General features: G+C 49.6%; 2 protein-coding genes and 1 long non-coding RNA gene across 7 annotated transcripts; 1 reads left to right on the top strand and 2 right to left on the bottom strand.

Moving 5' to 3' along the window:
* Nucleotides 1-20916: 20916 nt before the first annotated feature.
* On the bottom strand, nt 20917-39047 carry GOSR2 (golgi SNAP receptor complex member 2). Of its 5 annotated transcripts, XM_033183957.1 has the most exons (7): nt 38920-39047; nt 32013-32077; nt 30419-30527; nt 29431-29563; nt 26493-26633; nt 22996-23101; nt 21094-21152 (listed from the first exon to the last, which is right to left on the bottom strand). In XM_033183957.1, the coding sequence occupies exons 1-7, from the start codon at nt 38946-38948 to the stop codon at nt 21094-21096; spliced, it is 642 nt and encodes a 213-aa protein (XP_033039848.1). In that variant the 5' UTR covers nt 38949-39047. The 5 variants fall into 5 exon arrangements, with proteins under 5 accessions (XP_033039680.1, XP_033039769.1, XP_033039848.1 ...); XM_033183615.1 differs by lacking the exon at nt 21094-21152 and having other exon boundaries at nt 22705-23101; nt 38920-39046; XM_033183702.1 differs by lacking the exon at nt 21094-21152 and having other exon boundaries at nt 22705-23101; nt 38530-38967.
* Nucleotides 39048-75253: 36206 nt separating this feature from the next.
* Nucleotides 75254-112033, bottom strand: WNT9B (Wnt family member 9B). Its single transcript, XM_033183494.1, has 5 exons — nt 111899-112033; nt 89705-89961; nt 87147-87412; nt 85442-85750; nt 75254-76977 (listed from the first exon to the last, which is right to left on the bottom strand). The coding sequence occupies exons 1-5, from the start codon at nt 111976-111978 to the stop codon at nt 76897-76899; spliced, it is 993 nt and encodes a 330-aa protein (XP_033039385.1). The 5' UTR covers nt 111979-112033; the 3' UTR covers nt 75254-76896.
* Nucleotides 112034-131948: 19915 nt separating this feature from the next.
* Nucleotides 131949-134739, top strand: LOC117066982. Its single transcript, XR_004430571.1, has 3 exons — nt 131949-132277; nt 133475-133588; nt 134429-134739. It is a non-coding gene; the product is annotated as an uncharacterized LOC117066982 (long non-coding RNA).
* Nucleotides 134740-142758: the final 8019 nt, after the last annotated feature.

The raw sequence follows: 142758 nt of genomic DNA, 5'->3' as shown, positions 1-142758 counted from the left end.
AAAAAAAAAAAAAAAAAAAAAAAAAGGAGATTCAGCCAGTCCCCACCTCTCCAAAACTCAAGCTTTTTCAGTGGTGACTGTGGGTGGGGAACAAGGCACACTCCCTTGTCAAGAACATGTGTCCTTTGTCTGGAAGAAAAGACAGGCAGTGAGCAGATATAGCATTTACATTTTCTCAAGTGACAACTGAACACTGAGGATGATTAGTGCTTGTTATGAAGTGTGTCCAAATTATAATAAAATCTCCAACTATATCATCTGCCTACTTTTTTTTTTTTTTTGAGACCGAGTCTCACTCTTGTCACCCAGGCTGGAGTGCATGGTGTGATCTCGGCTCACTGCAACCTCTACCTTCCAGGTTCAAGCAATTCTTGGGCCTCAGCCTCCCAAGTAGCTGGGATTAAAGACACCCGCCACCACACCCAGCTAATTTTTGTATTCTTAGTAGAGACAGGATTTTACCTTTTGGCCAGGCTGGTCTCGAACTCTTGACCTCAAGTGATCCACCCACCTTGGCCTCCCAAAGTGCTGGGATTATAGGCATGAGCCACCGTGCCCGGCCATCATGTGCCTACTTAACTGGTCATCTTTATAGAATCCACTTTCCTGCTCAGTAGCACAGGATGAAGAAAGACAAGGAAGAGAAAGCTTAAAGGGAGCTCATACAGACATCATGATTTGTTGTGAAATGTCTTGTGTTTTTCATCCCTCAGCTCTCCCACTTGGTCAAGTAATGCAATGGTTCAGAGTGTTAAGTCCCTAATCAAGAAGCTCTTGATTCAAGCCCTGCTTCTATTGTTTATTAGCCATGTGGCATTCTTTCCAAGCCTGTTTCTTCATTTGTAAAATGCGAGTTAGTTATACATACCTCTAAGTATGTTTGAAAGGATTAAATCACATCATTGATGAAAATGATGAGTAAGCAGAGGGTCTAGCACACATTGAAAGAGATTCTTTCAGTTATCTATAACTGCATAACTACTCCCAGAAATTTCTGGTTTTATGGAAGCCACTTCATTATCTCTCATGATCCTGCAGGTTGACTGGGCTCAACTGTACAGTCCTGCTGCATGTGATACTGGCAGGAACTGCAGTCTTCCAAGGACTTGGCCGGCTAGAGTATCTGGCACCTTGGCAGGGACAGCTGGAATGCTGGGCTCTGCTGAGATGGTTGGACCTCTTTCCTCTCCTTATCATCTCATGGCATTTCCTCCAGGTGGCTTCTCCACACAGTCTAGACAGCAGCACAGCTATACTTGATGTATGGCAGGTTTCTTCCCAAAAGTGCAAAATCAGTTTCCAGACCTCAATAATTGGCCCAGAATCAGCATAATTTCTCCTCTGCCACATCCTGTTTATTAAAATGAATCACAGGGCCAGTCCAGATTTGATGTGTGAGGAGACTACACAAAGGCACGAATACTGGGAGGCATGGTTCATTGGGGGTATCTTTGAAAACCAACTACTAACTACACTGATCAATACTTTTTTTTTTTTTTTTTTTTTTTTGAGATGGAGTCTTGCTCTGTCGCCCAGGTTAGAGTGCAGTGGCATGATCTCGGCTCACTGCAACCTCCGCCTCTCGGGTTCAAATGATTCTCCAGGCTTAGCCTCCCACATAGCTGGGATTACAGGCTCATGTCATCATGCCCAGATAATTTTTTGTGTATTTTTAGTAGAGACGGGGTTTCACCATGTTGGCCAAGCTGGTCTTGAACTCCTGACTTCATGATCTGCCTGCCTCGGCCTCCCAAAATGCTGGAATTAGAGGTGTGAGTCACCACGCCTGGCCGTATTTTATTTTTGGAATTCCAACTATGCCCCACTCCCTTATCTCCATTTTAGAAATATGTTTTTGGATTTGCACAGTTTTTATTTAATCAACAAGTATTTGATTTAATCAACAATCAAATACTTGTTGATTAAATAAAATGATTTGGAATCATTGGTCACCACCCTAACTATAATCCCCTAGGGTAGCAGTCATGTTTCTGTTTCTCCTGTGTCATCTCACAGGTTTAAGACAGGGCTCTACATACAGTAAGCATTAGATAAAGGGTGTACATTTTGTTGGATATTAATATTTCTATACTAGCTTTATTTTTGGTTAGTTTCTTTGTGTATCTCTTCTTCAACTCATTGCTTGCAAATTTTCTATGTCATTATATTTTAGGTACACATCATATAGCTGGATCTTTTTTAAAAAATATTATCTTTTTACTGATGTATTTCATCTTTTCATTTATTGTGATCACTAATATATTTAGATTATTTCTATCATCTTATATACTGATTTGTTGCTACTATTCTTTTTATTTGCTTCTTTTTTTAAACAGAAGCAGAGTCTTAATCTGTTGCTCAGACTGGAATGCAATGGCATGATCATAGCTCACTGCAGCCTCAAATTCCTGAGCTTAAGCAATCCTCTGACCTCAGCCTTCCAAGTAGCTGGGACAATAGATGCACATCACCATGTTCCAGTTATTTTATTTCTTTGTAGAAATGGGGTCTTGCTATGTTGCCAAGGCTAGTCCCGAACTCCTGGCCTCAAGAGATCTTCCTGGGCTGGGTGCGGTGGCTCACGTCTGTAATCCCAGCACTTTGGGAGGCCGAAGAGGGGGATCACCTGAGGTCAGGAGTTTGAGACCAGCCTGACCAACACGGAGAAACCACGTCTCTACTAAAAATACAAAATTAGCTGGGCGTGGTGGCACATGCCAATCCCAGCTACTAGGGAGGCTGGGGCAGGAGAATCGCTTGAACCTGGGAGGCAGAGGTTGCAGTGAGCCGAGATCGTGCCACTGCACTCCAGCCTGGGCAATAAGAGCGAAACTCCGTCTCAAAAAAAAAAAAAAAAAAAAAAGAGAGATCTTCCTGCCTTAGCCTCCCAAAGTGCTAAGATTACAGATAATTGTTTCTTCTCTTAATTCTCTCTTCATACCCTCTACCAGTTTGGAAATTATACATTTTATTTCTGTTTTTTTTTTTTTAGTGGTTACCCTTCCATTTTTAAAAGCATCCTTGTCCCAAAAGTCCGAAATTAATCAATATATTTACCTTTATCCTGGACAAAACCAGGACTTTAAATGTTTAAATTCTAATTATCTCTCTCATCTACCAAGTTGTTTTTGTCTAGTATTTTATTCCCACCTTGTGTGTTTTTTTTTTTTGTCTTTTATTTTTATTTCAAATTTAGGGTAAAATTTACTTTTTTGATGTAGAGCACAAAAATGTATTTGACAAATACTTAAGAGTTGTGTGATCATGAACATAGTCAAGATACTCCTTCATGCTGCCACTTTGTAGCCAAATCCACAAACTCTTCCCTTAATGCTAACAACCACTGATCTGTTCTCTGTCCTTGTGGTTTTTCTTCTCCTGAATTTCAAATAAGTGGAATCACCCAATAAGCTGCCTTTTCCATCTGGCTTCTCACACTTATCTTAATGCATCCATGTCATTTCATGCTTCAGTAGTTCATTCCTTTTTCACTGAGTAGTAATATTCCATTGGATGGATGTATCCCAGGTTTTTAAATTTAAATTTTTATCTGTCTGCAGTTGAAGGATATTTGGGTCGTATCCTGTTTTGGTGATTGCAAATAAATCTTATTGCAGAGTTTTTTTTTATGTGTGTGTGAACAAAAGTTTTCATTTCACTTGGGTAAACACCGAGAAGTGAGATTGCTGGGTCATATAGAAAGCACATGCTTAACTCTGTAAGACACTGCCAAACTGTTTTTCATTTTGCATTTCCACCAGCAATGTGTGAGCATTCTAGGTGCTCTATGTCCTCATCAGCACTTGATATTGTCAGATTTTGCATTTTGTTTGTATGTATGTGTGCCTTTCTAGCAAATGTGTAGTCGCATCTCATTGTGTGTCTAATTTGGCTTTTCCTACTGAATGATGATGTTGAGCATCTTTTCATGTTCTTAAGTGCCATCTGTATATTTTCTTTAGTAAAGTGTCTTTTGCTTTTTTAAAGGTGGGCTGCTTATTTTCTTATTGTTGAGCTTTGGGAGCTCTTTATATATTTGGATACCAGTCTTTTGGTAGATATATTATTCAGGAAATGGCATTCTGGTTGCCCATCAATGAATTTGGTTGGCCTGAATCAGTCCTGAGAGGCTGACAACTTTTGGATGTCCTGGCCCAACCGAGTTTCTGGACTCTACTGCTGAGGACAAGACCTGGACTATTGTGGCCAATCCAAAGTCCGCCCCATGATGTCCTGTCTCAGGGCCCAGCCTGAATTCCTTTAGATGGGCTCTCTCCTGAATCAGTTTTCCTGCTCAGTCCAGAAGGAACGGGAAGAAAGTCAGCTTCAGCAGTGGGAAGAATGGCTTCTGAGGACCTCTAAGGGTGGGAGGATTTTCCATGGTTAGTGAGACGAAAGGAAAGGGAAAAGTTTTGTAGTGGAGAGTGGGATGGCAAAAGAGAGATCCCAGAATAGGAAAAAAGTGCTCAAGAAATGTCCTACCTTAATCCTTTCCCACCATAATTCAGCTTAAGGGGACTGCTATCCATGGGAGTTGGTATGAAAAGTTTTGGTTGTCCTCTTGAGGAAAAATCATATGGCTAAACATTTATAATAGTAATAAGCTCTTGAGAGTGGTTTTTTCCCCCAAAAACCTGGGCTTCCAAATGCAAATGAAACCAAGAAGAACCTTTTTCTTTGCTCCAGAGATAGTCTTAGTTCCCAAAAGAAAGATGAAAAAGCTCTCCTTTCTCAAGAGGTTTACGGCAATCTAAGCTGTAGGATCTGAAAAATAGCCAATGGCTTTTGAGGACTACCAGACAAAAAGAAATACACTTAAAAGGATGTGGGTGGGAAGGGGGTTGGATTTATGTTACTCCAAAAAGAAAGCAGAATGCTTTTCCTTTTTGAGCCAAACATCTTTAAAAATCTTTGTAAATTGGAAGTTACACACTCTACTACCTGCTCTGAGCTCACAGTCAGTCTGTTCATCTGTCTGGTGGTAGGACACAGGTGACGCTTCTGCCACTAAACCCCACCTCCCACCTTCCCACCATCTCATCAGTATTGCTGCCTAGCCACATTCTAGGTTCCCACCACAGTCTTTGTACTGACTCTCACCTGACCCAGGAGACTCCTCTGCCTGGTAAGAAGAGCCTTGCATGTAGCTACCTTTCTCAGGTCACTCTTCATGGCTGCCTTGAAACCTCTTATCTTTGCATTGGCAGTGACTTTGGTAAAAGCATTTCTCATCTCATGCATTCACTCAGCCTTGTAATAGTTCTTGGAGGTAGGTTGTACATTTCACTGTAGAGGAAACTGAGGGGCCACACAGCAAGTCTGGGAGGGGAGCAGAGTAGGCTAGAGCTCCGTTCTCCTAACCTATGTCATGTGTCAGCTCCCCTGAGCTGGCACATCCCACTGGCACATCTCACTGTGGTGTCCCACACCCAGACCTCTACGCAGCTCAAAAGGAGCTCACACAGACATCTCTAAGGCTTCTTCCAGATCCTGCTTCCAATGGCTCTTGGCTTAGTCAGGCTGTGAGACACCTTGTTTCCTGCCGTCAGCACTTCCTTCAGTTTGAGAATAAAAGGAAACTATTCTCTGAGCCCACACACACGTTTCCCACCCCCACTCTTCTTTGCTAGCTCCCGCTGTTGCAACTGTCAGGAGTGAGTTTTTGGGTAATTGTTGCCATGGAGATCCTGTCTTGAATTATTGTGCAAATGTGTCCCATCTTTCTCCTTATTTGGTGTGTGATTTGGATGCCTGTAAAATGCGAAGGTTGACGGCTCCACTCCCCTGCTCTCCAAGTCGGTTCGCCTGACCAAACCTTCTTTGCAGTCTGCTCCCCATTCCCAGCTCCTCTGAGGCCCCCTGGCCAGTCGCTGCCAATGGAAAGAAAGTCCTGCACAAACAGGGAGAGGAGAGCCACTCTCCATGGGTGATGGGTGAGGTGACCCCAGGCCAGTGACATTTGGCAGCAAAGACGCCCAAAGCAGCAGCCATAAGCTCCTTGGTGGGAATGAGCCACCAACTCTCAAAAGTTAGGAGTCGCTCAGCCAGATCTCTGACTCCCTCCCACTTCCATCGCCGTGCTAGGCACACTGATCCCTGCCGCAGTATCCTGGGTGAGCACCTTGCTTCCACTTCCCTTGGGTGCTCATCCTCCTCCATGGAGATGTCTGGATTAGCACTGATTGCATCATGTCTCTCTCCTGTCTGAGATCTGGCCCATTTCCCCATCGCTTCTTCTACAAAATATAGGTTCAAACTGCATCCAAGGGCTTCCATCAATTCCCTTCTCTCTACCAAACAAATCTTCCTTCATGTCTTCTCTGCCTCTCCCCTTCTCCTCACCTGGGCTTTCTGCTGTCTGGGTTTTGTTTGTTTGTTGTTTGTTTGTTTGAGATGGAGTCTTGCTCTGTTGCCCAGGCTGGAGAGCAGTGACACAATCTCAGCTCACTGCAACCTCTGCCTCCCAGGTTCAAGCCATTCTCCTGCCTCAGCCTACTATGTAGCTGGGACTACAGGCACCCACCACCACACCTGGCTAGTTTTTGTATTTTTAGTAGAGATGGGGTTTCACCATGTTGGCCAGGCTGGTCTCAAACTCCTGACCTCAAGTGATCCACCTGTCACAGCTTTCCAAAGTGCTGGGATTATAGGCGTGAGCCACCGTGTCCAGCCTGGGTTTTTTTTTCTTTTTGAGCTAGGGTCTCACTCTGTTGCCCAGGCTGGTGTGCAGTGATGTAAACCCCGCTCACTGCAACTTCCACCTCCTGGGCTCAAGCAGTCCTCCCATCTCAGCCTCCAAAGTAGCTAAGATTACAGGCACACGCCACTGTGCCTGACTAATTTTTGTATTTTTTGTATAGACGGTGTTTCATCATGTCACCCAGGAAGGTCTTGAACTCCTGGGTTCACGCGATCCACCCTCCTGGGCCTCCCAAAGTGCCGGGACTACGAATGTGAGCCACCGTGCCCAGCTCTCTGGAGTTTTGATTCAGCTGTCAGCGGGCAGCCTCGCCCAGCTCACCCCCACCACCTTTATGCATCTATTTTTCCTTCCTGCATGGCTTTCCCTGACTCTTTTGGGGATTCATCACTTTCTTCCCTACATTAGCATCCTTCCTTGCCACATGCTCACTGTGCAGCTGCTCTTTCAAGGATTTAGTCTTGGGGCGGGCGTGAGGGGACTCAAAGGCAGGGCAGCATGCTGAAGAGAGCAGATGGTGGTATCCTCTCCCGCCAGCACTGGCAGCCACACCGGCTACTCCCATCCAACAGGAGCTATGAGACAGTAGACACATGGCCACCCCCTCAATGTCTACTTGCATTTGACAAGCTTCCCAAGAAAGGGATTCATCATTACACAACAGTCAAGGGACAAGAGAAATAAAAAACACTGGCAAGGGCTTGGTGCAGTGGCTTACGCCTGTAATCCCAGTACTTGGGGAAGCCGAGGCAGGTGGATCACATTGAGGTGAGACAGGAACCCTGTCTCTACTAAAAAAATACAAAAAAAAAAAAATTAGCCAGCCATGGTAGTGTACACCTGTAATCTCAGCTACTCAGGAGCCTGAGGCAGAAGAATCGCTTGAACCCAGGAGGCGGAGGTTGCAGTGAGCTAAGATGGCAGCATTGCACTCCAGCCTGGGCAACAAGAGTGAAATTCCGTCTAAAAAATAAATAAATAAATACTGGCAAGGCAGAATCCTGGCCTTAGGCGGGTAGGGATTTCTACACCAGAGGGGACAGGATCTGAGTTAAACCCTTACAAGTGCTGTTGAATAACAGATTCTGATCCAGAACTAGCCTTATGTGCTGTGAATCAGTTTTTCCCTGAAGGTTAAGACGGACCCTCCTGCTAACTGTTCCTGGCTGCCTTCTTCCTCCCACTCTCCATCTCTACGGGGTTCAGACTCCGTATCTTCCTGTCTTGCCAAGGAGGCTCCATGGGGCATGGAAAGATTTTCCGTTCCCAGTCTGATATGAGGGGAGAGCATCTGGATCCCAATGGGATAAGAGATTAAGAGTCCTCGCCCTCAGGAAGTTGCTAGTTTGATGGAGACACAGCTCTTGCTCTAGAGAGTTTGGGAGAGTCAGCTGGTAGGGTGGGGTGGGGTGAGAGAGATGAGACACACACACAACTATGCTCAAATACTCATGGAATCCAAGTACTGCTGAATCAAAGTGTTAGCAAAAGTGAGTGTTCACAAGGCAGTTAGGATGATGGAGTTAAGATCTGGTTTGGAAGGCTTCCTGGAGGAGGTGAGTGCAGAAGGAATGGGTTGGTGAAGAGGAAATGGGATTCCAAGCCATGCACTGCTTCAGATCTTGGCCTCAGATGAGATGTGCTTGGCCTCAGATCTCCACAGGTAATTAATGAGTTTTTCCTTAATGACTCTAGTTCAGATGTCAAGTCTTTTCAAGCCTTTATTTGACTCGTTGAGATAAGAATTGGCAGTGGGGCGGGGGGAGCTCAGAGTCATTTGAATGAATGTAAGATGCCAGCTTTGCATCTGGCATCTTATGTGGGGTAGCTTGGGAGGGGAGAACAGAGGCAGGGAAAGACATGGGTTTGGTCTTGTGGAGGTTTGCTCTGAGGGGTCTTTCACTGAAAGAGATGGAGACCCAGTGCAAATCAGCTTAAGTAGGACAAGGATTTACTGATTTATTGATTGGCTCTCCAAATTGGGAAGTTCTGAGGCTTTAGGCATGGCTCAATCCAGGGGCTTAACTGATATTGCCATCTCTCTCTCTCTCTCTCTCTGTATGTGTGTGTGTGTGTGTGTGTGTGTGTGCGTGCGTGTGTGTGTGGGTTTTGCTTTCTTCTTGGATCACTTTATTCTCAGGTGGCCTCTCTCACATGGCTGGAATAAAAGGCTGTCTCCATCTTAGCCATCAGTTAAGATTGGACTAAAGGAGCCATGTTCCTTTTGAAACCCTTTCCCAGAAGTCTCTCCCAGCAACTTCTGACCATATCTTATTGACCAGAACTGGGTGACATGACCCCTACCTGCAAGAAAGTCTAGAGGCACAAATATCTTCCACTGGACTTCTTGCTAGATCAACAAAAGTGGCGTGTAGCTAGTGAGAACAGGGGAGGAATGGATGTTGGTCAGGAAACCAGCAGTGTCTATGGGAATTCCAGGGAAGATTCTGATTGGCTCTCCGCACAGCCATGTGGTTCCCCTGAACTGACCGCTGTGGGCTGCTGACCCCGTGCTGCATGGACCAGGCCTGCTTCAGCTGCTGACCCTGCTGGAGGAGGCAGCCCCCGCTGAGTCCCGTGGCACAGGTTTTCCACAGGAAGGAGACACAATGGTACCAGCAGAAAGGGATAAGGATTTGTAGTCCAAAGACGAGATGCTGAGTAGATAAATGACATCCACCCACTATAAGAATTTTCTGGAATAGAAAGAAAATGCACCGAAAAAATAGCTTCAGAAAAATATTTTTAAAAACCAGCTTCAGGAATCTCCCCCTCTCCCTGATGCAATATATACGAAGTTATATTGCAGGAACCAAATATAGCCACTCTGAGAGGATGCAGAGAAAAACGGTTTAGAAAGGAAGACTTCCTGGTGGGGGTGAACATGGAGCTGGGCTGTGAGGGAGGTGATGTCTAGTGGGGAGAAGCAGGGAGGCAAAAGCCCCAAGGGAAAAGCCAGATTGTCTTGCAAGGCTGAGAGCAGGGCTGGCGGGCAGAGGTGGGGAAGAGAGGGCCCTGTGTGTTCTCCCACCCTGGGGAGTTTTTCCCCTCTGAGTGTACCTGGGCCCCAGAAAACTAGAGGTTTCCTTTTCCCCTTGTGTCAGTATCTGACTTTGGGGAAGTCAGCATTACCCTGGCCTGGGAGGTTGTGCAGAGGGGAATGGGGAAGCTCTCCAATGCTAAGTTCTAGAAGAATGGAGTAGGGTGGCCTTAACATGGGGGCAAAAGAAAGTCCCTGGGAACAAGTTCCTAATCCAATTAGCAGGTGATTATATGGTGGTTTTCAAGGGCTATGCCAGTTACCAGGCACCTCCCAGGAGGCTCTCTCTGGCAGTTTGACAAGTCACTGCTAAACCTGTGATCTGGAGACGTGGGCTGGCGCGGCAGCTGGGCGATGAGCCCAGGCTCAGACAGCTGGGGTGGGAATCTTTAAGGATGAAATGGATGGGTAAGGAGCTTGCTGTTGTCATGGAAACGGGCTCTGGGTGAATGAGCTCTGGTCCAATGGGTAACCCGTGGGGAGAGTGCCACCCCTACCAGACTTCACTGTGGGCGGCCAGCGGGTAGCTCTGGAACCCGCCGTTCCAGCCAAGCCTGTGGGCTGTGTCCACCTCTGTCTGCCTCCTCCTAGGGACAGCATAGTCTGTCCCTGAGGGGTGTGGAGAGATGCCCTCAAGCCAGAAAAGCCTTTGGCGTGGCTCCTGCCACCCTGAAATAGCTGTGCCTGGCATGAACCTGGTACAGTGACAGGCCATGGGCATATATTTGGGGCGAGGGCCACAGGCTAGTTTAGGACGGCGTGGCATGGTGAGACTGTCCCTGGGCAGCAGCACTGGATTGGGAGTTGGTGACTTCCCCCTCTGACTCCAGATCTCTCATCACCAACTGACTGGGTCATCCTTGGCAAGTCATTCTCCCCCAGAAAGTCTGGCTTGGTCCCCAAGACCACTTCTGGTCCCACTTTTTTTCTGCTCTGGGACTTGGAACTGGACGGTTTTGATCTCATCAGCCCCATGTCGCAGCCCACTGAACTACCCCACCACAGAAGAGTGCCCCACACAGACGAGTCCCGCCCTCTCAGGCCACTGAGCAGGGCCCCGGGCAGGCAAGACAGTGGGACAGCCCCATCCCGTCGGCCCTTGTTGCTCGGGGTCATCTTCCCCGCTAAGTTAACATGGTGGAAGTTCCCAAAGTTCATGGCTGCTCCTGAATGCTCTTGGAGACAGGCCTAATAAGCTGCCTGGTTCAATTACCCTTCCATTTCCAACAGGTGCTATTTTAATTGAGCCTTTCTCTGGGACAAGTGTGAAGGAAAAAGCAATTTGCAGTATGGGCTTTTGGCTCTGGCACTGATCATACACTTAGCAATTTCATCTTCTCCCCCTCCATCTCCTCCTTTTCCCTCCCCTCCTCTCCATCCTCACCCTCCTGGCCCTTTCACGTGCCCCTGCCACCTCCTCAGCCAGCTGCCTCCTTCTTACCTACAAGAGGCAGAGAGTCCACACTCTCTGGGAACCAGTATGGAGGGAAGACCCAAGAATCCAGCTGGGGGTGAGGGATAGGAACAAGAAGTGACTCAGGGGCTGCTCTCAGCCCTGTGAACTCTTGCAGAGACATTGAAAAATACTGAAAAGGCAACAACTGAGAAAGAGAATCTCAAGTTCCTATGATAAGAAAGTAGGTTCTCCCTGTCTTTATCCCATGCTGCCTCCAGGCGGCCCCACGGTCTCTCTTTGGGATTTGGTTTCCTCTTCAACACACACTGCTCACTCCAATTTCAATCAATATGAAGTGCCTACTGTGTGCAGAGGACCAGGGACTGGAGGAGGGCAGGGAGTAATGAGTCTGCTCTTAGGCACCCCGCATCTGGCCCCAGCTTACCTCTGCACCCTTTCTTCCCTCCTCCACACTGAACCTGAAGCCTGAGCTCCAGCCACAGAATCCTCCTGCCCTTCCCAGAACACACCCCTTTGCTAGATGACTCCCTCTGCTGAGACCTTCCTCCCAGGCTCCACCGGCTCCAGTCTGACTCATCTGAGATTCAGATCAAAAGCCTCTTCCAGGGTCCCAGGGTAAGTAGATACTACTTCTGCCATGGCCCTAAGCACCCTGTACCTATGTGACGGTTTGTGCACTGTATTGCTGAATGCTCATGTATGCCTTCCCAGCTAGACGTGAGCATCATTCAAGGGGAGTGTGGCAGACTGTATTTTCCAAAGATGGCCATCCTCTCTGTCGATTCCATCCCACCTGCTCTTAGAATGTGACCGACATTCTTCCCGCTGAGAGGCAGCTGGAGGCTGTGACCATGTGGCTTGTGATCACAACAGTCAAAGAAGTATGGCAGAACAGAGGCCCTGTGATTTCCGAGGCTTGATCATAGAAAGCGCACAGATCCCACCTGCTCTCTCCCTTGGGATACTCACCCTTGGAACTCAGCCACCATGCCCTGGAAGCCCTGGCCCCATGGAGAAGCCGTGTGCAGGTGTTCCAGAGGATAGTCCCAGCCCAGGGCTCAGCAACAATGTGTGCCAGCCACATCAGTGAACCTTCAGATGATTCTCCTCCCAGTCTTCGAATCTTCCATCTGAGGCCCCAGACATCACTGAGCAGAGACAGCTATCCCAGTCATGCCTGGTCCCCAGTTCTTATGCTCAGAAGCTGTGAGGCATAGCAACTGAGAGCTACTGCTGTCTGCCCCCATGTTTTGTGGTGATTTATCAAACAGCAGTGGATCACAGTGCAGGCGGGTCATGTCTGTTCTCCAAGGCCCAGCCCTGTGACTGGTACCTGGTGGGTGCCCAGTTTGTAGTTATCGAAAGAACGGATGAATGAACTTTAGCAGGCAACAATCGTAGACTGACCTGTCAATCATCATCCTCATCTTTGCTACATCCTCCCACCATGGTTCCACTCCTCTCAGGGAACCCAGGCAGTCCCAAGCCCAGCCTTGATGATGTCACCGAGCCCTAAATCAACCAGCTCTGCAGGCTGCCCCGCATCCACAAGTTCTTACTAATTAAGCTCCTTAGATCAGTATCCAATCCTAGCAGCAAGACTCCGGGATTTCTGGCACTTGCAGCCCTGCACATCCTCACTGATCCATGTGCTTGATTGGTTTTGTCTTCACCACAGTTCTGTGAAGTAGGCCATTATTAGCATTCCCATTTCCCCTACGAGGACATTGAGGCTGGGAGAGAAACAGGGAGTGAGCAAGTCCTACTAGGTAATGAACTGGAGATTTGAGTTCAGGTCTTCTGATGCCAAACACAGGAATACATGTGCAATATCATATCTTATAACAAATAAATTCTAACTGGCAAATACTTGCAGTCCTTTCTTTGGGGATATCAGATCCTTGACCCACAATCACACCAGCTGAATGAAGGGATCAGACCTGGGTCCTAAGCAATGCTAATGAACAACCACGACAAAACCTCAGTTACCATCTTTCTATGTCCTGGTCTGTGCAGTATGCAGTGGTCACAGCTGCCCTGTGAGATGGGCATTATTGACCTGTAAAAGGTGACAGAACAGAGGTGTGGAGAGGTGAGGTGGCTTGCTCGGGGTCCCACAGCTAAGGGGCAGAGCTGATCTTCACACTCCACCTGCTTGACTCCAGTCACTAAAGGTCTTCTGTCTCCTGACAAAAATCACTTCTAGGTCGGGCGCGGTGGCTCATGCCTGTAATCTCAGCACTTTGGGAGGCTGAGGCCGGTGGATCACCTGAGGTCAGGAGTTTGGGACCAGCCTGGCCAACATGGTGAAACCCTGTCTCTACTAAAAATACAAAAAATTAGCCAGGCGTGGTGGCACATGCCTGTAATCCCAGCTACACAGGAGGCGGAGGCAGGAGAAGTGCTTGAACTCGGGAGGCGGAGGTTATAGTGAGCCGAGATCGCGCCATTGCACTCCAGCGTGGGCAACCAGAGTGAAACTCCATCTCCAAAACAAAACAAAACAAAACTACTTCTAGTGACGTACAAGCTCTCAAATACAGGCACTTTTGCTACCACTTGAGGTAGTTATTATTATTCTCCCTATACAGACAGGACACTGAGGTTTGGTTGATTAGCCCAAGGTCAGGCTGCTAATAAATGGCAAAGTCAGGATTCTAAGCCATGTCTGCCATCCCCATCTCAAACACCATCCCACTACCCCCATCACATTACACTGCACCTCAAAAGATCATGTCCAGGTCTTCCCAGGACAGCAGGGCTTGTCCACACCCATACCAGCCTGACAGCTTCTCCAACTCTCATCTGTATCTCAGCAGCATGAACATAAGTTGTGGGGAGCTCTGAAGGCGTGTGGCAGTGACAGCCTCTGCCGTGCCCCGCCAGTTGGTGGTTTTACCAGATCTGGGGCAGGGTGGGGAGGGAGCAGGGGGAGTTCAGGTTGCCAGGTGCTCCTGGGAGACAGACTAACAACCCACAGCCCACCACGACCTCTCTCCTGCACGCACACACCAAAGAGGAGGCTGTCCTGCTTCCTGAGCAGTAACTCCTGAGGTCACAGAATCTAGGACATGCACAAGGTCCTTCCCCAGCCCTCCTGGTTTCAGAGACAGCTGAGGGTTCCTACATCTGCATTCATGTCAGGGTCCCCTGGCCTTCCTCCACACCCACCTCCAGCTTCACCCTAATACGTTCCTACTCTTTCCACAATCCACTCCAAACCCAGCCTGCTGAGAACTAAGCTCACACTGCTCCCCTGTGAACCTGCCCCCGTCCCACCTTCCCCAGGGGCAGTGGTCAGTTGCACCCTCCAGGCAGCCTCCTCTCACTGCTGGGTGGGCTCTTCACCCTCTGACATCTACCCCACTTGCTTGGCACTTGGCTGCTGCCCCACGACATCTCATATTTTTTTTTTTCTTTTTAATTGAAACAAAGTCTCATTTTGTCACCCAGGCTGGAGTGCAGTGGCACGATCTCCACTCACTGCAACCTCTGCCTCCTGGGTTCAAGCAATTCTTGTGTCTCAGCCTCCCAAGCAGCTGGGACTACAGGCGCGCACCACCACGCCTGGCTAGTTTTTGTATACTTAGTAGAGACGGGCTTTCGCCATGTTGGCCAGGCTGGTCTCGAACTCCTGGCCTAGACAATCTACTCACTTTGGCCTCCCAAAGTGCTGGGGTTAAAGGTGGGAGCTACCATGCCCGGCCTCTCATAATTATTAAATTGCCTTTTTCTGTTTGAGGGGTGCAATACTGAGCTTGAGCTATTTTTTTTTTTTCCACAAAGGGACTATCCCAGGCCTCCTACATTTTTAATTTAAATGTGGTTGCCTCCAAGTGAGTGACAGAGAATCGATTCCCAGGTGGCCTAAGGAGGTGGCCACAGCTGCTGTTCTGGAATTCAGCCCCGGAGGCCCTGCCTTCCAAGGGTCTCCCAGGGCCCCTGGATTGAGGTAAGAGGCTGCCCTTTGCCACGGGGAAAAAAAGAAATGTTTTCCTAGAATAAATCACCATGGACACTGAATTTATACCCACTCTATACACATAGCAACAATCATTTGGACGGCACCCGGCAGCAATCAGGGGTTTTTCTCCAGGGTTTTACCTTGTGACATTCACAACAACCTGGTGAGGTCCTTGGGGGCAGCTGTGATTATTCTCCCCTCCTACAGAGGTCCCCACTCCCTGAGCTCTTGCCTCAGTCCACAGGCCTGGGGCACAAGAAGCTCTCAGAGGCGGCCAGAAGTTGCCAGGAGGTGAGCAGGGCCAAGTGGTCTTGGCTGAAAGAATGTGGATCCTGTTGCTCGGGCTGGAAAGAAGGGAGGAGAACTGCTTCCCTTCTGCACAGCCCACGCCTATTCCTCTGTGATGAGTTACCACCCAGCAAAGATTCAACTCTGTTTTGAGCTGAATACAGACAGGAAACTGAGGCTGGGGTGATTAAGCCCAAGGTTAGGATGCTAACAAACAGCAAAGTCAGATTCTAAGCCATGTCTGCCATCCCCATCTCAAACACTATCCCACCAACCCCATCACGCTACGTTGCACCTCAAAAGATCATGGGCAGGTCTTCCTAGGACAGTAGGGCTTGTCCACACCCACAGCAGCCTGACAGCTTCTCCAGCTCTCAGTAGCATCTCAGCAGCATGAACTCAGGCCTCTGAGCAGCAAGAGTTTCCCAGCTGCAGCACGGAGGACGGTGCACGGAGGATGCCGGGCAGAAGACAGCACATCAGGCCTCAGTGCCCACAGCAGCCAGGGCTAGTTAGAACTTCCTCCCTCCCCTAGGCTGCTCCTGCCCCTCGACTGCTCCCACAACATGTCCTCTCCTTCACACACCCATCACCTCGCCCTCTCACAGAAAGCTCTTCCTGGTTACTGCCCCCACCGCAATGGCCGCCCTAAACTATCACCCTCAACCTCGGCTGTTTCACGAGTAGATCTTGTCTTTCCAGCTGAACAGGAGTAAGACCCCATTTACACACTGACAGCCGTAGTTCTCAACCTCGACCTCACAGGAGACTCCTTAGAAAGTAAAAAATTATGGCCGGCCACGGTGGCTCGTGCCAGTAATCCTAGCACTTTCGGAGGCCAAGGTGGGTGGATCACCTGAAGTCAGGAGTAGGAGACCAGCCTGCCCAACATGGAGAAACCCCGTTTCTACTAACACAAAAATTAGCCGGGCATGGTGGCAGGCACCTGTAATCTCAACTACTCCGGAGGCTGAAACAGGAGAATTGCTTGAACCCAGGAGGTTGCAGTGAGCCGAGTGCACCACTGCACTCCAGCCTGGGCAACAGAATGAGATTCTATCTCAAAAAAAAAAGAAGAAGAAGGAGGAGGGAGGGAGGAGGGCGGGAGGGAGGGAAAGAAGAAAGGGAGGGAGGGAAGGAAGAAGGAAGGGAGGGAGGGAGGGAGGGAGGGAAAGAAGGAGGGAGGGAGGGAGGGAGGGAAAGAAGGAAGGAAGGAAGAAGGGAGGGAGGGAGGGAAGGAAGGGAGGGAGGGAAGGAAGGAAGGAATGAATGAAGGGAGGGGAAAAAAGAAAGTTAAAAATTAAAAATTCTGAAGCCAGGCCCCAGTGTAGAGCAGGTAGCTCAGCATCTCTGGGGAGCGAGGCCCAGAATCAGGACTTCTAAAGTCTCTAGGGGACTCCAGGAAGCAGCCCAGGCTGAGGGTCGCGGCTTCAGACCTCTGGAATCTGCCAAAAGCACTAGGTGATCAGGGCCTCGTGTCCACCCTATGAAGGGACGCGGGACAGGTGTTACCCCCATTCTAAGACTAGAAAGCTGAGGCTGAGACGTGTGTGGCCCATGGTTACTGCCAGCAGGGCTGGGACTTGAAGCCAGGCTCTGCATCCTGGGCTCAACACTCTTACCGCAGCCTCTGGCTGCTGTAACCAGTGCAAACTGCGGAGGACTGCTTGTCTCCAACTCCTTCCCTCTGCCCTGAAACAGCTAATGTTGGAACTGGGCACATGCGAGGGCTCTGGAAGGCGGAATAAAGACGAATGTCCCCGTCCTGTCAGCCACTGTCTGCTGAGGAGGTTAGAAGATTTCCCTCCTGCGCCTGGCCCAGCCTCTGCCAGCTCTCCAGGAGTCACCATGTCACAGATGCCCGGAAGGTGGGGCTGGTGGAACCACACTAATGGAATTGCTAAGCCAGGAGTCAGCCTCCGACAGCCCCCCTTCCTGGGTGCCCTGCATTAGTCACGCCTGTCCTAGCCTCTAGCTTATCTAGGGTGACCATCAGACCGAGGGGATCACCAGGATTCAGGACTTTCAGCTTTAAAACCCAGACAAGTTGGTCACTCTGCTTCTCTCCCCAGTCCTGAATGACACAGTTTCCCTCACGGGGCCCCATGCCTCTCCTCTTTCACTGTAGTCATTGCTGTTGTTGAGGGCCTGTGAGCACATGGCTTGTGGCATCAGTGACCTTGAACCTTCTAGCTTCCTCCTGGCCTCGTTGCAACAGCTTTGCTGGCCCCACACAGGCTGGGCTCAAGTGCTCTCCTGCAGCCATTTACCCGATGGTGCCTGCGCCTACTATGCGCCCGGGATGCACAAAGGCCCCTGCGGCGAGGAGCAACTCCCATTCCCGAGGAAATGTGCAGTATGAGAGGTTGTTTGGAGGGGAGGGGCAGGCTTCTTGGAGGTGACATGGGATTGTGGGGGTGTCTGTGGCACATCTCAGAGGAAACATCTTATGCAAAGGTGCAGTTGTACTAAAAGTGTGGCATGTTCTGAGAAGACCAAGCAGTCCAGGGAGGACGGAGCACCAGGCAGGTGTGGTAGGGAGGGCTGGGGGCTGCACTGCAGGGGCAGCGCAGGGCTGGCTTGTCACATCAAGGTGCTTTACTCAGCAGATAGGTGTCAGTTAATGAAGGGAACCCAATGGCCACAAGGGATCTGGCCCCTTCCCGATCCAGAGGGAGAATGAGGCTTCCATCCCTACCCCTAGTTGGTCTCTGAAAGTGGTTCCCGCGGTGTGGCCAGAGGGAAGTGCGTGGGGGATGGCCTAGCTTTGAGTTGGTCTCTGAAAGTGGTTCCCGCGGTGTGGCCAGAGGACAGTGCATGGGGGATGGCCTAGCTTTGGGTTGATGTTCTTGTATTAGAGCCATCAGTTCCCCACCCCTGGGCATTACAATCACTTTGGGCAACTCCCAATGCCCCAGCTGCACTCCAGGCCAATACGAGGGTGAATGAACACCCACACGTGGGTTTTTAAAGCTCCCGAAGGAATTCCAATGCAGACTCAAGGTTGGGAACCCTGTGCTAGAGGGACATGAGGATGAGGCAGGGAGCAATGGTTCACAGAGGCTCCATGGTGGGGAACTTACCAACGGCACTTGGGGACCCAGCACCCCTGAACACTCCTCTCCCATGTGCTTTCCATATGAAATAAAAAGGACACAGAAAATGGGGAAGGAGTGACACTTTCCTTTCTCAGCTTCGAAGTACAGCAGGCCTAAGGCAGTGTGTTCAAGGCCCACCACCCACGGATAGGGCTATGCCGCCCCCTAGGGGCAAGGCCTGAGGACAGCTTTCACTTCAGATTCCCTACCCTTCCAGTTAGGAAATTATTTCCCAACAGCGAACTTGCCCTATACCATCTGAAAGGTCTGCACCAAACATCTTATAGCTCTATACTTCCTGCAAGCAGGCTGCACCGTCTCGGTCCCCTGCACAGCTCTCAGACCCCAGCAGAGCATCCCACGGGAAGTGTGGGAGGTTAAGTGGGCCTGCGGTTCCAAGCTAGATGAGGGACCAGCTCCTCCTGGACTCCCTGTGAGGCCTTCAGAGAGTAACCACAGCTCAGCCCTTGTCTGCACAATGAGGATAGATGATGGAGCACATCTGAAGTGACAGGGTTTCAGATTGGCAGGGATGGGGCCAGGAAAAACCCCGTCTGACTTCCGGTAAGGCCTACAGGCAAGCTGTTTATGAAGCACCTGGGCTTTCCCTTGAGCAAATGTCACCCCCGCCCCCATGCTGAGACAGTAGTCAAATTAGGGGTTCCCCAGAACATTTCTTAGGGCATTAGAACGTCTGAGTTCCTTTTCCTGGTGTTGACATTCTACACCGACTTGATTTGTTCTTGTGCCTCATTCTTTGTATCTCATTGTTCCAGTTATTTCCTCAAAGTCTCCTCAAATCTTTTTGGATTAAGGTAGGATATAAACAATAAGAATTTATTTTGGACTTGGCCGGGCGCGGTGGCTCAAGCCTGTAATCCCAGCACTTTGGGAGGCCGAGACGGGTGGATCACGAGGTCAGGAGATGGAGACCATCCTGGCTAATACGGTGAAACCCCGTCTCTACTTAAAAATACAAAAAACTAGCCGGGCGACGAGGCGGGCGCCTGTAGTCCCAGCTACTCGGGAGGCTGAGGCAGGAGAATGGCGTGAACCCGGGAGGCGGAGCTTGCAGTGAGCTGAGATGCGGCCACTGCACTCCAGCCCGGACGAAAGAGCAAGACTCCGTCTCAAAAAAAAAAAAAAGAATTTATTTTGGACTTGACAAGTTTTGCTCTTTACACAGTGTACGCTGAGCCAGTTCACCGTGTTCTTTCAAATGTGATCATCTTTAAGACAGAAGCTTTCCGTCTAGGAGACAGTGGTTCCAAAAGACACACATCAGAATCACCTTAGAGGCCGGGTACGGTGGCTAATACCTGTAACCTCAGAACTCTGGGAGGTCGAAGCGGGCCGATCACTCGAGGCCAGGAGTTTAAGACCAATCTGGTAAACACAGTAAAACCCCATCTCTACTAAAAATACAAAAAAAAAAAAAAATTAGCCAGGCATGGTGGCGCACGCTTGCAGTTCCACCTACTCAGGAGGCTGAGGCACGAGGATCACTTGAACCCGGGAGGCAGAGGTCGCACTGAGCCAAGATTGCGCCACTGCACTCCAGCCTGGACAACAGAGCGAGGCTCTGTCTCAAAATATAATAATAATAAGTAAAATCACCTTAGAGACTTAAAAAAGGTTCTAATTCAGATCTGGGGTAGGCCCCAGGAATATGTAATTTTAAAAAGTTTCCCCACTGCTTCTGAAGCAGCCAGCCCAGCCGCTGGCCATGGAGTAGTGTTTGAGAATCTCTGGTCTAGAAACATAAAAAAGGCGGGGCCATTAGTTATAAAAATGAGTATCAAATTCCATTACAAAATGTGATTTTCTAAATAAAATAAACCTCAACTTTATTCAGCTGATGTGCTTCAAAAAACAATGGGTCTAAATCCAAATTCGCAAATCAAACCCATTCAAATTCATTAGGGCAAAGGGTGGACAGAACTCCTCAGTGAAATCTAAAAAATTAAGACTCACCTAACTTACTTGATCTTGGAGTTTGGCTTTTCTTACAACGGTCCCCCCTGAAGTAAATGTCCACGTAATTTACAACGGTCCCCCCTGAAGTAAATGTCCACGTAACAAAGAGATCCCAAGTTCCTCTTGATAACCCAACTGTTTTAAATCACAAGAGGCACACCAAACTCGCTGGCTACTGGAGTTTCTTGCATCGGCTCGACATAAGAATTCACCCCCGCCTCCACTAGAGGGTGCTCCTTCACTGGCCTGGACCCATCCCTACACTCTGAGGTGGCAGAGACAGTCACATTGTTAGGCCAAGGTCTATTTTTCACCAGGCACCAAAAGCAGATGTGTGAAGAAAAGTGGTCATGTGACAACATGCAGTCTCAACGCTCCTGGATGTCCAGACACACTGGCTGCTGTCCACCAGCTCCAGGTGGTAAAGAAACTACCTCTGCAATTTTTATTCCAAACTAGAGAGAACTGGCTCTGAAGGTGCATGAGAGTTCATCAAAGCCAACTAGTCAAATGTGGAAAGCATTGGTGCACACCATGAAAAGACATCCTATCGGTCCACGCATGATGGGTGTGGGGACTTGTGCTTCCCAGAGTTCAAGAACAAATGGCTCAGCTGCTCCCTGCAGACCTTCCTCCAAAGCGTGCTGTCTGGCAGGATCCTTGGGTGCCTGGGGGACAGGACAGCCATGCTGTCGTAGTCTCAGAATCCATTTTATGGATTACCAAGAGCCCCGTGCTAGGTCCCTGGCACCGCAGCGGTGCTGGGTGTAATGGAAATGTCAACGTGAATCCCCAGGGTTAGACAGATATAGGTCTAAAGATGCCGCAACGCCTCAGTCCACCCTCCAGTCACTGCTTGAACTCTGGCAGGGCCCCAACCCATTTTAGGAGTCACAGATCCCTCCTTCCTTGGAAAGCTAGGGCCGTCTGGCCCAGAGGGGTAGGAATAATGGAGATTTCATCCAACCAAAAGTGTGAAATCACCATCCAGGAACCTCAGTTAATCTGTGACAATTAAGAAAACTTACCAAAGGGGAGCTATATACCACAGACGTGCCTGAAAAGACCAACATGACTACAGAGCGGGAGGAAGGGGAACAAGGGAGGTGAAGAGGAACACAGAAAGGAAGGGAAATAAGACAGAAGACAGTTCAAGCAACAAGAAACTAACAGAGCAGGTGGGGCAGGACAACCAAAGGTGGGGTTAATACCGAGCAGGTTTCCAGTTCTGAAGGATTTTGAGTGTCATTTTATGTCTTGCCATGAAGCTACTGTGCCCAGAGCTGGTAGGGTTGGCAAGGCCTGTGGTAAATGAGAAAATACACTAACTAGGTCTTTTTGGGACTTTCAGTGATTAATCACGTTAGACAGACTTCAAGACAGACTGGCTTTATACTAAATTCCACAAGACAGCTGGCATTAGTACAGCCTGAATCCAGGGCTGGTCAGAGAAGGAAAAAGATTGTACTCCCTGAAAACAGAGTGTTACAAGGATAAACACTACAGATGTCTCCACGGTGGCATCTGCCCACACTGGCTGGGCAAAATGGGGGCCTGGCTGGCAGGTGCTAATATATTTCAGGGAAGAGAAGGGAACCAAAGAATTAGAGATACTAAAACTAGAGCTGAGACTGTAACTGGAAAATCACAAATCTTTGCCTACAGCTACTTTCTAAGAGGCAAAGGCCCACAAGGCCTGGGCACAGGTGCCAAGCCCCAGTCTCTGAACCTTAAAAGCCAACCACTCTATTAACAACTAGAAAAAATCAGTGACTAGGGTCAAGACTGAACACTGCCAGGGAATCACACTGGCCTCACTTCAGAAAGGAGAAACACCCAACTGCAGTGTGGAAAATCTTGTTATCGGCAACAGCATCTTGTTTCCCCTAGGTAGCTGCTTCCAGGGAAGGGTGTCAAGTATTGACAGTTAGTCATCTACATGTCACTGGAGTATGGGGGAGGTGGCCAGGAGCACGTGAATCGACCTACTGTGAGATCGACTACATGTGAGAAAAGGAGGCTTCTTTCCTCTCCTTTTCACTTTTGCTCCAGCCTATCAGGAGCCAGAAAGGCCAGATGATGACAAGGTGTGAACCGTGTGGACAGTCCTGCACGCAGGGCTCACTGTGGACACCTTCCCAGGGCATGCATCAGTTGTGTGAACAAAGCCACCAAAGCCATTCTTTCCCTCCCCCAGTGACAGCGAGAGTGAGAGAGACAGACCTGGGACTTCTTTCATTTCCTAAGCACCGCGTATGGTGGTGGCACTAGCTCCCCCTCCAAGATGTCACAGAAAACAGAGCAGGTTGGAAATTAGATCACAATCATCCCCAAGTGTCTTCACAGTTCAGACAGGCACACATTTCAAAAGGTGGCCTCTGGGCCCCCCTCTCTCTTTCACGCATACACGCTTGCAGGCCGTGGGAATGCTGTTCAGCCACTGAGTGTGGCTGGCTCACGTCAGGTACTGCACCACGAGGAACATGACCACACAGGTCAGCAGCATCCCGCCAATCATAAAGTACTTGTCCTGGAAAGCCCGCTTCTCGATGAGCCGCATCACTGTGTTGGACAAGCCCAGCATGTTGGCAATGTCAAGGATCTTCTTCTGAGTCCCCTGGGGCAGAAGAGAAGAGAAAAAAAAACAAACATCAAGTCGCTTTACCAAGGGTGGGGGAATGCCATCAGGAGATGGAGCTCTGCCAACATTCTCTTGCATGCCCAGAATACACAGAAAGCAGTATCAGCCAGAAATAGAGCCACTCTCATGTGGTCGACTGATTTCTGATCAAGGTACCAGAGCAAAGCAAAGTGGAAAGAAAAGGCTTTTCCACAAATGGTGCTGGAATGACTGGCTATGTAATATCATAGATATGTATTTTATATATATGTCTCTCTCTTATAGATATGTGTGTAAAAACTGAACTCAATTCACATTATATATAAAAATTAATTTGAGATGGGTCATAGAATTAAACATAAAAGCTAAAGCCACAATTAAAGCTTCTAGAAAAAAACATAGGAGAATATCTAAAAACTGCAAACAGACTCATCCCTATAACCCCAGCACTTTGGGAGGGGTGGGTAGGAGGATTGCTTGAGGCCAGGAGTTCGAGATCAGCCTGGGCATGCAGTGAAGACGCTTTCTCTACAAAAAACAAGTTATCCAGGTAAGGTGGTATGCACCTGTGGCTCTAGCTACTTGGGAGGCTAAGGTGACAGAATCACTTGAGCCCAGGAGTTCGAGGCTGCAGTAAGCCAAGATCACACCACTGCACTCCAGCTTGGGTAGCAGAGCGAGGCCCTGTCTCAAAAAAATACATAAATAAATACAGACTGAAAACAATGGTGTCATTAATCACAAGATGAATGAACAAATTATGGTATACCTGCACCAATGAAATACTGTTTTGCAATAAAAAGTACCTGACTAGCAACATGGAATTAAATAGGTAACAATGTGAATGAACCTTGAAACATAACCGGGAGGAAGAAGCCACACAGAAAATAGTAGTATGAATACCTTTACATGAAGTTCAATAACAAGCACACCTCATCTATGGTGAAATAAATCACAACAGTGGTTGCCTGGGGCAGAGGGGTCAACTGACTGGGAAGGGGTCCGAGGGATCTTTCAGAGGTGATGAAAATGGTCCAGGCCTTGATGGGAGTGTGAGTTACAAAGGTTGATACATTTGCCCAAATTCACTGAACTGTAAAAATATGATCTGTACACCTTACTGTCTGTAAATTATATCTCAACAAAAATACTTAAAATTAGTATATTTTATACTAAAAAAAGAAGGCAACATCAAAAAACTTGTCCTCGGCTCTCTAGTTCCAATAATCCTTGACACCAACCCATTTACTTTGTAGAGGAGAATCTTTGAGGTTTCTTCTGAGTACAATGGGTGGGTCAAGTCCATATTTACAAGAGGGTCTCAAGTGGGAAAGACAGAAAGACACCAACACAATGACCTAAAACCCTTCTATAAATGGCATCACCCACCACCAAAACAAAAGGGCATTTTATTCCTAAACCAACAACCCAAACCATCCAGCCTGTCCTTCCCTACTGCTTTCTAATTTTCAGCTTAAAGCACATTCAGTTTCTTAGTATGTAACAAGTATAAGTGAATGCCAGGGCAGACCCCAAGTCACTCAGCACACATCACCCACTGCAACTTGTATGAATGGCATCTAACCTCCTGCCCCATATCTTTTTTTTTTTTTTTTTTAATAAATACACATTAATGAGCAACTGAGAGAAGCAAAGAAAGTGAGATCAACATTAGGCATCATGGACAGGAATCCAAAATCTACATTCTGCCCAGACAGCAATTAACAAGCCTCAGCCAGAGAAATTACAAGTCAAACTTCACTGCCTTCAGAGATCAGAGAAACGTATTTTTTTCCCAAGAGAGAATACAATCAGACTCTTGCTAAAGTCCTGCTTAGCTCTGAACACACAGATGATTTCATCACCGTATGAGACTAAGGATCAACCTTCTAAATCACTTGAAAATGACCATAAATTTCAAAACATGTATTCATTTTCAGCCACAAATTGGCCCCAGTCTTCAGAGTGCTTCGGCCTAGCCCCTTCATGCCCTCTCCTATGTTCCTTTCAAATGGCGTAGGTGGAAAATCCCTGACAGAGGTAGGGTGGGAAGTGGGTGAAGGGAATCAAGAGACAAACACCAGGCTGCCACAGGTGTGCAGAGGAAAGTGATGAGAAACCTCAAGTCTCAACCCCCAGCCACCTCACAGGCTTCCCCTCTGCTATCAGTGTGGGTGGCAGGAGGTGTGCAGACGCCCCAGTGCTGCCAGACTGCAGTGGGAAGCTGCATGTGCCTTAACAGGAAGCTCTAACCCCCACTGGCTCTTCATCATGTGACATGGAGTTTGGTCCTAAAAGGTCTCTACTGTTTTTCTGAGATATGAAAAGGAGAGTAGCAGTTTTCTAAAGAAAGGGCAGACTAATCAACACATATCAGTTCAGATCACCACAGGTGGCTCTCATGAAAGGGGAGCGCCCAGCAGGCTGTTGGAGACCACCCTTCCAGGCCATCTGAGACACTGCAACTGTCAGCAGGAGGCGAGTGTCACTTGCAGCTTGCCTGACCCACTCCCCCGTAGAGATGGCAGGGACTGTTCAGAAACGCACTGAAGTCCCGTGGAGCTGACAGGCTCAACGTGGTCCAACAAAAACTAAGATAAAGCTCACACTTCCGAGTGACTGTTTCTCACAGCTCAGTGGCTGGGAGTGCTTCATTCACAGGGGACCACACCCTGATAACACACAGAACCTACGCCCTATTATCCATCAGGGTTGATACAGGAAAAGGGCAGAGGCTGAAACATCATGACTGACATCAGAGTCTGTGTAATGTTTCTGTAAACCACTCCCAGGACTGGAGTCTCAGCAGTGCCAACTGGTCAGGGCTTCTAGGAAGACTTGAGGCTAGGGAGTGAAGAGTCGCTGGGATCACCAGCATGGGTTTTAGAAGCTCTAGAAGCTTCTAAAGCTCTAATCTACTGCAAACAACCAGGCAGCCCTAACACTGCACGGTGGGGATTCAGTTACTGAAATACAAAAGGTTTTAGTTATAGGGCAGTCCACAGTAGGGGTCCTAAGGGAAAGCCACCTTAAAGTGAGGTACCAAAGGACAGCCACATCTTCATTCTTCCAAGAGTAGATTCTGTAACACAATTTCTCAGCCTGTGATTGGACTCACTTTCATGGTAAGTTCAGTAAATGGGAAAAGACCTGGATAATAAGACAGGCCACTTCATGGTTTGTTTCAAGCACTGGCAAAGGAACTGGGTACTTTCAGGCTCACAGTAACTCAACTCCAACAGAAAGGATCCCAAATGCAAGTGCTCTGTCTTGTCATCAAAATATTACAATTTTGAGGACACGTAATCAAAATATAAACACAGTTACTAAACTATTGGATGAGGCTAAAACAAGAGGCCTTCTCCCTGTCCCCCAGCAGGGACCCCACCTTCAAGGTCAGTCTCTGGGTCCTCAGTCCATCTAAAATATTGTGCCCATCTAAAATGAGGTCATCCATGCCGTGGTGAACTTTCTGGAGGGAGGAGTTAAACTGCAGTGATTCATCCATTGGTATGGTGGTGTCAGAGTCCTGTGAAAGAAACACAGGCACTTGATTAACTTTACTTGTCAGTCAGCTCCTGGGGTCTGACTGCTCTGTCTTTTGGCCAAGGCCAAGCCAGAACAGCCAGAGGGGCTGGCGCAAGCATCAGCGGACCCTAACGGATAATAAAAAGCCAAGCAAAGGCCTGGGGTGGCCTCTGTCCACACAGAAGAGGAACTTCCTCAGATCTGTCACTCTCCAAATGAGTTCCACTCCACAAATAACATTAATTCCAACGATCCTGGTCTCTGTATCACTGTCTCCTCTTAGGAAAAGCTATTCCTTCAAGACCTCATTGGGTGTCTCCTAAAGGCTTTCTCTGACTACTAACCTAGCTTGTCCCAAATGTTCCTTTCCTTGGCTTCCCCTTAATGCAATGTTAAATGTTTGCTTGTGTCCTTTAGCTATTTTATCTATAGTTTACCTCTCCAAGTAGACTGAGGATTAACTAAGGATAGAGGAGGCTGTGCTTCTGCATTTTCTATATATATACATATTTTTTGAGACAGGGTCTCCCTCTGTCACGCAGGGTGGAGTACAGTGGTGCGATCTCAGCTCACTACAATCTTAGTCTCCTGGACTCAGTGATTCTCCCACCTCAGCCTTCTGAGTAGTGGGACCACAGGTGCATGCTACCATGCCCAGTTTTTTCTTTCTTTCTTTTTTTTTTTTTTAATATTTTTGGTAGAGACAGGGTTTTACCATGTTGCTCCGGCTGGTCTCGAACTCCTTCACTCAAGCAATCTGTCCGTAGGCCTCCCCATTTTATAGATGAGAAAATGCCCAGAAAGGTAGAATAACTTGTCCAAGATCACACAGCTGGTAAGAAGTCCAGTGGAGGTGGAAATCTGGGTACTGAGCGCACGGCCCGCCCTGTTACCCATACTGTAGAGAGAAACACCAACATCCATCCTGGTGGCTCTACTTTTGCACTGAAAGTGGACTATAGACAGGAGCCAAGTCCTTACCAGTTGTGAGAGTGTTCCCTTCTCTTTTCTGCCAATCACAAACTCTCCTGCCAAGTAGTGCTGGGGTTTGTTTCATGTTTTTTTTGAGATAAGGGCTCACCCTGTCACCCAAGATACAGCGCAGCCTTAACCTACCGGGCTTAAGTGATCCTCTCACCTCAGCCTCCCGAGTAGCTGGTACCACAGGCTCATGCCACCATGCCCGGCTAATTTTTATACTTCCTGTAGAGACAAGGTCTGACCATGTCACCCAGGATGGTAAACTCCTGAACAATCTGCTGCCTTGGTCTCCCAAAGTGCTGGGATCACAGGCGTGTGCCATTGTGCCCCGTTCTACTAGTGCTGTTTTTACCACCTAAATCCCAGTTTCAATTGTCAGAAAAAAAAAAAAGTTATGCCACTGTTTCTTTGCTGCTCAGATTTGGAATCATTTTGCACATGTGCGTTTTCAACTGCCCCTGCTAACAGGGGAGGTCCTCACAGGTAGGCGTCAGGTCTTTTAATTTCATCATGTGCTTTACTCCTTGTGCCTAAATTAATCAGTGTTCTGCATACAGCTAATGCCTAGTGCGTCAAAAGACGCTGGTGTTTGAAAGACTCAGTTAGAGACTTCTCTTCAGTGATTTGACAAACACGAAATGCCATTTACATACAAATCTTTCTTACCCTCCCATCTAAAACAGTATGGCTGATGGGCCATTATTTCTCAGAAAAATGTATTATAGCTCCAGATGGTAGAATGACCAGGAAGAAGTTTCATCTGGCAAGTCAATGTTTATTAAGAACTGACTGTATGCACAGCATCACACCAGGCTGGCAAAAAACAAAATAATCCTAAGCGATCATCCTTGGTCTAAAAAAGGCCTGAATACTACAGTATTAATGATCTAAAATCCAAACATCTTTTAGTGTGTCTTATAGTTCATTACATTTTTGAACTGTTAAATACTGTGACTTGACTGGTTAGTCTGGGGAAGCAAAAACAACGTTGGCACAGCCTGAAGCACTTGGGGAAATTTATTGCAAAGCAAGGATGCAGCATTGAGGGTTAAACATCTACAAAGCAGGAAATGATGTGAATTTTAACAACAGGCTTAGAAAGCTAACATCTCTTTAGAAAATAATCCTCTGTAAAAAACAAAATACAAAAAGCCAAAGCACACTTCACTTAGTGGAATATATTATGCAGGACACAGAAAAGGCCAGTATGTTCTACAGCCATGTGCAGGAAACGATCTGGTTAAGACTAAAGGGCAGGGACAATGGGTTCTGAGAAATCAAACGTGCACACCAACACACTTTCAGACAGACTCAGGCAAGCAGTCCATCTAGCCCTACACATCTGTTAACAAATTCCTCCAAATTGCTGCTCAGACTAGGGGCAAAAACATTTTAATGCACCTGACACTGGAACCACACACATACTCGGCATAACGGCAACTGCCCGCAGGCAGCTTTGAAATGCTGCCTTCTCTACAAATGGCCTAGGTTCTAATCACCTGTCTCTATCTGATCAGAAAAACGTTTCCACTATGTGAACTTCCACCTTTCTGTCTCAGACCAGTCCAACCAGGTAATTTTCACCTCTGCTTATTCCCCTTCAATTTAACTGCTTCAAGTTTTTGTCTTAGAAAAAGGGATTCTCTGTCAAGGTCTAGCCTCTGTGGCAATGCACAAAGTTCCCGTCATTTCCAGTTGGTTTCCTCATCATCAGTCTTCTTCAGACACTCCCCAAAACAGATGGCGTTCAGAGATCTGAACACCAGCCCCCACAATCTGTCAAATGCAGGCCGACCCTCACCGCAGGCCTGGCTTACGTTAGTGGTGAAGGTTCGAGACAGAAGCTCTTCTCGCTGTCTCTCCTGCTGCTCCCTTGCATGGCGCCGATGCTGGAAGTTTCTGAGCGCAGTCTGCAGGTGCTGGACATCATACTTTAACTGGTCGACCCGACTGGAATTGATGGAGAGAGAGATTAAATTCCAGGAACTCAGGGCAGCAGAGTCTGAGCGGGCCAGGCTTTGTATTCAGGAAAGATGGCATTTCCTTACTTCTCCCTATACCACCCCACGCTATACCCCACCACCACAAGATCTGATTTTGATCAATGATGTTGAAAGTAAAGAAGTAACGTGTGGTTAAAGCGAGATGGTAGCACACAAGTTTCTGGCAGCTTTACTTCAGAATCTGTTGCTCTCTGATTCTGGATGCGTGACAGGGAAGAGGGGACAGGAAGCAGGCTCGCTGACCTCTTCTTGACCTTCTATGGATTATATCGCTCTCCTGGAAGAAGCCCAAGGGCATCTTTGAGGTAAAGCATCCACAAAGTTTCATAAAACTTTTGGAAACAGGCACTGGGGGTGGAGTAGCGAGGGTGGTTTCATTTTAATTTCATGGTGGAGTATCAAACATTAGATCAGCATTTCATTATGGGTGGACTGATTCAAGTGATTTTTCATTTCAACCCAAGAAAAACCCAGCAGGAACCAAAGAGCAGAACAAAACTCCATGGCAACATTAGGCTTCAAGTGGCTATGGGTCTAGTCAGAAAAACAGAACTGGAGGCAAAATTTCAAAATGACACCAAAGGGGTCACAAGGTTTCTGAGTTACAAACCTCACCGGCTATTTATTTTGAGGCGCATCACTCAGATACAATTGTGCCCTTTGGGGGGGCTTTTTCTTTGCGTAGTCGTAGTTTTTCAACATGTACGTGGGTTTTCAGAATATTCTATCGCCTCCCCCGCAGGAGAAAAGCCTGTCTTGCCGGGCCTGAAGTAGCAGTGCCATGCCAGAGGTCAGCACTTACAGTTTGGCATTTTGCCTTTTGTTAGGGGGTTCCTTGCTGGACAAAATCTCCAGACGTTCTAGACGGCTGAATATCTGGTCTATGCTTGCTTGGATTTCGTTTTCTACTACTGTACAAAAAAGAAAAAAGAATAATTGCTGGAAAAGAGATAGTGAACTTAAATTAGAATAAATTACAGATTTTTTTTCAATATCCAATAAACTAGAACTACATATTTCAAAAGGAGAAAAATGTATACACTAATGAATAACAGAAAAAATTCAACTTATGCCGTAAATGTTGTTTTGAAAAAAGTACATGTATATAGTTGTTAATGACACAACAATGCCAATTTTTTTAAAAAGCTGAAGGTAAATCTGTAGAAATAAATTTCCTACCTTTAGAAAATAAACATGCAAAGGTTGTACAAATAAATACTTTAAGCTAAATTTTCTGATATAGGTCTCTTTTCCTTTGGATTTCTCAGACGTGGATTATAAATACCTAGTAAAAAGACTGCCAATTGAATTCCCTATAATAATAAGTTTTTTTTTTAATTAAAAAAAAAAGCATAAAGGAAGGGGAAGATTAGTATGTGAAACATACAGAGGAGAGCTCCCTTAAGGCTTTCTGTAAGAATGGGTGGGCTGAGCAATGTTGATGTCCCCAAAATAGACCAAATATCAATAGGAAAGGCCCAGGAAAGAATCCACAGAGGTAAAGAGATATGATAAATACGGTCATTTTCCTTATCCCTTTCGATAAGACAGTCTAAATGACCTCTTTCCATTTCTAATCATGTAATGAGATTGCTGAGAAGGCAAACAAAGTCCAATGAACAAAAAAGCTAAACTGTGCACAAAAGAAAGCATCCAGACTGCTTCTTGCCCCATAAAGAAGTGACAGCAGTGACACTGCCCCTTCCTAGGCCTTTGTGCCCATAGTAAACAAAGACAGTTGAGATTAGAACAAGGTGGGGCACAGAAAAAAGAACAGAGTTGCTTTTGAAGCTGTGAAAGGAGATGTGAGAGAACAGGAGGAATGGGTCCGGAGGGAGCCCAGCAGTGGGGTGGGTAGGCAGCCCCCGCAGGTGGTGTCCATATGACTGACTCAGAAAAAAGATCTTTCCTTAGAATAGAAAAAAAATAAAAAAATAAAAAAACAAAAATCCAGCATGCTTCTCAAAAGAAACCATGCTGTGGGAACTAAACTAATTAATATTGCTGCTCGTTTCTGAATAATCCTCCTAAAAAGCCACAGTTCTCAGCTCAGAAGAAATGGCCAATTCCAGTTAAACATCTCTGAATTTTTATGGAGTACATTCCTCTAAGGACTAGGTAATTAGATTAAGACAGATGGAGGCAAGCGCTTCCATTCCCATAGGGCCATGTCAGGTTGAGTGGAGGGGTAATGGGGGATAAGACTTGTGGGATTCCAAAGGGCACACTGAGGGAAATCAGTGATTTTGCCATAGGGTTTTTCTGTCCACCCTAACAACAAAACTCATTCCACGCTGAATCATTAAGCCCCCGAGGCAGAGTGCAGTCAGGAAACCCAGCCCATTAGCACCCTGTCATCAGAGAAAGGACTCTGGTCTCCACAGTTAATTACTCACTCTGCACAGACTGCTTGTCTGCCGTCTCCAGGCGTCCCATGCGAGACTGGATCTCGTGGACCTGCCTATCAAAGGAAGAGGGAGGAAATGAGTGAGACAGGAGTAATCAACAGCGCTTCAGTCAGAAAAGACAACGTTTCTGATGCCAACATGTAACTGATCTAAATTGACAGCATCACTGAACTGTAAAATTTGTATGTGGCACTTTAGGTCCCACGTTTTGGCATGGTTTCTAATACCTTAACTACTAATAATAACACTGATAGGCAGATTATGGGTGCTTACCATATCCAAGAGACTCTGCCAAGTCAATAACCCTATGAGGAAAGTACTATTATCATCCTCATTTTATAAATAAAACTGAAGCCCAGAAAGCTTATGTAACTTGTTCAAGGTCACACAGCAAGTGATAAACCTCGAACTGGACCCAGCCAATCCTACTTTCTGTTCTATGACCTAATGTGCTAAGCACTGGCCTGTACTAGGAAGAGTCAAAGGGCAAGGGAGATAAAAAATCCTTGTCCTTGAGAAACAACATAATTAGGAATGACAGGCTGGACAGGCATGAACAAGCCCTGGGAATATTCACGAGAAAAGCAATACACATAAGTATAAACAAACAGAAAGAGGGGTAGCTCTGCACAGTGGTGTCACAGGCAAGCAGACAGAGGGGTGGGGCTGAGAAAAAGAAACCAGGTAAGTTTTGTGGACTGAGAAAGTTCTGAGCATCACTGTGAAGAAGGGAGACATCATTTGGCGAAGGAAGATAGAGAAAATTGATATGCAAAAATTCATACGAGACATGTGGATTACAAGCAGGGTGGGCTGCCTGAAAGAGAATCAGGTCAGCGGAAGAGGATGGTGAAGTGACTCACTGGAGGAAACCAGTCAAAGGAAGACCCTGAAAGATAGGGACCTCCTGTTTGGTAAACATCTTTCCCTGACAATATCAAGGAAAGAAGGAACTGCCATCTCATTTGGAAATGCAACACCGTACCCTGGATCTGGGTAACACTCTCTGGAGGCTTTCCAGGGCCTGGCCAAGGTCATCCTCAAGACCCCCTTCCTAGTGGTCCTCCATGATCAGTCCTTGGGATCCTGCTTATGCTGGCCCCACCATCCACTTCCTGTGCTCACAGTGGAGGTCTCCCCAGGTTAGGGCCCACATGTAGGGAGCCTGCTGGACTCTTACATCATCCCCAACGCTGGAGGAAAGGTCAGCAACCAGTCTCCATCATGAGCACTGCAAACCAGGACTCCAAATTTACCAGTGCCAGCCAGGCACCCAACTTCGGCTTCAGCTTGTGCCCAGTCTTTACCAGGGCTTCCCTGTGGCCTCCAGACACGCCTTCGGGCACCAAAAGAAGCTGGGCGAGCTGTGAAATGACTCCCCAGGGTGCTCCTAGGCAAGACCTGTGGCCCTGAGAAGCAACTAGAAATCACTGCTAGAGTCCAAGACCAGACCGTTGCTTCCGGAAAGTAAGTCCGGGATATTCTGGGATGATGTGGGGGTATGGAGGTGTCGGGGCTGATGCAGGAATGCAGCCTCAGGTAGCCGACATCTGAAGCAAGGCAAACAAGGGAACAGGTATAGGGGACCGGAGGGTAACGGGGATGAAAGGAGAATTAGGACTCTAAGGAAGTCCTGACGCAAGCTGTGAGGTAAATTTTCTTTTTGTTTTTTTTTTTGTTTTGTTTTTTGTTTTTTTTTTTTTTGAGACGGAGTCTTGCTCTGTCGCCCGGGCTGGAGTGCAGTGGCCGGATCTCAGCTCACTGCAAGCTCCGCCTCCCGGGTTTACGCCATTCTCCTGCCCCAGCCTCCCGAGTAGCTGGGACCACAGGCGCCCGCCACCTCGCCCGGCTAGTTTTTTGTAATTTTTTTTTTAGTAGAGACGGGGTTTCACCGTGTTAGCCAGGATGGTCTCGATCTCCTGACCTCGTGATCCGCCCGTCTCGGCCTCCCAAAGTGCTGGGATTACAGGCTTGAGCCACCGCGCCCGGCCGTGAGGTAAATTTTCAATGCTGATTTAATAGAAAAATCTGAAAGTTCATAATATCAACATGAACAGTGACATAATAAAAAGTGGGGAGGCAAAGAATAGCCAAGACCACTCTGAAGAAGGAGGGGGAGAAATGACTTGTCCAACCAGTCATTATGACTGTAACAATGGAAACAAGATGGCGGCAGTGCAGGCACAGATGGACAAGGAAAGGCAAACCCTACCGCTGGCCCAGGAGGAAAGAAAGAGCCCAGACACAGCCCCACGTATTTGGGAGCTTTTGAAAGAAGGGACTACAATAAATGCCAACAGCTCCGGTTTGTTATCCGTACAGAAAAAGGACACCTCGGGTAACACAGAAAAATAAACTCAAGCTCACTTAAAACCTAACTGGAAAAAGCAGAGCTTTCAAACTTTCTGAAGAAAATACAGGCGTGCATAAATGACCTCGGGTTACAGAAGGATTTCTTAAATAAGACAAAATCCAAAAATTACCCGCCCCTACAAAACCCACAAACCACAAAGAAAAAGACAGATACATCTGACAACATTAAAACAAAAAACTTCTGTACACCAAAGCCACAAAATAAACAAATACATGAACAGCACAGACTGGAGAGTATCTGCAGCAGATAACAAAGGATTGATGTGCAGAAAATAAAGAATTGTTACAAATCAATAGGAAAAGTCAAACAAGGCATTTTTTTAAAAAAAAGAAAGGGCAAATGACAGGAAAGAAAACCCAAATGGTCAATCAATATACAAAATGACACTCAACTAGGAAAACACAAATGAAAAGCAATGAGATCACATTTCTTTAGCCCATCAAACTGACAAATATTTTAAAGTTTGGGAACATATGCATTAATAAGGAAATAGGGAAACTAGAACTCTCATACCCAGCTGGTAGGATTATAAATTGGTAAAACACTTTAAATGCTTTCTGACAATAACTAGTAGAATACAGCATGTGTCCATCCTATGACCCAGCACTTTGAGGAATGTGTCCTAGACAGCTTCTGGGATACCCTGAGGAGATGTAAATGGCAGGGATGTTCATCAAAGCACTTTTGTACAGGCCCATAATCCACTGACTTTTCCCATCAAATCTCTATTTACTTTGAACCAATTAGAGAAGATGTAGCTAATAATACAATTCCAGTCGCTACATTTCATGCTAAGAAAAGATAAATGTGGCAGGGCGCGGTGGCTCAAGCCTGTAATCCCAGCACTTTGGGAGGCCGAGACGGGCGGATCATGAGGTCAGGAGATCGAGACCATCCTGGCTAACACGGTGAAACCCCGTCTCTACTAAAAATACAAAAACTAGCCGGGCGAGGTGGCGGGCGCCTGTAGTCCCAGCTACTCAGGAGGCTGAGGCAGGAGAATGGCATAAACCCGGGAGGCGGAGCTTGCAGTGAGCTGAGATCTGGCCACTGCACTCCAGTCCGGGCGACAGAGCGAGACTCCGCCTCAAAAAAAAAAAAGAAAAGATAAATGTGAAACAACAAAGCCAAGTATGAATGGCAAGGTGGGAACTACTAATATGCCAAGCGCAAAATCTGTCTCAAACTAAACTGGGAATTCTGAAAACACAACATGCTGCAAGTCAATAAGAAACAGGTGATACACAAGCAAGACTTGGGAGAATGGCCATGAGGAATGCCCTCTCTAGCATGGGGTCCATGGTGGGCTTGGGTGATAATTTAACAAATCAGAGAAATAGTAGCAAGTAAGCCAGGGTCACTCTAGCTGTCTTTTAAAAAGGTTTACAGAAGATCTAGGAAGAATTTTTTAATAGAAGTGTTTTTTAAAAGTTCATGAAACTACTCACCACCCCCCACCACCCCATAACATCCACTTTACATCCAGGCTGCCTCTGACCACTGTGAACATGAAAACACTATGTAATCTATACAGCATCATGTAACTTTGGTGTTAACTTTACTTAAAAGTAATGGCAACAATCTGGTTATTTTCATTTCACTCACTTTGCCTTTACATTTTGCTCATTAAAAGGCAAAATTTATCAAGGAAAAACACGGTCTTGAGATAAGGTAACAGTTCTTAAGCCCACCTGTTCATCAAAACCACCTGGGGAGCTTGTTAAATGTAGTGCTTCTTGTTTCCTGGACATATGATAACGTCCAGGACAGGACTTTATCTTGGACTACATAGGGGACAAATGTGGTCGCCTTTACAACCATTGGGATCTCAAAAACAGAAGCTTGGCTATTAGCTCCTCTATAAAGTTTACCTAAAGTAAACATTTAAGTGTAATATGTTTATTCTGTTTTTCATCTTTTTTCATTCATTCGCTGTTCAGGTAGATTCAGGAGTTTTCAAGTAACTTTAAAATGTCAATCCAATTCCAATGTATTCAGTGTATTCAGGGACATGGCAAGAGATAACCACAAACTGGGTTCAAAGTTCCAGTAAAATTAGTATGTTCAGCTACTGTTGGGTCAACTCAGCTATAATTGCTAATTTCTGCAGTTGCGAAAGTTCATTGCTGGTGCTCACTGGACTCCACGTGTTTCCTGTGAAAGTCATTCAGTCACCAGTTCTGTATCATGGAACTGAAAGGAGCCTTACAGTTTAACCAGCCCAAACTATATCATTCTACAGATGAGGAAAAACAAAGTAAGGAGGTCTAGAACCAGAACTCCCACTCCTGGTTCACCACTTGAAAGGAAAGACAAATACTGCAGCATAAAAGAAGGTGAACTCCTCAAGGGCAGGGCTGTGCTGCCAGCACGGAGAATGGTGCATAGCACACAGTAGGTGCTCAATAAATATTCAATGAATTAATGAGTGTCGGGGTAACAGAGGGCCTAATAGTTGTGGGGCAAAGCTGGCCCCACTGCTTGTTTTGATAAATAAAATTGTACTGGAACACAGGTACATCAATTAGTTTACATATTGTCTATGGCTGTTTTCCCAATATAACAGCAGAGTAGTCACTATAGAGACTGTATAGTCCACAGAGCCTATAATATTTACTATCTGGCCCTTAACAGAAAAAACTGGCAAGCTGCTAGAGTTCAAGGGTGCACTGTTGGAGGCCTACAGAGTTCACCTACACTCCACACATCTTGTTTGGAGTACCATTTAGAATTCCTCTTCTGAGCCATGCAGTTTTCTCTGAGATTAGCTGCACTGAAAACAGGTAGTCTAAGACTCTCTAAACAAAATTATTCTTGAATATAAAATGGGTCATGGCCTCCTTGGCAACATCTTTTAATTAACTAGATAAGACCATATATAACAGATTAACTTCAAGGCACTACCATGCCCATTGTGCCCCGGGATTGTGAAAGATCTGCCCTTTCTTAGTAACATGAACATAATTGCGTTTCATTTTTTCTCTAAATTACTCACAGACTAGTTTAAGTCCCTTCCTATATGTTTATGTGAGAATAGGGCTCCCCCGTGTAAAAGAAAATTCTGTCATTACAAAGTAGGTTCTGTATTTTCACCCACACAAATGAAACACTTCATCGCCAAAATAAAAGAAACCTGTAAACTTAGAAAATGAAAGAGAAAGAGGATCTTCACCCTCTTATTCCTAATGCTTCAGGGCATTTCATTTCCAGGCCTCGGGAGTGTGAGTTTAAGTGTTTTAATCAATAAAACTACAGCATAAGTTTGACAGTTCTCAATAGGACAGGCATATACCTCAATAAACTGAGAAGAGGATCTAAAACAGATACTTCCACACCAGAGTTCATAGCAGTATTATTCTCAACAGCCCAATGGTGGAAACACCCAAGTGTCCATCAACAGATGAGTGGGTAACAAAATGTGGTAGATACATAAAACGGAATATTATTCAGCCATAAAACGGAATGAAATTCTGATAACAGGCTAAAATATAGATGAACCCTGAAAACATTAAGTGAAATAAGCCTGATACAAAGACACATTCTGTATGACTCCACTTATAAGTATCTAGAATAGGTAAATTCATAGAGTGAAGTAAAACAGAGGTTACTAGGTGCTCTGGAAGGAAGAAACGAGGTGCTACTGATTAACAGGCACACTGTTTGGGATGATGAAAAAGTTTTGGAAATGGATCGTAGTGATGTAAGTTGTGTACGTACCCAATGTCACTGAATTGTACACTTAAAAAATGTTAAAACAGTAAATCTTATGTTGTGTATATTTTACAATAAAAAATAAAAATCATAAAATTCCATCCCCCAAAACAGGGTAAAAATCATAAAATTCTGCCCCCTCCCCCCAAAAATAGGGTAAGTATGCCCTCCATTACCACATTCAACTACGTATCTCAGCAAGTTCCAAAAGTGCAGGATGATGCGAATAAAGGACACTATCAAGGAACTTAAGTCATGAGAAGCTAAATTAAAATTTGACTTTCTCAGCGATAACCTGTAACCAAATACTATTAACAAGTAATGATAGCGAATGCTACGTGGACAGCAATTTCTTTGTACCATAAAAATGTGGTCTTTAGTATAAATCGAATAAGAATGAAAATACTTTCCCGTACGTGCCTTGACTCTCCAATTAAACAGTACACTCCTACGGCCAGGTGCCGTGTCTCCTCTCAAGCTCTACCAACCAGGAGCACCGAGTTGACAAGTGCTGGACAAAGTTTTATAACCTGCAGGTGCCCTTCACCCAGTCTACCCAGCAGGTAGTCACGGACTTGCAGACCCCAGGAGTCATCGGCCCCACGTCTCCAGGCCCCAGGCTGAACCCACTGTCTGTGTCTGACCTGGGCCTCCCGCCAAGGATTAAGCACTTCGGAGGCATCCCCAGCAGTGCCCTGGCGGAAAAACTCGGCCTCTACCCTGGCGGACGTCCGAGGCCCCAGCCCCGGAAGCCAGCCTCATCTGGCCTAGCGTCGTCTAGCCCCTGCCCGCTCCCCAACCGGCCCTCACTTGTGCGTTTGCTGGTACAGGGGATCCATGTCGCCGGCCGGGCCGGCCACCGCTCAGCCTCTGGCTTCCTCTGAACACGTCCTCACGGCCCCCTTCCGGTTTCCGGTTTCCGGTCGCAGGACCCTCCCTCCCCTACCGGCCAGGGCTGCCCGCAGGCGCGCCTTACTAGCGGTGGTTGCGAGATGAGAGAAGGGGAAGGAGAAATGAGGCCGGCGACGGAAGGATAAGTGTAATCACAGGCTCGGCTTTACGTGAAGGGCAAGGAGGTGTAGATGTTCGCTGAAAGCTAGCCTCAGGATTCAGTCAGGCATTAGGAAGGACAATCGCGGGATACTCATGAGAGGTCCTCAGAGCAAAGTTGAAGGCGAGCAACGGACATCTGCTCTTCCCTGCTGCAGAGTGGACCGGAGGTTCTTGCTTGGCTTCGCTTTAAACCATTTAATCGGGGGTCTGGAGATTTTGCTCTTCAGTTTTTCCTGGCGCAAGCTTTTCCTGTTTCGCATTTGTCTACTCACTCTCCCGCCTATCTCCCCCCATTCCTATTTATCCATCCAGTAAACCTACATTGAATGAATGAGTGGTTATTATGTGTCATATGTGAAGCAGGGAAAACCAGGTTCCTCCTGCCCTCAGAGAGGTTCTGGTCTGGGAAAGGAAATAAGATATGTGTACTGTCAAAAGACAAAATTACAAGAAATGTAGTTATAGATCTTAACTGGTTATTTGCGATTCTAGCACCGGGCAGCACCTTATTCTATAAAATAGAATGAATATTCTGATGAGCTGAGCAGAGGAGATTGTCTTCATAGACAGAAAGGGGCTGAAAAAAAGCAGAAACAACAAGTTTCAAAGTTATTTTACTTGTATTGGTTAAGGCAAAGGGACTTCCTTTATCATGGGGATATGGCTATTTCCCCTCTCTTCTGATTTCTCTGAAGGTCAGATGAACAGCTTAATTTCGGCTTTGTGGTTTGGAACGTTAGCATGAGTGACTATTTTGGTTTGGCCTGTTGGGCCTAGTGTGGAGCTCAGTCCAAGCCAATGGCTTTCTATGAATTTTATTTATCAAGACAAACATTCTGCAAGGTAGAAAATCCAAAGAGATTGAGCTAAGCTGGGGGTCGTCTCCCGGAGGACATTTAGGAAAGACTTAATGAAGGGGTGGTATTTGAGCAGGAACTGGGATTTGGACACTTCTGTGTCTCCACATAGGCTATCCCATTTCCATCCTCCAAGCTTATCTGCTATTCTTCCCAAGGCAGGAGACGTTTTTTTTCCCGACAAGTTGATACTTCTGTTTTCCTGGATCCTGGATCCCACCCAGTTTTGTGCCCCAAGAGACTGTCCACCCATGTACATTCTTTTCCTGAAATTATTTTTTTCATTTATTCTATCGTTGAGCATCTACAATGTACAATGCAGATACTGGCGATAGGAACACAAGCAAGACACAGCCCTAAAATCTCCCATATCTCTCATGGTCTGTTGGGAGGACTAATCATACTCTCAAGCTACATTATTAAGTAGAATACATGCTACAATTGATCCAAAGTACCATTTCCCTGGGGAGGGCAAGAAGGGTTCATGGACAAAATAGCATATGAATAGGACCTTCAAGAATCAATAGAATTTTAACAGTGTCTTGTATATACTAACCACTCTGAAATGTTTATTGTATCTGCCTGGTAGAGATGAAGGGGAGTACATTTGAGGCTGAGGGGATAGCTTGAGCAAAGGCAAATGGAAGGAAAGAATATAAATCTCCTCTGGCTGGATTCAGGGTGTTTGGGGCAATAATAGTATTCAAAGAAAGGTTAGAACCAGATCATAGGAATTTTTTTTTCTTTTTCTTTTTTTTTCTTTTTGTTATTTGAGATGGAGTCTTACTCTGTTGCCCAGGCTAGAATGCAATGGTGCAATCTTGGTTCACTCCAACCTCTGCCTCCTGGGTTCAAGTGATTCCCCTGCCTCAGCCTCCCAAGTAGCTAGGAGTACAGGCACCCACCACCACACCCAGCTAATTTTTGTATTTTTAGTAGAGACAGGGTTTCACCATGTTGGTCAGGCTGGTCTCGAACTCCCGACCTCAGATGATTCACCCACTTTGCCTCCCAAAGTGCTGCGGTTACAGGCGTGAACCACTGCGCCCGGCCAGGAAATCTTAAATGTCAATGTTGGGTTTTTATTTACAGATTTTTATTCTGTGGGTAGTTGGAAGCTATCAGAAAAATCTATCAGAGGATAGAAATGTAAAAAATTTCTCAAATAATTTTCATGCCTATGTCTTGTTTTCCTTTGGGTCTCATAGCATCCCCGGGAGGTGGATAAGGCGGATAAGGAAATTGACATTCAGAAGATCTCCCTTCTGCCTCTCAGTCTCTTAAAAAACTTAAGTCTTTACATGTATTTAGGCCTTCCTCTAAATGGAAGAAAACTCCACTCTCCATCTTACTGCATTTTTAACTTATATCCCATTTTTTCTTTTTCTTGTATGGGTAAACCACTTGGATAATTGATATATGCTGCTGACATTCTCTTGGCATGACTTACCCTCCAACCTCTCCTTCGTTTTACTAGAACTGTTTTCTAGGCTCACCAGAGTCCACTTGACTTAGTCCATTGGTCTCCTTCCATAAATCATCCTACATTATATATTCATTGAGCTGATAACTTTGTGTCAAACACAATGCAAGGGCTGATATACAAAGATGAATAAGACACCACCTTACAAACAAAACTGTGTTATAAAATTCATGGACTCATGTGAGGAATAGTGATTTAACAACAAAGATTAGAAAAATTAGTAGAGAAAAGTACTTCGGTATTTGTTTATTGTCTAATATGTGCATGTGAATATTCTTTTTTTTTTTTTTTTGAGACGGAGTCTTGCTCTGTCGCCCAGGCTGGAGTGCAGTGGCCGGATCTCAGCTCACTGCAAGCTCCGCCTCCCGGGTTTATGCCATTCTCCTGCCTCAGCCTCCCGAGTAGCTGGGACTACAAGCGCCCGCCACCTCGCCCGGCTAGTTTTTTATATTTTTTAGTAGAGACGGGGTTTCACCGTGTTAGCCAGGATGGTCTCGATCTCCTGACCTCGTGATCCGCCCGTCTCGGCCTCCCAAAGTGCTGGGATTACAGGCTTGAGCCACCGCACCCGGCCAGAATATTCTTTACAGTGTTCAGGCACCATCACTATCTGTCTGGGTCCAGGAACTCTCTCTTTACGCTTTGGCAAATGTGCCGTTTCTCGCTAGTTTCTGGCTACCATGAGAAAAGGGGAACAACGTTGTTATTCACAATGCCATGACTCTTCAGAACCTGTTTGTATTGGCCTATGTAACTTTATTTGCCCCTCCAGTTCCTAATGCCACTTATTTAAAGCTGGTACTGCAGAGAGTCCCCACTAGGCCAATGCTGAACGGAAATGTGGGATTGGAGCCACCACAGAGTCCCCAGTAGGGCAGTGCCTAGTGAAGCAGTGGGAATGGAGCCATCTCCAAGACGACAAAACTGTAGTCCTACCAGTATGCAACTCCAGCCTAGGCACTATAGGCAGGAGACTCCAATCCCTCAGAGCTGCTGCGTGGACCGAGCCTAGAAAGGCTGTAGAGGTGGGACTGCCCAAAGATTTGGGGGCCCAGCCTCCCAGCATGTCCAGGAGTGGGACATGAATCAGAGGAGATTATTCTTTAGCTTTAAGACTTAATGTTGTTTTCCCTATTGGATTTTGGACTTACTTGGGAACAGTTACCCTTCTTTTCTTGCCTAGTTATCTCTTTTGGAATGGGAATGTCTATCCTATGCCTGTACCACTATTGTATTTTGGAAAAAGATAACTTGTTTTGATTTCACAGGGTCACAGCTGGAGGAATTTGCCTTGGGATGAACCGTGCTTTGAGTCTCACCTATATCTGGTTTAGATGAGACTTTGGGCTTTGGGCTTTTGAGTCGATGCTGGATTGAATTAAGACTTTTGGGACTATTGGGATGGAATGAATACATTTTGCAAGTGAGAAGGACATAAATTGGGGGGGGCAGGGGGAGAATTTTATGCTTTGAATGTGTCCCCCCAAAATTCATATGTTGGAAACTTGGCTGCCATTGTGGCAGTACTGAAAGGCCTTTGGGAGGCAATTGGGTCGCAAGGACAGAACCTTCATGAATGGATCGATGTTATTACAGGAGTAGACTCCTGATAAACGGACAAGTTTGGCTGCCATTGTCTGTCTGTTTCGTGTACTAACTTCTGCCTTTCACTTTTCCATCATGGGATGAACTTCACCAGATGACGGTGCCGTGCTCTTGGACTTACCAGCCTCCAGAACTGTGAGCTGAATAAACTTCTTTTCTTTAAACATTACCCAGTGTGTGGTATTCTATTATGGCAGCAGAAAATAGACTAAGACAGCTGGTTGTATTGATAATGCCATTTATTTAATGCTGGTTACATCGTTACTCATGATGCTGCACCATTGTTCACTCTACCTAAAAATACTGGCTTCATAACTCAAAGTTTGTTCCTGTGCTTCTTTAGTGATGACACCAATGGCGAGTTTTGCTTACAGAATGCAGAAAAATGTGAATAAAATTTCACCAGTCAGAGTTTTAGATGTATGTTTACAACAATATATCATCCAACCACATCTTCTCTTGAATTATTTAGGCCTTAATCACTGAATTCCTAGAAGGTGATCTCTTTCAGTGTTGACTGCACCCGCCTTCCACACACTGAAACCAGTTGTCAGGGGAAGGGGTGGATAGGCTCAGGGCCCATGGGTGGAGCAAGAAGCGAAGTTCCATTCATGTAAGGAACATCTGGCCCTCACCTGGAACAGCTTAAGACCAACCCAATATCTCATGAGGTCACTATATTGATCAGAGGCAAGAGAGGACATTGATTGTAAAAGTTGGTTGGCGTTACAGCATAATGGGCTTGAATGGAGAAGATAGGCATGGCCACTTCTGGAGGATTGCCTGACATGTGGTGCAAAGCCTTGGAGAGGGGTGAACACCCTGTACCAGCTGGAGGTGGGGGACCCCAGTAGTCAGGTTAAAGGATGCATCCACTCTCATTATTGTGTCATGCCAGAGGTGGCACTATGGTCATAAATGTGGTGAGAGCCAGGGCATTGACCCACACAGGTGGCTCAACCTCAAGGATTGGTGGTGAACTGTTAGTAGCCCAGAGTTTTGAACTCATATATCCAATGTGAATCACCCCAAATTAGCAAATCAGTACTATTCTGGTGGCCCAGTATTATTCAATGCCATAAAACAAATACTGTGCTGGTCAGCAGAAGCAATCTACTTGTCAGGCTGCCCTGGACAACCCCATAGGCATGAGCCCTGAAGCTCCTCAGGGCATTTGGCCAACCACACAGATCAAGAGGTGGGTCTTAGAGTACTCTGAAGAGAAACCAACTGGGATGATCCTAGCCACTGAAGAGGACTTAGAATATTTCAAGAAGAGCACTCAAAAGTGTGGGGTCCCCTGAGGATCTGGCTTGGGGCCTGAGCTAGGGACCCTTCTTGCCTAGGTCTTAGGGCAAATTGTGTAATAAAATAGAGATGATCTCATCATATTCTTTGCTACTGCTACCGTTGAGAGGTGGAGTCTAGTTTTCCTCCCTCTAAACCTGAGCTGGCCTTAATGACTTCCTGGACCAATAGAGTGTGAAAGAAGTGAAATTCTGGGATTTTCAAGGCCGGGTTATAAGAAGCCCTGCAGCTTGGGGTTCTTATGCAGGAATGCAGGAAAGAAAGAGATCCCTTTGAATTATTATGACAAAGGAAGACTTTATAGAGTAGATGTGATTTCAGCTGTACCTTGAAATACAAGGATGTATGGAAAGGCAGGCACAGGGCATTTCTGGCAGCAGAGAGGTAAAGTTGGAAAGGGTATAGGTAGGCCCAGGAGGCAATCTGTGCGGTTCCTCTTGGCTAGGACAGAGAGTTTCTTTTCTTTCCTTTTTTTTTCTTTTTTTTTTGAGATGGAGTCTCACTCTGTCACCTAGGCTGGAGTGCACTGGCATGATCTAAGCTTACTGCAACCTCCGCCTCCTGCGTTCAAGAGATTTTCCTGCCTCAGCCTCCCGAGTAGATGGGACTACAGGCATGCACTGCTACGCCTGGCTAATTTTTTTGTATTTTTAGTAGAGACAGGGTTGCACCATGTTAGTCAGGCTGGTCTCAAAACTCATGACCTCAAATGATCTACCTGCCTTGGCCTCCCAAAGTGCTGGGATTACAGGCTCGAGCCACTATGCCCGGCCAGGACAGAGAGATTCTGCAGTGGAGGAAGATTGAATTAGAATTGTGAGTCAGTCATGTCACAGGAAGAATGTTTTGCCTCCACCCTGTGACCATGGGTAATATCTGACAGGCTTTTGGCCTCAGGCAATGGGATGAAGTCGTGCTTCAGGGAAATCAATGCGACGACATGTTTGCACCTTTACCTGAACTTTAGGACGTGCCCCCACAGTTCTAGAGTTCCAGAATTCAGCAACCCAAGTCATAGTTAGTGTGTTTGTTCCCTTTGTGGTGAGACAAACTTGAAACACATCTCTCTGAAGAGGACTTTTGGTCTAACTTGATGAAACTTAATTCTTATCTCTGGAACGGTATTAATTTGTTGTGTCTCTCTGGCCATCTCAACCAGATGAAATAGAATAATTTTCGTTGTTGTTGTTGTTTTATGAGATGGAGTTTCACTCTTGTTGCCCAGGCTGGAGTACAGTGGCATGATCTCGGCTCACTGCAACCTCCACCTCCCAGCTTCAAGCAATTCTCTCCTGCCTTAGCCTCTAGAGTAGCTGGGATTACAGGCGCCCACCACCACACCTGGCTAATTTTTGTATTTTTAGTAGAGACAGCATTTCACTGTGTTGGCCAGGCTGGTCTCGAACTCCTGACCTCAGGTGATCCACTCGCCTCGGCCTCCCAAAGTGCTGGGATTATAGGAGTGAGTCACCGTGCCCAGCCGAAATAGAATAATTCTATTATCACTTCTCTCAAACTATTAGTGGCCCCTCTACTCTCCTCGCTTGGTCACTCCCCTTCCCAATGTACCTTTGGATTCTTTTTCCTCCTGGCCCGCACGCTATTGTGTGTCCCGCCTGTGCCAGTGCTCACATGCCACCTTGCACAGTTGGTGCCAGCTGTGACTATGTCTCACTTCCCCTACTAAACTATGAGAGTACATCAAGATGCCCTCATCATCCTTCAGCCACCCTCTCCACTTTCAATCATCCTCTTAAAGTTCCCCAAAAGATCTTTCTAAAACACAGAGTAGGCTAGGTGCAGTGGCTCACACCTGTAATCCCAGCACTTTGGGAGGCTGAGACAAGTGGATCACCCAAAGTCAGGAGTTTGAGACCAGCCCGGCCAACATGGTGAAACCCTGTCTCTACCAAAAATACAAAAATTAGCCAGGCGTGGTGGCACATGTCTGTAATCCCAGCTACTCGGGAGGCTAAGGAAGGAGAATCACTTGAACCTGGGAGGCAGAGGCTGTAGTGAGCCAAGATTGTACCACTGCACTCCAGCCTGGGTGACAGAGCAAGACTCTGTCAAAATAAATAAAAATAAAAACGTAAAAAATGAAACAGAGTTGGTGCCTTGCCATGCTAAGCCTTTTGATGGCACCTTGGTGTCTAGAGAACACAGTAATATCCTCATCTTGGCAGACAGAGCCCTCCGTACTGGCCTCATCCTGGTCATTTCCCCCATCCTAACTAGAATATTTGCAGCTCTCCTCACAAGGCCTTTGTGTCTTCTGGCCTTTGCATGCACTGTTCCCTGTGCTTCAAACACTCTTCCCTCTGTCTCAGGCCTAAGCTATTCCTGTTCATTCTTCAAGTCCCACTCTGAATTCACCTTCCTTGGGGCACGGCCTCAACCCCTAGGCTGGGCTAGAGCCTCTCCCCCATGCTTCCTTAGCACTGGTGCTCCCTCTCAGCACTCATCACAGGGGTCCCAGTTCTCCATTCACCAGCCGGAGGGCGGAAGATGTGTCTTGCATCCCTGCATTTCCCCAGCATCCAGCTCAGTGTCTGGTGTGAGGTAGGTGCTTATGAAATTTCTGTTGCCCGGAAATGGACTCCATTTCATTAACTCATTCTCCTAAGTATCCTACCTGCTTGACATTTCAGAAACCTAGAATTATTTGGAAGTCGACTTTTAGGCAATTAAAAACCACCCGCAGCAGTGGAGCCATTCTTGGTGGAAGAGCCGTCACCTGGAATCAGTGCAGAGTGCCAAATACAGTGCCTCCCATTTAGGCACTGGCACAGCCGTGGCACAGCCGTGGCTGGTTCTGTGCTCCCATCTGCCTCACAGGAGGCAGGACAGGCATCACTATGCCAGTTTTCTAGACAAGGACACTGAACTTCAGAGAAATTAACTCACCTGCCCAAGCTGGCCAAGCTTGTTGGTGGCAGAGGGGACTAGGATCAGGCTGCTGTCATAAACCACCCTCCAGGTAGCTGCTGGATCATCTGGCCTTTGTGACCCAAAGAGGGCCGAGTCACACAGATAAATAGGACACCTCTGATGGCTTCCACTCTGGACAGCAACAATGACCCCAGCCACTCTCACCCCAAAGCCAGGGAAACATCATCTTGTCATCTCTGGATTTTTCCTCACCCCCTTGGGTTAAAGCTGAGCAGACAGGGTGGCACTTCTGAATTCAGAGGCTGCAATGAGCTGAGAAAAACAAGCTTCTGTGGCCCCCTCCAGGACCCACCAGGTAGAGGGGATATTGCCCCAGGTGCCGCAGGAGGTGGGACAGGGACTCCAAGGAAGTTGTCCTCCCTAGAGAGTCCATCAGCAAATTGTCTCATGTAGCCATAACAGCCAGGAGCAAGGCAGGGGAGGAGGGTTTTGTCTAAGGAAAACCAGTGTATTGTAAACAGGATAAAAGGGGCTGGAAAGCCCCACTTATCACTGACTAATGTGTCCCCAGGTCATCACGGAGCTGGACCCCTACCAATAGCCCTGAGGAGGAAAAGAATTCCCGATTAACCCCATCACCTGTGAGCAGGGCCAGGGCAAAGGTCTGGCTTTTTCTCTTACTAAACGATTCCCATGGTCACTAGGCATTGGCAGGGCTCAGCAGCGTTTCTAGGAAGCCCTCCAAGACTAGAGAAATGCCTTCTACACCTGCTGCTCTTTGGGGCCATGCGGAGCAGGGAGTGGGTGTGCACATCCTTGGGATGGCGGGAAAGGAGGTCTCAGGAAGGCAGGGGTGGCATGAGGCTGAGGGAAGCTGCAGGGGGATGGCGGTGGTCTCCTGGTCAATCGTGGGGGTGGAGCAGGCTTGTGTGTCACATCGAGTGATGGGGGTTGGCCTAATTTAGACTTGAGAGGCTGGCTTAGAGACCAGTCTCTCTGGGCACGGACTAATAATGGCCTCATTCATTCCTTACGTGCTCCTTGCATCAAGGTATCTTAATTTATATCTATTTATTTTATTTACTTTGAGACGGAGTCTTGTTCTGTCGCCCAGGCTGGAGTTCCAGTGGTGTAATCTCAGCTCACTGCAACCTCCTCCTCCCAGTTCAAGCGATTCTCCTGCCTCAGCCTCCTGAGTAGCTGGGACTACAGGTGTGTGCCACCATGCCCGGCTAATTTTTATATTTTTAAGTTGAGACGGGGTTTTACCATGTTGGCCAAACTGGTCTTAAACCCCTGACCTCAGGTGATTCGCCCACCTCGGCCTCCCACAGGGGTGAGCCACAGCGCCCGGCTGTCTTAATTTGCAGATGAGAACACTGAGATTTAGCGGGGTTACATAAAGCATCCAAAGCTACGCAGCCAGCTGAAACCTAAATTTAGGCCTCACTGACTCCAACTTGGGCACGTAAGCACCAGTTGGATCAGATGCACCAGGTCAGTATTGAAGTGTGAAGACTTCTGAGGGATGCTCAGATCACCTGAGTTCTACTGTCCTCTGAATGTACTTCACCCCTCTGGGGTGCCTTCTTTGGTTATCTCTATCTCCTTTTGGGACCCCATTTTCCTGGACCATTAAGACGTGGGATAGTAGAAAGAGTTCAGTATTTTCAGACACACAGCCTGAGTCTGATTCTCCAAGCTGGTCCCTTTGGACAAATTAATTAATTCCTCTGAACTCATTTTCTTTATCTTTAAGAAGGAAGCAATACTACCCATTCTATGTACTTCACTGAGTTGAAAGAGAATTAAATGAGAAGGGGCATGAAAGGGCTTTCCACTTTGAGTGTTAGTGTCACAGTGATTATCATAGGAGCTCCTGTTTCCTCCACACCCACCTTCCACTCCAAGCATCCTGTCTTCACATTCACCTGCCTCGGCACCGCCATATGCATGTCATGCTCCTGCTCAGGAACCATCAGTGGCTCCCTGCTCCTGCTTCCTTAGCTTGGAATCCTGCCTTCCCCAGACCAACCCACCTCTGCCTCCCAAACTTAGAGCCTCTGCTTCCCTGCCCTGCCTGAGCTGACCGTGGGCTCAAGTCATGGATTCTATGCTGGGTGCTTTAATACACTGTGTGCTTTCACACCTGTGTGCCTTTGCTGGCTCCTTAAAGTGATTTTTCCTCACTTCCAAGCTGGCTCAGATCCCAGCTCCTCCTCCAGCAGCCTTCCCGACCACTCAGCCTGTAGCAGCCTTTCCACCCCCTTGCCTTCATTGTTCTCGGCATTCACTTCGCTGGAGTGTTGACTTTCCACAAGTAATCAGTCTCCAGGTTGGATCATATGCTTCTTGAGGACAAAGAGGTGCCTTTGTCTTTCCATGCATCTGCTCAACTACTCCAAGCTAGACAGGTGATGGCTAAGGGGACGTGTTCAGAAATTACTCCATTTCCACGTGGGGTTGAGATGCCTTACCCCACCGTGAGAGCCACTAGAGCAGTGGCACTTGGAGGATCTGGCGCACTGGAGGGCTGAATAAACATTGATGAATTGACTCCAGCTGTGGCAGGCCAGTGCCGAAGCAGAGGTTGTTTTTGGCAGGTGGCAAAGAGTGCCAAACCAGAAGTCCTCTATTCTACATCGCTACAGGGCTTGCCCTGTGCATGCAGGAGACCCTGTATCATCCCAACTGACCTATTCCACTCAATGAATCCTTGAGGTTTCAAGGGGAGAGTGGGAGATGCGGGTATTGAGTAATTGCCTTCCTGCTCATTTGCCCACAAGGAAATGGAGGCCCAGAGCAGGTATGTGATCTGCCCGATTGTGCAGAATCAAAGCCCATCTGGAACCTACATGTCCTGACCCCCATCCAGCGCCCAGCTTCCTACTCTATGCTGCCTCTTGGGTGACACACACAGCAGCAAGTGAGCCCTGCAGACAGAGACATCCCAGAACCCCAGGCCTGGGACCAGCGCTCAGGAGCCATCCTCTCAGCTAGATTGCCTTCAGCCTGCCGGGAGGAGGAGCAGCCCAGCCTAGACTGAAAGCCTCCAAGGAGGAAGTTCTACCTGCTTCTCCATGCCTCCGGACCCACTGTACCTTGTGCATTTCATCTGGAATTTTCTTCTGTTGAAAGGAAGGTGCTGAGTGGGAGGAGGAGGGAGAGGATCAGAAAAAATAACTAATAAATACTAGGCTTAATACCTGACACAAGTTTACGTATATAACAAACCTGCACATGTACCCCTGAACTTAAAAGAAAAGTTAAACAAAAATAAAGGTGCTGTTGCCATGACCCAAGCCACATTGTCTAGAGCTGTACCATCCAATACGCTAGCCGTTAGCCACATGCAGCTCCTGAGTACTTGAAACATGGCTAGGGCAAATTGAGATGTGATGTCACTGTAAAGCATGCACTGGCTTTCAAAGACAGTACAGAAAAAGGTAAAAAGGTAAAATATTAATATGCTTAATATTTATGTTTTATGTTGAAACAATATTTTTCATCTGTATTGGATTAAGTAAAATATATTAAGATTAATTTCATCTGCTCCTTTTTCCATTTTAAATATGCCATCTAGAAAATTAAAATTAAATACATGGCTCATGTTAAATATAGGCATCTTCCCAGGCACAGCGGCTCACTCCTGCAATCCCAGCACTTTGAGAGGCTGAGGCAGGAGGATTGCTTGAGCCCAGGAGTTCAAGACCAGCCTGGGCAACATAGCGAAACCTCATCTCTACAAAAACAATTTTAAAAATTAGCCAGGTGTGGTGGTGCATACCTGTGGTCCCAGCTACTTGGGAGCCCAGGAGTTGGAGGCTGCAGTGAGCCATGTTTGTGCCACTGCACTCCAGCCTGGGTGACAGAGTAAGACTCGTGCTACATTTCTATGGCTCAGATGAATCTGGTCTGGATGGTAACCTTTGGCCTCTGGTGAGACTGCAGGCTCCTGGAAGGCAGAGCTGCCTTGGATGGTTCTTCTTCCACTAGACCCACCTCTCCCAGCCTGACAGCCCAGGGCCTGCACATGCTGATGTACAAAGTGGGTCCCCAGTTTTCCAGACTGAATAGCTCCTCCATTTGGGCTCTTCTGAGGTCCCTCAGACCCAAAGAGTGGATCTCAGAGTGGGGTATGAGGGCAGTCCAGGAGAGCTTTCTGTTGGAGGTGAATGGGGCTTTCAGGTTAGGGCCAGAGTGAGGCACGGAGGCCCCTAGGAGGCATTGACTCTCCAAAAGGTGCAGGTACTAACCCTGGGGATGTGGCCTGTCTTCCCCTGCTCCCAGCATGGCAGGCTTCAATGTGGTTCTTTCATTGGCAGCCAGGCGGCAGCTACATCTCTGCAGAAGTCCACAGCAGAACTCACAGCAGTCCGCAGGGTGGTCCTAATAGCTCCCACCCCCTCGGGCAAAACCCGCACTCAACATCCACCAAGCTAGCCTGTGCCCTTCTCTCTCCCACACCCTGCCCCAAATAAGCCAGATCGATGCAGGTTCTCAGAGGCCAGGCAGTCAGGGGCCCTTCCTCCCTTACCCTATTTTCAGCGCCTCCAGGAGACAAGCTGCATTAATGGCGATCATTTTGCAGCTTTGAAAGGGAAGCGCCCAGGACCTGGAGGCATAGGGTGAGAGGAGCCCTCTTGAGGAGAGGGCCAGACAGCAGGCATCCCTTAGAGGCCCCCTTCCCGCTGCAGGCCATGGGGCCAACGTGTCCCGACACTGACAGGCTTCCTTGCACAAACCAGACCTCACAGAGTGAGGGGGGTGGAGAGGGGACACAGAGACAGGAGGACTAGGGGCTCATCTATCACGAAGCGTCAAAGAGCAGGGCCATAGCAGCCTCTGCAGCTCACCCACCCTCCACACCTTAGCCTCCTGGAATCAAGCACATTCCACTGTTGGGGGATTAGGGGGTCAGTAACCCAGGCTGAGCTGCCCCCAGCCTGCTCTCCCACAGTGCCGAGACTGAGTTCCTCCACCCGCAGTTCCCAAATGGAGTTGTGGTTAAGGGGCCCAGGGCAAAATAGAAATTGATGGGGCCTTTTTGTCTGCTCCTGTTTTTCAGAAAATAGTGCACAGACTCTGAGAGGCAATCTTCTTCTTCTTCTTCTTTTTTTTTTTTTAAGACAGGGTCTTACTCTGTCTCCCAAGCTGGAGTACAGTGTCACGATCATGGCTCACTGCAACCTCGAACTCCTGGGTTCAAGCGATCCTCCTGCCTCACCCTCCTGAGTAGCTGGGACTCCACCATGCCTACCAAATTGTTTTTGTTTTTGTTTTTTTTGTAGAGATGGAGGTTTCACTATGTTGCCCAGGCTGGTATCGAACTCCTGAGTTCAACCAATCCTCCCGCCTCAGCCTCCCAAAGTGCTGGAGCTACAGGTACGAGCTCTTTAAAAAAAAAAAAAAAAAATAGGTTAAGGGAGCTGAATTGCACCAAGGGTCTCCAAAGTCTTGTTTATGCCAAGAGCTGGGGCTGGAGAGAAAGAGGGGCTGCTCAGATAAGAGCAGAGGACCAGCAGTCTATCCCACCAAGCCCAACACCTGTGCCTGAAGCACAAGGGTCAGCTGGCCCCAGATGCCCCGAGTACTCACTGCAACAGTCAACCTCTCTTTACCAGGTGGGTCCAGAGCATGACATTTCCACTTCTTCCCCAAGGGAAGTCCCACCTGGGGAATTGCAGTCCTGGGAAGAGCTGGGCCCAGAAGAGCCCCAAGCCTTGGCAGTGGCTCATAGAGGCATCAGAAAGACCTGTGTTTGAATCCCGGCTCAGCCCTCTGCTGTCTGGTGACCTTGGCAGGCTACTTGAATGATCTAAGCCCCTCTTTCCTTCACTGGCACCTGCTCCTAGGATACGTACTCCTGGTGGAGTGGGAAGCCATCTTGTCTTGCCTTCAGAGAGACCTGGATTGGGCCAGTGACTGGCTGTGCATCTTTGTACAACTTACTCTTTACAACTTTTTTTTTTTTTTTTGAGACGGAGTCTCGCTCTGTCGCCCGCGCTGGAGTGCAGTGGCCGGATCTCAGCTCACTGCAAGCTCCGCCTCCCGGGTTCATGCCATTCTCCTGCCTCAGCCTCCGGAGTAGCTGGGACTACAGGCACCCGCCACCTTGCCCGGCTAGTTTTTTGTATTTTTTTTTTTAGTAGAGACGGGGTTTCACCGTGTTAGCCAGGATGGTCTCGATCTCCTGACCTCGTGATCCACCGACCTCGTGATCCACCCGTCTCAGCCTCCCAAAGTGCTGGGATTACAGGCTTGAGCCACCGCGCCCGGCCTCTTTACAACTTTATACTACTCTGAACTTCAGTTTCCTTATGAGTTTTTCGTGATGACTAAATGAAATCATGTATTTGAGAGTACCTGATTAGTAAGCTCCAGGCAGGACCCTGTGACAGTGCCTGGCACATACATGGTGTTCAAGCAATGCTTTTATTTTTGTGCCTCTGGGAGGTGGCACTGCATATTAGGTAAAAGCCTCAACTCTGCAGCCTGAATTCAGATCTGGGCTCTGCTGCTTACTAGATGGGTGATCTTGGGCAAGTTGCTTAACCTCTCTGTGCCTCAGCCTCTTCCTATATAAAGTAGGCATAATCAGAGCACCTTTCTCATAGGGTTAGTATGAGGCTTATATAATATCAGTTCATAATTATAAAGGGCACATGATACATGGTATTGGAGTGTTATATTAAATAAAATTAAATTAGCCGGGCATGGTGGCATGCACCTGTAGTCTCCGCTACTCGGGAGGCCGAGGCAGGAGGATGATGGCTTGACTCCAGGAGTTGAAGGCTGCAGTGAGCTATGATTACACCACTGCAGTCCAGCCTGGGTGATAGAGCAAGATCGTGTCTCTTAAATAAATTTAATTTAATTTTTAAAATAAAATGTATTCCCTACCTTCCCAGCCTAGACATGCTCATCACCTGTCTGCTGCCCAGGGTTCAGGCCTTTTGCAGGCCCTGTCCTGTTAGTTCAGGGAAGTCCTTTCGGACCTTGTGTCTATTTTGTATGGGAGAGGTGAGGAAGCCATGCTCCAGAAGAGGCTGGGTGAAGGCCTTGACTCAGCCTCTGGTCCTTGCCTCCCACCCCACCCATCAGAAGCCAGGACCTGGTCAGAAGCCAGGACCCAGAGCTCCTTCGTGGGCTGGCTCTCGGGAGTGGGGGCTGGGCTGGGCTGAGTGAGCTGCTCCTCACTGCTCAGGAAGAGAACGACAGGCAGGGAACACATTCGTAACCACCCAGCGGTCAGCACAAAGGTGGCGCAGGAGGAGCTTCCTTTTCAGGAGGAAGGGAGAAGGTCGGCAGCCCATATCCGGCCCTGCCCGTTCCTCCCAGATGCTGTGGAAAGATGTCCTGGCCACTCCGTCATTGCTGGGCGGGGTCTTCCCTTCACACTGGGGCGGGTCCCTTTGAGGACCCTGGTCTGCAGGGCTGGGCACATACTCACAGGCACACACACACACACACACACAGAGTACAGGGGTAAGGCAACTGATTAATGACTTGGCTGTTTGTCTTCCAGGGGGCTGTTCCAGGCTGCAAGTCTATACCATGTGATGCACACTGGGCTGTTAGGGATGATGGCTTAGCTGTCGGTGCTCATTGCCCAAAAGGTCAAGGTCATGGGTCAATCCCTAGTAGGGTCATAGATTTTCTTCTCTTTCATAGCCACAGGTGCCATCCTGCACCAGGACTTACTCTCTTCTTCATGTGTGACATGCACAAAAGGGAACAACTTATGACTCAGCTGAAGGATGAAACTAAGTCTTCTTGCTGCTGCCCACTCTTGCTGGAAGTGGGTTTTTCCAAGCATCATCTTGAAAGGGGACTATAAATTCTGTGACATGGGCTGTCTAAGAAGGTCATTTCAGCCGGGTGCGGTGGCTCACATCTGTAATTCCAGCACTTTGGGAGGCCGAGGCAGGTGGATTACCTGAGGTCAGGAGTTCGAGACCAGTCTGGCCAACATGATGAAACCCTGTCTCTACTTTAAAAAACACAAAAATTAGCCAGGTGTGGTGGCGGGCACCCTTAATCCAAGCTACTTGAGAGGCTGAGGCAGGGAGAATTGCTTGAACCTGGGAGGCGGAGGTTGCAGTGAGCTGAGATGGAGCCACGCACTCCAGCCTGGGCAACAGAGCGAAACTCCATCTCAAAAAAAAAAAAGAAGGTCATCTCACTAGGGCTACTGCCATTCCCCTTTACCCAATGTAGAAACGGAGGCTTTGGAACAAGTGGAGACCTGCTCAAAGATCCCACAGCTGGTTTCTTTACAGTGGGGATGGACAACTCCTGCTTTGTGTGTAGGGAGGTGGAGACCTAGGAGGGGCCCCAAAGAGATGGGAGTGCCCCATCTTCAAGGGAGAAGCAGAGTTCTGCAGGAAACCCCAGGCAAGAATACTGTTTCTGAGGCCTTTCTTGGGCAAGTTTCCTGTCATCTCCAAGTAGAGAACAGGCCTGTGTTCATGTGAAGGCTTCATGCAAGTCTCCTGAGTTTGAAACTTTATGCCTCTTCAGTCCACTCTAACCTGAATTGAGAATACAATGAGAACTAGAAGAGCAGATGTTGGGATAAGGTTGCCATGAGAGATGGTGAGCTCCATCCACACATTCATTCATCCATATACCCACCCACTCACCTGCACATTCTCCCACCCACCTATCCAGCCAGCCAGCCAGCCAGCCAGCTACTCATTAATCCATCCATCTATCCATCCATCCATCCATCCATCCATCCATCCATCCATCTATCCATCCATCCATCTATCCATCCATCCATCCATCCATCCATCCATCCATCATCCATCCAGCCACCCACCCATCCATCCATCCATCCAGTCAGTCAGCCACCCAGCCATTCACCCACCACATCCATCCACCCATCCACCCCATCCATCCACCCATCTACCCATCCATCCACCCACCCATTAACCCACCCACTCACCTGCACATCCTCCCATCCACCTATCCATCCAGCCAGCCAGCCAGCTACTCATTAATCCATCCATCTATCCATCCATCCATCCATCCATCATCCATCCAGCCAGCTGGCTACCCATTAATCCATCCATCCATCCAGCCACCCATTCATCCATCCATCCAGTCAGTCAGCCACCCAGCCATTCACCCACCACATCCATCCACCCATCTACCCATCCATCCACCCACCCATTTACCCACCCACCCATCCACCCACCCACCTACCCATCCAGTCACCATACTTCCATCTACCCACCCTCCCACCTACCCATACATCCAGCTAGTCAGCCACCCATCCACCCATCTACCCACTAATTCTTCTGCCCAGCCACCCAGCCACTCTACACATCCACCTACACAGCCATCCATCCAGTCATCTAGCCACCCATACATTCATCTACCCAGTCACTCACCATTCATCCACCAACTCATCTATCTAACCCCCATCCACCCCCCCATACATTCATCCAACCACTCATCCATCTAGCCAGCCAGCCACCATCCACCCACACACACACCCAATCCTTTCATCCATCTACCCACCTATCTACCCAAACACCCATTCATACATTCATACAGCCATCCATTCATCCATCTACCCACCCACTCATCCATACATCCACCCACCTATCCATCATCCACTCATCTACCCACCCATCCATCTATCCACCCCACCCATCCATCCATCCACCCACCCATCCAACCACCCCACCCATTCACTCACCCACCCATTCATCCATCCTTCTACCCCTGAACCCACCCATACATCCATTAAGTCACCCACCCATACATCCACCCACCTGTTGAGCACCCATAATAAGCCAGATTTGGTGTAGGTTACTGGAATCCAGAGAGGTGGAAGCCATGGTTCTTACCTTCCAATTGTTTTCCAGTGAGAGTGACAGCATCAATCAGGATACAAGTACCTGGAAGCCCTACCTGAAATAAGAAGGAAAATTTATTTCACATAAGAAGGCCAGAGGTAGGGAAACTCTGGATTGGTCAATTCAGGGGCTCAAAGGCATCACTGAGAATTCAGATTTTTTCTGGTTTTCTGCTTGACCCACCCTCCAAGTGCCTGCCAGGTCAGCTCATGGTGCCAAGGGGCTACCACACTTCTGGTGACTGCAGACCATTCCTGTAATAACTGAAGTATAAGAGGAAGAGTTTCTTCTTGCATTTTTTTTTTTTTTTTTTTTTTTGAGACAGAGTCTCACTCTTGTTGCCTAGGCTGGAGTGCAACAGTGCAATCTTGGCTCACTGCAACCTCCACCTCCTGGGTTCAAGCAATTCCCCTGCCTTAGCCTCCCAAGTAGCTGGGATTACAGGCATGCACCACCATACCTGGATAATTTTGTATTTTTAGTAGAGATGGTGTTTCACCATGGTGGTCAGGCTGGTCTTGAACTCCTGGCCTCAAATGATCTGCCTGCCTTGGCCTCCCAAAGTGCTGGGGTTACAGGCATGAGCCACCACACCTGGCCCCTTATTGAATCCCTTTTTAAGAGAGGAGAACTTTCTACAGTCCCAGACAGAACTTCCCTTCTACTGTCATCGGCTAGCACTGCATCAATTATCCATGTGCAAATTAGTTTCTGAAAAGGAATAACCACAGCTGGCTTAGGTGAGTCATGATTTATCCCGGAGCTGGAGATGGAGATCCCTTCCCCAAGGGAGAATGGGTATCTGATCAAGACCAGGGCTCTCTCTATCAGGAAGAAGGGGAAACTGACCACTGGGTTGGCTACTCACAGTATCTGTGAGCAACCAGGTGAAAAATCTAAATGTTTTGTGTTTCTTCGTCACCCCAGAAGCAGCATGGTAAACTCATTCCTGGCTTTCTCAGCAACCCCCGACGCAAGCCCCCACTCTGCCTGTTTGTTTTTCCCCCTGGACTGACTGCTTGGCCACAAACTGCTCATTGTTTGTTGTTAAAACTTGGCTAAGTGAAAACTTCCTGCCATAGCATTCTCTCTCTCTCTCTCTCTCTCCCTCTACCTCTATCTTACACACACACACACACACACACACACACACACACACACTATTCCTTTATCTAGATTTCAACTGAATTACTCTGAACATCTCATCTTATGGGGAAAGTAAGTTTCAGCACATTTTACCCTCCCCATCACCGACATTCCCCATCTATTTCTGACAAGGTTAGCCTAAGTAGGCATCTATGAGCCTCCATTTCTTCACAATCAATTTACAGCCGAAGACTGGGCTTGACCTAAAGCAAGGGAAAAAGAACACCTAAACTCATATGCACCACCCGGCCTTCCCCAAAGGAAGATGCTTCAGGAGGGCAGCATCCATGGAGGGAAAGAGGCTGCTCACCTCATTGGGTCAACACCAGGCACCAGAAGGAATCCCAATGGTAAAGATCTTTCGGCCGGGTACTGTGGCTCACATCTGTAATCCCAGCACTTTGGGAGGCCGAGGTGGGCAGATCACCTGAGGTCAGGAGTTTAAGACCAGCCTGGCCAACATGGCAAAACCCTGTCTCTACTGAAAATACAAAAATTAGCTGGGCATAGTGGTGGGTGCCTGTAATCCCAGCTACTCAGGAGGCTGAGGTGGGGAGAAGCACTGAAACCTGGGAGTTGGAGGTTGCAGTGAGCTGAGTTTGCACCATTGCGCTCCAGCCTGGGCAACAAAGTGAGACTCTGTCTCAAAAAAAAAAAAAGGCTTGCTCCATCTAGCCCAGAGGCAGTCCAAGGCAGCTGACATTGTGGGGGAAACCAAAGAAGTTGTTGCAAGGGACTCAATTGCCTTAAGCATGAAGAGACATCAGACTAGACCTATTGCTTGGGATTCTGATGTTCTCTTCAGCTTCTTTCCCATTAGAAGGCTGGAGAACTTTCCTATGCCACCTACTACACTGAATACAAAAATCAAGTCCCTCATGCACACCTGCTTGCTCTACGTAACAGGGCTCTGGCTCCCTCATGGGTCTTACCTGGTGTCACTCTCTCTGGTTGCCCCAGCTCCAGCTGCATTGACTCTCTTGCTGTTCTTTAAATGTGCTGGGCTGGGCATGGTGGCTCATACCTGTAATCCCAGCGCTTTGGGAGGCTGAGGCAGGCGGATCACCTGAGGTGGGGAGTTAAAGACCAACCTGGCCAACATGGTGAAACTCCGTCTCTACTAAAAACAGAAAAATTAGCCAGGCGTGGTGGTGCACGTCTGTAATCCCAGCTACCTGGGAGGCTGAGACAGGAGAATCGCTTGAATCCAGGAGGCAGAGGTTGCAGTGAACTGAGATTGCACCACTGCATTTCAGCCTGGGTGACAGAGTAAGACTCCATCTAAAAAATAAATAAATAATAAAATAAAAATAAATAAATAAATGAATGTGCTGGGCTTATTTTCACTTCAGTTCCCTCTACCTCAAACATCTTCCTCCTATCTTAGCTCAGAAGCCAGTTTTTCAGAGAAATCTTCTTTTAATGCCTATATAGGGCAGTCCTTCCCCCTTTATTTGATTAATTTCCATGGCATTACAGCTGATTGGGAAATACATTGTTTTTCATTTATTTATTTCTTATCCACCTCCCCTCCCCACTAGAATGTAAGCCTCTGAGCACCAGACCCTGGCTATCTTGATCCCCTTTGTTTTAGGGCCCAGAGCACAGAGTTTAGCTTGTAGATGGTGCTCAGTAATGAATAAGTTAATGGTGTCTCCAGGCCAAACCACCTTTCTGGGATGACATGGAAAGAAAAAAAAAACAACAAAAAAAAACCCACATACATCTGCTGCCAAAGTGCCTAATAGAGATTAGCTAGTATTATAGTCTCCCCACCCTACCTTGTACTGTACTGCAGAACACAGTGGAGTGAGTTGAATGAGAGAAGCAGGTATAGACTCTTTCCTAAATGCTGCTCCTTCTCCTTACTCTTCACCATCCTCATCCTCTAAGGGTGATTGTATTTCCAGGGGGTTCAAGAAATAGAAAAGGGCCAGGCGCCCTGCCTCACACCGGCAGTCCCAGCACTTTGGGAGGCCAAGGCATGTGGATCACCTGAGGTCAGGAGTTGGAAACCAGCCTGGCCAACATGGTGAAACCTCATCTCTACTAAAAATACAAAATTAGCTGGCTGTGGTGATACACGCCTGTAGTCCCAGCTACTGGGGAGGCTGAGACAGGAGATGAGACAGGAGAATCTCTTGAACCCAGGAGGCAGAGGCTGCAATGAGCCAAGATCACGTGACTGCATTCCAGCCTGGGTGACAGAGCGAGACTCCATCTCAAAAAAAAAAAAAAAAAAAGAAATAGAGTCCAGGCGTGGTGGCTCAAGCCTGTAATCCCAGCACTTTGGGAGGCTGAGACGGGCGGATCACGAGGTCAGGAGGTTGAGATCATCCTGGCTAACACGTTGAAACCCCGTCTCTACTAAAAAATACAAAAAATACAAAAAACTAGCCGGGCGAGGTGGCGGGCACCTGTAATCCCAGCTACTAGGGAGGCTGAGGTAGGAGAATGGCGTAAACCCAGGAGGCGGAGCTTACAGTGAGCTGAGATCGCGCCACTGCACTCCAGCCTGGGCGACAGAGCAAGACTCCGTCTCAAAAAAAAAAAAAAAAAAGAAGAAATAGAAAAGGATGGGAGGAGGTGGTGAAATCGTACTACTGTTGAATTCCTACTACATCTAACAGTATCGATGCCTGTGCACTCCCTGTGTCCCAGGCACTGTGCTGTGTGGATAAGATACAGATCCTTGTGCCCATTCTACAGATGAGGACTCTGAGACTCATGGAGGTTGAGTGACTTGTCCAAGGTCCCTGAACTAGAAGGGACTGAGCTGAGGTTGTACCCCTACAGTTTGACTGGAGAGTCTGTGCCCTTAACTACCCCCACTATATATCTCCTTAAATCCATGTGGGGTCACTGTAAGAATGAAATGCAATAGCAATCAACCTGCCTAACACAATTTCCTAGCATATTCTAAATAACAGTTCTATGAGGACACAACTCATATACAGTTCACCCTATTAAAATGTACAATTCAGTGGGCTGTACATACTCAGTGTATATTCACAGAGTTGTGCAACCATCACCACTAATTCCAGAGCATTTTTCATTACCTCCTCCCAAAACCCATACCTATTAGCAATCACTCCCATTCCCTCCTCCCTTTAGTCCTAGGCAACCACTAATCTGTTTTCTGTGTCTATGGATTTTTCTATTCTGGATATTTCATATAAATGGAATCACACAATATGTAGTGTTTTGTGTCTGGCTTTTTTCACTTAGCATTATGTTCTCAAGGCTCATTTATGTTGTTTGTGTGTCAATGTCAGAACTTTTTTTTTTGAGACGAGGTCTCACTCTGTTACCCAGGCTGGAGTGCAGTGGCATAATATTGGCTCACTGCAACCTCTGTCCCCCAGGCTCAAGCTATCCTCCCACCTCAGCCTCCTAAGTATCTGGGACCACAGGCACATGACACCATGCCTGGCTATTATTATTATTATTATTGTTATTGTTATTGTTATTGTTATTTTGTATTTTTAGTAGAGGAGGAGTTTTTGCCACACTGGCCAGGCTGGTCTCCAACTCCTAAGCTCAAGTGATTTGCCCACCTCAGCCTCCCTTAGTGCTGTGATTACAAGTGTGAGCCACTGCACCCAGCCGTATGCCAGTACTTCATTCCTTTTTATGGCCAAATAGTATTCCATTGTGTGGATATACCACAATTTGTTTATCCGTTCACCAGTGGATGGACATTTGGGTTGTTTCCACCTTTTCCTTATCATGAATAATGCCGCTATGAACATTCATGCGAAAGTTCAATGCATGGACATTTGTTTCAACTCCCTTGGGTAAATACCTAGGAATGCAATTGCTGGGTCCTATGGTAACTCTATGTTTAACATTTTGGGGAACTGCCAGACTGTTTTCCAAAGAAGTTACACCAATTTACATTCCCACCGGCCATGGACCAGTGTTGCAATGTATGAGGGAGGCTAGGTGCTGTTATTATGACTGGTTATTATTACTGTTGAAATATGCAATTGTCTGACTGTCTGTTGAATCTGGCTCCATTAGGCAAAGATCCCACCTGAAACTCGAGGATTCCCAAGGCAAGAATCACCAGCGTGACTTTCATTTTTTGTTCAGCTGTCGTTCCTCGTCCTCTGCTTCCTATCTTTCCTCCTGGCCCTAGTCTCTAACTCTTCTCCATCCCCAAGAATCACCAGCGTGACTTTCATTTTTTGTTCAGCTGTCGTTCCTCGTCCTCTGCTTCCTATCTTTCCTCCTGGCCCTAGTCTCTAACTCTTCTCCATCCCCAAGTCTGGTTTCCTTCTCCAGGTCTTACCTGTGCCCTCCTCACATATAGTGGCAGGCCAGAGACGAGGCCAGGTCTCATAAGAAGAAGCCATGACCAGGGCGGGCAGAGAACAGCTGAGCAGCCCCCTTTCTGGGGCAACCTTGAACTTGGCAATGGAAACCCTTGGGGTAGCAGGCCAAGGCATCCCATGGGAATTATTTTAAATGCACAACATTTGTTGATGCTACTAAGATTTCAGTTGTTAACAGTTTGTAACTTTTTCTGCACGTTTTTGAGGCTCTGAGGCCATCTATTTGTTGGCTGGGGGAGGGTGGGAGGTGGAAAGAGAAATGTTCTTTGCCACATTTTCCTTGGGGTATCTCAGCAAGGTCACAGTAGTGCCCAATGCTGAAAAATGTGGAGAAAGGTTGGCCCTTGGGTGAGTGGGATGGAGGGGACGCAATTAGGATGGCCCAGGCCCCGTGATCCATCCCCAGTAATGCTCTGCTCTGTCTCTAGAACATTCATACAGCCTCCTCCAGGACATCCTTTGGCCAACTTCCCAGTGTATTTTCCGGAAAAAGAGGAGATCACATTAGAGTCCATGTACCCCCTCTCTCCCTGAGCAGTCCTCACCTGGGTCCTGGGTGTGCAGGACCCACCCACTTGTTCCTCTTGTTTCCTCTTTGGAAAGTTCACAGCCAGAACCCAGGACCCAGGTAGGCGAGAAGCAAGGGGTTCAGGAGTCTCCACGATATTTTATTATGGAGCAGAGTCAATAAAGAAAGATGGCCAGCACGGTGGCTCATACTTACAATCCCAGCACTTGGGGAAGCTGGGGTAGGAGGATTGCTTGAGCCCAGGAATTTGAGACCAGCCTAGGCAACATGATGGTGAGACTCCATCTCTACAAAAATAAAAAATAAAAAACAAAAAGTAAAATAAAACAAGGTGCACCCAGAGCCTGCACAAGAAAAGCCATTCATCAAGCACGATCACTGCCCCCCCAGGAAGCTTCTCAATCCAGTGTGAGTCCAAGGATGGACTCCACGTCAGTGACTCTGTGGCCCCCAACACTGGCTCATGGTGCCTTAGAGTTCTAGTTTATGGCAACCCTGGGTGGGCTCCTCCAGGGTTCTAGGTCCTATGTCCTGTGGTCCAAGCGGTTCCAGATGTCAACAGCCCCAGGGGAAGGTGGTCTTGGCTAATGGTAGCCTCAGGTTCTAGGCATTGATGGTCCTGTTAATGACTATTGGAGACAGTGGCCCTAGACTTTGGTAGCCCTGGGAAATCTGGGTGCTGGTGTTCCTGGGCACTACTGATGGAGGCTCCACAGTTCCAGGTGCTGGCCGCCTTCTGAAACTAGGTCTCAAGCCTGTAGGCATTGGGCGCAGCTGGTCAGAAAGAAAGGAAGAGGCGCCAAGCCAGAGTCGGCCTCGTGCTGCTGAGCAGCTGCGCAAGCATTCCTGGTACTCGAGCAGTTGCAGCAGGTTCTTTCTCTTCTGAAGTTCTTCTCTTTCTGCTTATCTAGCGACCTCCAGGGGCACACCCACTAGCTTGTGGGTCTTCTGTAGTCCCCTCAGGAACCTATGGGAGAGTCGCCGTCTATAGCATTTGACTTGAAGCTACAAAGCCCTAGTAAGACCCAATAGTGTTGACTTGGGGACTTCTTTTGGCCTGGACTCTGGTAGGGGGTGTCCAGCCCTAGACGCCCTCAGGGGCCCAGGCCCATGCTGTGTGACTTTCTCCCCACACACTCCCCTCCTGCTTGGGCACTGGAATCCAGGAGGAATAGGGGACAGTGAGTGGCAAGGACTGCCTTGTGGTGGGAAGGACGTCATTAGAAAGCAGCACATAGCTGCGAATGGAGGGAAATAGGCATGGCCAAGCTGTCGCTTTGCCTTGAGAGTGACCATGACAGAGCTTGACCAGTTCATGACCTGTGCACTAACCTTGGTCTTTTTCAAATGTGTTTATTTGAGACAGGGTCTCTCACTTTGTCACCTAGGCTGGTCCCAAACTCCTGGGCTCAAGCGATCATCGTGTCTCAGCCTCCCAAAGTTCTGGGATTACAGGCATGAGCTGACACAGTGCCTGGCCTTGGTCTGTCTTTCTTTCTTTTTCTTTCTTTTTTTGTTTTGAGAGAGAGTCTCACTCTGTCGCCCAGGCTGGAGTGCGATGGCGCGATCTTGGCTTGCCGCAACCTCCACCGCCGGGTTCAAGCGATTCTGCTGCCTCAGCCTCCTGGGTAGCTGGGATTGCAGGCATCCGCCACCAGACCCAGCTAATTTTTTTTTTTTTTTTTTTTTTTTTTAGTAGAGATGGGGTTTCACCATGTTAGCCAGGATGGTCTCGATCTCCTGACCTCATGATCTGTCCTCCTTGGCCTCCCAAAGTGCTGGGATTACAGGCGTGAGCCACCATGCCCGGCCTGGCCTTGGTCTTTCTTTTTTTTTTTTTTTTTTTTTTTTGAGACGAAGTCTCGCTCTGTCACCCAGGCTGGAGTGCGGTGGCGCGATCTCCACTCACTGCAAGCTCTGCCTCCCGGGTTCACGCCATTCTCCTGCCTCAGCCTTCTGTGTAGCTGGGACTACAGGCACCCACCACCACGCTCGGCTAATTTTTGTATTTTTAGTAGAGACAGGGTTTCACCGTGTTTGTTAGTCAGGATGGTCTCGATCTCCTGACCTCGTGATCCGCCCATCTCGGCCTCCCAAAGTGCTGGGATTACAGGCGTGAGCCACCGCGCCTGGCCGGCCTTGGTCTTTCTTAATTCCCAGATGGAACCTCCTCTACCCCCACCAGCTTCCCCTTCAAGACCCTGCCCAGCACCAAGTTCCCGCCCCTCAAGCTCAGATCAGGCCCTGCCCCCACTCATCTCCTGGATCCTCAGGCACCTGCAGTAGGACCAGGGGCTTGCCCAGCAGCAGATGGTTCCAAACAAGGCAAGGTTCTTGGAGTAGCAGAAAATATTTCTGCACCTACCATATACCAGCACAGAGCTGTGGGGAAGCTGCTTCTCTGCAAGATGGGAGTAACAGGACCTGCCATGCAACGTTGCTGTGAGGACTGGTCAAGTCAATTATCAATAAGAAAATAAAACCTGGGAAATTCCCAGGCACAATCTTTCAGAACCTCTGCAAGACAGGGTAACAGCAATTATCTAGAGGCCTATTGAGAGAACCAAATAGTGAAAATGGTGGGGACAGAATGCTCAGACAGGCCAGGCACTGTGTCAAGCACTTCACTGCATCATCTCAATCTTCAGCCTCCATGGTAGGCACCACGGCCACTGTCCCCACCTCACAGGTAAGAGAACTGTGGCACAGGGAGGTTCCATCCTCGTAACACAAATGGGGAAGTTAGGATTTGACTCTTACAGCCCAGCTCCTGAGCCTGCCTGGTTAAGCCTTGGGCTGCAGCTATATCAGAACTGGAAGCACTTTGTAAGGCTCCGTGTACAAGTTAGTTATTATAAGTCACTTGTGGGGCCGGGGTGGGGGATCCCAGCCAGCAGCCTCCGCACTGACCGGTGGCTGAACCCAGGCTGGGCTGTCTGCCCTGGGAGCAGGGCGATGCCTGGGGACGGATGGCCCTGTGTCCTCTCAGCTGGGCGCTGCAAGGGCCTAAGGCCACCTTCCTATGGTCTCTGCTGCGGTGCGGGCAGGGGCCACTACCAAGGAAGGTGGGATCTGACCTGTCTGGGCAGGTCTGCTCTGCCGAGACCCGGCTGGCTCTCCAGTGGCTGGGATGCCCCAGAGCAGGCAGGCGAGCACGTCTTGAGCACAGGCCCCTGCCCGGGAGGCCCCGCTAATGACCTCGTGCATTCCGGCCTGCACAGCCCGGGAATTGGCTGTGGACAGGCCCATTAGCTGGAATCCTCCCAATGCTCACACATCAGAGTAGAAGGGGGAGAAGTGAAAAGTTGAAAAAGAGCTAATTATCGCTTTTATCAGAGCGGGTGGGTTGATGGGTCCTGCCCGAGGGCAGCTGGGACTGCATTAAAGATTAAACGCCAGGTGGGGGGAATGAGCTCGTCATTCCACAGGAGGGGGGCCGGCAGGCGGCCCCACGGAGACCTGGTGGCAGGCGGCAGCCTTAGATCTGTCAGCCAAGCCCTCTGTCCCAGCACCCACCACAGCCACATTCCACCAGGGGACCCCCGCAGTGCCGGCACTTCCGCCCCATGGGGAGGGCAGCTGGAGTCCACCTCTGCTCCCTCAAGGGCTGAAGGGTCGGGGCAAGCCTAATTATCCAATTGGTAGGTTTCCTGGCACCTGTCTTGGGGGACTTAATGACCCCTGCACATCACGCAGTGACCTTTTGTGTAAACCTACATTGGAATCTTATGAGGCCTGGCAAAATCCAAGGTCGGGTAGGCTGATCCGCCTTGTTATTACAGAGCAAGAACCCAAGGCCCAGAGAAGGAAAGGGACTCAGTCAATCACGTTGCCCGCTGTGAAGTTAGTCCCGTGAGGCTGCAAGTCCATCGAGGACTCGGCAGCATCTTCAGCACCGGCCTTTATACCTAAGGTATTGAGATGAAAGAACAGGGCAACTAGCTCAGAACAAGGCCAGGATGACTTTGTTACACCATCGCAACCCAACAGTGTTTTGGATGTCCGAGGTGTTTCATGGGTGTTTGTTGGCTATGATCAGGGTGGCACCTAAGCAGTCACAGTAGGCATTCTCCAAATCTTGGGGGCGAATTCACTGGCTGCATATAGAGGATGAGTATCCTGGTCTGGAGTTACAAACCAAGCCATGGGTGAGCTAGCTGTGCTAACCCCACTGTGCTCAGCATCATTGTTTGTGTCTTGATGAAGATGTCCACCACGACACCTCCACGCCCACTTGAAGCATGACATCCACTCTCTGGCCTCACCAGGGACCCTCAGCCCCTGGCTACCTTGGCTCTTCACGGGCTCTGCCCTAGCTCAGGAGAATTAACTGGACTCTTTGCTTCTTTCTCTTGCTGACACTTGCAATCTTTCTAGATGCCTCTAGAAGCCATGGCCTTCCAGTTTGTTGTTTTCAGGATTCCAACCTCAGCTTGGAACTCGATGGCTGTTCTTACATCTCCCCGTGGTGAGGAGATTCCACAGGTGACATGTAGATACTCAAGTCAAGGGGGTCCTGGCCTCCCCTACTCTGCTCATATACACTGTCCCATAGGCAGACACCCTCCACCCAAAAGGCTCTGGGCTAGACTGCTCTAGGAGAGCCCCATAAATGCCTGGCTGGGAGAATGAAAGAGTCTGGACAAAAACAGATAAAAAGGATCTGAGGTCCATAAAGAACCCCAAGCTGTAGCTACACTGGCCACATGAGAATAAATGAGTTTGAGCAAAGATAGATAAAAAGGATCAGAAAGGCCGGGCGCGGTGGCTCAAGCCTGTAATCCCAGCACTTTGGGAGGCCGAGGCGCGTGGATTATGAGGTCAGGAGATCAAGACCATCCTGGCTAACATGGTGAAACCCCATCTCTACTAAAAATACAAAAAACTAGCCGGGCGAGCTGGCGGGCGCCTGTAGTCCCAGCTACTCGGAGGCTGAGGTGGGAGAATGGCGTGAACCCGGGAGGCGGAGCTTGCAGTGAGCCGAGATTGCGCCACTGCACACTCCAGCCTGGGTGACAGAGCGAGACTCCGTCTCAAAAAAAAAGAAAGGATCAGAAGTCCCTAAAGGACCTCAAGCTGAAACTACAGTGGCCAGTGTCTGAGAGGCCAGCCAACATGATGCTGGATTGCTATGAAAGATTTGAATACAGGAACCTACTCCTCAGAACCACGTATTTCTTAAGAAAGTTCAGGTAGCCAAGCAATGGGGCTCATGTCTGTAATCCTAGCACTTTGGGAGGCCGAGGCAGGTAGATCACTTGAGGTCAGAAGTTTGAGAACATTCCGGCCAACATGGTGAAAAGCCAACTCTACTAACAATACAAAAATTAGCCAGGCATGGTGGTACGCTCCTGTAATCCCAGCTACTCAGGAGGCTGAGCCACAAGAATTCTTGAACCTGGGAAGCAGAGGTTGCATTGAGCCAAGATCGCGCCACTGCACTCCAGACTGGGCAACAGAGTGAGACTCCACCTCAACAAAAAAAAAAAAAGAAAGAAAGAAAAAGAAGGGTTAGGTAGCCCTGGACTGCATAAGCCAGCACTCTGTAGTTCTTCAACAGACACATACATAGTGGTGATGAATCTTTTGATCAATTGTATGTATATTTGATGATGTACATCAGCCACTAGATTGAACATCTGTGAAAACTAGGATCATGTCTTTTTTTGTCCATCCCTGAGCCCGCAGTACCTGGCCTGGCACTTTGCAGGACTGTCTAAATATTTATTGAAGGAGAGAGGACAGACAGGAGGAAGGAAAGAAAGAATGGCAAGAATTTTTTCAGGAATTGAGGTGGCTGAGAGCCACTTCTTGCTCATAGAAAGCTCACAGTCCAGTGTGGGGAGAGAAAGAGATGGACAGATGGACAGACACCTACAATGCTAGTGCAGGCATAAAGGGAAAAACAGTCTGATGGTGGAAGCTCAGAAGAGGAAGTGATTCAGGGGAGAGACTGGACGTTTTCTACAGCTTGAGTCTTCAAGGCTGAGCAGGAGTGAGTTGGATGGACAAAGGCAGGAAAGTCATTGTCAGTAGGACTGGCATATACAAAGGCACAGAGCAGGGAACATGTAATCGGCATTCAGACAGGTGATTCGGCTCAGGGGATGGGGCTGTGGTGTACCTTGAGGGGCATTGGAGGTGTGGGTCTGGGAAGGTGGGCTGGATGGTGGGGAAGAGCTGAGGGATTTACCTGGGGTTTTTAGGCAGGGGTGTGACAATTCCAGCCACCAAGGGTAAAGGGAGGAGGCCAGCACAGTGGTTCACGCCTGTAATCTCAGCACTTGGGGAGTGCTGAGGCAGGTGGATCACTTGAGGTCAGGAGTTCGAGACCAGTCTGGCCAACATGGTGAAACCCCCTCTCTACTAAAAATACAAAAATTAGCTGGACGTGGTGGCATGCGCCTGTAATTCCAGCTACTCCAGAGCTGAGGCAGGAGAATCACATGAACCCAGGAGGTGGAGGTTGCACTGAGCCGAGATTGCACCACTACACTCCAGGCTGAGTGACAGAGCAAGACTCCATTAAAAAAAAAAAGAGAGGCCGGGCGCGGTGGCTCAAGCCTGTAATCCCAGCACTTTGGGAGGCCGAGACGGGCGGATCACGAGGTCAGGAGATCGAGACTATCCTGGCTAACACGGTGAAACCCCGTCTCTACTAAAAAAATACAAAAAACTAGCCGGGCGAGGTGGCGGGCGCCTGTAGTCCCAGCTACTCGGGAGGCTGAGGCAGGAGAATGGCGTAAACCTGGGAGGCGGAGCTTGCAGTGAGCTGAGATCAGGCCACTGCACTCCAGCCTGGGCGACAGAGCTAGACTCCGTCTCAAAAAAAAAAAAAGAAAGAAAGAAAAGAAAGAAAAGAAAAGAAGAGTAAAGGGAGGAACTTGGAAACTCTAAGGACTGCCATTAACATTCACTAGAAACACAGACCGTTTAGTTTGGAGCCAAGAAAGTTCCAGGGTTCCTGAAGCCCCTGCAGAGGGAAGTCCTCTGGTCAGAGGATAAAGAAGGACCAGACCTAGCGGGAGGATGAGACTGGGCCACATGCAAGGATGTTTCTGGCTGGAAGGCTGTCAGGTCGGGTGGAACGGGAGGCATTTCATGGCAGTGATCATTTTCTCCCTGGTGTTCTGTACAGACAAACTGACATCCTCGCAGCTGAACTGATAGCCTTGGAAGGGGGAAGGTTTGAGGGTCCCACATGAGAGCCCCTGGCTGGGTACCCCCTGGAAGCCTCTCAGCTCTTGGCCCAACTGAGGACGCTGCAGATGGTGTGGTGAATGCCTACCATCCATCAAAGAGGTCAGAGTGCGGTGTCCTCACTGCACAGCTGGGCCCTGGCGACCTTGCTTTGGGTTCTGGCTGAGTCATCTCCCATCTGTGACCTTGGCAAGAGGCTTCGTCTCTCTAAGCCTCAGTTTGCTCATCTGCAAAAGGGGACGATAAGGCACCCCTCCCTGCCTTGTGGGCTATGGTGAGGCTCAAAAAGAACAGCCACAGAAGACGCTTTGTAAACAGGAATGTGCTACACAAAGGTTAAATAGGATTATTAACACGTAATACCCAAGTCACAGGACAGGGAAGACCTAGACACAGAATTTCAGGGTCTGGACCAAATTTTCCAGAGGCTGGGACTAGCCAGAGAGCCTTGAGGCTGCCAGGGGTCCCTCTCCTGTTTCTCCCCATCAGGTGCTTTGCAACCTGAATTTAAAATCCTACTCTTCCCCTTTCCAGCCTCTGGCAAGGCCCTCAGGCAAGGACCCTTCATTTCTCTGTGCCTCAGTTTCCTCAACTGTCAAGTGGTGATAGGTGCACCTACCTCGGGGGCTGTCATGGAAATTAAATAGGATGAAGCTGGCAAAGTCCTGGCTCAATGCCAGGCCCACTGAACATGAGCATTAAAACGGGTGGTTCTTGGCTTCCTTCCTTCCTTGCATCCAACCCCCGCCCGTGCCTCTTGCTCCTGCTTTTGTCTCTTCCTGAGAGCCTTGCCCAGGGTTCCTGAGGGACCCTATGGTCAGTGAGATCCTTGGAGCTTGGGCCTTTGGAAGGAAGCTTGTGACAAGGTCCAAGGGTTACTATGGACAATGCCATCCCAGAGAGAGGCCATGCCTGTGGCTGAAGGAGATAGACCCCAGTTCAAGGGCTGAGCACAGTGGTTTTGTGAGGAGTCTCTCAGTTGCAAAATTTCACAGCCCTGGGAATTCTCAAATGGAGTGACCAAAATGTGGTCCCAGAGCAGTGCCATCACACGACACCAGTATGAGTCTACCCCGTGGCAGTGATGCTGGGATGCCAAGACCTTCCACTCCCTGGTCTCGGAGACTGAGCTCCTGATGAAAGCACAGGAGGAACTGCTCCCCTTTGCCCACTCCCCACCATCCAGCCTCTTCTCGAATTGGCAGGAAAGAGGAAAGCCCACCAGGGAACTCACAGACCCGAATTCTTCCTCCTGAAGCACCCTCCAGCTGGGCAGCCCTTGTCCCTCATGGAGCACTTTAGGCAGAGTTGGGAAACCACAAAAATTTTAAGCTGAGATGAAGGAACGTAATGGGCTCTAATCTGAACTGACAGCAGCATGATTAGTCGGCACAAGACTGCAGGAGCAGCGGGGGACTGGCAGGGAGGGAAGAGGAGCAAGGAGGAGGAGGGATGAGGGACAAAAAGACATAGAGCAGACCCAAGAATGAGGCAGAGCCTCAGGGGTGGAGATGCAGGCCGGGCTGAAATGGTGACATGGGAGGGGCCACTTAGGATAATATTTACGGTAATGGTAGTAATCGCAGAGAACGCTTATTTAGAGCTGACCATGTGCCAGGCACTGTTCTAAGCACTTGTATTAACGACCGTGATCCTTGCGATGTAGGTGTTAGTATCTTGATCCTCATTTTACAGATGATATAGAAATAAAGGCATGGAGAGGTCCATCGATAAAGAATGTCCGTCCTGTGTGCAAGGCCGAGGTCTGGTTGCTAGTAGAAGCTGCCTTCTGTCCTCTAGAGGTCAAAAGTCAAAGGTCCCACTTAGGAGTCCATGAAATGCAACTGACACTTTCAGAATGAATAAGTGCTTGGGGTCTGTGGCGAGGAGGGTGAGGGAGGGTTGTGTGGATCCCTCCATCCAGGGTTGGGAGGGAAGAAAAGGCATACTCTAATAATCACAGCACAGGTATGGATGATGGGGGACCAAGAACACAGAAGTCAGAGGTCTTAATTAGCTTTTTAGGACTCAGAGGTCCATTTATCCCAGCGGGGGCTGATGGCCACGATCCCTGACAGCTGGCTGGTCTCCACTAAGACCATGATGAAGCTATGGGTTACTACATGACTTCCATGTTCTTCCAAGAAAGGACAGAGGGGACTTGGTCTCCAGCTCTGCTTGCCTGTTGTTAGCTGGCCCCACAGCTCTCCGAGGGTCAGACGTGCTGAGCCACCCCTGCCACGCCCAGGGAGACACTTCCTGCCTGGCTAAGGCAGTCACACCCAGAGGTCCTGATTCTGAAGGGGACATCTCTGAGTGAGTGGTTCATTCCCTCCCCATCCTGCATCTAGATATAGTCAACTCCTGACCATCTGCCCCACCTGGAAATCAGATTTTCAAAATCTTATTGATGCCACCATGGGTTCTAAGTCTAGGACACGAATAAAGGTTGAGTTGTACTTAGTAGGCTGGGCAGAATCCGGAGAAATGATTCTCTTCCTGCTGCAGGGAAGAGCTGAGCAGGCAAGCAGAGGACGTTTTAGATATGAGAGCTCTGCTTTAGGGTCAGGAAGGGGCTAAGAGGCACCTGGAGTCAAAGCTTGACAATGTGACCTCAGGCAGGTTACTTAACCTTTACATGCCTCAGTTTCTTCATCTGTAAAATGGGGGTAGTGATTACAGTAGCTTGCTCTTGGTAGGGTGGTTGTGAGGTCAAGGATTTAATCAAATCCAAGTAAAGCATTTTGCACAGCACCAGGTGCATTGGTGGCGCTTGGAAACACTGGTTTTCATTGCTATGAACAGTATGCTGCTGCCTTGGGTCTGGCATGGGGAAATTTCTTGGTCTTCCTAGAAATGGGGAAATTTCTTGGTCTGTGACATAAGATGAGAAACCAGACAGTGTGGGGTTGTTTTGGTCCTGTGCTTGACAGGGAGCTGATTCTAGAAGAGCCAAGAATCCCCCTCACTTGACCACCCTGAGCTTCAAACTTCTCTCTGCCCTCCTTTACCCAGGATTGGATTAGTGTAAACTGTAAAATGCAGCAGCAGTGTTAGGAGTTCCTGTCACCGAGGGCCTTTCAGAGGCCCAGGAATATATCAGTAGAGTCAGTGGCAGCCTTAGGGTCCCCTCTCCCTAGCCTCTGTCAATGACAGCAACCGTAATTGAGGAATAATAATAGCTACCATACAGTAAGCACATCCTGTGTACCAGGCACTTTCTGGGGACACTTTTAATCCTCCCAGTGACCTGCAAGGTTAGCGTCTGTCACCCAGCACCATAAACTCCCACTGACACCTGCATCCCTCTTCCTTCAACTCCCCACCTGACCCACACCTCCCTAAGATTCAGGCTGTAGCTGGGCTCTCACTTCTCTGGGAAGCTTTCTCTGACATCCCCCAGGCCAGTTAAGTATCCCTTCTCCCTGCTGATGTTGCCATAAGCATACTCTACGTCCCACTTGTGAAAACTCATCACATTTTATTTTTATTTATTTTGGATCAAGAATACATTCACATGGTTCAGAATTCAAAAGCAACAAGAAATGGAGTAAAAAGTCTCCCTGCTCTCCCTATCTCCAGTTCCCAGCCACTGAGTTTGGCTGCCCAGGGTGAGTAGGGTTGTCAGTTTCATCACATTGAATAATGATGACTTGTTTATCTGTCTTCTGTGCTTTAAGAGCAGGGACTCTGCCTGTCTCACTAATTGCTTCATCCCTGGGGTCCAGCACAGTGGCTGGCACGTAGTAGGAGTGCTACGTGTGTTATCTATCTCTTTGAGATATTTCTTTTTTCTTTTTCTTTTTTTTTTTTTTTGGGAGAGGGAGTTTCACTCTGTCACCCAGGCTGGAGTGCAGTGGGGTGATCTTGGCTCACTGCAACCTTCACCTCCTGGGTTCAAGTGATTCTCCTGCCTCAGCCTCCCAAGTGTCTGGTATTACAGGCATATGCTACCATGCCCGGCTAATTTTTTGTATTTAGTAGAGATGGGGGTTTCACCATGTTGGCCAAGCTGGTCTCGAACTCCTGACCTCAGATGATCCACCTGCCTCAGCCTCCCAAAGTGTTGGGATTACAGGCTTGAACCACCACATCTGGCATTCTCTGAGAGATTTCTGTAGAAAGATATCTATATAGAGATTTTTTTTTTTTAATGAGTGAGGCTCAGAGAAGAAAGGTGACTTTGCCTGCTTAGTTCTAACTCCCAAGACAGTGCTCACTGGGGACTCTGTTTATCTGAATTTTAATGACCACCTGTCCCTTCTTCTTGGACATTTGACCATCCTCTGTGAAATGGATCCTGATTTCAATTTTTCAGGCTTATTTTTAAATGGGAACATAAACAGTATCCTTCATTAATTATCAGGAAATAGAGCAATGCTATACTCCCAAAGTCCCATTGGTGCCTGCCCAATCCTGACCTCATTTTACCACAACTCCAACTTTGTGTTAAGGATGTTATTGCTGGCTGGGCGCCGTGGCTCATGTCTGTAATCACAGCACTTTGGGAGGCCAAAGCAGGTGGATCGCTTGAGCCCAGGAGTTCGAGACCAGCCTGGGCAACATGGTGAAACCCCATCTCTACTAAAAACACAAAAATTAGCCAGGTATAGTGGTGCATGCCTGTAACCCCAGCTACTCGGGAGTCTGAGGCAGGATAATTGCTTGAACCCAGGAGATGGAGTTTGCAGTGAGCTGAGATCGCACCACTGCACTCCAACCTGGGCGACAAAGTGAGACTCTCAAAAACAAAACACGAAAAACAAAAAACAAACAACAACAACAAAAAAAAGCAGATGCTGTTGCTCACCTGGCCTCACTTTGCCCACCTGTAAAATGGTGTCAAGAGACAAAATGACAACAAATTTTGTTTAAAGATCTTAATTGGCTTTTATTCATGATTCTAGAATTGGGCAGCTCTCTGAACCACAGCACATTCAAAGAACTCCAACCAGCAACATGATCAGGCAGTATTTATGGACAGAAAACAGAAGTGAGATGTAGATACAGCTTAACTGGTAAGAGCTCAGCATCCTTGATTGAATCACTTGGCCACCTACATTGACAAATGCTCAGCTGCTGTAACTGCCCCAAAACTCAGAGATTTGTTACAACTTTTTGCAACTTAGGAGTATACTCCTAAGTTAATTGCATTTAGCATGAGTGACTCCATATTTGTCTGGTCTCTTGGGTCCATTAGAGGAGCATAGTACAAACTGATGGCCTCCTACAAATCTTACTTAATAATTGGAAGGGGCCCAATAGTTCTATGCATCTTTGATGTCTTCTTTAGTTTAACCTCCACCCCCACCAATTGATATAGGTTTATATACCTGCAGTAAATGGGATAGTTATAAAGTTAATGCTTATTACCAACACAACTAGTGCATGAAGTGGGTGAGGACAGCTTTCTGTCCTGGGCACCATATCAGCCAGACTGGCTATGTCCCCAGCACTAGCCCAGGCCCAGGGTCAAGTACACACAGCTGTGCGTCCTCTGAAGTGCTGGAGGGAGAGAAAGAAGTCCATCTGGGGAAGCGGGTGGAGATGAGACGGGGGGACCACCTTGGGGAGGGTGGGTTAGCCCAAGCGCCATCTCTCCCAGCGACCAGCACACTGCTTTCCAGCTGGGTTAGCTCATTTCCCGCCTCATCTTGCAGAAGCTCCAGGTTCAGCCTTCTGCACAGCTTTGTTCTTGTGGTTAAGGCAGCCAGGGATTCTGAGAGTTGGGAAGGGGAAGCCAGGGGGAATGAAGGAAGGAAAGGGAGAAGAGAAAAGGGTAGGTAGCATGGGAAATAAGGAGCCCGTGTGTCAGGGAGGGATGTGGTGCCAGCTACACCAGGAATCCTGCTATGGCAGGACACTGCCAGTGAGGGAAATAAGGATGGGTAAACAATATGGAGAACAAGATTTATAAATTCATTTGTTCATTCATTCATCCAATAAAAAAAAAGGATGCCAATATTGACAGATGGCTGTCACTCAAGACATACACAACATGCTAAGGCGGCCGGGCACGGTGGCTCACACCTGTAATCCCAGCACCCCTGGGAGGCTGAGGCCGGCGGTTCACTTGAGACCAGGAATTTGAGACCAGCCTGGCCAACATGGTGAAAACCCGTCTCTACTGAAAATACAAAAATTAGCTGGGCGTGGTGGTGCACACCTGTAGTCCCAGTTACTTGGGAGGCTGAGCAAAGAGAGTCGCTTGAACCTGGGAGGTGGAGGTGGCAGTGAGCAGAGATCACGCCAGCACACTCCAGCCTGGGTGACAGAGCGAGACTCTGTCTCAGAAGAAAAAAGAAAAAAAATAAAAGCTGGCCAGGCACAGTGGCTCACACCAGTAATCACACCGGCACTTTGGGAGGCCGAGGCAGGTGGATCACCTGAGGTCAGGAGTTCGAGACCAGCCTGACCAACATGGAGAAACCCCATCGCTACTAAAAATATAAAATTAGCCGAAAATACAAAATTAGCCAGGTGTGGTGGCGCATGCCTCTAATCCCAGCTACTCAGGCGGCTGAGACAGGAGAATCGCTCGAATCTGGGAGGTGGAGGTTGCGGTGAGCCGAGATCTTGCCACTGCACTCTAGCCTGCGCAACAAGAACAAGACTTCATCTAAAATAAAAAGCTAAGGAAATATAAAAGAGTTGATGGGTTGCAGGAGTTGGGAAGCTGGGGGAGTTCACAAATTTCACTGGAGATATTTGAACCAAGTCAGGAAGCAAATATAGAAGCCAGGCCATAGTCCTCCCAGCTCCACGGCCTCTCCCTTCCCAGATCTCCCAATCCCAGTCCAGCTGTTGCCCTCACTGGGTCTGAACGCTGGCCCTGCCACATACTTGCTGTGTGACCTCAGGTAAGTGATCTAACCTCTCTGAGCCCCAGTTTTCTCAGCTGCAAAGGAGGGATGACACCAAATTGGAGGGTTGTCATAAGATTCAAATACAACAATGCACGTGAGAGGCACTCTGCAGAGCACTTGGTACCTGTATGAAGCCTGCGCAAAACAACTACTGTGGCTGTTGTCAGTACTGGCAGAGCAGCAGCTCCATTTACCAAACCCTGGGCCTCTGTCATCAGGCTGGAAAGGAAAGCAGAGGCCATTCCAGGCGTCCCCCATCCCTGGCCCCCAGCCCTTGGGGAAACATGAGAAGCAGAGCTTGAGGATCTCCTGTGTGCCCCCTCACACCCCTTAATCCTTCCTGAACTTGGGGAGGGGGCTGGGTGTGGGGCGGGGGCGGCACCACTGCAACACCTGCACAGCTCTGACATCTCCCGCCTCTGGGCAGAGAAAGCAATTTCAGAAATGACATGTTGCCAACAAGCAGAAATCAGCTTCTGAATTAAAATGTGTCGGCGTCAGGTGACCCTGGGCTCGGAGGGCTGGCTGCATGAAGACAGCTGAGATTAGAGCCTGTCAGGCTCTGGAAGGGCTGTGTGGGAAGAGGTGGGGGTCCCAGTGGGCTATCGTTGCTCCCCAGGCTTCTGGCCACCCTGGACTTGTTGAGACGTGGGGGCAGGAATTCGGACGCTGAGTCAGGTTCTCCCGCGCCTCTGCCCGGCCTCCACCACTCCACTGCCCACTCTCCATGGCGGGAGGACAGTGGGGCAGGGGTAGGGGCTCAGCTCCCCTGAGACAGCTCCAGCGTAAACACACTAATGGGCCCAAGAGAGCCAGTGAGGAATGTGGGCCCCACAGCCCCTGGGGACTTGAGGAGGGATGGGAGTTGGGGGGATAAGACGCGCAAGAGGCATCAGCCTCCTCTCCACAGGTATGCAGGGTAGGGAGAAAGAGAGAGAGGAGAAGACAAGGAGGACCAAGCAGCAGGATTAGAAGATGCCACCAGTCACCCTGAATCCTTGCAACTCCCTCATACCCCTTCTGTCTGTCCCCAGGCCATGCCCTGCACTCCCCAGAAGAGACAGTGACAAAGCTGTTTCATTTCCAGCCCTGCTACTTATTGCGTGGCAAGGGAGCCCCTCTGAGCCTTAGTTTCCTCATCTATAAAATGGGGACCATAGGCCAGGTGCAGTGGCTCATACCTGTAATCCCAGCACTTTGGAAGGCTAAGGTGGGTTGATCACCTGAGGTCAAGAGTTCGAGACCAGCCTGGCCAACATAGTGAAATCCCGTCTCTACTAAAAATACAAAAATAAGGCCGGGCATGGTGGCAGTCGCCTGTAATCCCAGCTACTCTAGAGGCTGAGGCAGGAGAATTGCTTGAACCCGGGAGGCGGAGGTTGTAGTGAGCCAAGATCGTGCCACTGCACTCCAGCCTGAGTGACAAAAGCAAGACTCCATCTCAAAAAAGCAAAAACAACAACAACAAAAAAAACAATGCTGGGCGTAGTGGCTCATGCCTGTAATCCCAGCACTTTGGGAGGCCGAGGTGGGAGGATCATGAGGTCAGGAGATCAAGACCATCCTGGCTAACACGGTGAAACCCTGTCTCTACTAAAAATACAAAAACAAAATTAGCCGGGCGTGGTGGTGGGCACCTGTGGTCCCAGCTACTTGGGAGGCTGAGGCAGGAGAATGACGTGAACCCAGGAGGCAGAGCTTGCAGTGAGCCGAGATCATGCCACTGCACTCCAGCCTGGGAGACAGAGGGAGACTCCATCTCAAAAAAAAAACAAAATGGGGATCATGGTTGTATGGACCCTTGGGGACCTCTGGGGTTGCCCAGAGGGGAATGTGAGGAAATGGCCTGCACAGGAGTGCCTGTGTGGAGTGGAGCCTGCACAGAGCCAGCTACTGGAGTTCTGGACACCGTGCATGTCAGCCATCTATTTGCTTGTCTCTCCCCTTGTCTGGGACCTCCCTGAAGGCTGGATCTAGTCTCATTACCATGGCGTCTAGGACTCCGTCATGTGCCTCATGCACCATAGGCCACCAATCGGTGTCTGCTGCATGATTGGTTGCAAGAAGGAACTGGTGAGAGATGGGGTGAAGCCAAGAATGGGAAAGAAATGGGGAAGGTGGGGGCAGGCATATAGGATGCTTCACCCCAGTGCCTCTCCTCCAGAATGTCCCCATCCCCATCATGGGTGAGCCTGTAATCCCAGCTACTCTAGAGGCTGAGGCAGAAGAATCGCTTGAACCCAGGAGGTGGAGGTTGCAGTGAGCAGTGAGCCGAGATTGCGCCACTGCACTCCAGCCTGGGCAACAACAAACATCCTGTGGCTCCTAACAGCATGCACAGAATAGGATACACATCACTCAAGCAGCTTCTTACCAAAATGTTTAACCTGAATCCAAGTATAAGGAAACGATCAGGCAAATCTCAGTTGAGAAGTGTTATATGAGACATGCAGCCTGAACTCTTCAAACTATCACTACTATGAAAGCAAAGAAAGCAGGGGACTATTCTAGATTACAGGGAGGTGGAGAGACATAACAACAATGTGTATTGCCTAATTCTTGAGTAGATCCTGGGCCAGGAAAACATGTTTTAAAATGTTTTTAATTTTAATTTTTTAGAGACAGGGTCTCGCTCTGTCGCTCAGGCTGGAAGGCAGTAGTGCAATCACAGCTCACTATAGCCTCAAACTTCTGGGCTCAAGTGATCTTCCTGCCTCGGCCTCTCCAACCGCTGGGATTATGGATATGAACTGCACCTGGCCAGAAAATAATGTTATAAAGGACATTTTGAGAGACAATTGGGGAAGTCTGAATGTGGACTATGTAGTAGATAATTTGTGTCAATGTTACATCTCTTAGATGTGGTGATGGCCTTGTGGTTCTGTTGGAGAATGTTCTTGTCCTTAGGAGATACATGATAAAGTATGTAAGTGTCTTGGTGTCTTCAAAGGTCTCACAAATGATTCAACAAGATAGATATTGCATATGCAAAGAAAGATAGCACATGTGGTTGTTTTTAAAGGAGGAGGATACTGTGGGTAGGGTACCCACCCAGTGATTGTCTGCACAAGCCCTGGTTCTCCTGGAAGATGGTGGCACTGAGCAGCTGGAGGTGGAGAGGTCTGCAGGCCTGTTTGGGAACCAGTTTGCAAGTAGGAACAAGGTAAGGCTCAGATGGGGACAAGAGGAGGTGAGGATGGTGTATGGTAGAAAGAGTATGGGGTTTGGAGGCAAAAGGCCTGGATCCACTTGCTAGCAATGTAGCCTCTGGTAAGTCACTTAACCATTTTGTGTCTCAATTCCCCTATCTGTAAAAAAAGAAGAAGGGTGTCCACCTTTTGAGATTTAAGAGAGGAAACAGATGAGAAATCCCTTGATAAACTGGAGCCTGCTGCTGCATGTGGACGTGTCTGTCATTACTCAGAGCCAGCTGGTTTCCGGGCCCAGGAACACTGGGTAGAAGGAGCATGTTAGGACAGGGATGCTAGTGGAAATGTAGGCCCCTGCAGGGCTGGACTGCCTTCCACCCTGGGGAGCCCAGGTAAGGCAATGTGGACCCCAGCAGGGCTGAAGAACTGGGGCAGGGCAGGCCTGAGCCAGGAGACAGGCACACTCTGCTGTGCTTGACTCAGAAAGAGGCCTCCTCTCCCATCAGACCCCCAGGAGGATCCTGATGGGTGAGACCTCCCAAAGCATGTTGGGAAGGCACTGTGGCCAGAAATGGGACACAGGGTTCCTGTGTAAATGACCCAAACCACTGCATGGCTGTGCTTCCCATTTCTCCTGTTAGACTGTAGGTCCCTGAAGGCCCCTGCCTGGCTTCATCCCACCCCACCCTGACCCACGCTGCTTGCCATAGCATGAGAGCTCCGGAAACGCGTATCACCTCCAGGAAGGACCCAGGCTCTGGTCTGAGTTGGTGTGTAATCCAGGATGGGTTACTTCCTTCTTCTAGGCCTCACTTTACCCAGAATCCATAAAATGGGGCGATCCATCCCTGCCCGACCTATACTAGTAACATAGAGGAAAAATCTCATACTTTGGAGGCTGGGAGATCTGTGTTCCAATCCTGGCCCCGCTGCCTGCCAGTTGCAACGAGGAGGCTTCTCATCTCACAACCTCCATTTCCTTATCCATTACAGGGAACATGTCCAGTGTGCAAAGTTATTGCAATAAATTGAGACAAAGTCAATGCAAATAACTGGCATGTCATTTATTGGTTTATTGTCTTTCTCACCCACTAGGATGTCAGCCCCATGAGGCAGAGACTTGGTCCTGTTCCTTGCTGTACCAAGCACCCGGGATGCTACCTGGCATTCAATAAGAGATCCCTAAATAATCGTTGGTTGAATAAATGGACATAAGGGGCGCTCAATAAGTGATGGTTTCCATTGTTATTCTAAAGTGTCCTGAGACAAAAAGCATTGGAAGTTCATGGTTTTTGAGAAAGGAAAGGTTCGAAAGCAAGTAATCTCCAGGGTTGGCACGGGGCTGTCTGTCTGCCAGGTGATGAAGGGTACCAGGAAAGCTGGGCTTATCTAGACCAGGGGACAGGACTATGTGCTCTTGAGAGGCAGGCAGGAGCATCCATGAGCAATGGGGGCACTCGGGGCATCCTGGCCAACAGGCTCCCTCGCTCTAGCTGCCTGTGGCCAGGAGGAAATGCAGGCCCAGTCTGCCAGTGCAGCTGACTTTTGTTAAAGCAGCCAGAAATCCAGTGGAAAACAACGAATTTTTACAAGCAAAACACAAATGAGAGCAAACAAAATTCATCTGTAGGTTGGGAGGGGCCCGGTGGTGTAGCCCAACCTTCTTGGGCGATGTGGGCAGAGGGACCCCTTGGAGTGGCCTCCGTGGGGTTCTGGTCTCTCCAGCCATCTCAGGCAGCCTCAGCCCCTGAGACATGGGACTCCACTTGGAGGAAGCGCCAACATGCCATCCAGATCCGAAAGGCCAGGATCACAGCCCGGGAAGGAACTGCTTCCCTGAGTTCTTGGGCTCACAGTGGTATCCAGGCTTTGGAACGCCTGGGCTCAGAGAAGTCAGCCCATAGCTCCTGGTCTATGGAGATGTTCAGTAAATATTCACCGAACAAGTCTCTTCACTGTGACTTTGAGCACAGCTCTCCGTCTCTGGGCCTCATCTACAAAATGGCCACAGTAATGTGGCCCCACCCACCTCGCAGAGATAACGGAGAAATCAAGTGAGACGAAAGGGGTAAAAGTTTTTGTTTCTGAACAGCAAAGTGCTTTACAAATGCCAGGTGTGGCATTCTAGTTGTCATTATTATTATGAGCAAGACACTTTTGCCAGAGCAGAAGAAGGGGGCCTGGACCCAGAAGAGCAGAAAATCTATAAAAACATCACAAGGAGGGTCTGGATGGAGCCCACCAGGGCTCATCACAGAGGGAACATGTACTCACCAGATCTGAGACAGACCCAGTCATGGGACACAGGCTCGACCTCCTTCCCAGCCACTTGGCCTCCTGCTCAGTGGGGGACCCGGTCAGGTCAGGCTGTATCTCCCCAGAGGGTTTCTGGGAAAACACACAAACCCCACCTGTGCTGTCCATGAAATACAGCAACTATATAAATAATATAAATACTTTCTCATATATCTTAGCTATATAAATTATACTCCTTTGCTCTAAAAACTATATATTTGAGGTAGACAAAAATACCCTGTGAGCATTTCCCTTAAAGCTGTAGAATGAGGGGTCAGTGGTCACTCTAGTCCCCAGGGGCCCCAAGAGGGCAGAGGTGGGTCTTTAGGGGTAACTGGAAAAGAAAGGGATGAGAGCAAGGAAGGAGAAGAGAGGGAGAGGGACAGACAGAGAAGACCCCACAAGCCAAAGAGCCCTCCGAACCTGCACTGTGCCATTGACTTGGGGTGTCCATGTTAGCAGCCAGCCACTGCCTAGATGGCTTAGACCCTGCCCTTTGCCCTCCCGCGACCCTGGCACTGCCAGTCATGAAGTCAGAATGTGGGTGGCGTGTTGGTGGATCAGGGTGCTCTGGCCCCCAAGTTGCTCCCAGGCCCCCTGTTCTGCCAGTGAGGTCCCTGCTGCCTTATGCCCAGCACTGAGCCTGGGTGGAGGCAGAGTTGGGGTCTCAGAGGAGCAAGATGGATTGGGAAGGCAGAGAAAGTCTCTCCATGCTGTGGGAAAGTGGAAGAAACAAGAAAACCAGCCCTCTCCCCGTTTTTCTTCTGCCAAGGTGTGGGCCAGGTGCTTGGGTCAGCAATGTCATTTTAATGAGATGGGCGCAGGTCAGTTTGGCTTCTCAGCTGAGCCTCAAAAATCCTTCCAGCATCCACCAGACTACCCTGATCCACTGGAGACTGGGCAGCTCCTCCTCGCCCTTGGAGGTCTCAGGGAGTCGGCCGGGGCCCAGGGAGTGGGTCTTTGTCCTGGAGCTGGCACAGGAGAGGTTTCTGAGCATTCAGCTGATTCTGAAGTTTCCTGTGTCGGTGAAGGGTCAGCAATTCTAGGTTTAGGGAGAAAGGAAGCTGACAGAGGGGCGTGGCAGGGCCAGCAAAGTGGCCAAGGGCTTCCCGAAAGAAGTCACTTCCTCCTGGCTGGCATCGGGCCCCACTCTGGGGAAGTACAATGTCTCCAGCAAGGTGACCCCTGCAAAGTCTTCATCCTGAACCAGAGAGGCGTGTGCAACAGGAACCCCCAGTTTGGTTCAGGGGCTGTGCATCCATGTGTGCCTGTGCGGAGGTGCCAGTCTCTCCTCCTTTCACAGAGGGCCTTGGCAGGTGTTGCTGAAAATGTCCACAGGATCTGAGGAAATTATCAAAGTCATGTCTCCTCAAGTAAGAGCCAAGGTGAGGGCCAAGTGAGAGGCCATTAGGCACTGAAGGAGGCTACCCAGGAGCCAGGCTTAGCAAGGACTCAAGCACCTATAACCCCAGCCAGGGCAAAAGCCTTAATTAGATGAGCAGTCATAAGAATAGAAATGTAACTTCAAGTCATAGCTCCTGAGCCTGCTGGTCTTCAGTACTGTGAACTCAGCTGGTGTGTGGGCATCACAGACCAGGCAGGCCCCAGCCACAGGAAGTCACCAAAGCTGTCTCAAGAGCCAGCTGAGAAACTGAGCTTGCCACGTCGCTGCCAGGCACCAGGAAGCTGTCGCCCTCCTGCTCTGGGCTGGGAGTAAAGATTCCTTTGACCAGGAAGGAACACAGGGAGGGGCCACTGTCTCCCTGTTCAACCTCAGGTCACTGAGTCTCGCCTTGGTGACTGGTTCTCCCACCTGTCTTACCTGCACTGGTGGTCATTTTGAGCACAGCTGGGCGAGTGTGCATAACCCAGCTCTCGAGACAAGAATAAGGCCTCAGGGGAGGCGTATTTGAAAAGCCAAAACAAGGACACAGGGCTCCAGGGCACAGATCTCACTTGGGTCCACTCAAGCGCAGAAAGCTCTCCTTTCTCTGAATGGATGGCTTCTACCGCTTGGGCTTTCTCCCCATCTCTGGCACAGCAAAACCAGGGGAGTGGTGGGGGTGTGTGACACCTGGAGCTCACTGCACATGAGCAGGGCCACAGGACCCAACTGGCCCATCCCAGCCAGGATCCCACCTTCACTTCCAGCTGGCACTGCCTGCCTTGGCATTCCCAGCCCAGCAGTTCACCTTCCAAGAACATGCTGGCTCCAAGCCATTCATCCCAGGAAGCAAGATGGAATAGGCCCTCTCGCCCCTCCAAAACTTCAGTCCTGGTGTGCTCTTGGTCTCCCTTATTTCTCTCCACATCTTTCTCACTCTGCCTTCCTCTCCAAGTCCTCAACAAGGTTGGCGATGCTTGGGGTCAGGGATGAGGCTTCGCTTCTCCTTGTTGAGTATCAAGAGAGGCAAAAGGCTGGCCAAGGAATGGTGGTGAGTGGCACACTTGTGTGCATTGGCACACATGCTGGTTTATGCATGTATGTGATGACTGCCTGCCCAGCAGGCTGGCTGGGCAGCTGGAAGGGTGCCACGGGAGGTCCTGGCAGTGCAGACTGGCTTGCTGGGCAGTAGGCCTAGTGCTTGCAGGTGTACACAAGCTCCTCCTGCACACATTGCTGGCACTCCACATAGCAGCACCACTGCACCTGGCAGTGGCAGGAGAAGGCCACCAGGCGGCTCTGGGTGTCATAGCCCCGCCCGCAGCACAGGCTGCTGCAGCTGGCCTCCCGGGAGCACACCCTACCTGCCGTGCCAGGCGAGTACTTGCTGGGACGGCAGAAGCTGGGCGAGTCCTCCATGTAGACCAGGTCCCCAGACCTCGGGGCCAGGCCTTTGGTGGGGCTGCCCTGCCTGGAAGGGGCCCACAGCTCTAGGCGGCCCAAGGCCTCATTGGTGGCACTGGACACCTTGACAGCCGAGTCATAGCGCAGTTTCAGCACTTGACCCGTCTCACGGAACGGGGAGAGCTGCTTCCAGCAGGTGCGCACGGCACAGGAGCCTGACACGCCGTGGCACTTACACGTCGTCCTGAGGCCACTCTTTACAGCCTGTGGGGGGAGGCAGAAGAGAGGCGTGGTCAGAGGCCTGGGCCCAGCAGCCAGAGCCTGCCCCCAGAGCACCAACCCCAGCAGGGCAGCGGCAGGAGAATGGGAAAGAGACAGAGGAAGGTTCCCATGAGAGGGAAAGAGAGAACCCAAGCTAGCCATGAGGCACCTTCGTGCAAACTATTAATAGTAAAAGACTTCCTTCCCCTCGGCAGAGACAGCCCTGTACTGTGCCAATGTGCATGCCTTGGTGACAACAGAATGGGCCAGGTCTCAGTCCCAGCTCCTCCCCTTAGCCTGGAGTTCTTGTGGAATAGACCACTTATGCAACTGAACACAGCAGCCCCAGTTCACACCAACTCAGTGATTGAACACAGTGGCCTAGGTTCACACCAACTCAGTGACTGAACACAGCGGCGCCGGTTCACACCAGCTCAGTGCTTGAACACAGTGGCCCGGTTCACACCAGCTCAGTGCTTGAACACAGTGGCCCGGTTCACACCAGCTCAGTGATTAAACATAGTGGTCCCGGTTCACACCAACTCAGTGACTGAACACAGCGGCCCCGGTTCACACCAACTCAGTGATTGAACACAGTGGTCCCAGTTCACACCAACTCAGTGACTGAACACAGCGGCCCCGGTTCACACCAACTCAGTGACTGAACACAGCGGCCCCGGTTCACACCAACTCAGTGACTGAACACAGCGGCCCCGGTTCACACCAACTCAGTGATTGAACACAGCAGCCCTGGTTCACACCAACTCGGTGATTGAACACAGCAGCCCTGGTTCACACCAACTCGGTGATTGAACACAGCAGTCCTGGTTCACACCTCAGTGATGACAACTCAGAACTTAATCTCGTAAACAGCTAAAGCACTGGCATCTCCCAGCCTCCTTGCCTCAATAGACCAGACACTTTTCACCCTCCAGGCCTCCCACTACTGTGTACCTCAGCCCCTTCCCTTCTCTGGGCCACTTCCATCTTCCCACCCATAAAATAGAGGAGAAGCGGGGTTGCTCTAGATGGAGGTTATCAAACAATGTTGGCTTCTAGGACCTCCAGGAAGGCCCAGTCCTTGGAATGGAGACCCCTCTCCAAGCATCTCCCTGCTTCACCAAGACCTAGTCCTAAGCCTGGCTCCCACTGCTGACCACTGCTCCCACCGATGACACTCATGACCCTTCCCTATTTCCGCTGTGTCCCTGGCACCCAGTCATGGCCCAGAGTAGATGCCAAGGGAATGTTGGTTGAAGACGTGAAGTTCATCCTGCCTTCATGAAGTTCATGGCTCTTCATCTGTTTTGGGGGGTGGGGTGCTAGCCTTCTTCAAGCCTTGCTCCCCAGCTCTGCACCCTGGTGGGAAGGCACTGTGGGCAGCCGGGGACATACTCACCTTGATGCCCACGTGGGTGTTGTGGGCATCTGCCCGTGCCCGCAGGTCCTTGTTTCCTCTCTTGGACCCCAGGAAGTTGCTCAGAAACTTGGTGCTGTACTTGAGGTTGTCACCACACACGCCCCACTGCCAGGCCTGCCGGCTCTCCAGCCCTGGAGAGTCATCACAGGTGCAGCGCTCCATGCGCCCAGCGCTGCAGGCCCGGGCCAGGGTGTGGGTTAGGGCGGCAGAGGACACCGCATACAGGAAAGCTGTCTCTTTGAAGCCTGGATCGGGCACCCAGGAGTATAGGGAGGGAGGAAGGGGGGAAGAGAGGAAAGGAGGAAGCTTAGAGGCTGCCTGCCACCCGCTGAGGGCAGGAGGCGGTGGTGGCAGCGCCATGATGGACAGGACAAGGGAATGTGGCTTGAGGACACAGCTCCGGGTGGGTCTCCCTGTCAACTGCCCCTTAAATTCTGACTGCAAGTTGCCATTTAAATGGAACTTCCAGGCTGGGCGCAGTGGCTCGTGCCTCTAATCCCAGCACTTTAGGACGCCAAGGCGGGCGGATCATTTGAGGTCAGGAGTTCAAGATCAGTCTGACCAATATGGTGAAACCCCGTCTCTACTAAAAATACAAAAATTAGCTGGGCATGGTGGTACATGCCTATACTTCCAGCTACTCAGGAGGCCGAGGCAGGAGAATCACTTGAACCTGGAAGGTGGAGGCTGCAGTGAGCTGAGACTGTACCATCGCACTCCAGCCTGGGTGACAGAGGGAGACCCTATCTCAAAAAAAATTTAAAAATTTATAAATAAATAAATAAATGGAACTTACAAATTCACTATGGAGTATGTACCCAGATTCCCAGAGGGCAGCAGGCCAGGGGCTACAGCCTCCACCTCTCAGAACACTGAGATGCAAAGAGAAGCTACTCAGAAAACTGGTGCAGGCACAGTTGGGGCTAAACCTGCCATTTTGACTCCAAGTCAGTGTGTGACCATTCGGACCAGCCTATTTCTGAGGCCCCTGAGATAAGCCCCGGGGGCTTCCTGTGAGGCATGATGGTTCTCATATGTCATTCTCTGCTACCCACTGTGGAATAGACCCAATGACAGAGTGACCTTGAGTCTCCTGGCTGACTTGCCCCAGACTGACCATCCCACCCACTCCGGGACCACTGCTCTCCTCTCTGCTGGGTGTGGCCCAAAGCTGGCCTCCCACCAGCTCACTACTTCCTACCTGCCCTCCAGTGCATCTGGGTGCTGGTGACATCCCACAAGAGACACAGAGAGAGGCCATTAGCTTGGCTGCAGACTGTGGAGAGCAGCTGGCCTAGGAGGGGCATGGCTGCCCTGTACAGCATCACTGCTTTTTTTTTTTTTTTTTTTTTTTGAGACAGAGTCTCGTTCTGTCTCCCAGGCTGGAGTACAGTGCTGCGATCTTGGCTCACTGCAACCTCCACCTCCCAGGTCAAGCAATTCTCCTGCCTCAGCCTCCCGAGTAGCTGGGATTACAGGCACCTGATACCATGCCGGCTAATTTTTATATTTTGGTAGAGATGGGGTTTCACCACTTTGACCAGGCTGGTTACAAACTCCTGACCTTGGCCTCCCAAAGTGCTGGGATTACAGGTGTGAGCCACGGCAACTGGCCAACTGCAGTTTTTAAATATTTGTATTTTTAGTAGAGATGGGGTTTCACCCTATTGGCCAGACTGGTCTTGAACTCCTGATCTCAAGTGATCCACCCGCCTCAGCCTCCCAAAGTGCTGGGATTAGAGGCGCAAGCCACTGCACCCAGCCTGGAAGTTCCATTTAAAATGGCAACTTGCAGTCAGAGTTTAAGGGGCAATTGACAGGGAGACCCACCCAGAGCTGTGTCCTCAAGCCACATTCCCTCGTCCTTCCCCTTCAAAAGTCCTTTCCCCTTAGTGAGGGAGTCACATGGTGATCTGTGTTCTCCCTTCCAGACTGCATGGTTCCCGAGGGCAGCTGGGGTCTTGTTCAGCATCTGGCACAGTGCCTGGCTCACCATGAGCCTCCACGGATGCTTAGTGGGTGGGTGGAGGTGGGAGGGAGGTAGAATGGGAGTGGAAGGGAAGGAGGGACTGATGGATCAATGGATGTGATGAACAAAGGGACAGATAAAGGAGTGAACAAATGCATGGCCTGGCTCGTGTCATTGGGCCTGGAACCAGCTGCTGCCCATCCTCACGTCTTCATGTGCCTTGTTTTGTGTCTCTGTGTGTGTGTGTGTGTGTGTGTGTGGCAGAGGGAGACAACTGGGGGACCCCCATCTCATCTGTGGGCTTCTCCAGGAATAGGCTTGTGTCTCCTTCTCTCTTGGATCTTCCTTGCTGCTCCACTCCCCCAAACCTGAGGTTGGGCCACACCTGGCCTTCAACTGTCCCTCATTAACTCCCAGGACTCTTCTCATTTGGGACTGTGCTAGGGCAGGAAGGGCAGTGTGGCCTGGGCACAGGAGCCAGGAAAAAGGAAAGGGCAGCCTCTCCCAGTCTCCTCCTCCCTGAAGCCTTCTTCCCCCAGCCCTCCTCCTCCCCGGCCCTCCTCCCCACCTCTCTTGAGCAGGCCCGTCCTGCCCTCCAGGCTACAGTTCCAGCGCTCATGCCGGAACTGGAACTGGCACTCAAGCAGGCCGAGGTGCGCAGCGTCCCGCAGGGTCTCAGCCAGGCCAGGCTCCCTCCGGCAGAGCTGCTTCTGCCGCCGGGACAGCTTCAGCAGGTCGCACTGCTTCAGGTGGGCCCCGCCCTGTGCTGGGGCCGCCGCAGTGCCCAGTCCTGGGAAGGGCGTCAGGACCTCCCGCCCAGTCAGGCTAGAGAGAGTGAGAGGAGGGAGACGGGTGAGCCTTGGGGATGGTGGTGACGGGCAAGTGAAGGGAAGGGGCCTCCTCAGGGGCTTCATTTACTGCCCTTCTGGGTGGCAGGCTGACCCCCTGGAGGTCCCGTCCCCATTTTACTGGAAACCAAGGTTCATGTAACAAGGGTTGCTGCAGGACCTTAATCCTGCATTCCAGATTCCAGTCTCTGCTCTTCTTATCCACCCTACTTCCCAAACTGGCCCAGTTAGAAAAATCATCTGGGGTGCTTATTAAAAATATGCTTTCCCAGGATCCATGCTGGGCAATTCTGGATCTGTTGGTTTGGAATTGGGCCTGGGAATCTGTATATTTACCACAGTCCCTGGGCAGCTTTTGTGATCTGGGAAGTCTGGGAAATGATACGCAGAGTATTGGTGACTGCCTGACCAGGAGAGCCACATTCCTAAGAGGGGGCAGGCAGAGGGGATGTGGACGTCGAGCGGACACCCAGCCAAGGTCCCCTGACATCCCTCTCTCCCTTACATTATGCTGCTGCCCAAGTAATGCCATACCAATCTAACATGTTTCCGTAATTCCCAGATAGATCTTCAACCATCTGACCACTCGGTGCCTGGAACAAATAGATGCCTGGGGAGACAAGGGGATGGAAGGAAAGAGAAAGGAAGGAAGGAAGGACTGATGGATGGCTAGATGAAGGTGTAGGAGCTGAATTCCCATCAGGCCATCAGTCCCAGACTTCTTGATCTCCTGCATTGAAAGTTCATCAATTCTGGAGCCAAGCTGCCAAATTCTAAGGCTGACATTCTAGCTATGCAATCTTGACACCTTGGTTTTTTCCCTTCTGGAAATTGGGCACCTCCTAGGGCTGCTGGGAGGATTATATGAAATGGACTAACCACAGTGCCTGGGACATGCAGGCCTACCTTTCTACTGCCTGGAGCTTCCCAAACTTCTCTCATTTTGCAAGATGCTTTACTCTCCAGCTAAGCAGAGTCTCCCCTTTATCCAGATGAGAAAACGAAGGATTTATGAGGAGGCAGTAACTGGCCTGGTCATACAACAGATCAGGAGCAGGGTGGGAATTCGAATTAGAGTTTGCCTTCCCTCTTCCCAGAAGCTCTCTGTGAGATGGCTCTGCTGGTTCAAAATGTTTGCTGTCCTATACCCTGGCGCCCCCAGTGTGGGTGGAATATACATCATTCCAGGACCCAGCCCCAAAGAAGTAACCCCGTTCTGGGACATCCTGGCCTCATAGCCAGGGTAAAAGATCAAAGGTGGGCTGGGTACAGTGGCTTGCGCCTGTAATCCCACACTTTGGGAGGCTGAGCAGGTGGATCGCTTGAGTCCAGGAGTTTGAGAGCAGCCTGGGCAACAGCAAAACCCTGTCTCTACTAAAAATAGAAAAATAAGGTGGGCATGGTGGCACAAGCCTGTAGTCTCAGCTACTTGGGAGGCTGAGATGGAAGGACAGCTTGATCCGGGGAGGTGGAGGCTGCAGTGAGCTGAGATCGTATCACTGCACTCCAGCCTGGGCAACAGAGCAAGACCCTGTCTCAAAAAAGAAAAAAAAAAAGCAAAGGTGGAAGCAGGCAATGGCCCTTAGGGCTCCTGCTTGGATGTGGCACTTGCCACTGTTGCTGATGTGCCACTGGCCAAGGTAAGTCCTGTGGTCAAGCCAGGAGTGGTCAGAGAAGCCCACGTTCCTCTGAGCCAAGGGCACAGTTCTCCTGTTTGGAGCCACCTGCCTTAGCCAGAATGTCTGGCTGGAAGCCATGCCCTCTCTGTATGCCCCAGAAGTTGGAAGCCTCACCAGAGGGTATGTGGCCTGGCCAGGCCCCAGGTGCCCTCAGAAATCACCCATAGATTCCACACCCATCAGGTGCAGTCAACCCATCATGGAGCATATCTCCGAAACCTCCGAGCAGAGACAGATGCTATCGGGCTCCCCCTGGCCCAGCCTGGCCCTGGGCTCCTCTCCCAGACAGGGTGAGGGCAGGGACCTGTTAATCATTAATATGGGGGCAAATGGGTAATTTTCCAGTCCACCAGGTCTACGCCCAAACCCCTCCCTGCAGCCTGGCAGGAAACCCTCAGAGTTTGACCCTTGGCAGGTCCAGAGCAGAAATGGATGTCAACTCCAGCTGAGGAGGCCACGCCTTGACTGGCTTCCAGTGTGGAGGGCAGCTTGGGGGCTGCAGTTACCTTGCCCTCAAATGTCCTCCTCCTCATACTGAGGGCTGCTGTGAGTGGCAACTTTTGCTCACACAACTCCTGTGTTTCAGAAACTGGACCTCCCTGGTAGCAGCTGATTGACAGAGGGGAGAGCAAGCAGGGAGTAATGGAAATTTTGGCCAATGAAGCTGCATATCCTTCAAGACCTGCCTCACATGCCATTTTAAGAATAATAGCCGGCCGGGCGCGGTGGCTCAAGCCTGTAATCCCAGCACTTTGGGAGGCCGAGACGGGCGGATCACGAGTTCAGGAGATTGAGACCATCCTGGCTAACATGGTGAAACCCCGTCTCTACTAAAAATACAAAAAACTAGCCGGGCGAGGTGGCGGGCATCTGTAGTCTCAGCTACTCGGGAGGCTGAGGCAGGAGAATGGCATAAACCTGGGAGGTGGAGCTTGCAGTGAGCTGAGATCCGGCCACTGCACTCCAGCCTGGGCGACAGAGCGAGATTCCGTCTCAAAAAAAAAAAAAAAAGAAGAATAGCTATGATTATTACATCATTATAGCTACATTATGTGTCATATGATATGACATGATATATAACATATGATTATTATTTTTTGAGACAGTCTTGCTGTGTGGTCCAGGCTGGAGTGCAGTGGCATGATCTCAGCTCACTGTAACCTCTACTTCCTGGGTTCAAGCAATTCTCCTTCCTCAGCCTCCCAAGTAGCTGGGACTACAGGTGTGCGCCACCATGCCTGGCTAATTTTCATATTTTTAGTAGAGACAGGGTTTCACCATGTTAGCCAGGCTGGTTTCAAACTCCTGACTTCAAGTGACCCACCTGCCTCAGCCTCCCAGAGTGCTGGAATTACAGGTGTGAACCACTGCACCCCGCCCAGGCTATGTTCTTGTCTGGGATTCCCCTATAGTGTGGGGTGAAGGCTCAAAGTTGGTTTGTCTAACTAAAGGCATCATCCTTGATTATGATCTCTGACATCTGAAGAGTGCCAGAATTCCCTAGGCTGTACTTGGGAGCCAGACCCAGCAAACCCCTCCACTCATTCAACAGGCATCTGATTTTTGTTGGTTGGTTTGTTTGTTTTTTTTTTGGTGTTTCTGGCATGGAGTGGGTGGAGGCCAGGGATGCTGCCCAGCACCCTGTAGTGCCCAGAACGGCCTCACCCCACCACGATGTCCACAATGCCCAGGGGAAGAGACCCTAGAGGGGTCAATGGGTCTCAAACAGTGCCCAGCTCTGCACGGCCAGCGTTGTTGGGAGCTCGGTGGAATGCAAATCCTCAGGCCCCCACCCCAGAGGCATCTGTTTTTTAAATTTCATCTAATGGACCCTGAGATTGATGGCTCAGAGAGTCCAGTATCAAGTCGGTTAATTTTATTAGTGGTAATGACACTTAGTAGCGATTAATGACCAGGAAAGGCAGCCAACCGCATAGAGGCCTCAGGCCACATTGGGCCCTGGTCTGCCCAGGGCTGCTCTCAAAGAAGGCTCCCTGGCATGGCCTTGGGAACCCCACGGGGCCCATGAAGACAGCCTGGGAGGCCCAAAGACCCAGTTCCCCTCTGTTTGTTTTCTGTGTTGCTGTTTGAGATCATATTTCCTTTGAAGAAATAGTACCATGGCATCACATGTAGAAAATGACCATCTATTTTCCTAAACAGTGAATTATCCTACACCTGCTCAGCCCATGGCTTCTGCTGGGAAGGTGTGTTCCTAGACCCCATAATAATTCTGGCTGTGGCAGGCTCCAGCCTGCTCAGACGTCAGCAGGCACAATGTCATCCCCTGGAAGAAATCATACTCTTTGGCATCCCAGGCCTGCAGACACCGCTCACTGGGTCCTTCTGTGAAATCTCAATTACCCACAGTTAGCTGAGTGCCGAGGGCGTAAGATGGACAACTGGAGAAATTTGAGTGGGCTTCCTTAGTCTTATGAACCCAGAAAAAAAAAAAGTGTTTATTTTGGTGTTTTGTTTTGTTTTGTTTTGTTTTTTATGGAATCTCAGTCTGTCACCCAGGCTGGAGTGCAGTGGTGAGATCTTGGCTCACTGCAACCTCTGCCTCCCGGGTTCAAGCGATTCTCCTGCCTAAGCCTCCCAAGTAGCTGGGACTACAGGCATGCACCACCAGGCCCAGCTAGTTTTTTTGTGTGTTTTTAGTAGAGATGGGATTTCGCCATGTTGGCTAGGTTGGTCTCAAACTTCTGACCTCATGTGATCCGCCCACCTCAGCCTCCCAAAGTGCTGGGATTACAGGCATGAGCCACCACACCCAGCCAAATACGGGGGTCTTAATGAAGACGCTGCCTTGTGGCCAGTCAGATGCAATCAGATCAGTCAAACAAGTAACCAGGGTTCTGAACTAAAGGGCAGAGGAAGGGTTATTTGCCAACTTGCTAATTGCTCTTCTGGGCTGGGGGCTACTGCCTGGCTCAGGTGCTCCTGAGCCTCCTGGGGCTACCACTCTTATCAGGCTGCACCTGCTCTGGCCCAGCTACCTCCACTATTTCTGTCTGTCTCAGGCTCCCCCAGGCTAACTTCCAGCCTCTCTTTTCCTATTGAGAAAGCTATGACCCCAAGTGAACAGCGGCTGCCTCCTCCCCTCGCTGCCCCCAGTCTGTGTCCCTCTGCTCTCTGCACTCTCACCCCATGGTCCTTGGTGGTCAGGTTGATCATAAGACCAGAGCCCCCACCTCCACACATACAATGACCTCTGGCTTGGACCCCAGGGTACCCCCAACCACTTGACAGGCTAGCCTGTCTTTCTCTAGAGTGGGAGAAGTCAAGGGTGCCCCTCAGGGCTTCATCTCACAGACACTCCCACCCTCAGATCTCTTCCGACCTTCCTGAAACCTCCTGCCGCACCTCCTTTCACACTCTCCAACACACACCCCACCCACAATTGTGGCTAAAGCTGCCCTATTGGGGTGACCTTGAAGGAAGCAGAAGATGGCTCTCCCAGGTTTTAGGGAAAGCCTCCCAGGAGACTGCTCTGTCCAACATCAGCAGGACCCCAGGGACCTCACCCTTCAATAATCACCCACCCCCAGCCTGGAGAGTGGGGCCCAAGGATCTCATGCCTCAAGGCTGTTCTGGCCTGGGTAGTCTGGTCCCAGGTCTGACTCACTCAGAGGTGACCTCAGGGTTGCCCCCTCACCAACTGAGCTCATTCCATCAAACAAATACATCTTAACTCATGGGAGGGCATGGCTGGAGCCGGACTGCCTGGGTTCAAATTCGCACCTCCACCTCTTCCTAGTTGTGCTACCTTGGGCAAGGTGCTTTACCTCTCTGTGCTCTGAGAGCAGTGCCTGGCATACAGTAAGCTCCAGATAAGTATTTGTCATTATTGAGCACCTACCATGTGCCAGGTACAACTGGGACACTGTCCTGCCCTCAAGAAGATCACCATCTGGAGGGAAGCTGGTTGGATTCAGGAGTCCTCCAAAGTCTCTCAAGGCCCCAAGAAGGGGAAGGAAGAGAAAGCTTTGAACTGGCCTGGCTCCTTGAGGAAACACCAGTAGCTGCTCAAGGACCCAGATCAGAACTCCTGGCACCATGCAGGTGAGAACTTGATCCTGACCTGTCCCATCCTGCCTGTAGGAGGCCTGAGGGTGAGGAGGAGGCACCCGGAAGCTCTCAGGGAGCACTCCAGGCTGTGTGGGGAAGACACAGTGGGTGGAGAGCTTGGCTTATCACCTGAGAGTGCTCCAGGCTCTGTTCTTCCACCTACTCCCATCCTAGTTTCTGCTTGAGAGGGTCTGATGCTTTCAGCAGAGGCTATCCCCAGGATGTGGTGGGTGGGTGGCACAGGACAAGGCAAGTGGTTTCCAGGGCACCAGGTAATGCCAGTGTGTCTGGACTCTTAGCTGGAGGGTCCAGGAGTGGTACATTACACCAGGGCCATGCCAACTGCAGGCAGCTGCCTGGGAACCAGGAAAACCTGTGCTGCCGGGGGTGCTGGCCTCCACCCTGAAAAACCCCATCAGATGCTCCTGATAACAGGCTTCCGCTGCAGGGCCATTTGCATGGTGAGTGCGCCCTTTGTGCTTTCATCTCAGACGTCTCAGTCTACCTCTCCTGGCCCTCACTGATCCCCCTACACACACAAATACACACACACACTCACACTTGCTCTCACACACATTCACACTCATACACACACACCTGCACTCACACATACTCACACTCTCACACACACACACATACACACACACATTCTCACACACATACACAGTCACACACACACACACTCACACCCCCCTAGCCCCTCCCCTGCTCTCCACTCCCGACCTCTTCCCAGCAGCGGTGAGTTCAGTGAGGGCAGTGCCTGGCCCAGCAAGAGAGGGCACCATGGCCCTGGGCAGCCCTTCTGTGAGGGTGGCTGCTCAACACCAACTCCAGGCTTCCCTCCCCTCCTGCTTTTACACTGGGAGGCCCCAGATTTCCCCTACTATGAGCACACCCTCTCCTCCACCTTCCGGATGCCTTTCTCCTCTACAGCAGCCAATGCCACCTTGCACCTCCTCCATGACGTCCTGCAGCCAGGCACATTCGGAAGCTACTGTTTCCTACCTTCCTACCTTTATGCCCAACTCTCTCCACCCCCTCTTTTCACTTACTCGCTCATTCATTTATACCTCTATTAACTGCGTATCAATAAAAAAAGTACAACTATAAAGGATTTTTTGGTCGGGTGTGGTGGCACGCACCTGTAGTACCAGCACTTTGGGAAGTCAAGGCAGGTGAATCACTTGAGCCTAGGAGTTTGAAACCAGCCTGGGCAATGTAAGTGAGACTCTTTTGAGTCTCCACAAAAGAAAAAATTAAAAAATTAGCTGGGCGTGGTGACACGTGCCTGTGGTTCTAGCTACAGGCTAGGAGGATCGCTTGAGCCCAGGAGGTCAAAGCTGCAGTGCACCACGATTGCACCACTGCACTCCAGCCTGGGCATCAGTGAGACCCTGTCACACACACCAAAAAGGACTTTTCGGAGCGTCAGCTTTGTGCCCGGCCCACCCACAGACCTTGACACCACTTGTTCCTCCTGTCTGGCTCCCCCACCCTCACCCCTGAATCCAGCCTTCCTTCCCTCCCCAGCTCTCACCCTCCATCCCCATGAACCCACCCTGAGGACTGAATCTGGCCACACCTCCCCGCTGGAGCCCACCCCACAGCTTCGTCCCCCACCCATCCCTGACTCAGAAAGGAAAGAGCCGGGTCCAGCTGTGGGCTTTGTCTCTCCAAGCACAGCCCCACTTCCTGTCTCACAGCCACAGACCGGGCTGCCTGCAAGGGATGGCATCAGGGAGATGTGTTCAGGGGCTAAGTGGGTAGTGAGCAGCTCGCACAGTGAGCATGCTTTGCATCTCAACAATCCCTGGCATTTAGAGTGTGGCTAGTTCAACATCTGTGAAGGAAATGCTTCCTCTTCTTCCTCCTGTCTCTCTCCCCCTCCACTCAGGCTTGGGCTGAAGCCAAGGAGAGGAAGCCTTTGTCCCTGGCACGCATGCGTCAAGTGTCACAGTGGCTGCGGAGGGTCCCCAAAGTCATTCCTGCAAAGAAGGATCCATCACCTCTTCAAGTCTGTGACTATAAACATCTCCCCCAGTTCCTATGCTGAGTCCAAACATGCACCATTCAAATAATTATACATGAGAGCTGCAGAAACCCTTTAAGGTTACCAGGCCCAGAAGTTTTGCTCTGCTGGCTCCTGGAAGGTGTCCTGGAGGCTGTGTGGGGAAGCAGGAGGGCAAGGGTGTGCCAAGTGTGCAGGTCTCCGGTGCCCCACAAGTTCATGCAAGATTGGTCGTCCAAGGCGACCCACTGGCTTGGTAGCAGGGCTGGGTCTGTGGCCCAGGTCTCTTGATTGCTTCCACCGGACTGGCAGTTTCTGCTTGCTGACCCAGCGCGTCAGGGAAGCCAAACAAGCCATCACCACAGCAAACATCTAAGGTGGTGGAAATGCAAGACAGCTAGGTTTTGAGGGGAGGAAGTCTGGTCAGGACTCCTCTGACCCCCTGGGTGCCCCAAGGGTGGGCCCCCAGGAAGGGAGAGAAAGACCCTCTGTTTAAAGGCTACTTTCCCTGGTCTGAGACTCAGTCTCTTTTCAACAAAAAGTCAGGAATCAGGCTTACAGAAGTGGCCTACCTATTCATACTAAAGTGTGAGGGTCTGATACAATGCCAGTGCTTGAGAACATACTTGGCTAGATAGAGGGAAGATCAAAGGAGAGGGCCTCGTATGTGAAGAGAAGGAGTTGGGGGAGCTTGGTGTGGGGATGAGGAGGCAGTGGGTGGGAACTTCAGGGAAAGGCAAATCATGGCTGAAACTGCACTCCTGGTGGTAAGTTCCTACCCAACCAGGGTACTGGGTGACTCTGGCTGGGTGACTCCAACCAAGTTATTTAACCATGACGCGTTGACCAACTAACTAGTTTGGCAGGCTCTTGAATGCACCCTGGGCTCTGATCACCCTCTTCCCATGCACAGGCAGGCTCAGGCTGGGCTTGGGCCCTGAAAGGGCCAGGCATCTGGGGAATACCTTGTGCGTGACCCCTCAAGGATGAGGACAGTGCCATTGTTTGCACAGGCTCTAGGCAAAGAAGTTCCATGCTGTAGATTCCACTTGTTCTCCTACAGGTCCCACGGATGGCCCACACCCTCCGCCCAGTTCTAGGGACAGCAGGAACCTCCCTGCCTGATCAAGGATCCACCCCCAGAGTAGTCCAGGATACCTGCTGGAATGGATGTAGTTGTGAACAGCTCCCTTGGGAATAGAACCACTAGGACTGTCCTAAACCCAGAGCCAGCCAGGGCTGGAGCAAGGGGCTCCTCCCCTCAGCCAGGCTAGTTCTCTCCCTGTCCTCTGCCATGTCTAACTTGGTCCGACCTCCATGCCGTAACCTCTGCCTGGGATACCTTCTCCTAGTCCAAAAGCCGTCATGGATCCCCTGGAACCTTTTATAGCCACGTCCTTTTTTAACACTTGACTCAAAAATGCAGAGAATGGGAAAGGTGATCCTGAGGTCCCACACAGCTCTAGCATGATGTGATGTTTGTTTGCCTCTTCCAGGAAGCCCTGCTTACTTGCCAGCCCCATCCCCCTCTAACCATCCTCTTTCTTTGTCTTCTCCAACTTTCATGTATATAGTGCCATCAGTTCTGCATGGCTGACACTTCTTTCTTCTGCTTCAAAGCTGTATCCTATAAGGTCCTTGGTAAAGGCCATGGTTTTCCATACCCTGAAATCCATTCTTTCCCAGTCCAGATGTCTGCTCCTCCCAAGCAGATGCTCCACAGACACCTGCTGGCTGCATATTATGCCCCTTAGGTGTCTAACCCCACACAAGGAGTGCAGCTCGGGGCTCTCCCTCAGCCTCCCTGCAGTCCCACCCTGCTGGCCTCACTGTGGTCTTGCTCTCTGGCTGCAGAGGCTACCACCTAACGTTACCCTGCCACCAAACCTTCCCAAGCTCAGGCTGGGCGGGCTTTGGGAGGGCGTGGCTCTGGAGGAGGCTGACTGTGGCCACGCCCTCCCTCCCCTGTGACTGATTGCTGGCATATGCTCTCCCCATTGTCAGATCTCCGGGCCATCTGGCCCTGGTACTCAGCCCCTGTGGGGTCCTCTACCTTGGGGTCTGAGAGCCAAGCCGGTTCCCTCTGAACCTCAGTTCCTGGGGAAGAACTGTGCTTGGGTAGCCTGGTGACACCCAGTGAGGACCAGCCAAGCATCTGGCCTGAGTCTTTGTTTAAAACTCAGCTTAGGCTGGGTACACAGTGGCTTATGCTTGTAATCCCAGCACTTTGGGAGGCTGAGGGGGGCAGATCACTTGAGGTCAGGAGTTTGAGACCAGCCTGGCCAACATGGTGAAACCCCATCTCTACTAAAAATACAAAAAATTAGCCAGGTGTGGTGGCAGACGCCTGTTGTCCCAGCTACTCAGGAGGCTGAGGCAGGAGAATCGCTTGAACCTGGGAAGCAGAGGTTGTAGTGAGCCAAGATCCTGCCACTGCACTCTGGCCTGGACGACAGAGCAAGACTGTCTCAAGAAAACAAAACAAAACAAAAAAAACTCAGCTTGTACAACCTCTTGTGGTGACATGGGCTCAAAGTTTGCCACAGGTTCACAAACCTTTATCCACAATTCCAAATTCCAGAAAACTCAGAAAACTACAAGTTTTTTTTTTAACAATTGTGGTGAACTCATATGGCAGCAAGCCCTGATCCAAACCAGGGAGAATACTGTGGTCTTTGTTTATCCCAACCTGTAGATGTCTTCCTGCAAAAACAATAGAGTCTGATGACAGGTGCTGCCCTTGACCTTGCTAGAGGTGCTGTTAGCCACAGAATATACAATACATTACCTTTCTATACTTTTACTTTCTTAATTTTTGTTTTTTAATTTTATTTTTTTCTGCCTCCACTACCTCCTATATTACTTTTCTTTCTTTTTCTTTTCTTTCTTTTTTTTTTTTGAGACGGAGATTCACTCTTGTTGCCCAGGCTTCAGTGCAATGGCACGATCTTGGCTCCCTGCAAACTCCGCCTCCCAGGTTCAAGTGATTCTCCTGCCTCAGCCTCCCAAGTAGCTCGGATTACAAGCGGCTGCCACCACGCCTAGCTATTTTTGTATTTTTAGTAGAGACAAGGTTTCACCATGTTGGTCAGGCTGGTCTCAAACTACTGACCTCAGGTGATCCACCTGCCTCAGCCTTCCAAAGTGCTGGGATTACAGGCATGAGCCACCGCACCCGGCCTGCTTTTCTAAAATTCAAAAAGCAATGTTGAATTCTGACAGCATCTGGCCTCAAAGGGGTTGTAACATCAGGAAAAACAAACCCTTTGGTCCTGCCCTAAAACCAGCCTCTTGGGAGTTTCCAGGACTGACCAGAGCTTGGGAGTTGAAGTCTCTCTGGCTCTAAGACTCTTCACCCTCCTCTTCAGCCTTCATCTCTCCACTGAGGGGCTTGGGTGTGGAAGAGGCCACCTTATCCCCCCAGCTCATGTCTGCTGCTACCAGCATGCCATGAGGCGGTGGGTGTGGCTGATTTCTGGAGTCTGATGGGGATAAGTCTCTGCTCTCTGCTTTGTGTCCAGTTCCCATCCTGATAGAAGCCAGGCCATGGCTCCCAGTTGGCCAGGCCTAGGTGAGGTAGTATGTGCCCCAGAGAGCCCCATGGAGGCAGAAGATGAAGGAGTGAATGGGACAGGGTACAGAGGGAGATTCCAGGGGAAAGGAAGGGCCAGTGAAAAGGAGAGGGCACTGCCCACCAAGACATTCACTGCAGACCAGGGAGCAACGCTAGGGACTGTGGGACTCAGCCAACAGCAGGGCCCCGAGGTCTCTACTGAAGGAAGCTACAAGTGAACTGAAGACCTGAGTGCCTGAAAAAGTGGCTAATGAGCCAAGAGTTTGAGACACACAGGGCAAGAGATACCCAGGACATGTGCCAAGTGCAGGGCCAGGGCCACAGGGTAGGGCTTAGAGGGACAGAGCTGCCCTAAGGGGGCAGGCCTCCAATTGGGGTTCCACTGCCAGCGTAAGGCAGAGATGAAGACGTTGGCTTGGATTCTGACAGTTTCTCCCCAACACGCACACCTACAAATGAGGATAACTGACCGGGTATGATGTCCTGTGCCTGTAATCTCAGCTACTCAGAAGGCAGAGGCGGGAGGACTGCTTGAGGCCAGGAGTTCAAGACCAGCCTGGGAAACATAGTGAGATCTCATCTCTTAAAATAATAATAATAATAATAATTAGCCAGTCATGGTGGTGTGCAACAGTATTCCGAGCTACTCAGGAGGCTGAGGTGGAAAGATAGCTTGAGCCCAGGAGTTCAAGGCTGCAATGAGCTATGATCATGCTATTGCACTCCAGTCTGGGTGACAGAGCAAGAACCTATCTCTCTAAAAATTTTTTTTAAAAAGTGAAATTTTAAAATAAGTGAGAATTATATCAGCACCTACATCCTGGGTTGCTACAATGTGAGGCTGAAGTAATACACATAAAGTGCTGAGCACAGAAAAGGCTGGGATTGTTCTGAATTGTACAGTGGCTGGGATATAGGCACAGAGAAGAAGGAACAGATGTTACCACCAAAGACTCCTCTTAACTTGGGACGCTGTATGGCAGACCACTAGATTTCTTGGAATCCTTATATAGAGATAGCATTTTAATACTTACATATACATTTATTTAACCCTTACAACAAGCCTAGGAGATCAAGATTAGCCCATTTTACAGATGAGAAAACTGGGGTCAGAATGGTTATCTGACTTGCCCTGGGTCAGTCAGTAAGCAGTAGATGGAGATTTGAACTCTGATCTGTGTGACCCCAAGCCCAGTGCCCCTTACGCTGTAAGAGGGCCTTGGGCCATGTCCCATCCTGCTCATGCTGATGCCAGGGTGGGAGTCACCCTCACAGCACTTGGCCCACCTCCTCTTGAGCCCAACTTCCTCCTGAGCACATAATCCCAAAGGCACCAGGACTTTTCTTCCTTAGGATATTCCAGCCTGGGAGTCTGCCAGCCCCGCTTCCCTCCTCTCCTCCTTCCCATTCTCAGTCACAGAAAGTCCACCATCATCCACTGAAGAGGCTAGGCTGACTCTCAACTCTGGAGCCCAGCTCCTCAGGAGTTACAGCTCAGCCAGGGACAAGCTGGCCTAAATTCCTTCCCAAAACACAATGATTCTTATCAGCGATGTTTGGCTTTCAATCTACCACCCCCAAAGCACTAAAATTTCTTTTACCCTTTCTTCCCTCCAACTGTGTTTTTCTCAGGCCCCAATTCAATTTCTAAAAATGTGGGGGTTTAAAAAATAAAAACAATACCATCCAAATACATAGAGTGCATAGGAAGAATTTCTTTTTTAAAATTTTCAATGCCTGCACACTGAAAACTAGAAAACACTGCTGAGAGAAATTACAAAAGCTCTAAATAGAAAGATATGGCCTGTGTGCGAATCAGCAGACTCAATATTGTCAGAGCGTCAATCTTCCATAAATGGTTGTGTAGATTCAGTGCAATCCCAGTCAAAATCCCAGGAGGCTTTCATGTGGATATTGACAAGATACTACTAAAATTTATGCCGAAACACAATGATCCGGAATAGCCAATGCAATTTTGAAAAAATAGTGCACGGTTAGAGAACTTACAGTAAGTAGTTTCAAGACTTACATAAAGCTATAGTAATCTAGGAATACAAAAGACTTCTTGGGGAAAACATTTTTTTAAGTTACAGTAATCAAGGCTGTATAGTATTGGCATAAGGATAGGCATATAGATTAATGAAACAGAATAGAGTGTCCAGAAATAGTCCCACAGATATTGAATCAATTGATGAGCAACAAAGATGACAGTGGAGAAAACATCATCATTTCAACAAATGGCACTAAAACACATGGACACTCATGTGCAAAATAATAAGCTTGCCCCTTACTCCATGCTGTACACCCTAGTTAACTCAAAATGAACCATAGACTCAAGCGTAACAGCTAAAATTGGCTGGGTGCGGTGGCTCACGCCTGTAATCCCAGCACTTTGGGAGGCCGAGGCAGGTGGATCACCCGAGGTCAGGAGTTCAAGACCAGCCTGGGCAACATGGTGAAACCCCATCTCTACTAAAAATACAAAATTAGCCAGGCACGGTGGTGGGCATCTGTACTCCCAGTTACTCGGGAGGCTGAGGCAGGAGAATCACTTGAACCCAGGAGGTGGAGGTTGCAGTGAGCCAAGATCATGCCACTGCACTCCAGCCTGAGCAACAGGAGTGAAATTCTGTCTCAAAAAAAAAAAAAAAAAGAAAGCTAAAATTATGAAGCTTCTAGAAAACAGGGCTGGGCGCTGTGGTTCATGCCTATAATCCCAGCAGTTTGAGAGGCCAAGGCAGGAGAACTGCTCTAGCCTAGGAGTTTGAGACCAGCCTGAGCAACATAGCAAAACCCCATCTCTACAAAAAATAAAAAATTAGCTGGGCATGATGGTGCATGCCTATAGCCCCAGTTACTCAGGAGGCTGAGGCAGGAGGATCACTTGAGTCCAGAAGGTCGAGGCTGTAGTGAGCTGTGATTGTGTAACACATTTAGTTTCCTTATGGGAACTATTTATACCCATCCTCCGTGGCCCTAGAGGAACGGCTCTGAGGATCAGGTGAGAGAAGGGGCTGTACGAAAAAGTGATTTGTAAACTGCAATACTCGTTCTTATGTTTTTATCACCATCAACAGAATTAGGCTCCAGGCTCACTCAAAAGCAGCAGAAGCAACTCTAGCCTGGAGGACGGAAATTCTCAAAAAAAAAAAAAAAAAAAAAAAGGGAAAAGTGAGTCTCTTGCTCTGTTGCCCAGGCTGGAGTGCAGTGGCACAATCTTTGCAACTTTTGGGCAGGCAGAGATTTCTTGGGTAGGACACCAACAAAGCACAAACCATACAAGAAAAGGCTGATACACTGGACTTCATCAAAATTAAAAACATCTGCTCTTCATAAGACAACAATAAGAAAATGAAACGGCAAGTCACAGGCAGGAATAAAATATTACCAATACTTGTGACAAAGACTTGTATCCAAAATATATAAAGAACTCTTAGGCCAAGTGGCCCATGCCTGTAATCCCAGCACTTTGGGAGGCTGAGGCGGGCGGATCACCTGAAGTCAGGAGTTCAAGACCAGTCAGGCCAACATGATGAAACCTTATGTCTACTAAAAATACAAAAATCAGCCGAGCGTGGTGGCGCATGCCTGTAGTCCCAGCTATTTGGGAGGCTGAACCATGAGAATTGCTTGAACCCAGGAGGTGGAGGTTGCAGTTAGCCGAGATGGTGCCATTGCACTCCAGCCTGGGATACAAAGTGAGACTCTGTCTCAAACAACAGCAACAACAACAGCAACAAAACATATAAAGAACTCTTAGGATTCAATAAGACAAATAACCCAATGAAATGATATTCAAATGACCAATATACACATGGAAAAATGTTCAACACACCATTCATCAATGGGGAAATACAAATTAAAACCACAATGACATACTACTACATACTTAGAAAAATAGCCACAAGTTAAAACTGATGATAGCTGACCATAGAATATGGAGCAACTGGAACTCTCATACATTACTGTGTAAAATGGTAAAACCACTCTGAAAAATGCCAATTCTATAAGTTATGCATATATCAACCATATGACCCAACAATCCACTCCTAGACAGTTATCCAAGAGAAATGAAAACATGCACCCACCAAAAGAGGTACACATGGATGTTTATACCAGGTTTATTTGAAATAGTCCAAAACTGCAAATAACCCAAATATCTTTTTTTTTTTTTTTTTTTTTTTGAGACAGAGTCTTGCTCTGTTGCCCAGGCTGGAGTGCAGTGGCACAATTTTGGCTCACTGCAACCTCTGCCTCCTGGGTTCAAGTGATTCTCCTGCCTCAGCCTCCTGAGTAGCTGGGATTAGAGGCATGCACCACCACCACCACCACACCCAACGGATTCTTGTATTTTTAGTACAGACAGGTTTTCACCATGTTGGCCAGACTGGTCTCGAACTCCTGACCTCAAGTCATCTGCCCGCCTCGGCCTCCCAAAGTGCTGAGATTACAGGCGTGAGCCACCATGCCTGTCCAAAATAATCCAAATATCTATCAAGTGGGGAATGGATAAATAATTTATGGTATAGACGTACAAAGGAATACTCAGCCATAAAAAGGAATCAGCTATTGCTATATTCAATGACATGGATGAATCTCAAAAGCTTTATGCTGAGTGGAATAATCCAAGCATAAGAGGCTACATACTGCATGATTTCTTGATATAAACTTCTAGAACAGGTAAAACTAACATATAGTGACTGAAAGTGGAGAAGTGGAGTAGCCGTGGGCTGGTGGGAGAGGGTTGATTGCAAAGAGGAACGAGGGATCCTTTCGGATGGTGGAAATGTTCCATGTAGTTATTGGAATCACCACAAATGTGTTACACAGGTGTATAATTTGTTAAAACCCAAACTGTGCACTTTAAAATGCATGTATTGGCCAACGGTGGTGGTGCACACCCATAATTCTAGCACTTTGGGAGGCTGAGGTGGGTGGACCACCTGAGGTCAGGAGTTTGAGACCTGCTTGGCCAACATGGTGAAACCATGTCTTCACTAAAAATACAAAAATTGGCTGGGCATGGTGGTGTACACTTGTCATCCCAGCTACTTCAGAGGCTGAGGCAGGAGAATCGCTTGAACTGGGAGGTGGAGGCTGCAGTGAGCCGAGACTGCACCACTGCATTCCAGCCTGGGCAACATAGTGAGGCTCCATCTCAAAAAAAAAAAGAAAAGAAAAGAAAAAACATGCATTTCATTGTATATAACAACGATTTGGGGGGAAAATAAAGATTATGTTTTGTTTCTCTAATGGAATTATAGTAATGACACTTCCACCACCTGGGATGGTGTTTAGAACCCCAGCAACCACTGAGAGCGAGCCTGGACTGAGCACTTAGCACGCATGTGCCAGGTACCCCATCCAGCCCTTTCATTCATTGTTTCAATTAAGCCTCAAGCTCGCCTCTCAGACTGGTATTCTCCTAACCCAAAGCTCAGCAAGGTTAAAACATTTGTCCAAAGTCACACAGTTAGCAACAGGCAAAGCTGGGGTTCACTATCTTGTGCTTTCATAAACTTCTCTGTACTGTCCCTAGAGAGGAAAGAAATTCAACCAGTGCAGAGGTTACACACTGAAGAAACATCACCAAAGTTAACCATGATTTAAAAAGTTGCATCCACAGAAACTATTTCTTTTTTTTTTTTTTTTTTTTTTTTTTGAGGCGGAGTCTCGCTCTGTCGCCCGGACTGGAGTGCAGTGGCCCGATCTCAGCTCACTGCAAGCTCCGCCTCCCGGGTTTACGCCATTCTCCTGCCTCAGCCTCCCGAGTAGCTGGGACTACAGGCGCCCGCCACCTCGTCCGGCTAGTTTTTGTATTTTTAGTAGAGACGGGGTTTCACCGTGTTAGCCAGGATGGTCTCGATCTCCTGACCTTGTGATCCGCCCGCCTCGGCCTCCCAAAGTGCTGGGATTACAGGCTTGAGCCACCGCGCCCGGCCAGAAACTATTTCTAGTTACGAAGCCATTGGGATGACTTAAAGACTGGATTGGGGGCCGGGCACGGTGGCTCACACCTATAAGCCCAGCACTTTGGGAGGCCGAGGTGTGTGGATCATTTGAGCGACCAACATGGCGACCAACATGGAGTCTACTAAAAATACAAAAATTAACCAGGCATGGTGGCACACGCCTGTAGTCCCAGCTACTCGGGAAGCTGAGGCGGGAGAATCCCTTGAACTTCGGAGGTGGAGGTTGCAATGAGCCAAGATTGCGCCATTGCACTCCAGCCTGGGTGACAGAGCAAGACTCCGTCTGTAAATAAATAAATAGACTGGATTGGGTAACTGGGCCTGTCTTGTGCGCAGCTCATCACATAATGCAGTGCATTTTCATGTATACAACATCACAGAAGTTAACATTGTGGAATTCCTAGGCATTCAAAGCCAAAATAAAAACTCTTTGGCAATCCTAGACTTCCAGAGCCAGGACCAGCCCTGTTAGCGTTAGGGAACCTTAGCACCTCCAGGTGCTACTGACCTTGGAGATGAGTGACTTGATGAGGGACAACACAGAGAGTGTCCTAGAGCCAGGACTAGCTCAGCCCCTGACCTCTGGTCTGCCTCCTGTTCCACTGCCATCATGCTGTTCTGTGAGCCAAACTGACAGCCTAGCAGGGGTCAGTGCATCCCATCTCACTACTGAGGACAGAAAAGAACATGTGGCCTTGCCCATCTCACTACAGCCAAGAGGGTCTGAAAGAGTCAGTTAAGCAGGGAAGGGAGGCTTCCCTCCACCCTCACCCTCTGTAGCCTCTCTGCAGCCACTGCTGCCCTGGAGGAACCATACTGTCTCAGCACTGGAGGCTGCTCCCTGTAGGTTGAAGGGCCCAGACTGGAAGCAGGACAACGTTTCTATTCATCCTCCCCCACCAATTCGCTGTGTGACATTGGGTTACTCACTGAACCCTTCTGACCTTCAGATTCCTTGTGGGAACTATTTATACCCATCCTACATGGCTCTGGAAGAAGGGCTCTGAGGATCAGATGAGAGAGGTGGCTGTATAAGAAAGTGATTTGGGCTGTGCATGGTAGCTCATGCCTGTAATCCCAGCACTTTGGGAGGCCCAGGCAAGTGGATCACCTGAGGCCAGGAGTTCGAGACCAGCCTGCGCAACATGATGAAACCCCGTCTCTGCTAAAAATACAAAAATTAGTAGGGTGTGGTTGGGGGCGCCAGTAATCCCAGCTCTCAGATGGCTGAGGCAGGAGAACTGCTTGAGCCCAGGAGGTGGCAGTTGCAGTGAGCCGAGATCATGACACTGTACTCCAGCCTGGGTGACATACCAAGACTCCGTCTCAAATAAAGAAAAAAAGTGATTTGTAAACTGCAATGCTAGTTATGTTTTTTTTGGTTTTGTTTTGTTTTGTTTTCTATCACCATTAACAGAATTAGGCTCTAGGCTCACTCAAAAGCAGCAGAACCAATAGCTGGCTCACTGTGGTTTGGGGTTGGGGGGTTGCCTCACCTGAAAAATTAGGATAATAATACATGCTGCTTGAAGCAGTGAGTTTTGGACCAGAGATCCTTCTGGGGTCACTTCCAACTCTGAAGTCTATGATTCTGTGATTTCAAAGAGCCCAAGAAGATCGGCCTCACTTGCCTTCCTGATGTTTGCATATTCTCTTATCAGGATGCCAAGGCACTTGGTGTTATAACCAAATGCAAATGACTGCAGAGGAAGAAGCACTTTGCCTCACTTTCCCACTACAGTGTAGATGACTGATACCAGATTCCTCCCAGAGAGCAAATGCAGATGGGAAGCTGGGAAACCTGGTCTGAGTCACAAGAGGGTTTTTTCACTGAGCGCTCAGGCTGAATCCTGTCTGTTCCCTGAGACCAAACACTTAACATCACGAGGCCCCAGTTTTAGCTGATTCTCTGAGCATCTGTCCTGCTCCCAAGATTGGGGTGGTGGCAGCTTTTGTGTTCTTTGTCAGCTCTTTCCAGCTGGGCTCCTGACCTGGAAGAGGTGGCTCCTATACTCACTCCTCCCAGCTCTAACCCAGGCCTATTTGACCATCTCACCTGTCATTTTCAAGGCTGCTCCATGTTCAGTTACCTCAAATTCTAACCCCATGCACTGCTGAGAACACCTTTCCCTTCCAATACAGCAGCTAGGGTGGTCCTCCTGGAACCCCTCTCCTCTCATCCCTCCTGACTCTTGCCCCATTTCCAACCATAAAAACCAAGTAAACAAATGAATTGTGGAAATGAGCCAATGTGTAAGAGAATATAAGTACCATTTTTCCCATCCCTTTCCATTCCAGCTCAGAAAACTGTTATGGCTGGGACATCAAGATTCTATACCTGGTGTCCTTAATGAAAACAAACTATCCAGGCCCAGGGGCTCATACCTGTAATCCCAGCACATTGGGAGGCTGAGTTGGGTAGATTGAGGTCAGGAGTTCGAGACCAGCCTGGCCAACATGGTGAAACCCTGTCTCTACTAAAAATACAAAAAATTAGTTGGGCATGGTGGCACGCACCTATAGTCCCAGCTACTCAGGAGGCTGAGGCAGAAGAATCGTTTGAACCCAGGAGACGGAGGTTGCAGTGAACCGAGATCGCATCACTGCACTCCAGCCTGGGTGACAGAGGAAGACTCTGTCTAAAAAAAATAAAATAAAATAAATAAAAAATAAAATAAATAAAAGTCACTAACATTAGTTGAGCACTTACTGCATGCTAAACACTGTCCTAAGGGTTTTACACATACTAGCTCAATCCTCTTATAAAATAGGCAGTATAATCTTTTTTTTTTTTTTTTTTTTTGAGGCGGAGTCTCGCTCTGTTGCCCGGACTGGAGTGCAGTGGCCGGATCTCAGCTCACTGCAAGCTCCGCCTCCCGGGTTTACGCCATTCTCCTGCCTCAGCCTCCCGAGTAGCTGGGACTACAGGCGCCCGCCATCTCGCCCGGCTAGTTTTTGTATTTTTAGTAGAGACGGGGTTTCACCGTGTTAGCCAGGATGGTCTCGATCTCCTGACCTCGTGATCCGCCCGTCTCGGCCTCCCAAAGTGCTGGGATTACAGGCTTGAGCCACCACGCCCGACCAATCTTCATTTTACAGATTGAGAGACTGAGAGACAGAGAAGTTAAGTGACTTGGCCAAGAGGACACACCTAGCAAGTGGCAAGACTGACCCCAGAGTCTATGCCCTAGTGATGACATCCTGCCTGCCGAGGCAACAACCATTCCTTTAAGCCTGAAATCTTTGGGCAACAAACATGTTGTGTACTGCTCTTGGGATGGATCGCAAAAGGATCAGTCATGTCAAGTTCAGCCTCTTCTTTGTACAAAAGGAGAAAGTGAGGCCCAAAGACTGAGTGGTCTTCCCATGTCATTAGCAAGCTGAACCCAGAGCTAGGGTCTGGGATAATAGCCTCCTCCACAGCCCAGACATGTTTTCACCAGGGGTCATGACCTGGAAATTAGCCCACAGCCCTTACTCCAACCTGCGCAGAACTTCTCAGACCTTTACACACCTCTCCCTAGCTACTTCTTCAAAGCAGCCTCTAGCAGGTCACTTGCTTGGTGTTTTCTTGCCTTTGCTGTATATACCCAGACTGCAAGCCTCCTATTGATTCGGGGTGAAAATTTTAAAAGGAGGCAAGGCTTAAAGTAACAGGCTGTACATATTGGAGTTGGCTTTGGGTGGAGGGTGGGAAGGTGCCTTCTTACCCATGATACCCGCCCCCATCCCTCACCAAATCCCTGCAATTCAGGGTCAGAGAAGAAGGGACTTGGAAACAATTGCCCTATAACTTTTGATCCAAACATTCCCCTCGTAGTTCCTGTCCCTCTCTCTCCCCAGTGTCACCTACCCCACTGTCTCTCCAAGTGTCACCCCCCACTGTGATCCTCCTTTTCCAACCATGTACACACACACACACACACCACACACACACACAGGGCCCTCTCACTCTTTCCGGTGTTCTCCTGAGAAATCACCCCATGCCAGGTCTGAGATGTGGTCGGGTTTCCCCAGCGCACGGTTCCTTCCTGCGTCTCCAGCTGGCGCTCTCACGGTCCGATGCTCCCCCATTCCCCCTGCACGCGCACGATCCTCTGCCCCGAGACCGGGAACAGCCCGCCCCACCCATCCACCCAGCCCTCTCGGTCTCCGCTCCGCAGGGCGAAGGCGGAGGGTGGGAAAGGAGTCCGAGGCAAGGACGGCTCGACGGAGGCCAGGATGGCGGCAGACGGGGCACCCGCGTGAGGATCCCGAGAGGGCATCAGAGAGCTGGACTGACGCCTGAACGGGCGGGGCCAAGACAGACGGGGCCAGGGTCCGAGGCGTGCGCAGAGTCCAAGACCCGGCGGGATGAGAAGAGCGGCGGCGGAGGGGACCAGAGACTCGGACACTGAGCAGGACGATGGAGTCGGAGTCGGGGAAGCAGGAGACCGAGCTCAGGGCGCGAACTCCGACTGCGAAGTGGGCTGGGTCGCGCCAGGCTAAGGTCTGAGTTCGAGACCTCGGCGGGGCCAAGGACAGCGGGAGGGAAAATTTGGCCCAGCTGCAGTGGAGGAGGGAGAGACGGGCGGGCCGGGGAGCGGGCGGGGGGCGCGGCGGGCACTGACCCGAAGTAGGAGGCGGCGGCGGCGGCGGGCAGCGCCAGCAGGCAGAGCCCGGCCAGGGCCAGCGCGGGCGGGGGGCGCATGGTGCCGGCGGCGCGGCGCCCTCTAGCATCTCCTCGCGCCGCTCAAGCTCGCAGCGCCGCCACCAGCCGCCCGCGGGACTTTAAACCCAGGTGGGGCGGGGCAGGCGGCACTGGGGGAGGGAGGAGATTGGGAGGTGCCCCAACCCCGGGCGGCGAGCCCCCCGCCCCATTGGCCCCGCCGCCCTCGCTCCGCCCCCTCGCGGTTGGGGCCACCGCCCCGAGCCCGCCCCCTCCCCGCCCCCATTGACCCGCCCTCCGGCCCCAGGTGAGCGCTCACCTGGCGCCGCGCCCGACCGTGGTCGCGGCGGCGGAACGTGAAGCCCCCCCGGGCCTGGAGAGGCGGGGAGGAGGATACGAGGTGGGGACGGAGAAGATTCTGCCTCTCCGGGGTGGGGCGGAGGCAAGCGCAATGGCTTCTCCGAGGTAGAGAAGGTGGACGGGGAGGAGGAGGGACGCATCTGGAGTCAGTGGAAAACCCGGGTCATTGTCCGCCCTCCTGCCCAGCGAGTGCGGGTCTCTTCGCCGCAGCCCCCAGACTCAGGGCAGGGCCGGGTCCTGAAGCAGAACAGCTCTCTGGAAGCGGGAGAAAGGCATGTCCAATGGCTCGGGGGACCCTGTTGCCAGGCAGAGTCTTGGTTAGAGGGGAGAGAGGAAAGGACGCCCTGTTTTTAAACGGGAGAGTGACTGTCACTGGCGAGGTGCACAGCGTGGGCCTCCGTGGGATTTTGACAAAATGGTGCTGATGTTCCCCAGCGCAGAAATCCAGAGTGGACAGTGGGGCAGAGGCCTGCGGGAGGAGGGACCCACTTTCCAAGATGTGTAGATGCCAGAATCTCTGGTAGATAGGGTGGGACCTTCAAGTGTTGGGCCCCAAAGTTCTGTTTTGCTTATTATTTTTTTAAGTTTAACCCCAATTTCTGCAGCAAAGGTGCAGAGATCAAAGCAGTGGGTGGTACCTGTCTAGAAAGCAGACATACAACCAATGACCCAAGTGAGAGTTAAAATGTTTTTGAGTCTGGAACACTGGGTCAAATCAAGCAAAACAAAATATAGCTTGCAATGAATGTCAACATCTGCATGTAAAGTTTCCAAAAAATTAGCCATGCATATGGAACATCAAGTGACAGCGACCTTGGTTTTTCAGTGGACACCAGCATGGTAGGGGGCTGGGAGAGGTGATGGGAAGATGGTGGCTACTGTGTTAGGTGGCATTAACAGAGGAAGCCCCCCCCACCGCCCCTTTGAGCTTCTTTGAGCTCAGTTTCTCTGTCAAATGAGCACAGTGATTAGAGGATCTGATGATTCCTAACAGCTCTGCCAGCCCTATCAAATTCCATGGTTCTATTTATTGAGGCCACATGGCCCAGTGTAATGTGCAGAGACCTGGAGTCAAATCATGTATGTTATGAGCCCCATATGAAATATGGATGATGAGAAATATCTAACAGGATTTTTGTGCAGGTAAGATGTTAAATGCCAGCCAGGCACCGTGGCTCACGCCTGTAATCCCAGCATTTTGGGAGGCTAAGGTGAGAGGATCACCTGAGGTCAGGAATTCAAGACCAGCCTGGCCAACATGGTGAAACCCTGTCTCTACTGAAAATACAAAGACATTAGCCAGGCGTGGTGGTGCATACCTGTAATCCTAGCTACTCAGGAGGCTGAGGCAAGAGAATCACTTGAACCCGGGAGGAGGAGGTTGCAGTGAGCCGAAATCATGCCATTGCACTCAGGCCTGGGCAATAGAATGGGACTCCATCATAAATAAATAAATAAATAAATAAATAAATAAATAAATAAATAAAAAGATGTTAAATGCCTTGCAGGTGCCGGCACCTAATATCAGTGATTGTTATACCTGCAGGCAGGACCAGGGTGTGATGGTGTTTACAACTGGTTCTCAAGGAAGGTTGACGGTGGTCTGATTTGTATCATTTGTTGATCTCTGTGACTTAAATATTCTCATCATGGCTGACTTCATGCCACCAATGTGGCATCATTTCTGATCACTGGAGTTAGGAAGAGATGTGCACAGCTAGCCCTGCAGGCCAGCTGGACCCAACTCCAGCATATCACTGGTAAGACTTTGAACCATGGGCCAGGTACGGTGGCTCAAGCCTGTAATCTCAGTACTTTGGGAGGCCGAGGCGGGTGGATCACAAAGTCAGGAGATCGAGACCATCCTGGCTAACATGGTGAAACCCCGTCTCTACTAAAAATACAAAAAAATTAGCCAGGCGTGGTGGTGGGCACCTGTAGTCCCAGCTGCTCTGGAGGCTGAGGCAGGAGAATGGCGTGAACCTGGGAGGAAGAGCTTGCAGTGAGCCAAGATCGTGCCACTGCACTCCAGGCTGGGCCACAGAGCAAGACTCCATCTCAAAAAAACAAAGAAAGAAAGAAAGAAACAAACAAACAAAAGACTTTGAACTATGATCACAGAAGCTAGCGCATGAGGGGCCTGAGCTGGACCAGTATGAGTCAGAGAGAAGGAACAGCCATGGACTGGGATGGCAGATAGACCCCACCAGGCCCCAGCCACATCCCCTAGGCAGGTGAGGATGGAGTGGGTTCGACTCAGGCTGCCCAGCTGCTCTTCCTGTTCTCATGCCCCTAAGCACACACAAGCATGATTGTGCATGGAGAAGGCAGGGTACATTCTCCCAAAGTGACACCTTTTCACAGTTTCATGAAAGTTACATGTTGATGTCTGATGGGTAAGCCTATGAATCAAAGAGACTGGAAGAAGCACCCAAGACTCAATGGAGACATCAGTGGTTGGAGAGTGAGGAACACGAGGAAAATATTTAGATGGATGCTCTTGAGTCCTTGCCAGCCAATGGCATGGCCCCATCCTTGGGCTCCCTCCTCCTGATGTTAGAACTGTACAAGGTTTCTGTCTGGTGGGGTGTCCACCCAGCTTGCCCACGGAGGCTTCAGAGTTCCGCTTCTGCCTTTTTGGGCATCAAGGCTGCACAGAACTGCCCAGATAATAGCTCCTTCTTGCTAATAATAATTCCACAGCAGCTCCTGTGTACCAAGGGGGGTGTGTGTGTGTGTATGTGTGTACACACATGCACATGTGCCCAGCCTGGCTTTCGATCTCACTAAAGCCTCAAGTCCTCTGGGAGGCTGGGACAGTCATAACCCCATCGCACAGATGAAAAAAACAGAGGCTGGGAGAGCTTACGTAGCAGGTGTAGGTGGGCCAGCTGTAGTGGAGGCAGGAATTGAGCCCAGCCCTAGCCAGAGGTACTGTCAGTACTGACTGTGGCTTATGATTGGCCGTGGCTGGCTCAGAACTGCCCAGACACAGCCTGACTCACAGACACCTTTGCATTACACATCCTTACAAAGCATCGAGTACCTCCTAAGTGTCCATCCCCAAGGGGCTCATAGCCTGGAGGGGGAGATGGCAGTGAAAACAGATCATCCTTGCAATTGCGATATTATAGGATCCCTGAGGAAGGACATGAAGAGCAGCCCTTGGGACCTACAGCCTGTGCCATAAATGATTTTTTGCGCTGCCACCTTTCCTCTGCCTTGTGGGTTCCTGAAGGGCCGGCCTGAGTTTTACTTCTCTCTGTGTCTCCAGAGCCTGGCACAAGTCCCAGCACATAGTAGGTACTCAGTAAACAAGTGTTGTTTTCAGCTTATAACCCTGGTTTGTGGCCTTTTTATGGCTGTAAAGATGTATCATACAAACATATGTGTGCTCATGGAAACACTCCTTCCCGGGCTCGGACACAGGCTCCACGGGGCACACACACTACAGCCCAAGTCCAGGCATTTGGTGACATACAGACCCCCATTGCTCCCCGATGGATATCTACATTCCTGGGCAGCCCCACAGCTGGTCCTGGGTCCACACGTTCACACAGGTATGCAAGAGAAGCATTCTTAGATACCCACATGCAGCTACCTGTCTCCATGAACCAGCCCAAGGCAGCCAGCACTCAGGACTGGAGCCCTCTCCTCCTCTTGTGCACACATGCACGTGCACACACACACACACACTTTGGAAATCACAAACATGATGAGGCTGAAAGCTTTGCTACGGCCACACCAAATCTAGCTCCAGGATGTCTGCAGACCTCTCCTTCCTCTTCCTGGCACCTGCTCTCAGGCCAGCCCACCCTGCCTGAAGCAAGCCCTCAGGAACCATCTGTCTTTGGTTGGCTCCAGATCTCCTGTGCCTCCTAAGTGGAAATGCGGTTTTCCAGGCTGGCTCTCTCCTCTAATCCCCTCAAACTGCACTGGAAATGAACTCTGGAACCAACAGGAAGTGGAACAGATGATGCCCCAGCAGCTCCGAGGGAAGGTGCCCATGATAACCAGAGACACAGCTGCCCAGGACGGCTGGTCCTGTGGAGCCTGGACAGGACTGGTGTGGGTGTGGGCTCACCTGTCCCTCTCCCTGTCCTTCACCATCCTTCCTGTGACCTGGCCTTCTTGCCATAGCCTTATGATGACTGGCTCTGTCCTGACCACTCCCATCAGTCCTAGCCCCACATATTTGAACTGTATTGGCAATGCCCTTGCAACATTCCACTAGCATTGACTCTGGAGCAGTGCGAGGTAATGTGTGGGTCATGATTCTCCCCATCATACAGATGAGGACACTAAAGTCCAGAAAGATGAATGACTTCCTCAAGGTCATAGAACTCACTGGCTCTCGGGGATGGGAGACTTGATTTTTCTGGAACACCAGACTGAAATAGGACTGAAGCTGAGTGGGGAAAGTGGGCTTCAGAATCCCTTCCAGGGAACTCACAGCCATGCCTGAACATGACAGAAAACGGGGCAAAGAAGGACACCAAAATGTTAACAGTGGCTGCCTTGGAGGTTGGGAGTGTGGGTGAGAAGCAGTTTTATCCTCCTTGCGTTTTCCTAGTTTTCTATGACAAGCATGTTTGACATAATGAAAAAAATTACTGAAAGTCTGGAGGAGACAAATACATAACAATGAATCTCCAATGATGGAACTTCAAGCATTTGCAGGAAAGGTATTTGGGAGGGGCAGGGCAGTATTTCCAGACTGGAGTCCTCTGTGACCTTCACTCATCTGTCCTTCTGCGGGAAGCGCCCCTGTCCTATCTTGGGGAGCTCACTCCAGAGCTGGCAGAGCTCACCACTCCCCATGGCACTTCCAGTTTGAGGCCTTCTCACTTCTGTTCCTCCTTCCCTCCTTCTTCTTCCTCACAGAACACTTTAAATTGTCTTGTGGGGAGAGTGTGGGACTGACCTTCTCTTGCCGCTTGCCTGTCCAAGGCCATTTTCCAGCTCTTGATCCAGCAGCATCTTTGAGTTCAGTCAAGGCAGGCTGAATGCAGAGAAGCAGTCCTTTGGTGTCCCCCCACCCAGCCATGCTTCTGTGGCCAAGGGCAGCTGGCTTCCCCCTGGAACCCCACCTTGACTGACCACTCCTGCCTCTGCCCACTCACCACGTTGGTTCTACAACCTTTATTGGCACAACTGTACTTTGTTCCTGTGCCTATGTTGATATACACTGTCCTTGAGTTTGGGAGATTAGGATCCCTGCTATGTGTAGATTGCAGACACCTCAAGATCTGAGACCCTGTCCCTGTTTCTTTTCTATCCCACACTTCCTCCCATAGTGGTACTGAGTTTCAGCCCACAGTAAAAAGATTGTTAAATAACTGAATTAATGAATGAATAACTGAAAGAATAAACATTGGACCCTGGAAGGTCTGACCTGACTTATCGATGGCTACAAACACTGCCCCAGATTTTATAATGTTCATGAGAGACAGGATGAGCCATCTGTACTGACATGGTTGAAACTAGCAGGAGTGCTTTGAGCAGTCCAGTTCTGTCTAGCAGTTATAGGTAAGTAAGTAGTGACCTGAAGGGGAAATCTCAATTTCAGATAACATGGTTGGGCGTGGTGGCTCATGCCTGTAATCCCAACACTTTGGGAGGCTAAAGTGGGTGGATCACCTGAGATCAGGATCACCTGAGATCACCCTGGCCAACATGGTGAAACCCCATCTCTACTAAAAATACAAAAATTAGCTGGGCATGGTGGCAGGCGCCTGTAATCCCAGCTACTCAGAAGACTGAAGCAGGAGAATCGCTTGAACTCAGGAGGCGGAGTTTGCAGTGAGTGGACATTGCACCACTGCACTCCAGCCTAGGGGACAGAGCAAGACTTGATCTCAAAAAAAAAAAAAAAGAAAAGAAAAAGTTGGCACTGTGGCTCATGCCTGTAATCCCTGCACTTTGGGAGGCCGAGGTGGTTGGATCACGAGGTCAGGAGTTTGAGACCAGCCTGGCCAAGATGGTGAAACCCATCTCTACTAAAAATACAAAAATTAGCCAGGTGTGGTGGCAGACACCTGTAGTCCCAGCTACTCAGGAGGCTAAGGCAGGAAAATCGTTTGAACCTGGGAGGCAGAGGTTGCAGTGAGCCGAGATCGCACCACAGAGCAAGACTCTATCTCAAAAAAAAAATTCAGATAACTCACTACATTGTCCCCATAAGTCGACTCATGTATGTCAGGTGACATATATGTCCAAGCTCTGCTTGGGCACTGGACTCAGCATGAATATAATCCCCACCCCAGCCCTGGTTACCACTTTTAGGAGCATAGAACACAGTGAGCTGACCTGGAGACCAGGAGATGGCTGGGCAGGTGGCATGGAGCATCAGGCCATTCTTTCTTCAACCACTGTGAAGTCCCCTAGCGACAAAGGGCAAAGCACTAGCGAAAGACTCTACACTGGGGTGTTTTACAACAGAAAAGGGTTCCACACAGGGCACAGCTATGGATACTGCTCAAAAGAAGGAGGAAGGAGGCCAGGCACTGTGGCTTACGCCTGTAATCTAAGCACTTTGGGAGGCCAAGGCAAGTGGATCACCTGAGGTCAGGAGTTCCAGACTAGACTGGTCAACATGGTGAAACCCTATCTCCACCAAAAATACAAAAAATTAGCCAGGTGTGGTAGTGCATGCCTGTAGTCCCAGCTACTCGGGAGGCTGAGGCAGGAGAATCGCTTGCACCTGGGAGGCAGAGGTTGCAGTGAGCAGAGATCCCACCATTGCATTCTAGCCCTGGGGCAACAAGAGCAAAACTCCATCTCCAAAAAAAAAAAAAAAAAAGAAAAGAAGAAAGGAAGGAAGGAAGGGAAGGAGGGAGGCAAGAAAACAACTTTCTTAGGGAAAAGAAGTTAAAAAAATGCCATAATTTACTATAAATAAAATCCTATAGATTTGGGTCTGCACAGAGGCATTCTCAACATTTTTTAGTTTGTTTTCATCTGGGTAAGTTCTTGCTCTCTAAAAAGAAGGATGAGAGGAAAGGGGTCCCATCTTGAAGTTCGTAGGTGCCTGGAGGAATGCAATTCCTTTGCAGTTAGTTTTAGGAGTCAGCCACCACCAGACCATTTCCTCCAGGTCATATTATCAGAACTGCAGGTACAAATAAGTTTGCAGGAAGTGCTCATTAACCATGTCCTAACTAGCAGACAATTGGACCACAGCATGTTTTCCTGAGCTCAGGGTAGGACTGCAGTGGCCCAGCCAGATGTTTTTCTTTAAACAAAAGAGAGACTCGAACCTTGGTTTATCTCTGGGAGGCAGTGAGCTGAGTGTTAACTTATTTAAAAAAAAAAAAGGCTAACTCCACCTCACTACATATTTTCCATTTTATATAAAGTATAAGGCTAGATACAGTGGCTCATGTTTATAATCCTAGCATTCTGGAAGACTGAGGCAGGAGGATTGCTTGAGGCCAGGAGTTCAAGACCAGCCTCGGCAACACAGTGAGACCCTGTTAACACAAAAAAGAAAAAAATGTTTGTCAGGCATTGTGGCACATGCCTGTAGTCCCAGCTACCCTGGAGGCTGAGATGGGAGGATTGCTTGAGCATGGGAAGTTGAGACTGCAGTCAGCCATGACGCCACCACTGCACTCTAGCCTGTGCAACAGAGCAAGAACCCTGTCTTAGAAAAACTAATGATAAAGTATGAATATATAATATTCAATTTAACATACTTTGAATAAGCATCTGGTGCTAAACCCTGGGGTAAGAGATAATGAAGTCAGTTCTTGTCCTTGAGGAGCACACAGTTTGTTGGGAAAGACACATAAATAAATACGGAGAGCATTCTGACATTTCTATGTAAGTGTGAACTAGTTATTGAGCACTTACATTGCATGAGGCATTGTTCTAAGTCCTATAAAACTGCTAACCCGGCCGGGCGCGGTGGCTCAAGCCTGTAATCCCAGCACTTTGGGAGGCCGAGATGGGCGGATCACAAGGTCAGGAGATCGAGACCATCCTGGCTAACCCGGTGAAACCCCGTCTCTACTAAAAAATACAAAAACTAGCCGGGCGAGGTGGCGGGCGCCTGTAGTCCCAGCTACTCGGGAGGCTGAGGCAGGAGAATGGCATAAACCCGGGAGGCGGAGCTTGCAGTGAGCTGAGATCCGGCCACTGCACTCCAGCCTGGGCAACAGAGCGAGACTCCGTCTCAAAAAAAAAAAAAAAAAAAAAACTGCTAACCCATTTAATCTTCACATTTTACAAATGAGGAAATGGGCACAGAGAAGTCAAGTAACTGGCCAGCTAGTAAGCTTAGACTCGGGATTAGAACCCAGGGAGCTGACACCAAAGACACATATTTAACCACTGTGTGGCAGTAAAGAGAAGAAAGTACCAAATAAGGCAGGAACCCAGGAAAGAGGACAATCAATTCATTGTTCCAGGGAAGAGGTAGCTAAGACAATAGCGACTGAGATGCAACAATGTTTGAGCTAGATTTTGCAGAGTGATTTTTTTTTTTTCAGTCTTTCTTTCTTCACTTTAACGGATGGAATAGTCCCTCCTAATTAGCCACACAAATGTTTGAAAAGAAACCAAGTTCTCCCACTGGTTGTCATTATAATTATAAAGGTTCACCCTAAAAAGCATGCCTTTGCTATATTAAGGTCTACTTTTGGAGTGAGAGGAGGTTGAAAAAGTGTTGGGAACTTAAGGATAGAGAATGTTTTACCAGGTGCAGTGGCTCATGCCTGTAATCCCAGCACTTTGGGAGGCCTAGGTGGGCGCATCAAGAGGTCAGGAGATCGAGACCATCCTGGCTAACTAACATGGGGAAACCCTGTCTCTGCTAAAAATACAAAAAAATTAGCCGGGCGTGGTGGCGGGCACCTGTAGTCCCAGCAACTTGGGAGGCTGAGGCAGGAGAATGGTGTGAACCAGGGAGGGTGAGCTTGCAGTGAGCCGAGATCATGCCACTGCACTCCAGCCTGGGTGACAGAGTGAGACTCCCTCTCCAAAAAAAAAAAAAAAAAAAAGGGGAACGTTTTTAAGCTAGCTAAGCCTTTCCAATCTGCTATTGATTCTGAAATATCATTTTTATCCCCTCTAGCTCCAATATTAATATCTACCCTAGTTTCTTCCTCTCTGATCTTGTCACCCAGAATGTGCCCATCTTCTTCCTCATGAGGGGCATTCAGTGTCTAATGTGGCCTGGTTGCAATACCACATGTCTCCAATAGGAGTCACTGGCAACCACAGGCTCATTTACCTGAGGTTGCATGGAGAGAACTCTAGGTCCTAACTTAAAATCTTGTCTCTGGCTTCCTCTGTGACCTTGGTTTCCTCATCCATAAAATGGATACAAACTGTCTGTCTTCCTCACAGAACAGTGGTGAGAAATGTGAAGATGAATGTGGACATCTTCTGGTGTGATTCAGAAGAGATGCACTGTCTGATTTTCTAATAGCTTCTGTCCAGATGATTTAAAAAAACTAATCATTCCACAGCTACGTTTTGAGCATCACTCACCATGCCAGGCCATCTGTAGGATCCAGGAATTATTTCTATCTTTGCACAAAAGGAGTTTGAATAAAAGTTTAAAGCAGGGTACAGTGGCTCACGCCTGTAATCCCAGCACTTTGGGAGACTGAGACAGGAGGATTGCTTGAGCCCAGGAGTTCGAGACCAGCCTGGGGCACCATAGCAAGATCTCATCTCTACAAAAAAAAATTAATAGCTGGGCATGGTGGTATGCACCTCTGGTCCCAGCTACTCGAAAGGCTGAGGCAGGAGGATGATTTGAGCCCAAGAGTTTAAGGCTGCAGTGAGCCATGATTGCACCACTACACTCCAGCCTGGGCAACAGAGGGAGACCCTGTCTGAAAAAAACAAACAAACAAATAAATATTTAGAGCAAACTGTAACCCTGAGGTGGTAGAGCCGCAGCCCCTGCCCTGGGAATGATATTGGGGCGTGCAACGGTGGCGTATCTACCTCACCTGTGGCTGGAAGGCTCTCCTGACCAATAACTCATCTCTTCCTCACACAACCCAGTTTGTGTCTGAAGAAACAGAGGCACAGAGAGGCGAAGTGACCTGCTCAAGGACCTAGATACCAGCAACTTCCCAAGCCTATAATCCCAGAACATGGAGTGGGAAGGGGCGGTGTGAGAAGGCAAGTGGTGGGAGCGGACCGGGAGGGATGGAGGGGGAAGCCTCCCGGGTCCCCAGGCCAGCCCAGGCTGTGCCAATGGCGCCACCTACGCCAGCCTTCTGCAGGAGCGCCCCCTGCCGGTCAGCGCTGCTCGCGGTGGCCGCGGACGTTGGAGGACGCTCGGCGCAGCAGGGGCTGTCCTCCCGCGGACCAGAGACCCCCCCCCACACCGCAGAGGAGAGCAAGGGCCTGCGGGATCGGCCTACCCCTTCACTTTGCACACGGCAAACGCGGAGCTCAGAGGAGGACGTGGTTGCTCAAGGTCTCTCAGCTGGATGCGGCCTTCCCCGTCCGTCTGCCTCACACTGCAGAGCCTCCATCTCCCCTGCCTCCATCTACCCCGCACTCCCGAGTCCAGAGGGTCCGTTCCTCCCGGTCCTGCTCCTAGCCACCCCCTAAACGCCCACCAGCCCCGTCTCCTCAAGGAACCCTCTGGCATTGCAGCCCCCAGCACTCCCTTCTCCGAAGCCCTGTTGCTTAACCCGCTCTCAATTTGGGACATGGCTTAGTTGGCCTGTTGGCACGACCTTGAGGACCAGGGAGGGGCCTCTTTCTTTCGGATTCTCCACCCACCCGCCCAGAGGTGCCTGGGACAGGGCTGAACTCTTAACTCTCACTCGGGGATGAATATTGATACCTGACTTTTCTTCTTCCCACTGGGAAGCTTCACAGCAGTGTCTCTGGTCCTGGACGGCCAGGATACCTAGGCTGGCCTTTTGGCTTTCCTTCCTAGCTGAGTGACCTTGGGCAAGTCCCTTACAATCTCTCAGAGCCTCCGTTTCTCTGACTGTACATAGGGAGAAAGCTGCTCTTTGGGCTGCTTGTGAAGATTAAATGAAATTATGTGTGTAGTGTTCCTGGCACATAGTAGGTGCTCAATAAATGGTAAATTTGATTTGTCAGGCTTCCAAGGAGCCTTGTCTGTTGGCACCCTCTTTCCTAGGGATGAGCCTTCTGACCTGAATTCTCCCACCCTCTGCCTCCTGTTGGAAGTAGCCTCGGGAAAGGGGTTCCATGGTGATTACACAGGGCACAGGAAAGGAGAATGCAGTTGGAAAACAGAACCGGCTACTTTCTGCCTCCACTTCTACTCACACCTACTTCCTGATGCTTAGAATTTACAGCCTGCAAAGGGCTAATATCCAGAATCTACAAAGAACTTAAACAAATTTACAAGAAATAAACAACCCCATCAAAAAGTGGGCAAAGGATGTGAACATACACTTCTCAAAAGAAGACATTTATGCAGCCAACAGACATGAAAAAATGCTCATCATCACTGGTCATCAGAGAAATGCAAATCAAAACCACAATGAGATACCAGCTCATGCCAGTTAGAATGGCGATCATTAAAAAGTCAGGAAACAACAGATGCTGGAGAGGATGAGGAGAAATAGGAATGCTTTTACATTGTTGGTGGGAGTGTAAACCATTGTGGAAGACAGTGTGGCGATTCCTCAAAGATCTAGAACTAGAAATACCATTTGACCCAGCGATCTCATTACTGAGTATATACCCAAAGGATTATAAATCATGCTACTATAAAGACACATGCACATGTATGTTTATCGTGGCACTATTCATAATAGCAAAGACTTGGAACCAACCCAAATGTCCATCAATGATAGACTGGATTAAGAAAATGGGCTGGGGATGGTGGCTCATGCCTGTAATCCCAGCACTTTGGGAGGCCGAGGTGGGTGGATCACGAGGTCAGGAGATCAAGACCATCCTGGCTAACAGGGTGAAACCCCGTCTCTGCTAAAAATATAAAAAATTAGCTGGGCGTGGTGGCAGGCACCTATAGTCCCAGCTACTCGGGAGGCTGAGGCAGGAGAATGGCATGAACCCGGGAGGCAGAGCTTGCAGTGAGCCGAGATCATGCCACTGTACTCCAGCCTGGGTGACAGAGTGAGACTCCGTATCAAAAAAAAAGAAAAGAAAATGTGACACATATACACCATGGAATACTATGCAGCCATGAAAAGGATGAGTTCATGTCCTTTGCAGGGACACGGATGAAGCTGGAAACCATCATTCTCAGCAAACTATCACAAGGACAGAAAACCAAAGACTGCATGTTCTCATAGGTGGGAACTGAATAATCAGAACACATGGACACAGGGCAGGGAACATCATACACCTGGACCTCTTGGAGGGTGGGGAGCTGGGGGAGGGAGAGCATTGGGAGAAATGCCTAGTGTAAATGACGAGTTGATGGGTGCAGCACATCAACATGGCACATGTATACCTGCGTAACAAACCTGCACATTGTGCACATGTACCCTAGAACTTAAGGTATAATAAAATATATATACACATTATATATATATATATATAAAGAATTTACAGCCTGTGCATGGCAGTCATGGCTGCCTTGATGCCTGTGTTGTGCTATAGTCATACGGCTTTGGGGCCCAGTGGCATCTACCATACCTCCTGATGCAAGTGTCTGAGAAAAAAGGGGACACCACATCAGTGCTAGCTGGATCCGCCAAGGGCTAAGGGTGCCAAGGGTCATGTACCCACAGCTAGTCCCATTGGCAGTGGCCACAAGGACAGAGTGTATGCTGGGTCGCATGGCCACAGACATAATAGCATGAGCTCAGAGCTAATAGAATAAGCATTCCATAAACATAACAATCATATTTGAAACTCTTGGAAATTCACTTAAAATTCTTTAGAGGCCAGGTGCGGTGGCTCACGCCTGTAATCCCAGCATTTTGGGAGGCCGAGGCGAGTGAATCACCTGAGGTCAGGAGTTCGAGACCAGCCTGGCCACCATGGTGAAAGGCTGTCTCTACTAAAAATACAAAAATTAGCTGGGTGTGGTGGCGGGCACCTGTAATCCCAGCTATTCAGGAGGCTGAGGCAGGAGAATGGCTTGAATTCGACAGAGTGAGACTCTGTCTCAAAAAACAAAACAAAATTATTTAGAAAAGACAACAACTCCCTGGAAACCATTTTATATGGTGACTAATCCCCTCTCTCTGCACAGGCCTCTATGCCAAACTATCTGTTTTTGTAAACCCAGATTTTTATGGACTGTATTTGTTTGAAGGCTGATATACTTGATATACTTATATGCTTGTTACAACAACCCAAATGATCTATGACATTTTACATACATGTGGATGTGTGTGTATATGTACTTTTTACATTTTATTTTTAATTTTTAAAATTAATTTATTTACTTTGAGACAGGGTCTCGCTCTGTTGCCCAGGCTGGAGTGCAGTGGCACCATCACGGCTCACTGCAGCCTTGACCTCCTAGGCTCAAGTGATCCTCCTGCCTTAGCCTCCTGAGAAGCTGGGATAACAGGCAAGCACCACCATGCCTGGCTAATGTTTTCATTTTTTGTAAAATGGGGTCTCAGTATGTTGCCCATGCTGGTCTTGAACTCCTGGGTTCAGGTGATCCTCCTGCCTTGGCCTTCCAAAGACTTGGGATTACAAGCATGAGCCACCACACGTGGTCTATAATTTTTTTTTTTTTTTAAGGCAGTCCCTGTTCTATCTCTTCTGATCCACTGACCCACTGGACTCTTCCTCTCTTCTCCTTCCTTCCCTCCCCACCTTACCACCAATTATGCGATCCTGTTCCTGCAGGGATGGCAAGAGCCTGCATCTTCAGCCAGAGAGATGCCTCAGAGAGAAAAAAACAGCAGGGCCAGTGACACAGAGAAGGCTTTTGCTGTCTGTTGCCCCTCCCATGACCTCTGGGAGAAGTGAAGAGGGAGCAGAAAATGCAAAAGGTTCCTCCACCCCCTCAACACAGGGGTTGGAGCAATGGCCTGAAGTTGCCCCAGTACCTGCTCACTCGCTTGGGTGGAGGAAGATGGTGATATACACGTGGAAAAGGCCAACCACCCATGAAGCCCCTCTAAGTGATTTAGAAAGAGGTCCCTCCTCCTCCAGGCACTTTATTTCCAACTGTCAGAAAACAGTCACTGCAAATATGGCCGTGATGTGCACAGTGTCCTCATATGTGGGGTAACCTTTTGCAGTGCACAACACGCACAATTGTGCATGTCAGCCCTGAAAGCACATACCAGGTCAGTCCTCTGCCTGGTGAGTGGGAAACTAAATCCCACTGACCATAAGCCATCCCTCCAAACCTTCCCCCAGGCACATTCCCAGCAGGGGCATCACCACCTTCCTATGTTTCCAGCCTCAGCCCTTTGGAGTCACCCCAGACTCTCTGGGTTCACATCCCAGTTCTAGCGTTTATCAGGACTATGACCTCAGACAGGTGACATAGCCTGCCTGGGCCACAAGTCCCTTATTTGTAAAACGAGGGTGGTAGCGGCAGCTCTTGCATAGGGTTCTAGTGAGGATTCAATGCGGAAACAAATGTCATACACCAAGATGGTGGCCTGGTGCTTGCTGATCCCCCAACATCAGTCCCACCCTCCAGCCCCCCAAATATTCTCCCATTTATTCTCTAAATTCTGCCTAAGAAGCATCTGCATTTGGCTACATGAGTAGGTTATCAGGCCAGCCTTGCCACTTCAGGTGGAGTTTGGTTATATAAGTAAAGGGATGAAAGGAGCAAAACAAATGTCATGTGAAATACTTGCAAGGTGCAGCCAGGCGCGGTGGCTCACGCCTGTAATCTCAGCATTTTGGGAGGCCAAGGCGGGCAGATCATGAGGTCAAGAGATCAAGACCAGTCTGGCCAACATGGTGGAACCCCATCTCTACTAAAAATACAAAAATTAGCCAGGCATGGTGGCGGGCACCTGTAGTCCCAGCTACTTGGGAGGCTGAGGCAGGAGAATTGCTTGAAACTGGGAGGTGGAGGTTGCAGTGAGCCGAGATCGCACCACTGCACTCCAGCCTGGGTGACAGAACGAGACTCTGTCCCGAAAAAAAAAAAAAAAAGAGAGAAGAAGTACTTGCAAGGGTCCTATGCTGAGTTCTTCCTAAAACAAAGGTTTCATTTACAAACCAAAATTGTAATCCCCCAAATTCTTTATTCACACATCTAGCTTTTTAAAAATAATCCCAGCTGAGCAGCATACTTGTGTCTCAGCAGGACACAGGTCACCTAGTGGCTTCCAACCAAGACATCACCCCATGAACCTGGCCAACCCTGCTCACCTCCAGCCTGGCTTGCCAAGAAGGCCAATCACTTTCTTTACAGCGGGTTTCATTTTATCAATGAGTTTCCCAACATGCAGAGTATTTAGCAAGTGAGAGGCACTGTGCTTATTCATTTCATTATCCTACTTACTTTTCCCATCTGCTTCAGAAATTGACATTACAATGATCACCTTGGACTGTTTCTAATCATCGACATTTACAATGTAACATGCTTTTCTTCCTGTTATCAATGTAATAAAACGCAAAGATATCCAAAGTGCTTACTTGTTTTTTGCCCTTAAAACCCCATTTCACATAGAAGCACAAAGAACAATCTCCACTTTCCTTCTAGGTCCATGAAAAGATAAACCATCCCTAGAAACCAGGCTTTGTGAATGAAGTTCAAAAAACACTAGTTCCAAGGCGTGCAATCATGTCCCTGTGGCCCTGGCTTTCCCCGGGAGCCCCAGCTGAATTCCAGTATCATTTCTCTGCGCTCTTTTGGCTGCTTCCTTGGAAGGGGGGGGTGAGGGTTCAATATCAGGCGAATTTTAAGATCTGTGGTGAGGTGTTATTAATTGCCCCACCACCACCACAACTGAGACACACACACACACACACACACACACACACACACACACACGTATGTCAGCGTCTCTCCAGCTGTTGTTCCTGGGAGCCCCAGCAGGTGGCACTATGACCCTGACCATCTTCACAGGCCCCATCCAGAATGTGTGGGCACAATACCTTTAAGGTCTAGGGACTCCCAGGGGCCCCAGAGGCAGGACCTCACCTCTGAAGAGCCCCATGGGGAGAGTCCTATCCCAGAGAGAAGAGCCCTGTCTCCTGTCTCCACTCTCCTTTAGCTCAACTTCCTGGTCAAGAGTCTAGGCAGCGGTGCAGAGGTGAGGAGTGAAGGGGGCTAGCTAAGGGGGCCCAGGCCCTCCTCCCTTCCCTCCAACCCAGCTAGATCTGTTCCTCATTGCATTAGGAGAGGTACTCTCCCAACCCCTGACAACTCATCCCTAACCCACCTGACCACCAGCCCTGAGCTTTGGGGACAAATCTTGGCAACTGCTGAAGGCCACTCTAGGTCAGGAATGACTACACTGATGAGAAGCTAGAAGGCACAAAGAGGGAGGGGTGTAAATTAGGGAGGCTTCCTGGAGGAGGTGAGGGTGGACCTAAGAGATTAACTCATGGTCCCCTCATTAAGAATAAGGGAGACTGAGCTGGGTGAGGTGGCTCATGCCCGTAATCCCAACACTTTGGGAGGCCAAGGCAGGAGCATCGCTCGAGCTCAGGAGTTTGAAACCAGCCTGGAAAACATGGCAAGACCTCATCTGTCTACTAAAAATCAAAAAAATTAGCCAGGTGGAGGCCGGGCACGGTGGCTCAAGCCTGTAATCCCAGCACTTTGGGAGGCCGAGGCGGGCGGATCACGAGGTCAGGAGATCGAGACCATCCTGGCTAACATGGTGAAACCTCGTCTCTACTAAAAAAAAAAAAAAAATACAAAAAACTAGCCGGGCGCGTTGGCGGGCGCCTGTAGTCCCAGCTACTTGGGAGGCTGAGGCAGGAGAATGGCGTGAACCCGGGAGGCGGAGCTTGCAGTGAGCTGAGATCCGGCCACTGCACTCCAGCCTGGGTGACAGAGCGAGACTCCGTCTAAAAAAAAAAAAAAAAAAAAAAAAAAATTAGCCAGGTGTGGTGGTGTGTGTGCCTGTAGTGCTAGCTACTCAGGAGGCTGAGGTGGTAGGATCACTTGAGCCCAGGAGATGCAGGCTACAGTGAGCGCTGATGGCAGTACTGCACTGCAGCCTAGACAACAGAGCAAGATCCTGTCTCCAAAACAAATAAGAAGAAGAAGGGAGACTGAGGGCCAATCTAGGGAGTTTGGTGCTGCCTGGGGGAGGAACACCGACAGGCGAGCTCAATGGCCATTCTTTGGAGTGCTTCTCGGGGGTAAGGTGGGCCTCCGGGGACTCTCCCCTGAACAAACTAGAGAAACAGAAGCCACAGACTCTAAGAGTATATGAGGGTGGGGGGGAAGAAGCCCTTGGGGAGCCGACCAGGGGTTCTGAAGGAATAACAGGGGTGCTGAGTTGTGAGAGGGCAGAGGGAGCCTTCCAGGTTAAAACTGGTTCCCCTGCATGGGGGAGGGGTATGACAGAGCACAGGGAAGGGGAGGACAGGCGAGAAGGACCAAGCCTGTGCCCAGCCTCAGGGACAGGACTGAGCCTCTACCTACAGCCTAGCAGGTAGATTTGCTTGCTAGAGTTGACCATTCTTGGGATGAAATCAGGGGCAAGCCAGCAAGAGGAGCTTTCCACTCAGGGAACTCCGTACCCCCTGTTGTAAAGCCCAGCCATGCCTCGGCGGGCCTAGCAGAACTTGCCAGGTGCCCTAGTGGGCTCTTTGGTGGCCTATCTCTCCATCTCCTACTGCGCACCCTCCCCAGCAGCCTGCCCTCTCCCAGAGGCAGAACCCAGAAGGCCTCCCTCCTGCAGTCAGACCCAGCACCACCTGCTTCTCCAGTCACTGCCCGGGACACCGCTTCCCCCTAAGGGTCGGCAAATCTACCCTTTTGGTTACCACCTCATGGAGATTCGGCCTCTCTGGAAGTAAGTCATTTTCTTTTTTTATTTTTTGAAACAGAGTCTCACTCCATCAACCAGGCTTGAGTGTAGTGGTGCCATCCTAGCTCACTGCCGCCTCACATCCCTGGGCTCAAGTGATCCTCTCCCCTCAGCCTCCCGAATAGCTGAGATTGTGGACACATGCCACCACACCTGGCTTAGTTTTAAATTTTTTGCAGAGACAGGGTCTCACTATGCTGCCCAGGTTGGTCTCAAACTCTTGGCCTCAAGTGATCCTCCTGCCTCAGCCTCCCAAGATGCTGGGATTACAGGTATGAGCCATTCTTGATACCTGGGGTGGGACATGGTCCAGAATGGGGACAGGAAAGACTCCAGAACTAGCAGAACCACACACTCCAGCCAGAAAAGAGAGGTGAAGGAAGTTGGAGGAAAAGCAAGCCTCCCGATCAGGAGCCCCCAGTGGTTTCCAGCAGGTAGGCTGGCTCACTTCTTCCCCAGGGAGGCCTGTTTTCCAGGACACTCACTCACGTGGGAAACAGCTCAGTGCACACATAGGCACAGAGTCAAAGATTTCTTGGAAGATACAGTGATTTCTTTTTTTTTTTTTTTTTTTGAGACGGAGTCTCGCTCTGTCGCCCGGGCTGGAGTGCAGTGGCCGGATCTCAGCTCACTGCAAGCTCCGCCTCCCGGGTTTACGCCATTCTCCTGCCTCAGCCTCCCGAGTAGCTGGGACTACAGGCGCCCGCCACCTCGCCCGGCTAGTTTTTTGTATTTTTTAGTAGAGACGGGGTTTCACCGTGTTAGCCAGGATGGTCTTGATCTCCTGACCTCGTGATCCGCCCGTCTCGGCCTCCCAAAGTGCTGGGATTACAGGCTTGAGCCACCGCGCCCGGCCAATTTCTTGATTTTGTTCAGAACTGGCTCACACACACTCTTGCTCACTCCATGAGCCGGGGAAGCAGGGCTGCCCACCACACCGAGCAGGAGACTGGGGTTTGAGTTTGAGCTCAGGTCAGCCTCCAGCAGTGCCTCCAAAAGCTCAGAGAGAAGTCAGGTGGCCAGGTGACCAGATGGGGAATCGGGGTGGGTTGGCTGTCCCTTCCTCCCTAACACTCGCCTTCTGATTCTTCTTAGAGGGCTGGTAAGGCTCCCAGGACTGGCACTCAGGCCTTGGCATGCCAGAGGATCAAAAGAAACTGCCCTTCCTTTCATGCAATTGATACAAGAAGCAACAGAAATTGCAGCTTGCGGCCAGGCGCGGTGGCTCAAGCCTGTAATCCCAGCACTTTGGGAGGCCAAGACGGGCGGATCACGAGGTCAGGAGATCGAGACCACCCTGGCTAACACGGTGAAACCCCGTCTCTACTAAAAATACAAAAACTAGCCGGGCGAGGTGGCGGGCGCCTGTAGTCCCAGCTACTCGGGAGGCTGAGGCAGGAGAATGGCGTAAACCCGGGAGGCGGAGCTTGCAGTGAGCTGAGATCCGGCCACTGCACTCCAGTCCGGGCGACAGAGCGAGACTCCGCCTCAAAAAAAAAAAAAAAAAAGAAATTGCAGCTTGCTTTCAGTGGGATGTAAAATCACATGGAAGAAGCCATCACCCAGGGAGGTCACTTGAACCGTCAGGGCTCAGGCCCAGCTTCCACACACACGCTGCTTCCCCGTTTGCTGACGTCCTCTGTGTTGAGAGTACCACGTCACTCTTCAACTGACATCGCTCTGGATTGGCAGCCAGGGCCTAGGATCCTTGAGTCCTTGTTTTGTCAACAACCCTCGCCCTCTTTTCGCTCTTTCCTGGCTGTGTGGTGGACTCTTCAGGGACACAGCGGCCACTGCGCTGCAGGGACAGTCCCCAAGTGCCAAGGTGCAGCCTAAAGGGGGCTGTTCCCACTATGGCATCCGTGACAAGAACCAGGAGCCAGAATGCAGGTTTCTGTGACTTGTCAGCTCCCTTCTGAGTGCCCTGTTGAGGATTCCTAGAAATGCAGACACCACCCTCCCCGCCGCCTGGATGGGCCGTCCTGAGCCAATAGGAATACTTTCCTGTGGACATGCCATGCTGGAATCCCAGGCCTCCCCACCCTGCCAGCCCCTGCCAGCTCCCTGGGGCCCAGCTGGTGAGTTTCACCCCCAAAGTGACTGCGACATTGGAAGGCCGGGGCCACCCCTGCCTTTTCCATTGCTCGGCAGCTCTATCGTTCATCCATAACCCCCAGGCGCGGAGGCAGGGCTGGGGGCGCAAGGGGCTCTCTCGGTGCAGCGGCAGGGGCGGGGGCAGGGGCTCCCCTAACTGCAGAGGCTAGCCTTACACACCCAGCAACACATGTCCCTCTTTATGGCCCGGGCTTTCTCTCGGTGCTTAAAGCCAACTGTGAAAAGAGCAGGGCTGATTCTGGCTGCCTGGCCGTCTCCTGGCAACAGGCCTGGCAGGAGGTCTTTCTTTCTCCCCCCAACCTCCCTTCTCTCCTCCACCACCCCCCTCTCCCTTTCCCCCCTGTGTCTTGTGTTGTGTATCATTAAAACTTCCCTCCCAGCCACTTCGCAGCCAACAAGCAGGCCCTTCTGGGACTAGTTCCCTTGGGGCAGCTCAACCGGCCCAGGGTTGGGGGCTCCGAGGGGTTAAGGCCCCCAGAGAAGGGCCTTTGTTTTCTGGAACCAAGGCTTAAACTCAAGTTGGCAACCTTTGGCACATTCGTGAGGGGCAGCCACCGGCACCCTCTCTGCAGGCACCTCTTCCTTCCCTGTCTTCCTCCCTCATCTTTCAGGGTCTTGGCCTCTTCCTTTAGTGCCTGGAACCTGCCAATAGTGCCACTGGGCACTGCCCAAAACCATGCAGGCCTCACGAGGCTGGGCATGGACAACCCCTCACCTAGGAGGACAAGCCTCTGCTGAAGGCTGGGGTAGCCAGAGGCCTGCAGCCAGCTCTGGCACACGTGTCCTGGTCTGCCTTGAAAGGGGACAGGCACACAAAGGGTGTTGGCCTCAGGGATCACGGGGAGGCAGAGCATCCAATCAATGCCTCCAGAACCCAAAGAACTCTTCATTTGGCAGTTTCAACCTGGAGGGACACTGAGACCCAGAGGGGGTGAGTGCCTTGTCCAGGGACACACAGTCAGTCAGGAGAAAGCTGAAGCTGGAACCCTGGTTTCCCAGTCCCCTCCTCTGTGGCTCTTCACTGGAGGGGAACCGGAGGGGAACAGGTGGCTCCCTGAGGCCCACGCACCTTTTGGGCCTGACCTGCCTGCCTCTTGAGCAGTGCTCAGGGGTGTCTGAACTTGATCCCATCACTCCGGGGCCCCCCCGTCTTCTCCCAGACCCTGAAGAAAGCCTCTGATGGGCCTAGAACAGAGAGGTGACCCAGGACCTTGCCCAGTCTTTCTGGACAATTGGAAGACATTTACGCTTCCTCCTCCACCTCTACCTCCAACGTCAGTATCTGAGTCACAGGGACCTAGTGCTGGGCTCCTCTGTCATCCAACCCACTCTAAAGGCTGGATGGGCCACCCCAGATTGCCTATCTGGTACCTTGAGGCAGAGCAGACACTGGGGCTAATCTCAGCTCATAGCCAGGTGGCTTCCAGGTGCAGCTCTGGGGTTCTGCCAGCTCTAGCCTTGCTCACCCACAGGGTCTCCGGCCAACCAAGATGCTCTGACCACACAGAGTGGCACTTGCAGGGCACCCTGACTGCAAGCCCTCAGCTCTGTTGTCCCGTGTTCCGGTGTTTTCCAGACTCCAGGGATTTCCATGCCACCTCCACTCTGTAGCTGCATGCAACCTATTCTGCTATTTTCTGAACACTTTTCTTTACATTGATGTGCATTGTTCTTAATAACATCAACTGAAAACGAGACTTTAGATTTACTAATTTTCTTTTTTTTTTTTTTCTTTTTTTTTTTGAGGTGGAGTCTCGCTCTGTCTCCCGGACTGGAGTGCAGTGGCCGGATCTCAGCTCACTGCAAGCTCCGCCTCCCGGGTTTATGCCATTCTCCTGCCTCAGCCTCCCGAGTAGCTGGGACTACAGGCGCCCGCCACCTCGCCCGGCTGGTTTTTGTATTTTTAGTAGAGACGGGGTTTCACCGTGTTAGCCAGGATGGTCTCGATCTCCTGACCTCGTGATCCGCCCGTCTCGGCCTCCCAAAGTGCTGGGATTACAGGCTTGAGCCACCGCGCCCGGCCGATTTACTCATTTTCAACAATGAGATTTCATTCTAACCAGACACTATGGCCCCGCAAAGTCTCTGAATGTGTGACTTTCTCTCTTTATTAGAAAAGGATCTTAGCAAGTGTTGGAGAGGTGCTGAAGTCATATTAGGACCAAACAGACTTTCTCTTTGAGGATACTCAGGAGGAGTGAAGGAGAATGGAACAGGGGGTGTGAATACATGAGCTTTCTCCCCATGTGATTCAAAGTGATTTAACCCATGCCTCACCTTCTGGAGCACCCACGGCCCTCTCTAGCTGTGATAAATATCAACACTAGCCATCAAAATGTTCCCAAAAGTCCAACCTTTGACCAAACTACATTTCGGATTTTCTTAAATTCTGGAGAAAAAATAAAATAAAGTAAAAGAACAAATATTTTGGTTATGCCATGTACTCTGATTTGGGATTCAGAAAATATGATTTCTGGCCAGGCATGGTGGCTCATGCCTGTAATTCCAGCACTTTGAGAGGGGAGGATCTCCTGACCCCAGGAATTGGAGATCAGCCTGGGCAACGTAGGAAGAAGACACTATGTCTACAAATAATAAAAAGTGAGCAGGTGCGGTGGTGCATGTCTGTGGTCTCAGCCACTCAGGAGGCTGAGGTGGGAGGATCGTTTGAGCCCAGGAGGTCGAGGCTGCAGTGAGCCATGTTTGTGCCATGGCATTGTAGCCTGGATGACAGAGTGAGACCTTGTCTCAAAAAAAAGAAAGGAAATATGATTTCCCACATTACCACACCTTCTGATGCGCATAGCAAAAGGCTGGCGGTGGGGGTGGGGAGGCTGTGGTAGGCCAAGGTAGGGGTGGGTGACGAGGATGAGGGGAGGAAGGCTTTTGAGCAGTCTGAGAAAAGCAGGAGAGCTGGGAACATCTTGCCACCATCAGTCCTCAATCACTAAGACAGCCTGGTCAGGATTCTGCCATTATGTTTGGTCTCATGATAATAACAGGTCTTAGGAAGTCAGCCTGTGTTATCTACTAGATGCCCTGAGCTTTTTGGGTAAATTATGCCATTTAAACCTGCCAAGGGTGGAATTAGTATACCCATTTGCCAGATAAGAAACAGCCACAGAGAGATCTAGATAGCTTGTCCAAAGTCACAGCTCAGCAGCAGGGAGCCAGGATGTGAACTTGTTCTTTCTGATGACAGAGTCCATGCTCCCCCAGCCCCCCAACAGCATTACTTTGCCCCCACCCCCTACTCCCACCCCAACCTGAGGCTATTTGGCCAGTGAGGACCAGACCTTAGGAGCTAACCGTCCCCTCAGGTGAAAGAGTCAGTCCCAGTGTCCCCAGGCAAGCCTTCCACCAGCCCTTCCCAGCAGAGACTTTAGGAAGTGCTCCTGTGTGGTGTGGCTGGTGGGGCTGCGCCTCTCCACCCCCGACACACACCCAGGGAGCCCGAGAATGGCTCCTAGACACCCTAAGAATGAAGGGCAGAGGGAAAACTGCAGGAGGCAGGTGTCTGGGCTGCTGCTTTTTCTCTTTTTAAAAAATTGAGGCCAGGCATGGTGGCTTACACAATAATCCCAGCACTTTAGGAGGCCGAGGCGGGTGGATGACCTGAGGTCAGGAGTTTGAGATCAGCCTGGCCAACATGGTGAAACCCTATCTCTACTAAAAATACAAAAAACGAGCCAGGCAGGCTGGGCGCAGTGGCTCATGCCTGTAATCCCAGCACGTTGGGAGGCTGAGGCGGGCAGATAACCTGAGGTCAGGAGTTTGAGATCAACCTTGGCAACATGGTAAAACCCCATCTCTACTAAAAATGCAAAATTAGCTGAGTGTGGTGGCACATGCCTGTAATCCCAGCTACTCGGGTGGCTGAGGCAGGAGAATCACTTGAACCTGGGAGGCAGAGGATGTGTTGAGCCGAGATCGCACCATTGCACTCCAGCCTGGGCAACAAGAGTAAATCTCCATCTCAACAACAACAACAAAAAAAGAGCCAGGCATAGTGACTCATGTCTGTAGTCCCAGCTACTGGGGAGGCTGACGCAGGAGAATTGCTTGAATCCAGGAGACTGAGGTTACAGTGAGCCAAGATTGCTCCATTGCACTCCAGCCTGAGTGACAAGAGTGAAACTCTACCTCAAAAAAAAAAAAGAAAAAGAAATATAATTTGCATACCATAAAAAATCACCATTTTAAAGTGGAGAATTCAGTAGCTTCCAGTATACCGAAAAAGTTGTGGAACCTTCACCACTAATTCCAAAACATTTTCATGAACCTCAAACCCATCAGCAGCCAAGTTGCAGCCTCTTAAGGAAAATGCAGAGGCAGTGCTGGGCAGAACTGCATTCTTTTTGTTTGTTTGTTTTGTTTTTGAGATGGGGTCTCACTCTGTTACACAGGTTGGAGTGCAGTGGCTCACTGCAACCTCTGCCTCTTGGGCTCAAGCAATTCTTCAGCCTCAGCCTCCTGTGTAAGCTGGGACTACAGGCACGCCACCAACACCTTGCTATTTTTTTTTTTTTTGTAGAGATGGGGTTTCACCAAGTTGCCCAGTCTGGTCTCGAACTCCTGAGCTCAAAGCGATCTGCCTGCCTTGGCCTCCCAAAGTGCTGGAAATACAGGCATGAGCCACCACGTCCAACCTGGGCAGAACTATATTCTGGATGCATCTTAAACCTCACTTTAGCCCTACACCGTGCCTTTTGTTGTTTCCTTTCTCCCCAAAAGTCATCTCAGAATGAGGCTCACAGCTCCAGGCTTCAGTTGCAATCTCACCCCCACCTAGACTAAACCCTCAAATCAAGAAAAAGAAGGCCTGGCAAGGTGTGGTGACTCATGCCTGTAATCCCAGCACTGTGGGAGGCTGAGGTGGATGGATCACTTGAGCTCAGTTCAAGACCTCCCTGGCTGGGCAACATGATGAAACCCCATCTCTTATCAAATATTTTTAAAAATTAGCTTGGTGTGGTGGTATATGCCTGTAGTCCCAGCTCCTTGGGAAGCTGAGGTGAGAGGATCGTTAGACCCTGGGAGATGGAGGTTGCCGTGAGCCAAAATTGTGCTGCTGCACTCCAGCCTGAGTGACAGAGCGAGACTCTGTCTCAAAAAAAGAAAAGAGCTGGGCGCAGTGGCTCAAGCCTGTAATCCCAGCACTTTGGGAGGCCAAGACGGGCGGATCACGAGGTCAGGAGATCGAGACCATCCTGGCTAACACGGTGAAACCCTGTCTCTACTAAAAAAAAATACAAAAAATTAGCCGGGCGAGATGGCGGGCGCCTGTAGTCTCAGCTACTCGGGAGGCTGAGGCAGGAGAATGGCGTAAACCCGGGAGGCGGAGCTTGCAGTGAGCTGAGATCCGGCCACTGCACTCCAGCCTGGGCGACAGAGCGAGACTCCGTCTCAAAAAAAAAAAAAAAAAAAAAAAAAGAAAAAAGAAAAAAAGAAGAAATCCTAAAAAAAAAAAAGAAAGGAGGCCGGGCGCGGTGGCTCAAGCCTGTAATCCCAGCACTTTGGGAGGCCGAGACGGGCGGATCACGAGGTCAGGAGATCGAGACCATCCTGGCTAACACGGTGAAACCCCGTCTCTACTAAAAATACAAAAACTAGCCGGGCGAGATGGCGGGCGCCTGTAGTCCCAGCTACTCGGAGGCTGAGGCAGGAGAATGGCGTAAACCCGGGAGGCGGAGCTTGCAGTGAGCTGAGATCCGGCCACTGCACTCCAGTCCGGGCAACAGAGCGAGACTCCGCCTCAAAAAAAAAAAAAAAAAAAAAAAAAGAAAGGAAAAGAAAAAAAAAGAGAGAAAAGAAAAGAAAAAGAAATTTCTGTCTCAAAAAGAGAAAAGAAAAAGAAATCCTAACACTCACCTAACCTTAAGTAAAAGCAACTCACCTTGTAAGTCAATCTCAACATTTAATGCAACTACCCCCTACACTAGACATGATGGGTGAGGAGGATAAGATATCAGTTAGGAGGCCTTTGACTACAAGTAACAGCCTCAAGTGGGCTAACCAACAAGGAAAATGTATTATTTCACATCACAAGAAGTTCCAAAGCAGGACTCCTCTGAAGGCAGTTAATGTCTCAGCAATGATGTCAGAAATGGAGTTTGTTTCTCTCTCTTTGCTCTGTCTTCCTCTGCCGGTCAGCTTCATCTTTAGGCAGCTTTCCTCATAGTCACAGAATGGCTGCTGCAGCTCCAGGTATCCCAACCCAAAACAACAATGTCCAAAAGCAGGGAAAAGATATTTCTTACTGTGTGTCATTTTAAGAGCCCCAAAAACTCTTCCAGAAACCCTCTTGCACCCTTAAGCAGACCTCCCTTAGGCTCATGTCACCCAGTTTAGGCCAGTCTCTGGCAAGCAGAATGGGTCCCCAAGACTGGCTTAGATCAGTCACGATTTATCTCTGAGTAAGGTAGGAGAGGGGTAAAGACCAGAACAAACTGGGGGCCCCTGCCATCCTGGAGGAAGGGACCACCAGCAGTGTGAGCTACACCAAATCTAAACAGAAGCCTTTGTCTTCCAGAAGTTCAAAAACAGCAGCTGAGGCTGGGCACGGTGGCTCATGCCTGTAATCCTAACACTCCGGGAGGCTGAGGTGGGCGGATCATTTGAGGTCAGCAGTTCAAGACCAGCCTGGCCAACATGGTGAAATTCCATCTCTACTAAAAATACCAAAATTAGCCAGGCGTGGGAGCTTGCATCTGTAGTCCCAGGTAGGAGGACTGAGGCAGAAGAATCACTTGAACCCAGGAGGCAAAGGTTGCAGTGAGCTGGGATCACTCCAGCCTGGGTGATAGAGCAAGACTCCATCTCAAAAAAAAAAAAAAAAAAAAAAAAAAAAGAGCAGCTGATTGCCACAGAGGGAGGGAGTGGATGCTCACCGGTCATTTTACACATCCCAGGTGCCATTTCAAACACAGCAGCTATCACTCTGCTGAACAGGCAATCATCTTTTGAGACAAGTGTTATTATACCCATTTTGCAGTTGAAGCAGGTACAGAGAGGTTACATAATATACTCAGTGTCACATAGTAAGAGGCAGAGCTGGGATTCACTGGGGTTGTGGTAGACCTGGGCTCTAAGGCAACCACTCAGAGAGGATTTCCCAGCCAGACATGTGAATCGCCATTCAGGCCTTACCTGGAAGCCAAGACAAAGGTGCATAGGAGGTGGGTCCTGCTGGGATGTGTGCAATGCCAGGCAGATGGCCCTGGTTTGCCCAAGGGCCCTCCCACATCTGTGCCAGCTGTGCCTAAGCCCTTGCTGGTGAGGCAGCTGTGACCCCATTCCCAGCCCACTGGGCCTCCATCCATGTGATTAGGCTCCCAGGACTCAGGGCTCATAGCTGGCCACCCTGAGGTCCCAGCAATGACCGCTACTGGTCATACTAGTCTGTGGAGAAGGTTGTTAGTTGCCAGAATTCTGAAACGTGCAAGCCAGGACTTCACTAGAAATTTCTTCGCCATCTCCAAAGATATTATCAGGTTTGTTCTATTCTATCTCCCTAATGTGCCCCCACAAAAGTCTTCCCTGCAAGACCCCTGAGATGGAAAGAACTTCCACACCTCTGCTTTGTTTTGTTTTCTTGAGACAGAGTTGCGCTCTTGTTGCCAAAGCTGCAGTACAATGGCATGATCTCGGCTCACTGCAACCTCTGCCTCACAGGTTCAAGTGATTCTCCTGCCTCAGCCTCCCAAGTAGCTGGGATTTCAGGCGTGCACCACCAGGCCCGGCTAATTTTGTATTTTTAGTAGAGACAGAGTTTTGCAATGTTGACCAGGCTGGTTTCAAACCCCTGACCTCAGGTGATCCATCCGCCTTGGCCTCCCAAAATGCTGGGATTATAGGCATGAGCCACCACGCCCGGCCTGGTTTTGTTTTTTAAGCAAACATTTACGTATTTGGTCCTCTGATGAATGACTGTCCCCAGCAGACGGCAAATTCCTTGCAGGCCAAAATCTGGGCTGCTTTTGCTCATCAGTGCTCAGCTGCTAAGGGGCAGCTGCACACAGAGTTGCTCCATGAAGATGTGTTGAAAAAATGGACCAAGTGACATTCACAGAGCACCTACTGTGTTCATCAGCCGGCGCTGGGATATAAGGAAGAAGGCAGGCTCCTTGAGGGTAGTCCCATTCCTCGTGGAGCCTTGTCCACAGCAGGCATGCAGTCAACATCTGCGATGAAAAATACAGACACTTTCCACCCTCAGAGCCCAGGTGGAAGGTGGGGGCCCAGCGTGACTAAGGCTGGAGACAGAAGAGACCAAAGATGGCTCCAAGTCCCTCTTGGGTTGCGACCAGGACTCTCTCCCCTTCCCTGCCTGCTTATGTCCCATACACAGGGGAGTGGAAGGAAAACTCAGGAGCACTAGTTCCAGGTGACTGAGAGAAACCATGGCAGCCACACACAGAGGTCTGGCTCTAACTCCTCAGGCAGGATCACACCCATGCCAGGAGCTGGCCTTGGGTTAGAGCCCCAAAAGCCTTGGGCAGGCCAGCCATGTCCAGGGATGGGGCTCAGGGTTCTGAGGCAAAAACAGAATAAAGGGGCATGGAGGGAGGCTGAAGAGGAGAAAGAAAGGGAAGGAGAGAGAGCTATGGCACACAGCTGGAGGGGCAGCACGAGGGGCCACCAAGCCCCAGATGCCCCCATGTGGCAGTGATTTCCCAACAGGCTGCCCACCCTTAATCTCATCCCACTGGAGGCAGCACAGGGTCCTATGAAAGGGACACAGGAATCAAGCAACAGACCTGGGTAGCTGGGGTGGGCTGGAGTTGTAGGGACCAGGGCCACTCAAGATAGGGGCACTGAGGACCCTGAGGGGCCACAGGGAGCCCAGACTTGAGTCAATGGCCCTTCCATCTGAGACCTCAGCCCTGCCTGCTCCCTCTCCTCTGGGCCCATCATCAACAGTGTTTTTGAGGGGCTGCTAAGTGCTGGACCCCACACCATTGGGGGTTCAGCAATCTCGTGGAGGGAGTTTCTTTGTGGAGATTTTACAGTTGGAGACGGACAACATATGCAAGCAACTGAACAGATATGTCTGCTATGTGATATGTATAATCAGCCGGGCATGGGGGCTTACGCCTGTAATCCCAGCACTTTGAGGGGCCGAGGTGGGCGGACCACCTGAGGTCAGGAGTTTGAGACCAGCCTGGCCAACATGTCTCTACTAAAAATTAAAAATTCTTTGGGAGGCTGAGACGGGCGGATCACGAGGTCAGGAGATTGAGACCATCCTGGCTAACACGGTGAAACCCCGTCTCTACTAAAAATACAAAAACTAGCCGGGCGAGGTGGCGGGCGCCTATAGTCCCAGCTACTCGGGAGGTTGAGGCAGGAGAATGGCGTGAACCCGGGAGGCGGAGCTTGCAGTGAGCTGAGATCTGGCCACTGCACTCCAGTCCGGGCGACAGAGCGAGACTCCACCTCAAAAAAAAAAAAAAAAAAAAAAAAAATTAAAAATTAGCCAGGCATGGTGGCGGGAGCCTGTAATCCCAGCTACTTGGGAGGCTGAGGCAAGATAATCGCTTGAACCCAGGAGGTGGATGTTGCAGTGAGCCAAGATTGTGCCACTGCACTCCAGCCTAGGCAACAGAGCAAGACACCATCTCAAAAAAATAATATGTGTAATCACATATTAATCACATCAGTGTCAGGGCTATGCTGGAAAATACAGCTGAATAAGAGCCCTAACAGGACAGGGCTGGGGAGTGGCGAGGGGTCTGGAGGGGCCTCTCTGAAGTGGATATTTTGAAGTGGGTCTCGGAAGGGGACATCAGACAACATTTTCCTGGATAAATCCTTCTGGAGAAGGCTCCTGGGCTCCTGAAAGAGGACTGCTTAGCGGACACTGACTGGGGCAGGAGGAGAGACCTGAGAGAGAGGCTTATTCCACGCCTCAAGAGAAGAAAGAAACCCAATATTTCGTATTCACCATCCGCGGTCTGGCATTCCGTCAGCACCATTCTCATTTAACGCTGACAGCTCCCTACGAGGTGGAAAGTGTTATCTCCACACCACAACTGAAACCGGGGGCTCAGAGATGACAGGCAACTGACCAGTGCCCCCACCCCACCCCATTCCCTCCCTTCTAAAGGACTTTCACCCCAAATCGCTTTCCAAAATGCTCTGGGGAGGCTGGACACGGTGGCTTGCACCTGTAATCCCAGCACTTTGGGAGACCAAGATGGGCGGGTCACTTGAGGTCGGGAGTTCAAGACCAGCTTGGCTAACACGGTGAAACCCCGTCTCTACCAAAAAAATACAAATTAGCTGGATAGGGTGGTGCATGCTTGTAATCCCAGCAACTTGAGCAACTGAGGCAGGAGAATCACTTGAATATGGGGAAGTGGAGGGTGCAGTGAGCCGAGATTGCACCACTGCACTCCAGCCTGGATGACACAGTGAGACTCTGTCTTAAAAATATAGGCCA

The sequence above is a fragment of the Trachypithecus francoisi genome, unplaced genomic scaffold, assembly GCF_009764315.1.
Source record: "Trachypithecus francoisi isolate TF-2019V2 unplaced genomic scaffold, Tfra_2.0 Contig00141, whole genome shotgun sequence".
NCBI lineage: Eukaryota > Metazoa > Chordata > Mammalia > Primates > Cercopithecidae > Trachypithecus > Trachypithecus francoisi.
This window is presented reverse-complemented; position numbering and strand designations above follow the sequence as displayed.

Bases quoted from the DNA above. Each gene is read 5' to 3' on its own strand.
- GOSR2 (XM_033183957.1), bottom strand. From the start codon at position 38,948: ATGGATCCCCTGTACCAGCAAACGCACAA. The intron at 30,528-32,012 runs GTGAGTAATTAA...TTTTTTGTACAG, and splicing joins AGACAAGCAGTCTGTGCAGA to TAGTAGAAAACGAAATCCAA. The intron at 23,102-26,492 runs GTGGGGTCCCTG...CTTCTGCCCCAG, and splicing joins CCCAGAGACTGACCTTGAAG to GGGACTCAGAAGAAGATCCT.
- WNT9B (XM_033183494.1), bottom strand. From the start codon at position 111,978: ATGCGCCCCCCGCCCGCGCTGGCCCTGGCCGGGCTCTGCCTGCTGGCG. The intron at 87,413-89,704 runs GTGGGGAGGAGG...TGCCCGATCCAG, and splicing joins GACGGGCCTGCTCAAGAGAG to GCTTCAAAGAGACAGCTTTC. The intron at 76,978-85,441 runs GTGTGCTCCCGG...TGCGCAGGCTAG, and splicing joins CGCCTGGCACGGCAGGTAGG to AGTGCAGTGGCAAGATCTCG.